At 50.3% G+C, this 137,318-nt stretch overlaps 9 protein-coding genes across 16 annotated transcripts; 5 read left to right on the top strand and 4 right to left on the bottom strand.

Moving 5' to 3' along the window:
* Positions 1-50,907: 50,907 nt before the first annotated feature.
* Positions 50,908-73,112, bottom strand: KIF1C (kinesin family member 1C). Of its 2 annotated transcripts, XM_060082623.1 has the most exons (23): positions 72,915-73,111; positions 71,098-71,218; positions 70,704-70,836; positions 70,218-70,294; positions 69,699-69,878; positions 69,005-69,070; positions 68,069-68,247; positions 67,855-67,966; positions 67,330-67,407; positions 67,114-67,179; positions 66,948-67,023; positions 66,371-66,449; positions 66,026-66,171; positions 64,858-65,027; positions 64,664-64,743; positions 64,460-64,535; positions 60,278-60,357; positions 59,450-59,544; positions 55,973-56,056; positions 55,364-55,550; positions 55,145-55,217; positions 53,724-54,338; positions 50,908-52,137 (listed from the first exon to the last, which is right to left on the bottom strand). In XM_060082623.1, the coding sequence occupies exons 3-23, from the start codon at positions 70,807-70,809 to the stop codon at positions 51,454-51,456; spliced, it is 3,309 nt and encodes a 1,102-aa protein (XP_059938606.1). In that variant the 5' UTR covers positions 70,810-70,836; positions 71,098-71,218; positions 72,915-73,111; the 3' UTR covers positions 50,908-51,453. The 2 variants fall into 2 exon arrangements, with proteins under 2 accessions (XP_059938606.1, XP_059938607.1); XM_060082624.1 differs by lacking the exon at positions 69,005-69,070 and having other exon boundaries at positions 72,915-73,112.
* Positions 73,113-73,193: 81 nt separating this feature from the next.
* On the top strand, positions 73,194-79,929 carry INCA1 (inhibitor of CDK, cyclin A1 interacting protein 1). 3 transcript variants are annotated; one of them, XM_060082489.1, is made up of 8 exons: positions 73,194-73,374; positions 73,550-73,592; positions 74,989-75,076; positions 77,734-77,847; positions 78,084-78,123; positions 78,397-78,590; positions 79,049-79,214; positions 79,450-79,929. In XM_060082489.1, the coding sequence occupies exons 1-8, from the start codon at positions 73,240-73,242 to the stop codon at positions 79,594-79,596; spliced, it is 927 nt and encodes a 308-aa protein (XP_059938472.1). In that variant the 5' UTR covers positions 73,194-73,239; the 3' UTR covers positions 79,597-79,929. The 3 variants fall into 3 exon arrangements, with proteins under 3 accessions (XP_059938472.1, XP_059938473.1, XP_059938474.1); XM_060082490.1 differs by lacking the exon at positions 73,550-73,592 and having other exon boundaries at positions 73,197-73,278; XM_060082491.1 differs by lacking the exon at positions 73,550-73,592 and having other exon boundaries at positions 73,296-73,374.
* Positions 79,930-80,177: 248 nt separating this feature from the next.
* On the top strand, positions 80,178-95,358 carry CAMTA2 (calmodulin binding transcription activator 2). 3 transcript variants are annotated; one of them, XM_060082487.1, is made up of 22 exons: positions 80,178-80,397; positions 81,683-81,777; positions 82,001-82,104; positions 82,484-82,551; positions 82,634-82,769; positions 83,369-83,440; positions 83,701-83,854; positions 84,203-84,337; positions 84,886-85,826; positions 86,557-86,683; positions 88,364-88,498; positions 90,113-90,228; positions 90,855-91,039; positions 91,341-91,419; positions 91,561-91,783; positions 91,966-92,267; positions 93,349-93,545; positions 93,799-93,982; positions 94,188-94,259; positions 94,561-94,748; positions 94,925-94,999; positions 95,099-95,358. In XM_060082487.1, the coding sequence occupies exons 2-22, from the start codon at positions 81,747-81,749 to the stop codon at positions 95,160-95,162; spliced, it is 3,588 nt and encodes a 1,195-aa protein (XP_059938470.1). In that variant the 5' UTR covers positions 80,178-80,397; positions 81,683-81,746; the 3' UTR covers positions 95,163-95,358. The 3 variants fall into 3 exon arrangements, with proteins under 3 accessions (XP_059938470.1, XP_059938469.1, XP_059938471.1); XM_060082486.1 differs by having other exon boundaries at positions 83,354-83,440; XM_060082488.1 differs by lacking the exon at positions 83,369-83,440.
* A 248-nt stretch (positions 95,359-95,606) lies between these two features.
* On the top strand, positions 95,607-100,412 carry SPAG7 (sperm associated antigen 7). The gene is made up of 7 exons (XM_060082492.1): positions 95,607-96,216; positions 98,683-98,750; positions 98,987-99,075; positions 99,196-99,280; positions 99,532-99,621; positions 99,721-99,877; positions 99,992-100,412. Exons 1-7 carry the CDS (start codon positions 96,132-96,134, stop codon positions 100,099-100,101), a joined length of 684 nt encoding a protein of 227 aa, XP_059938475.1. The 5' UTR covers positions 95,607-96,131; the 3' UTR covers positions 100,102-100,412.
* Positions 100,413-101,211: 799 nt separating this feature from the next.
* Positions 101,212-108,333, bottom strand: ENO3 (enolase 3). 2 transcript variants are annotated; one of them, XM_060081237.1, is made up of 12 exons: positions 107,741-108,333; positions 105,333-105,419; positions 104,994-105,089; positions 104,785-104,843; positions 104,544-104,613; positions 104,017-104,150; positions 102,905-103,127; positions 102,616-102,813; positions 102,213-102,414; positions 101,674-101,782; positions 101,456-101,514; positions 101,212-101,369 (listed from the first exon to the last, which is right to left on the bottom strand). In XM_060081237.1, the coding sequence occupies exons 2-12, from the start codon at positions 105,415-105,417 to the stop codon at positions 101,300-101,302; spliced, it is 1,305 nt and encodes a 434-aa protein (XP_059937220.1). In that variant the 5' UTR covers positions 105,418-105,419; positions 107,741-108,333; the 3' UTR covers positions 101,212-101,299. The 2 variants fall into 2 exon arrangements, with proteins under 2 accessions (XP_059937220.1, XP_059937221.1); XM_060081238.1 differs by lacking the exon at positions 107,741-108,333 and adding an exon at positions 106,057-106,161.
* Positions 108,334-108,784: 451 nt separating this feature from the next.
* PFN1 (profilin 1) lies at positions 108,785-111,481 on the top strand. Its single transcript, XM_060081243.1, has 3 exons — positions 108,785-109,085; positions 110,551-110,743; positions 111,356-111,481. The coding sequence occupies exons 1-3, from the start codon at positions 108,954-108,956 to the stop codon at positions 111,451-111,453; spliced, it is 423 nt and encodes a 140-aa protein (XP_059937226.1). The 5' UTR covers positions 108,785-108,953; the 3' UTR covers positions 111,454-111,481.
* Positions 111,482-112,159: 678 nt separating this feature from the next.
* On the bottom strand, positions 112,160-116,806 carry RNF167 (ring finger protein 167). Its single transcript, XM_060081239.1, has 10 exons — positions 116,712-116,806; positions 116,072-116,574; positions 115,906-115,986; positions 114,512-114,637; positions 114,319-114,406; positions 114,040-114,130; positions 113,705-113,810; positions 113,469-113,562; positions 112,745-112,825; positions 112,160-112,667 (listed from the first exon to the last, which is right to left on the bottom strand). The coding sequence occupies exons 2-10, from the start codon at positions 116,153-116,155 to the stop codon at positions 112,369-112,371; spliced, it is 1,050 nt and encodes a 349-aa protein (XP_059937222.1). The 5' UTR covers positions 116,156-116,574; positions 116,712-116,806; the 3' UTR covers positions 112,160-112,368.
* SLC25A11 (solute carrier family 25 member 11) lies at positions 116,287-119,945 on the top strand. 2 transcript variants are annotated; one of them, XM_060081242.1, is made up of 8 exons: positions 116,287-116,597; positions 117,849-118,001; positions 118,085-118,291; positions 118,477-118,567; positions 118,646-118,736; positions 118,823-118,922; positions 119,003-119,054; positions 119,191-119,945. In XM_060081242.1, exons 1-8 carry the CDS (start codon positions 116,287-116,289, stop codon positions 119,344-119,346), a joined length of 1,161 nt encoding a protein of 386 aa, XP_059937225.1. In that variant the 3' UTR covers positions 119,347-119,945. The 2 variants fall into 2 exon arrangements, with proteins under 2 accessions (XP_059937225.1, XP_059937224.1); XM_060081241.1 differs by lacking the exon at positions 116,287-116,597 and adding an exon at positions 117,013-117,248.
* A 2,137-nt stretch (positions 119,946-122,082) lies between these two features.
* On the bottom strand, positions 122,083-124,029 carry GP1BA (glycoprotein Ib platelet subunit alpha). The gene has a single exon (XM_060082643.1). It carries the CDS (start codon positions 124,027-124,029, stop codon positions 122,083-122,085), a length of 1,947 nt encoding a protein of 648 aa, XP_059938626.1.
* Between the last annotated feature and the right edge of the window lie 13,289 nt (positions 124,030-137,318).

Raw genomic sequence — 137,318 nt, 5'->3', positions numbered from 1 at the left:
ACAGAAAGTGATATTATGTACGTATCTAGTACACAACCTATCAGAAAAAAGAAAAGAAAAAAGAAAGAAAAGGGAAAAGAAAGCTTTTGCTTGAGTTCATGGGATTAGGCCCTAGACTATAGGGTCCATCACTTTAGCCATTCTCACAACAATATCCTTAACTCCTTTGCCCTACTGTCTGCAACTGCATTGGAAGTTTGTTAACCCTGGATCAGTTGAAATGTCCGTTTTCCTTGCCCAGGCTGCTGACAGCTGTTGGGGAAAATCATACATTTCAGAGAAGAACCCCAAAATAAATGTATGGTCTCCACTTCCCAGAGGTCTTTCACTTCTGCCTAGAAATCATCTTCTGTTTCCCTAGTCAGCCTGTCTACCATTTTCATGATTGCTATTTCAACCTTCTTCATTCTGCTTGAACCTCTGTCCAAGCCATGACCCACCATCACAATCACTGCCACCTGCATTCATCCCAAGGAAAGGTGTCCATACTACGGGAGTATCCTGCCGCAGACCACGAACGGGAGACATTTTGTTCTACTGTCTTTATCTAGTACACCTACATTAACAGTCTTCTGTCTGAAGAACCTAGATCAGTAATTCTCAATCTTGGCTGCACACTGGAATCACCTGGGGAGCTTTTTTTTTAAGTGTATGTTTTTATTAGTGAGCATTATTCAATTATTTTAATGCACCACATTTTTTAATCTATTCACTTATTAATATTCAGGTGGTTTCTTGTTTATGGCTATTACAAAGTTGCTAAGAACATTCGTGTACACTTCTTTATATGCACAGATGCATAAGCTTTTATTTCTCTTGGATAGCTGCCTAGGAGTGGAATGGCTGTATCATATGGTAAGCACATATTTAACTCTTAAAGAATCCAGCAAACCATTTTCTAAAATGGATGCACATTTTACATTTTCACCAGCAGTGTATGAGTCTTTTTCCTCCACATCCTCGCCAACACTTGATCTGATCAGTTCTTTTTTTCTTTTTCTTTTTAAATTGAGCATTACAATAGAGATCTAGTGGCCTCTTATAGTGGTTTTGCTTTGTGTTTCCTTACTGACTAATTCACCTGGGGATCTTTAAAAATATTAGTGTCTGGTGCCACCCACATAGATTCTGTTGAAAATGATCTGAGATATAGTCTGGGCTTTATTGTTTTGTTTATTTTCCAAGCAATTCCAATATGCAGCCAGCAAGGTTGAAAACCAATAGCTTAGGTCAGTGATTCAAAAAGCGTGGTGTCTGAATCAGCAGCATCTGGAATGATGGTTAGAAATGCAAATTCTCAGGCTCCACCCACAGATCTCCTGAATGAGAAACTCTGGAATTAGAGCTGAACAATCTGTGTTTTAACGAGCATTTCAGGAGTTCTAATGCACTGTAAAGTTTGGGTTTCACTGGTCCAGACGTTAACAGTGCTTCATTTGATCACCCCCTGTACATGGGTTAAACAGGAAAAAGATAGGCTGTATCCTCCTGGATATTCCCCTGCCCACCATCTGCTTTATTACATTAGCCAACTTAGGGGCCATCTGGAGTAATGGGGACCTACCAAGGGAAGGAGGCCAAGACATATGGTCCACAAATACCATTCTCATGCCCAGTGTGTATGAGGATGTGTATGACTAGGTAGGGGCTGATGTTTCACTGTCTCCTAACAGGTTCAGGACTTCCATCGAATTGAGTCTTATTACAGGTAAGTATGAGAAGTTTTGCTCCTTTTGAAAAAAAGGGCAGGTAGGAACGCTGGCCACCCTCTTGAATTCACACAGAGACAGGTTCATGGAAAATAAAAGCCATGATGCTCTTGCTCGACCTTGTCCCTTCTATCTGTGGAAGATGTGGGAAGGAGGGCTACCAGTACTGGCTACTCTCCTATCTTATACTTCAAAATCGTGTCATTTCTCAGATTCGTTTACAACTCTGATTTAGACCTAGTGCTGATCATAATTATATTTTCTACTGTCTATGGACCATATTCCAAACTACTACCAAACTATTAGTAACAGCACTCAGTGTCCCCTGAGATTTAAATAACATTGTGAATGTAAGTCATTGTTAGGATTCTGGAAGAAATGACCAAAAGCACCAACCCTGCAAACCTTCAGGTCTTTCAAAACCTTTCTCTCCCAGGTGAATAACCCTGGGCCAGGACACAAGGACACTGGCTTGGATAGCTTTCTCTTCTTGTAAACTTCTCTCCTCTTCCCAACTCCCCACATCCACTTCTTTTATCACTATCACCTCTCTCCTTGATCCTGCCTTCCTTTCCTTTCAACTGCACCAACCTCATAGTACATCCTACAGACCAAAGTCTCACTCAGCATGACACAAACGCGTCTAGCCTTATGTGACTTAACCATTTCCTACAAACATACCTTCCCCCCATATAAACAGAGCGTTCCTTGAGAGCCAGCACTGTGTTACATGTCCCAGAGAGGTGCTGGCCGTGCTGGGCCCATGTTTAGTAGAAACAGGCTGACCTGAAGTATTCATCTCTCACCTCCACACACTAAAGCAACTGGCTGAAGCTGAGTCAAGGCTCAATTAAGTCTTCAGGGAATTCCCTGGCAGTCCAGCGATTCGGACTCCACGCTTCCACTGCAGGAGGCACACTTAGTTCCCTGGTGGGGGAACTAAGATCCCGCAAGCTTTGTGGCGAGACAAAAAAAAAAAAAAAAAAAAAAAAGTCTTCAGTGTTCCCCTTGCACCTCCAGCTATGAAGATGCAACGAAGTAAAACAAAAAGGCAACCTCCTTTCCTAGAGTTACCAATTACCCCAAGGAGCTCAGGGCAACCGATTCTGAGCCTGATCCAGCAAGGTCATGTTACCACTGAGCCAAGACAGCAGATTCTTCTTGGGCAAGTTCTAAACCTAAGAGGTGCCTCCAGGGGCCTTGTAAGGTCCACATCTCTCTCTCAGGTGAAACCATGCCCCTTTCACACAGGATAAAATGCAGCAATACCTGAAAACCTTACTCTCCCAGTAACTGCTCCATGGTTCAGTGCCAGGTGGAGAGGCAGAGAAGAGAAGGCTGCCCTGGCAGAGGGGTCAGTGCTGGGCTTTGAGGAAGGCAAGCCGGAGGTGGTGGGAGGGGATGCACTGGAAATAGACAACAGCAGAATGTACAAGGGAACAAGTGATCAGAGGACAAACCAGGAGCCTCAGGGAACAAGGCTCCTCCTCCCCAGGGCTCTGGAGTCTTCACAAGGTCAGCAAAATAATGAGCCCACCTGCCACCAGGGCTAAGACATCACTGAGCCCTGACAGTGCCCCTGCCCACCGAGCCCCGAATCTGCCTTAGAGCCTGCTCATCACAACACTTCAGGAAACTGCTACGAAGCAGTCTGAATTCCCATATGAGTAGAAATTATTTGCCATCCAGACCAAGGCAGTCCTACATGAATATTTATGAGGCTTTATTTTGAGAAACAACATGGGAGGAAAATCAAATCCAAGTGTCTCCCACCATCACAGGGACATATAAGTTTCCAATGTGACTAGTGAACCTGAAGGAGGCCAGAATGACTCCTCACTCTGTCTTCATGGTGCTGTTTTCCCAGCTCAAGATACAACCCCTAAAAATCATGGATGATATTCGGAAAAGATGAAAACTCTAACTCGAAAAGATACATGCACCCCAACGTTCATAGCAACACTATTTGCAATAGCCAAGACATGGAAGCAACCTAAATGTCCATCAACAGATGAATGGATAAAGAAGATGTGGTGTATAAGAGACAGTGGAATACTACTCAGTCATAAAAAAGAATGAAATAATGCCATTTGCAGCAACATGGGTGGACCTCGAGATTATCATTCTAAGTGAAGTAAGCCAGACAGAGAAAGACAAATATCAGATGATATCACTTATATGTGGAATCTAAAAAATGGTATAAATGAACTTATTTACAAAACAGAAAGACTCAAAGACACAGAAAACAACTTCTGGTTACCAAAGGGGGAAGGTGGGGGGGAGGGATAAATTAGGAGTTTAGGATTCACAGATACACGTTGCTATATATAAAATAAACAAAAAGGACCTACTGTATAGCACAGGGAACTATCTTTAATATCTTGTCATAACCTATAATGGAAAAGAATTTGAAAAAGAATATATATATATATCTGAATCACTTTGCTGTACACTGGAAACTAACACAACACTGTAAACCAACTATACTTCAATTTTAACAAAATCTTGGATGAACTATTCAGTCCTTCAGCAAGATCCCTTCTCTATGATGCAACCTTTCTCTCAGGCTAATGCGATCCATTTGCCATCTCCCACGCTCTGTTTATTTGCTCTTCATTGTGTATTTTCTCTTACATCACACACCTGCCCACAGTGCTGCCCTTGGGTCCACTGCCACTGAAATCCATAGCTGTGATGACACCTCAGGGTCCTTCTCAAGCAAAAGGATCCCTTTGTCTCTGAGGCTTAATTCTGCTGCCAACACCCACACATCTTCTCTCTAGATTTATCTTGGGCTTGTTGCCTTCCTCCCTCGTTCAAACTCTCTGCAGTAGTGAGTCATTCAAATGATCCTTAACCTCACTACATTAATGCCATCCATATATGATATCATGATGTACAGATCTTATTCAAGTGGGCAAAATACAAGCTTTGAGGCATGGTTTAAAAGAACAATAAATCCAAACCTTACAAATACCTTACACAGTTTACAAAGCCCTCTCATATAAACTAGCCATGATCAGGGTCTCTGGAAGCTTAGGCTATCTATGGCAACTGTAGAAAAGTCTTTCACAGGTGATGGTGACCCAAAGGATTCAGCGACTTGTCCAGGTTTACTCAGGTCAGAAGAGGGGAGGGGGCTTCCCTGGTGGCGCAGTGGTTAAGAATCCGCCTGCCAATGCAGGGGACACGGGTTTGAGCCCTGGTCCAGGAAGATCCCACATGCCGCAGAGCAACTAAGCCCGTGTGCCACAACTACTGAGCCTGTGCTCTAGAGCCCCTGAGCCACAACTACTGAGCCCGCGTGCCTAGAGCCCATGCTCCGCAACGAGCCCCTGCTCCGCAACGAGCCCCTACTCCGCAACGAGCAGCCACCGCAATGAGAAGCCCGCGCGCTGCAACGAAGAGTAGCCCCTGCTGGCCGCGCAACTAGAGAAAGCCCACACGCACTCAGCAACAAAGACCCAACGCAGCCAAAAATAAAATTAATTAATTAAATTTAAAAAAAGGGGAGACTAGATTAGCACCCACATCTTCAGACTCTCCCCACTCCAATCTGGCTGCCTTCCTAAAGTCCCACTGAATACACATCTACCTCCATCTCTTCATGGGGCTCTGTTTTTTCCAGGCCTGTTTTGCCACTATTTTGACCAAGAGTCAGCTGCAGAGAGGAAATTTCAAATGTGACATCCAGAAAAATCCACATCCGCCTTACATGTACATAAAGTATCTCAGATCTACTGGAATAAAATCCTGCATGATGAGGGTGTTTGGGTTACTTATCTGGCTTCCCTACTTCAAGACCCAGTGCCAAAAAATCACATCCACAAAGACTTCCCTGATTCCTCTCTTCTCATTTCAGTTGCTCCTCCACTGTCCTCCTGACCCCTGGCATTTGGGCTAATTTGACCTTTTGTATCTTGTATTCTCTTGTAAGACTATTTGTCATCTCCCCACCTAGTGATAAAAACCCAACCTGCCCTCTGGGATTTTGCCCAGAGCACAGCACTGACCAGAGACAGTCTGTACATGTTGACTGAGAAATGTTTACCTGGAAAAGTCTTCTGTGATTAAACTGTATTTAAACAATGGCCTCAAGGAGCAGTACCTTAACCCAGAAGACTAAGGGCAGGAATTTGGGGCACAGGATAAAGCTGGTTAAAAGAGCAAATATAGCCAGCTGGCTTTGCAAAGCTCCTTATATCCCATTAGATCAGTAGTTATCATGGGATTCGTAACTTTTTCACAGGGTGGATAAGGAACATTAGCTGACCCTAGCGTCCACAAGTTCTGCCTAATATAGGAGGGTCAGTGAACCAAAATGTAGCAGCAACCAGATGGATCAACCATAAAGCTTGGTAAATTTCATTCTTTAATTTTGGATAGGGCCACCCCTGGATGAGCAACAATCAATCTTATAAAATTATACAGTCTAGATAGTCAAACTAGACCTTTCCTTAATCATGACTGAGTATGTAATTTGACATACCGCGCTGGACCCCAAGGGAGGACACACTGATTCAGGCAGTATCTTTGGTGCCAAGATGTTGAAAGAATCTGGGACTGTTTCCAGCACTAGAGGGCAACTGTTGAAAGTCTCCAGAACCCAGAGGGAAAAGCAGCATCCCTGGAGGAGATGGACAAACAACCTTAAATTAGGCAAATACGTCACATCTCCCATCATCCTAACAAATACTGCTTAATATGAGATGTGGGTTGTTAGCGTGAGAGAAGAAAGAGGCTGAACCTGGAGGAGATTAGGATTCATGGAGAGGGACATAAATGATTATATTAGGTCTCGTCAAAATCGGGGGATTCCCTTCCCTTGACAAGGCCTAAGTGTTAAATTACGTGAGACAATGGACATTTCAACCCCTCAGAGACCAAAGGACTATCCTGCTCCTTTAGAATAGCGTGCTCAACAACAGTGCACAATGTCCAGGTATGACTAGATTTGTTTCAGCCCTCAGCTTGTGGGACTAGCCTTCCACCCTAACAGCGTCCAACAGATGAATTCTGTTTTATATCCTGAGATATAGAATGTCTACCTTGTGGGGAGGAGAGCCAAAGAGCTTTGCCTAAAGCCAGGCATTTGCTTCAAAGGGGGAGGTGTTCTGACTTCTGAGAAAATCAGCAGAAGCCACATCCATGCAAAACTCCATGACCTCCTTTGAAGCAGGTTTAATGAGCAGATCTTTTTCTGTTCTTTGGTAGCAACATTAAACCACAAAATGTCATAATTTTAGGGAATAAAAAAAAAATCCCAGGCTGCTCTGTAGACTAAATATTTCAGAATTTCTGGAGGTGAGGTGGAAACGTCAACAAAGCTCCCTGGGGGGATTCCAAAGTGCCCCCAGGTTAAGAATCCCTGGTTAGACTATTGGGGAGCCACCTGGATCTGGGACCCAGTTGGCTTCCCTGGAGTTCAGGTGCTCCAGGCAGGTGTAGATACCTGAGTGAAAGTGGCCTCCTGACAGGAAGGAGGAAGAGGGGCAGGCATGCCCTTTAAAGGGTTACGTCCCAGCTCCTGCTTTGGAGAGGCGAAAAGAGTGTTGGATTAAGCATCACAAGACCTGGATTCCGGTCCTGGCTCTACCATTTAGTATTTCTGGGACCTTAATAAGTGACTTAACCTCTTGGCTTCCTTATCTGAAAATGGGCAGACGTGGCACGTCTGCCCATGATATGCCTGATGAGAAAACCACCAAGTACAGAGCTGACAGTTTTAGGCAAGAAATTAGTTTCTGGAGACATCACATAATTTAAGGCAATTTCCCCAAAACGAATAAAGATAAAGTGAGCTGGTGTCATCACGTAGCTCATAAACCTATAATCAATTAATATGTTTTGCTTTAAGGCTATGTTTATGATGTATACAATTTCACAAGGTACTCTCTCCTAAACGTATAGGATCAAGTGGCATAGCAGTTCTTGAAACTTTTCTACGGAGTTTTATTATACCTCACTTTCATTTTTCAATGCTAACATTAGCACCATTACACAATAAGTACAAGGGTGAGGTTATAGAATGTAAAAACATTTAAAATTATAACAGTACATTTTTGCCACGTTTGTAATTCGTTTTACCTTTTTTTTTTTTTTGGCCGCACCGCGTGGCTTGCCGGTATCTTATTTCCCCAACCAAGGATCGAACCCAGGCCCCCGCAGTGAAAGCACCAAGTCCTAACCACTGGATCACCAGGGAATTTCCTTGTTTTATTTACCTTAAATAAACTTTTAAAAATATAAATTCATTTTTGGCTGTGTTGGATCTTTGTTGCTGTGCGCGGGCCTTCTCTAGTTGCGACGAGCGGGGGCTACTCTTTGTTGCAGTGTGCAGGCTTCTCATTGCGGTGGCTTCTCTTGTTGTGGAGCACGGTCTCTAGGTGCGCGGGCTTCAGTAGTTGTGGCACATGAGCTCAGTAGCTGTGGCGCACGGGCTTAGTTGCTCCGCGGCATATGGGATATTCCCGGACCAGGGCTCCAACCGGTGTCCCCTGCATTGGCAGGCGGATTCTTAACCACTGCGCCACCAGGGAAGCCCTTAAATAAACTTTTAACTTTAGAACAGTTTTAGATTTATAGAAAAATTGCAGAGGTATTACAGAGTCCTATACACCCCACACCCAATTTCCCATATTAACATCTTTTTATGTATGTATGGATGGATGGATGGATGGATGGATGGATGGATGGATTTTTTTTATTAGTTTCTGCTTTATAACAAAGTGAATCAGTCACACATATACATCTGTTCCCACATCCCTTCCCTCATGCATCTCCCTCCCTCCCACCCTCCCCATCCCACCCCTCCAGGCGGTCACAAAGCACCGAGCTGATCTCCCTGTGCTCTGCAGCTGCTTCCCACTATCTATCTACCTTACGTTTGGTAGTGTATATATGTACATGCCTCTCTTTCGCTTTGTCACAGCTTACCCTTCCCCCTCCCCATATCCTCAAGTCCATTCTCAAGTAGGTCTGTGTCTTTATTCCCGTTTTACCCCTAGGTTCTTCATGACATTTTTTTTTTAATTCCCTATATATGTGTTAGCATACGGTATTTGTCTTTCTCTTTCTGACTTACTTCACTCTGTATGACAGACTCTAGGTCTATCCACTTCATTACAAATAGCTCGGTTTCGTTTCTTTTTATGGCTGAGTAATATTCCATTGTATATATGTGCCACATCTTCTTTATCCATTCATCCCATGATGGACACTTAGGTTGTTTCCAGCTCCGGGCTATTGTGAATAGAGCTGCAATGAACATTTTGGTACATGACTCTTTTTGAATTATGGTTTTCTCAGGGTATATGCCTAGTAGTGGGATTGCTGGGTCATATGGTAGTTCTATTTTTAGTTTTTTAAGGAACCTCCATACCGTTCTCCATAGTGGCTGTACCAATTCACATTCCCACCAGCAGTGCAAGAGTGTTCCCTTTTCTCCACACCCTCTCCAGCATTTATTGTTTTTAGATTTCTTGATGATGCCCATTCTGACTGGTGTGAGATGATATCTCATTGTAGTTTTGATTTGCATTTCTCTAATGAGTAAAGATGTTGAGCATTCTTTCATGTGTTTGTTGGCAGTCTGTATATCTTCTTTGGAGAAATGCCTATTTAAGTCTTCTGCCCATTTTTGGATTGGGTTGTTTGTTTTTTTGCTACTGAGCTGCATGAGCTGTTTATAAATTTTGGAGATTAATCCTTTGTCAGTTGCTTCATTTGCAAATATTTTCTCCCATTCTGAGGGTTGTCTTTCGGTCTTGTTTATGGTTTCCTTTGCTGTGAAAAAGCTTTGAAGTTTCATTAGGTCCCATGTGTTTATTTTTGTTTTTATTTCCATTTCTCTAGGAGGTGGGTCCAAAAGGATCTTGCTGTGATTTATGTCATAGAGTGTTCTACCTATGTTTTCCTCTAAGAGTTTGATAGTTTCTGGCCTTACATTTAAGTCTTTAATGGATTTGATTGATTGATTGATTGATTGCTGGCTGGCTGGCTGTGTTGGGTCTTCGTTGCTGCACTGGGCCTTTCTCTAGTTGTGGCGAGCAGGGACTACTCATCGTTGCAGTGCTCGGGCTTCTCACTGCTGTGGCTTCTCTTGTTGTGGAGCACAGGCTCTAGGCACGTGGGCTCAGTAGTTGTGGCACACAGGCTTAGTTGCTCCACAGCATGTGGGATCTTCCTGGACCAGGGCTTGAACCCATGTCCCCGCATTGGCAGGCAGATTCTTAACCAGTGCACCATCAGGGAAGTCCTCCCACATTAACATTTTACCTGAGAATGATACATATGTTACAATTAAGGAACCAGTTGATCCACTGTTATCAACTAACATCCATATCTTATTCAGATTTCCCTAGTTTTTACCTAACGTCTTTTCCCATGCCAGGATCCCATCCAGAACACCACATTGCTTTTATTTGTCATGCCTCTGTAGGCTCCTCTTGGCTGTGCAGTACATTTAAAAATAATAGCTCAATCCACATCACCACAGGAGGCGCAGAAGCAAATCAAAACAACTGCCAAGTTCTCATGATACTCACAAAGGAGGCGGTCATTTGTTTACCAGTTCATTAACGTGAACAGTATCCAATTTCCTTCATGAGCTTTCAAATTGTGAATCCTGAAATTTTGTTTTAATTGGAGGAGATTGGCTTTATTTTGCTTTTTGTGTATTAAATGGATTTTATATCACATGCTTTCAAATTACTCAACATCTCATAAAATGCATCCAATAACACCACACAGATATAAGGCAGTTCCCTTATTGAGCAGAAGACAGATTCCATACTGTGGGGCCCACCTCAGGAGACTGTGCTTTTGAAGGTCTAGGACAGGGTCAAAGCTATCTGTATTTTAATTCCAAGGTGGTTAAGTCTCCACGCTCCCAACGTACGGGGCTTGGGTTCAATCCCTAGTTAGGAAACTAAGATCGCACATGCCACATGGCCAAAAAAAAAAAAAGTCACCTTAAATTACTAAGGGACAATCCTTTCGATTTTTTTTGGCCACATCGCACACTTGTGGGATCTTGGTTCCCCGACCAGGGATCAAACCCGTGCCAGGGAATTCCCAGCCTTTCAATTTAAATTCAGTATCCAAGTAACACAGCCAGCCTGGACGCTAAAATTCACACTCAAGAGAATGAATGATGAATATTTCAGTGAACATGTGCCAAGACACGTAAGTATACAGGCATCCTTCAGCCTACATGCAGGAGCTGCTCCTAAATTTCATTTTTAGATTAGTTATTGAAACCAGAAATACATTTATTTACCTTCAGAACATTGTTATGACTATTGGATAAGTTTTCCTAACAACCCACAAAAATGTATTTACCCATTAACACAATGAAACATTTAGAAGTGCTTTCCAGGGACTTCCCTGGTGGCTCAGTGGCTAAGACTCCACACTCCCAGTGCAGGGGGCCTGGGTTCAATTGCTGGTCAGGGAACTAGACCCCACATACCACAACTAAGAAGCCCGCATGCCACAACTAAGGAGCCAGCCTGCCAAAACTAAGACCCAGTGCAACCAAATAAATTAAATAAATAAATATTAAAAGTGCTTTCCAGGGTTGAGAACGACTGGTAAAGCATGGACTTAGAGACAGCCCTGCACTCCACTTACTAGCTCTGCATACTTGGGAAAATGACCTCAGCTTTGCACCTCAGTGTCCTCACCTGTAAAATGGGATAATATTAGTACACAGGGCTCTTGGGAGAATTAAGTGAGATAATGCACAAAAAACACTTAGCATACGCCAGGCACTAGAATGTATGCAATAGCAGTTACCAATGCAGCAACTGCTGGTGCAAGTAAGGAGAGGAGAGATTTTCGGGGATGAAGACGCAGTGTCCTCAATGGGCGTCAGGTGGCGCCACAAGCCTAAAAACCAAGTCCAGCCGTGCCTGGGAAAGTAGATGAGTGAAAAAGTTGAATCTCAGAGCACCTGTCAACCTGACACAGCCGCCACTTTGAATAGATGTGGTGTCTTAAGTCAGGTGTTAACATTTTAATGGACCCATAAAATTCAATATATAGACCGTTCCCCTCATCCAGATTCTTTCTAGTTGCTCCTGTATCGAGGGACATGTTGAAACATGCATGACTGTATGTATGTGTATTACTTAATATAAAAATATCATAACCTGCATCCCAAACAAGACAAGCCATTTCTGTTGGCAAATATGGCATTGAGGCGCAGTGGTTGAGGGTCCGCCTGCCGATGCAGGGGACACGGGTTCGTGCCCCGGTCGGGGAAGATCCCACATGCCGCGGAGCGGCTGGGCCCGTCAGCCATGGCCGCTGAGCCTGCGTGTCTGGAGCCTGTGCTCCACAACGGGAGAGGCCACAACTGAGAGGCCCGCGTACCGCAAAAAAAAAAAAAAAAAAAAAAAAAAAAAGTATACAAATATGGCATTGAAACAATGGCCCTGGTGGAGAAAGAAAAGAGGAGAATGTAACAAACATTCGTGACAACTGGGGCGGAGATGGGAGGTTGCCTATCCCAGTATCACCCACCCCTCCTAGAATCCCAGAGATGGAGCGGGGCGCATAGCTTCTTGCAATAAAGAGTACAATTCCCAGTTCTCCTTGAGTTGGTGTGGACGTGTGGCTAAGCCCTGGCCTGTGGGACGTGAATGGAAAGGGCAGCTTGTAGGAAATTGCCTTGAGAGACAGATGGCAAGTACCTTCCCCCACTCCCTGCCTGCAACATGGTTTTTTTTTTTTTTTTTTTTTTTTTTTTTTTGCGGTATGCGGGCCTCTCACCGCCGTGGCCTCCCCCGTTGCGGAGCACAGGCTCCGGACACGCAGGCTCCGGACGCGCAGGCTCAGCGGCCACGGCCCACGGGCCCAGCCGCTCCGCGGCACATGGGATCCTCCCAGACCGGGGCACGAACCCGCATCCCCTGCATCGGCAGGCGGACTCTCAACCACTTGCGCCACCAGGGAGGCCCTGCAACATGGTTTTGATGCCAGCAGCTCCACCTTGTACCTGCACCCTACGGATGATCCCAAGAGACTATGAGGGCTCCATAAGAACTCGGAATTGTCTACCTCTGGCCTTTTATGTGAGAGAAAAATAAATTTAAATCACGAGTAAGCCATTTTATTTGGGGTCTTTGGTACTCACAGCCAAACACCATCCAACTGATACTCCATGTAAGAACCTGGTTTTGTTTTTAAAGAATACTTCTGTATTTTAAAAATATATGGATAAGGGACTTCCCTGGTGGCGCAGTGGTTAAGAATCCGCCTGCCAATGTAGGGGACACAGGTTTGATCTCTGGTCTGGGAAGATCCCACATGCCACGGAGCAACTAAGCCCGTGTGCCACAACTGCTGAGCCTGTGCTCTAGAGCCCATGAGTCACAACTAGTGAAGCCCATGCGCCTTAGAGCCCACACTCCACAACGAGAAGCCACCGCAAGGAGAAACCTGCGCACCTCAACGAAGAGTAGCCCCCGCTCACCACAACTAGAGAATAAAGCCTGCGTGCAGCAATGAAGACCCAATGCAGCAACAAACAAACAAACAAATAAATAAATAAGCAAACAAAAGATGGGGGAAAACCTAGCATAAAATATATATATATATATATGGATAAAAAGAATGGAAGGTGAATAGAGAAGATGATGACAGAGATGTGAAGACAACTCTCCAACTTTTAAGACTGAGAAAGAGAAGGGGAAATGTGGACAATAATACAGTAACAAATATCACTAATTTGAGTCTTCTTTCAGTGCAGTCTGAGAAGGAGAAGGGAAAATCCAGAGTGGGAAGACTAAGTGAAGACCCGCAAAGCTTCTGCTGTTGAAACAGCTGGGCTCTCCCACTAGCTGTTTGAATTAATCACCAAATTAGTAAACAGTGGGGCTTAATCAAGACCAAACGTTTCTGAGATGAGAGAGTAACAAGTGGAGGTGAAGTTTAAGGTACTAATCATTCAATAAATCCTTATTGAGTCACCATGGACAGGCACTTTTCCAACAAGTAGTTCGCTTTTATATTTACAGAGACTTTCTGGGATGGTAGTAAGGACTATTAGATAATACACTGTACTTACGTATTTAGTAGTAGTCATTTCCCCTGGGAAAAGGGATGCTTTGAGAGTAAAGACCAGAAGCCCATTAAATGGGAAAGTCACAGATGGGTTCCTCCCAGATAGCCAAAAACAAACAAGGCCCGATGCCTTGCCTCTAGTCCAGAGACGTCTATTGTTTGATATTTGGTGAAATTCTCCTTGGGCTGCTAGATTTAGCAACATATAGACAACTATAGCTGTTTGTGCTCTTTTTGATTTGCTTTTTTTTTTTGGAACCTTTATCTTTGGGTACTTATAATTGGTTTAAAAATAAAGTTCTGTGACTGAGTTGTTTTTGTTTTTTTGGCAACGCCACGCAGCATGCGGGATCTTATTTCCCAGACCAGGGATCGAACCTGCGCCCCCTGCAGTGGAAGCATGGAGCTTTAACCACTGAACCACCAGGGAAGCCCCTGAGAATTCTTTTGAAAAAATAGAAGTCCTTCAAGCTGCCTTGGATCCAAAACAATCTGAAGTCTTCCTGCTCTGCTCTTCCTGGGTTCTCCTACAAGAACATCTATGTTGGGAGTCCCCAAGACCACCCTCAGATTTGATGATTTGCTAGAATGACTCACCAAACTCGAAAGCTGGTTTATTACAGTGAAAGGATGCAGATTAAAATTAGCAAAGAGGAAAAGGGCATAGGGTGGAGTTCAGGAGAGAGTGGACAAAAACTTCTGTTTCTCCTTTTCCTGGGGAATCACATGGACAGTGCTTAATTCTCCCAGCAACAATGTGTGACAACCCATACAAAGTGTTGCCAACCAGGGAAGCTCACCCAAGCACTGGAGTTCAGGATTTCTGTTGGGGGTCAGTCATGTAAGCACGGAAATCCTGTGTGACTGACCTTAGCTGTTCAGTCTCCAGCCCAGATGTGGCCCAAAGCCCCTAGGCATACAAAAACAGGTGTTCACCATGCATCACATTGTTAGCATAAACTATCTGGTATGGCCCAAGGCCTCAGATATACAAAGATACTTTTAGCAGGCAAGATATTCTGGGCTCAAAGGTTATCCCCCCAGGAGCTGGTTAAGGGTCAGTCTTGAAAATCTTGGGAATGTGAAGAGTTTGTGCAGCCCAGACCTGCTGAGTTCTCCCTCTATTTTTACAATAAAGCCATAAAAATTAATAATAATAATAATCCACCTAACATCTTTATAATAAAGAACCATTACCTGAGCTAGCTTCTGAAAACCTCCTTGGAAAGAGACCAATCAAAGCATATTTCTAACAGCAATGTGTCTAGCGTGGCAGCACTCAGTAAATGAGTCAATGAATACAGGGAGGGCCAATACTGGTGCCTCTGGAGATGTGAGATCTGTGTCTTAGAGCTGCCCAGTTTTTCCAGCTGTGGCTCTGTGACTAAGTCCACTCCTACAGCTCTTTCCCTTGGCTAGCTTCCTCCCAAGTGCTTCCTTCATTTTTCCTTCCATCCCTTTCTCTCTCCTCCAGCTGTTCCAAGACCCCCAAGATCCAGATTTCCATTCAGTCCCCTCCAAGCAAGGCATCCAGGCTCTAGGGCTTCCCTCCAGGGCCAGGAGTAGGCTGAGGCAAGTGAGGCACAAGGCCACAATATTTAAGGTGGCATCACTCTTCGGGTCATGCAAGAGAGCGAGTGCCTCTGTAAATTCTGTACCCCAGGCACTCACTCTCGTCCTGACACCACATTTTGTCTTGAAAGAGTCTCTGCACGGGAACCTGTATCCCTCAGTTTTGCGTGGGCAGGTATGAGAAGAAACACAGAAGCCAGGCCCTGGGAAAGAGTCAAGCATTAATTCATATGCGCATGAATGCATCTTCACTTCCTCCTCTTTAATATACACCATCCCAATAGGTAATTCAATCAACATTAAATACCAGAAAATAACTTTAATGCCAGGATCCACTTGTCTCATTTTTACCAGGGCCCCTCTACCCTTCAACAGTTTCAAAGGCATAAGGGCTCTTTTACCACAGCACCCTGGAATCTTTCTTCCCAGTATAAACTACTTGGTAGGAGAAAATTTGCCAGGACCCTTCAATTCAAGGCCTTCTTGCATTTCCCTGATTCCAGGTAGGAAATTACTACAAGAGCTATCAGGAGCTTTGACCCTCATTGACAAGGATGTCTGAGCTACTTACATGGCATGACAAGTCAGAATGTTTCCATTAATTTCCAAGAATTGCAACCAGTGCTTTTCCAACTGATGTGGCACTTCTGATGCTATAGAAAGAGGAACTGTAGACAAACTTACTTCCAGGTTTACCATTTGATCCATTATTCGCATAAGAAATACATGAACCAAGGCAGTGCATACAGAAATCAGCTAGCAGCTTCGTGTCACAAAATAAATACACAGAGACATTCCAATTGCTCAAGTTTTTATCATCTCTTTTTTTCACAAAGCAGATTCTCAGGCAAAAGTCTAGCTGAGGGTATCCTCACGTTCATTACATTCATAGGATTCTTCCCTGAAATGAATTCTTTGATGTTGCTGTAAAGCTTGACCTAGGTCAGAGAACATTTCCACATTTATTACAGCCAGTTTCTCTCCCATATGAATTCTCCGGGTCTCAACTATAACCGAAGGCCTTCCAGCACTTATGATGTTATTCACAGGGTTTCTCTCCAGAATGAATTCTTTGATGTTGAATAAGACTCAAGAGCTGATTAAAGGTTTTACCACATTCAATAAATTATAGGGTTTCTCTCATGAGTAGACTCAGTGATGCAGAATAAGATGTAGGCTCTGAGGAACGGCTTTCCTGCAGTCATTACACTTACAAGGTTTCTCTCCTAAAATGAAGTCTCTGAACTGGTAAGGCTGAACTATATCTAAATGTTCCCCCACACTCCTTACATTCATAAGATTTTTTTCCAGTGTGAATTCATTGATGTTCAATGAGACCTAAGCTGTAGCTGAGGGTTCTTCCACACTCAGTGTACTCATAGGGGTTTCTCTCAAATGAATTTTCCGATGTTGAACAATGTATGAACTCTTCCAGAAACTTTTCCCACACTCATTACATTCCTATGGCGTATTTCCACTGTGAATTCTCTTGATGTTGAGCAAGTCAAGATTGCCACCTAAAAAAGTTTCCCCACATTCCTTACATTCCTAAGGTTTTTTCCACTATGAATTCAATAATACCTAACGAATTCCATTTTCCCTTTGAAAACTCTGGTATTCATTAGGCTTATATGATTTTTCTCCAGTATGAATTACTCTATATGGAGTATGGTATACATTTTTCGGCCACTCATGTCACATTTTCACGTAACTCATTGGTAAAGATTAAAAACAAAAACAAAACCCTCATAAAACTTTGTTGGTGAAGCGGGGTGGGGAAATGAGCCCTTGTTCACTGCTGGAAGAATGCCAATTGGTACAAATTCCAAGGAGAGCAAATTTTCCCAAATGAAAAATGCATGCACCTTTGACTGAACAATTCTATTTCTAAGAATGTATTCTTAGATAGGCTTTATTGTGTGTAAAATCACAATTGTACAAAGTTATTTAATGCAACATTGTTCATAATAGCAAATGGTTTGAAACAGTCTAAATTGACCCACAGGGAAGTGGTTAGACAAATTATGATACATGCATAAAATGGGATACCTTGTAGCCACGACTAAGAATGAGGAAGCTCTTTATAAACCAATATGAAACTATCTTAAAAATAAAAATAAGGTTCAGAATAGTCTTTACTGAACATTACCATTTGTGTAACCAAAAACACACAAACAAAAACAAAGGAAGGAAAACCCCACAAATCTGATTGTATATGCACAGCCTGTCTCTAAAAGGATGGAGATCCTTATTCTAGGGAGAAAAACTTTGTTCTGATGCCCTTTTGTTTTGTTTTCTGTACCACACAAATGTACTGGTTATTTTAAAAATTAAATTGAAAAAATCCTGGAATCTACAAAAGAGACAGATGAAGAGATGTGAATTCAGGCAGGTGATAAGGTTATGATAGAGCAAGGAAGTCAAGCGAGTTCATTATTTAAAACTGTAATCTGTTGCAGTTTCTAGTTCCACATGTACAAAGCTTGGAAATTGCCACTCCATCCTAACAAGAGCTAAACAAGCTGAAAAATCAAAAACTCTCCTAAGATCCATAAGAGAAATGAGTTCACAGGGCAAACGACTGCCCCCCAAAATTGGAGAGACAGGCAAATACAGAGAATCACAACATACTGGAGCAGAAACCTCCACTGGAACCAGTGCTGGGCTAGGGAAGCCGCAACTGAAATTGATGAATTACTGGAGGCAATCCTGAGAGTGTGAACAAGTCTTAAGAGTTAAAAACTCTAGGGGTGGGACATCCCTGGTGGCGCAGTGGTTAAGAATCCACTTGCCAATGCAGGGGACACAGGTTCAAGCCCTGATCCAGGAAGATCCCACATGCCGCGGAGCACACAACTACTGAGCCTGCACCACAAGTACTGAAGCCCATGCGTCTAGAGCCCATGCTCTGCAACAAGAGAAGCCACTGAAATGAGAAGCCCACGCACCGTAACAAAGAGAAGCCCCTGCTCACCGCAACTAGAGAAAGCCCGCACACAGCAACGAAGACCCAACACAGCCAAAAATAAATAAATAAAATAAATTTTTTTTAAAAAGAAAGAAAAAAATCTCAAGAGAATTTTAAAAATATTTTGAACTGAATGAAAATTAAAACACAACTTATCAAAATGTATAGGATGCAGTGAAAGCAGTGCTTAGAGGGAAATTTATAGCATTGAACAAATATATTAGAAAAGAAGATCTAAAATCAATCATCTAAGCTTCCACCTTAGGAAACTAGAAGAAGAAGAGCAAATTAAATCTAAAGTAAGAGAAGAAACGAACTAATAAAAATTAGAGTGGAGGGACTTCCTTGGTGGTCCCATGGTTAAGAATCTGCCTTCCAATGCAGGGGACAAGGGTTCAATCCCTGGTCGGGGAACTAAGATCCCACATACCTTGGGGCAACTAAGCCCGCGTGCCACAAACTACAGAGCCCACACACTCTGGAGCCTGTGCACCACAACTAGACAGAAGCCTGCACACCGCAACAAAGAGCCTGCCTACTGAACGAAGATCCCAAGTGACGCAACTAAGACCTGATGCAGCCATAAATAAATTAATTAAATATATATTTTTTAAAATTAGAGCAGAGGGACTTCCCTGGTGGTGCAGTGTTTAAGAATCCACCTGCCAGTGCAGGGGACATGGGTTCGATCCCTGATCCGGGAAGATCCCACATGCCATGGAGCAACTAAGCCTGTGCACCACAGCTACTGAGCCCACGTGCCTAGAGCCCATGCTCTGGAACAAGAGGAGTCACCACAATGAGAAGCCCACACACCACAACGAAGAGTAGCCCCTGCTGGCCACAACTAGAGAAAGCCCACGTGCAGCAACAAAGACCCAAAACAGTCAAAAAAAAAAAAATTAGAGCAGAAATCAATAAAATTGAAAACAGGAAATCAATAGAGAAAATCAATGAAACAAAAGCTGATTCTTTTTTTAAATTTTATTTATTTATTTATTTATTTATTTTGGCTGCTTTGCGGGCTTTTCTCTAGTTGTGGCAAGCAGGGGCTACTCTTCATTGTGGTACACAGGCTCTAGGTACGCGGGCTTCAGTAGTTGTGGCGCAAGGGCTCAGTAGTTGTGGCTCGCAGGCTCTAGAGCGCAGGCTCAGTAGTTGTTGCACATAGGCTTAGTTGCTCTGTGGCATGTGGGATCTTCCCGGACCAGGGATCGAACCCTTGTCCCCTGCATTGGCAGGTGGATTCTTAACCACTGCGCCACCAGGGAAGCCCCTGATTCTTTAAAAAGATCAATAAAGGGAAATCCCTGGTGGTCCAGTGGTTAGGGCTCTGTACTTCCACTGCAGGGGGCATAGGTTCTACCTCTGGTCAGGGTACTATGATTCTGCATGCCACGTGGCACAGCCAAAAAAAATTAAAAAGTAAAAAATAAAAAACAGTAAAAAGATCAATAAAATCAACAAGCCTCTAGCCAGGCTGACTAAGAAAAAAAGAGTATTCTGCTAATAACAGAAGTAAAAGAGGGGACATCACTACAAAGCTTATGGACATTTAAAGGATAAGAAAGGAATACTATGTACAACCCTATTCCCACAAATTTGATAACTTAGATAAAATGAATCAATTTCTTGAAAGGCACAATATGCCAAAACTCACCCAAGAAGAACAGAAATAGGCCTGTTTCTATTAAAGAAATTGAATCAATAATTAATAACCTTCCAAAACAGAAAGTAGTTTGGGTTCATTGGTGAATTCTACCAAATATTTAAGGAAGAAATTACACCAGTTCTCCACAATTTCTTTCAAAAGATAGAAGCAGAGGGAATACTTCCTAACTCATTCTATGAGGCCAGAATCACGTTAAAAGCAAAATCAGACAAAGAAAAGAGAACTACAGACCAATTTTTCTCATAAACATAGATGCAAAAATCCTCAACAAAATATTAGCAAATAGAATCTAACAATGTATAAAAAGAATCATATGCCATGACTAAGTGGGTTTATTCCAGGTATGCAAATCTGGTTCAACATTTGAAAATCAATTAATATAATCCATCACATAAGCAGGTTAAGAAAGAAAAATCACATGATCATATTAATATCAAATTCAGAAAAAGCATTTGTCAAAATCCAACATGCATTCATGATTTAAAAAAACCCTCAGCAAACTAGAAATAGAGGGAAAGAATAAAGAATACCTGAGGGGCTTCCCTGGTGGCGCAGTGGTTGAGAGTCCGCCTGCCGATGCAGGGGACACGGGTTCGTGCCCCGGTCCCGGAGGATCCCACGTGCCGCGGAGCGGCTGGGCCCGCGAGCCATGGCCGCGGAGCCTGTGTGTCCGGAGCCTGTGCTCCACAACGGGAGAGGCCACAGCAGTGAGAGGCCCGCGTACAGCAAAAAAAAAAAAAAAAAAGAATACCTGGGACTTCCCTGGTGGTGCAGTGGTTAAGAATCCAACTGCCAGTGCAGGGGACAGGGGTTTGAGCCCTGGTCTGGGAAGATCCCACATGCCGCAGAGCAACTAAGCCCGTGCACCACAACTGCTGAGCCTGTGCTCTAGAGCCCGTGAGCCACAACTACTGAAGCTCGCATGCCGCAACTACTGAAGCCCGCACGCCTAGAGCCCAGGCTCTGCAACAAGAGAAGCCACCGCAGTGAGAAACCCGTGCACCACAACAAAGAATAGTCCCCGTTCACCGCAACTAGAGAAAGCCCGTGCACAGCAAGGAAGACCCAGTGCAGCCAAAAGTAAAAAAATTATTTAATTAATTTAAAAAATATATATCTAAACAACAACGACAACAACAACAACCCTGCAGCTAACATCATACTTAATGGTGAGAAACTTGAAGCTTTCCCACTAAGATCAGGAACAAGGCAAAGATGTCCTCTCTCACTACTCCTTTTCAACACTGTAATGGAAATTTAATGCAATAAGACAAGAAAAGGAAATAAAAGATATACCACTTGGGAAGGAAGAAATAAAACTGTCCTTATTCACAGATGACATGGTTGTTTAATGTAGAAAAATCTGAAAGAATTGACAAAAAAAGCTCCTGGAACTAATAAGCTATTATTGCAAGGTTGCAAGATACAAGGTTAACATACAAAAGTCAATCACTTTCCTATATACCAGCAATGAACAAGCGGAATTTGAAATTAAAAGCACAATACCATTTACATTAGCACCTCAAAAATTAAATACTTAGATATAAATCTAAAAATATACATACAAGATCTGTATGAGGAAAACTGCATACATACTGTTCAAAGAAATCAAGGAAAAACTAAATAATCAGAGAGGTATTCCATGATCCTGGATAGGAAGACAATATAGTCAAGATGTCAGCTCTTCTCAACTTGATCTATAGATTCAATGCAAACCTGACCGAAATCCCAGCAAGTTATTTTATAAAGATAGACAAGCTGATTCTAAAAAGGCAAAAAAAGGCCCAGAAGAGCCAATAAATATTGAAGGAGAAGAAAAAATTTGGAGGACCGACACGATGTGACTTCAAGACTTACTATAATGCTAAGTAATCAAGACATTGTGGCATTGATAAATGAATAGACAATTAGATCAATGCAACAGAGTGCCCAGATAGAACCACATAAATATAGTCAACCAATCTTTGACAAAGAAGCAAAGGAATACAATGGAGAAAATATAGTTTTTTTCAAGTGATGCTCAAACAACTGGATATTCACATGTAAAAAAAATGAATCTAGGGCTTCCCTGGTGGCGCAGTGGTTGAGAGTCCGCCTGCCGATGCAGGGGACGCGGGTTCGTGCCCCGATCCTGGAAGATCCCACATGCCGCGGAGCGGCTGGGCCCGCGAGCCATGGCCGCGGAGCCTGTGTGTCCGGAGCCTGTGCTCCGCAACGGGAGAGGCCACAGCAGTGAGAGGCCCGCGTACAGAAAAAAAAAAAAAAAAAAAATGAATCTAGAATCTACAAACCTTACACTCTTCACAAAAATTAACTCAAAATGGATCACAGACCTAAATATAAAATGCAAAACTATAAAATTTCTAGAAGACAACATAGGAGAAAATCTAGATGACCTTGGCTTTGGTGATGATTTTAAAGATATGACACTGAAGGCATGAGCCATGAAAGAAAGTATTGATTATCTGGAATTTACTAAAATTAAGTTCTTCTGCTCTGTGAAAGGTACTGTCAAGAAACTGAAAGAACAAGTGACAGAATGTGAGAAAATCAAAAGATATATGTGATAAAGGACTGTTAAAATATACAAAGAACTCTTAAAACTCAAGAATAAGACCTGATTAAAAAATGGGCTAGGGGCTTCCCTGGTGGCACAGTGGTTGAGAGTCTGCCTGCCAATGCAGGGGACACGGGTTCGAGCCCTGGTCTGGGAAGATCCCACATGCCACGGACCCCATGAGCCACAATTACTGAGCCTGCGTGTCTGGAGCCTGTGCTCCGCAACAAGAGAGGCTGCGATAGTGAGAAGCCCGCGCACCCCCCACGATAGTGAGAAGCCCGCGCACCACGATGAGGAGTGGCCCCTACTTGCCACAACTAGAGAAAGCCCTCGCACAGAAACGAAGACCCAACACAGCCATAAATAAATAAATAAATAAATAAAGGGCTAAAGAGCTTAGCAGACACCTCACCAAAGAACATACACAAGTGACAAACATATGAAAAGATGCTCCATGTCATATGTCATCAGAGAAATGCAAATTAAAGCAACAATGAAATACCACTAACATACCTATTAGAATGCCCCAAATCCAGAACACTGACAACACCAAATGCTGGCAAGAATGTGGAGCAAAAGGAACTCACTCACTGTTGATAGGAATGCAAAACGGTACAGCCACTTCGGAAGACAGTTGGCAGTTGGCAGTTCTTACAAAACTAAACCTACCCTTACCATATGATCCATCAATCATGTTCTCAGTATTTACCCAAAGGAGTTGAAAACTTATGTCCACACAAAAACTTGCACATGGGTGCTTAAAATAAATTTATCAACAATTGCCAAAACTTGGAAGCAACCAAGGTGTCCTCCAGTAGGTGAATGGATAAACTGTGGCGCATCCAGACAATGGAATATTATTTATTGCTAGGAAGAAATGAGCTATCAAGCCATGAAAAGACATGAGGAAAACTTAAATGCATATTATTAAGTGAAAGAAGCCAATCTGAAAAGGCTACATACTGTATGATTCCAACTCTATGACAGGCTGGAAAAGACAAAACTATGGAGGCAGTAAAAATATCAGCGGTTGCCAGGGGTTAGGAGGAAGGGCAGGATGAATAAGCAGGGCACAGAGGATTTTTCCGGCAGTGAAAATGCTTTTGTGTGGCTGAACCACACCACACTGACTCCATTCTGTCAGCTCCATCTTAGGACCGCAGTTCTATTCCCTCGCCTTTCTGTGTTCACAAAGAATGCGCCCAAGCCAGATAAGTTCCCTATCAACTTTCACCCTTACCTTCATCTGATATGACAGCTGGAAGAATGTCTTTTGCTGGTGCAGATAGTTAATGGTCATGATACCCCCCGGGGAGAGGAAAAACCCAGGTTTCAGTCTGTGCAGCCATGCTTCTCACTTGGTAGTCAGATTCTATTTTTAGCTTTGGCCACTTTACATACCCTTGTACCCTCTGGATTGTCCATCTGCCCAAGCCTTCTACGCATATGTAAGTTCCCCACAATAAACTTCATAATTGTACTTCGGAGTTGCCTGCTTCGTTTTTCTGTCTCAAAGTTCCTTCTCAGATATCAAGTCGGTATGATACTATGGTGGATACAGGTCATCATACCTTTGTCCAAATGCACAGAATATACAACACCAAGAGTGAGCCCTCATGTAGACTATGGACTTTGGAACATGTTGATAATGTGTCAGTGTAGGTTCATCAATTGTAACAAATGTACCAAGCTGATGGGGGATGCTGTTAATGTGGGAGGCTTGGCATGGGATATCTCTGTACCTTCTTCTCAACTTTGCTGTTAACCTATAACTGCTCTAAAAAATTTAAAAATTGTGTACTTCCCTGGTGGCACAGTGGTTAAGAATCCACCTGCCAATGCAGGGGACACAGGTTCGAGCCTTGGTCTGGGAAGATCCCACATGCTGCAGAGCAACTAAGCCTGTGCGCCATAACTACTGAGCCTGTGTGCTACAACTACTGAAGCCCATGTGCCTAGAGCCCGTGCTCCGCAACAAGAGAAGCCACCGCCATAAGCCTGAGCACCGCAACAAGGAGCAGCCCCGACTCGCTACAACTAGAGAAAGTCCATGCGCAGCAACGAAGACCCAATGCAGCCAAAAATAAATTTTAAAAAATAAAATTAAAAAAAATAAAAATTGTGATCTTTCCCACAGCTCCCTCATTTTCTTTCTTTGCTTTATTTTTCTCCATAGAATTTGTCACCATCTGACATACTATTTATTTCACTTATTTGCTTTCTTTATTGCTTTTTCCTTCCATGAGAATGTCCATTGAGGGAAAGGCTTTTTTTCTTACTGCTAAATATTTAGAGCCTAGGACAGTGCCTGGCACAGAACAAGTGTTCTATAAATAATTGTTGACTAAAAGTACAGTTAGGACATACCTAATCAATATGCTTGCTCTTCTGTCTTCAGTAGCAGATCTTGCCTCTACTTCACAATGTGGACCCACAAATCCAGGCTAAGTGCTCCCCCAGGTAATTGTGGGGGTCCCCAAAGGAGGTCTTACATGTACCAATGGACAAGGCTGGTCATCCACAGACTGACACCAGACATTTCATGCACTTCTCCTGCTCAGGACTCCTTCCACTGGGTATCAACTTGTCCTGGCTCCTAGAAACAAACAATGTCAGCTATTATTCCTCTGTTAAATGCTCCAAAGCTTTGAAAGCTGTGTAGAAACTGCTATTATAGAGTTATAAAATTTTTTTAAGATTTTTTTTTGATGTGGACCATTTTTAGTCTTTATTGAATTTGTTACAATATTGCTTCTATGTTATGTTTTGGTGTTTTGGCCACGAGGAACGTGGGATCTTAGCTCCCCAACCAGGGATCAAACCCACACCCCCTGCATTGGAAAGTGAAGTCTTAACCACTGGACTCCCAAGGAAGTCCCTAGAGTTATAAAATATTAATGCTGCAAGAGACTTTTAAAATCAGCTAGTCCAAGACTCTCTTTTAGTACTTGCACAAGATGAGACACAAAAAGCAGGAGTTTTGCTCACAGCTCAGTTTGGTGTCCAAGCCAAGCCCAGAAACCAGAGCCAGGACTAGACTCCCCAAGATTCCCAAGCACTCAACGGTTTGCTTAGATATAGTCATGGTTCTGTTATACTTTTTCACTTGGTTCATAGGTTATTTCATCTTTAATTTTCAAAGCTTGGTTTTCTCCTGTACTAATGGGAGGATAAATCAGCATCATTTGGGAAAGAAACAAGAGCCTTAAATACCCTTTCACCCAATAACTGTATTTCTGGGAATTTACCCAGAAAAAAAAAAAAAAAAGACAAGAATTTGAAAACTTTTGCAATGGGCCCTTGCTGTTTTTAACTACCCAGTGTTTCTTATCCTTTTGTTGGTAACTAGATCCTTCTTTCATCTCCCAATTCATGCCAGCAGGGTTTGAGACTTTCCCTGAATTCTAACCAATCAAAAATACTTATAGAATATGTTTTCCTTTGTCCTTCTTTGATACCTATTCAGAGAGAGCACTTTTTCCATATGCTTATTGGTCACTTGTACTTCCCATTTATTTATTGAATAATCCTTCCACTCTCCCCCTTCCCACAATTTTGTAATACGACCTTTGTCATTCTCATACTACTCCGGGATATCTCTGAGGTATGTCTCTTCTCTTATTAACCTCTCTGTGCTTGCAGGCGTGGCATTCTGAGCTGAGCCTGGATGATGAGAATTTCCACGAACAGGAATGGGGCAAGGAGAGCAGTCTGTAGGAACAGGGTGGACAGGCTGTGTTGACAAAGGGGCTCACTGTATGACAACATGGTGCTTCCCAACATTTTTATTCTCAATTTTACTACCCGGGAAATCTAAATTGTGGAGCCCAACATATATTTTAGAACATTTTTCTAATACAAATACTTGTCTTTTAATTTTGTCAATAAAGATATTTGGCAAGGGGAACACTATCAACATCATTTTATTTTTAAAAAAAGAAAGAAAAAAGAAGAAGAAGAAAACAAGGAAGGAAATAATTTCAGAATGAAGGAAAAGCCTTCCCAACAAAGGTAACCTTCTCACACACATTGCACACACACCGTCCGGGGTACCCAAGCACTTCCTTCGGGTCCAGGGAAAACCCCAACGTTCAGGTTGTGTTTGGAAACTCCTGCAGTAATAGAGGAGAAGTAGGGTCTACAACACTCAGAAATGGATCGGGACTTTTCCCCATGGGTTCAAAGGTGCCTGGGCGGGGAGAACACAAGACTGTGGACAGTCAGACTAAGAGCACGGAGCCTGACTCTGATCTGACTGCCCCACGCTCCTTGATGTCTTTCTTTCTTTCTTCTCCCAGTCCTGCCTCCAGACCTGATTTCAGACCTACTGGGGGCCTATGATTCTTTCATGAAAGGCAAAGGGAGAATTGTCCTTTGCCTAACTTAGAGATTTATTTTGCTGTAGGGCTGAGACTTCTCTTTGGTCACTGAAAATCACCATCTAACTTGTGGGGTGCAAGGGGGATATTTTAGTGATATTTTGAAAGTGACCAGGGACTTCCCTGGCGGTCCAGTAGTTAAGATTCTGCGCTTCCACTGCAGGGGGCGCGGGTTTGATACCTGGTTGGGGAAGTTCTGCATGCCGCTTGGTGCAGAAAAAAAAAAAAAAGTTGGGCTTCCCTGGTGGTGCAGTGGTTGAGGGTCCGCCTGCCGATGCACGGGACACGGGTTTGTGCTCCGGTCCGGGAAGATCCCACATGCCGCGGAGCGGCTGGGCCCGTGAGCCATGGCTGCTGAGCCTGCGCATCCAGAGCCTGTGCTCCGCAATGGGAGAGGCCACGGCAGTGAGAGGCCCGTGTACCGCAAAAAAAAAAAAAAAAAAAAAAAAATGTGACCATAGTTTCCTTTAAAATAAACTAGAGCTACACGTGGAACAACTCCTACAGAACACCTACTGAACGCTGGCAGAAGACCCCAGACCTCCCAAAAGGCAAGAAACTCCCCACGTACCTGGGTAGGCCAAAGCGGAAAGATTCCCGCACACCGACCTGCACTCACCAGCCCGAGAGGCTTATCTGCTTGCCCGCCGGGGCGGGCGGCGCTGGAAGCTGAGGCTCGGGCTTCGGTCAGAGCGCAGGGAGAGGACTGGGGCTGGCGGCGAGAATTCAGCCTGAAGGGGGCTAATGCGCCACAGCTAGCCGGGAAGGTGTCCAGGAAAACTCTGGAGCTGCCGAAGAGGCAAGAGACTTTTTCTTCCCTCTTGGTTTCATGGTGCACGAGGAGAGGGGATTAAGAGCGCTGCTTAAAGGAGCTCCACAGACGGGCCCGAGTCGCTGCTGAAAGCGCGGAGCCCAGAGACGGGCGTGGGACGCTGGGGCTGCTGCTGCCGCCGCCAAGAAGCCTGTGTGCGAGCGAAGGTCATTGTCCACGCCGCCCTTCCGGGAGCCTGTGCAGCCCACCACTGCCAGGGTCCCGGGATCCAGGGACGGCTTCCCTGGGAGAATGCACGGCGCGCCTCGGGCTGGTGCAACGTCACGCCGGCCTCTGCCGCTGCAGGCTCGCCCTGCACTCCGTGCCCCTCCCTCCCCGCCCCCGGCCTGAGTGAGCCAGTGTCCCCGAAGCGGCTGCTCCTTTAACCCTGTCCTGTCTGAGCGAAGAACAGACGCCCTCTGGCAACCTACACGCAGAGGCGGGGCCAAATCCAAAGCTGAGACCCGGGAGCTGTGAGAACAAAGAAGAGAAAGGGAAACATCTCCCAGCAGCCTCAGAAGCAGCGGATTAAAACTCCACAATCAACTAGATGTACCCTGCATCTGTGGAATACATGAATAGACAACAAATCATCCCAAATTGAGGAGCCAGGGGTCAGTGCTGTGCCTCTGAGGTGGGAGAGCCAACTTCAGGACACTGGTCCACAAGAGACCTCCCAGCTCCACATTTTATCAAACGGCGAAAATCTTCCAGAGATCTCCATCTCAACACCAGCACCCAGCTTCACTCAACGACCAGCAAGCTACAGTGCTGGACACCCTATGCCAAACAACTAGCAAGACAGGAACACAACGCCACCCATTAGCAGAGAGACTGCCTAAAATCATAAAAAGTCCGCAGACACCCCAAAACACACCACCAGACGTGGACCTGCCCACCAGAAAGACAAGATCCAGCCTCATCCACCAGAACACAGGCACTAGTCCCCTCCACCAGGAAGCCTACACAACCCACTGAACCAACCTTAGCCACTGGGGACAGACACCAAAAACAACGTTTGCAGCCTGCAAAAAGGAGACCCCAAACACAGTAACATAAGCAAAATGAGAAGACAGAAAAACACACAGCAGGAGAAGGAGCAAGATAAAAACCCACCAGATCTAACAAATGAAGAGGTAATAGGCAGTCTACCTGAAAAAGAATTCAGAATAATGATGGTAAAGATGATCCAAGATTCTATTTCCAAGATCCAAAATCTTGGAAGTAGAATAGACAAAATGCAAGAAACAGTTAACAAGGACCTAGAAGAACTAAAGATGAATCAAGCATCGATTAAAAACACAATAAATGAAATGAAAAATACTCTAGATGGGATCAATAGCAGAATAACTGAGGCAGAAGAACAGATAAGTGAGGTGGAAGATAAAAGAGTGGAATAACTGCTGCAGAGCAAAATAAAGAAAAAAGAATGAAAAGAACAGAGGACAGTCTCAGAGACCTCTGGGACAACATTAAACGCACCAACATTCGAATTATAGGGGTTCCAGAAGAAGAGGAGAAAAAGAAAGGGACTGAGAAAATATTTGAAGAGATTATAGTTGAAAACTTCCCTCATATGGGAAAGGAAATAGTTAATCAAGTCCAGGAGGCACAGAGAGTCCCATACAGAATAAATCCAAGGAGAAATACGCCAAGACACATATTAATCAAACTGTCAAAAATTAAACACAAAGAAATCATATTAAAAGCAGCAAGGCAAAAACAACAAATAACACGCAAGGGAATCCCCATCAGGATAACAGCTGATCTCTCAGCAGAAACTCTACAAGCCAGAAGGGAGTGGCAGGACATAATTAAAGTGATGAAGGAGAAAAACCTGCAACCAAGATTACTCTACCCAGCAAGGATCTCATTCAGATTTGATGGAGAAATTAAAACGTTTACAGACAAGCAAAAGCTGAGAGAGTTCAGCACCACCAAACCAGCTTTACAACAAATGCTAAAGGAACTTCTCTAGGCAAGAAACACAACAGAAGGAAAAGACCTACAATAACGAACCCAAAACAATTAAGAAAATGGGAATAGGAACATACATATCGATAATTACCTTAAATGTAAATGGACTAAATGCTCCCACCAAAAGACACAGATTGGCTGAATGGATACAAAAACAAGACCCATATATATGCTGTCTACAAGAGACCCACTTCAGACCTAGAGACACATACAGACTGAAAGTAAGGGGATGGAAAAAGATATTCCATGCAAATGGAAACCAAAAGAAAGCTGGAGTAGCAATTCTCATATCAGACAAAATAGACTTTAAAATAAAGACTACTAGAAGAGACAAAGAAGGACACTACATAATGATCAAGGGATCGATCCAAGAAGAAGATATAACAATTGTAAATATTTATGCACCCAACATAGGAGCACCTCAATACATAAGGCAAATACTAACAGCCATAAAAGGAGAAATCGACAGTAACACAATCATAGTAGGGGACTTAAACACCCCACTTTCACCAATGGACAGATCATCCAAAGTGAAAATAAATAAGGAAACACAAGCTTTAAATGATACATTAAACAAGATGGACTTAATTGATATTTATAGGACATTCCATCCAAAAACAACAGAATACACATTTTTCTCAAGTGCTCATGGAACATTCTCCAGGATAGATCATATCTTGGGTCCCAAATCAAGCCTTGGTAAATTTAAGAAAATTGAAATTGTATCAAGTATCTTTTCTGACCACAATGCTATGAGACTAGATATGAATTACAGGAAAAGAGCTGTAAAAAATACAAACACATGGAGGCTAAACAATACACTACTTAATAACGAAGTGATCACTGAAGAAATCAAAGAGGAAATTAAAAAATACCTAGAAACAAATGACAATGGAGACACGACGACCCAAAACCTATGGGATGCAGCAAAAGCAGTTCTAAGAGGGAAGTTTATAGCAATACAATCCTACCTTAAGAAAAAGGAAACATCTCGAATAAACAACCTAACCTTGCACCTAAAGCAATTAGAGAAAGAAGAAAAAAACATCCCAAAGTTAGCAGAAGGAAAGAAATCATAAAAATCAGATCAGAAATAAATGAAAAAGAAATGAAGGAAACGATAGCAAAGATCAATAAAACTAAAAGCTGGTTCTTTGAGAAGATAAACAAAATTGATAAACCATTAGCCAGACTCATCAAGAAAAAAAGGGAGAAGACTCAAATCAATAGAATTAGAAATGAAAAAGGAGAAGTAACAACTGACACTGCAGAAATAGAAAAGATCATGAGAGATTACTACAAGCAACTCTATGCCAATAAAATGGACAACCTGGAAAAAATGGACAAATTCTTAGAAATGCACAACCTGCCAAGACTGAATCAGGAAGAAATAGAAAATATGAATAGACCAATCACAAGCACTGAAATTGAAACTGTGATAAAAAATCTTCCAACAAACAAAAGCCCAGGACCAGATGGCTTCACAGGCGAATTCTATCAAGCATTTAGAGAAGAGCTAACACCTATCCTTCTCAAACTCTTCCAAAATATAGCAGAGGGAGGAGCACTCCCAAACTCATTCTACGAGGCCACCATCACCTTGATACCAAAACCAGACAAGGATGTCACAAAGAAAGAAAACTACAGGCCAATATCACTGATGAACATAGATGCAAAAATCCTCAACAAAATACTAGCAAACAGAATCCAACAGCACATTAAAAGGATCATACGGGCTTCCCTGGTGGCGCAGTGGTTGAGAGTCTGCCTGCCGTTGCAGGGGACACGGGTTCGTGCCCCGGTCCGGGAAGATCCCACGTGCCGGGGAGCGGCTGGGCCCGTGAGCCATGGCCGCTGAGCCTGCGCATCCGGAGCCTGTGCTCCGCAACAGGAGAGGCCACAGCAATGAGAAGCCCATGCACCGCAACGAAGAGTAGCCCCCACTCGCCACAACTAGAGAAAACCCGCACACAGCAACGAAGACCCAACACAGCCAGAAATAAAATAAATAAATTAAAAAAAAAAAAAAAAAAAAAAAAGGATCATACACCATGATCAAGTGGGGTTTATTCCAGGAATGCAAGGATTCTTCAATATATGCAAATCAATCAACGTGATACACCGTATTAACAAACTGAAGGAGAAAAACCATATGATCATCTCAATAGATGCAGAGAAAGCTTTCGACAAAATTCAACACCCATTTATGATAAAAACCCTGCAGAAAGTAGGCATAGAGGGAACTTTCCTCAACATAATAAAGGCCATATATGACAAACCCACAGCCAGCATCATCCTCAATGGTGAAAAACTGAAACTATTCCCACTAAGATCAGGAACAAGACAAGGTTGCCCACTCTCACCACTCTTATTCAACATAGTTTTGGAAGTTTTAGCCACAGCAATCAGAGAAGAAAAGGAAATAAAAGGAATCCAAATCGGAAAAGAAGAAGTAAAGCTGTCACTGTTTGGAGATGACATGATACTATACTTAGAGAATCCTAAAGATGCTACCAGAAAACTTCTAGAGCTAATCAATGAATTTGGTAAAGTAGCAGGATACAAAATTAATGCACAGAAATCTCTGGCATTCCTATATACTAATGATGAAAAATCTGAAAGTGAAATCAAGGAAACACTCCCATTTACCACTGCAACAAAAAGAATAAAATATCTAGGAATAAACCTACCTAAGGAGACAAAAGACCTGTATGCAGAAAATTATAAGACACTGAGGAAAGAAATTAAAGATGATACAAATAGATGGAGAGATGTACCATGTTCTTGGATTGGAAGAATCAACATTGTGAAAATGACTCTACTACCCAAAGCAATCTACAGATTCAATGCAATCCCTATCAAACTACCAATGGCATTTTTCACAGAACTAGAACAAAAAATTTCACAATTTGTATGGAAACACAAAAGACCCCGAATAGCCAAAGCAATCTTGAGAACGAAAAATGGAGCTGGAGGAATCAGGCTCCCTGACTTCAGACTATACTACAAGGCTACAGTAATCAAGACAGTATGGTGCTGGCACAAAAACAGAAAGATAGATCAGTGGAACAGGATAGAAAGCCCAGAGATAAACCCACGGACATATGGTCACCTTATCTTTGATAAAGGAGGCAGGAATGTACAGTGGAGAAAGGACAGTCTCTTCAATAAGTGGTGCTGGGAAAACTGGACAGAGACATGTAAAAGTATGAGATTAGATCACTCCCTAACACCATACACAAAAATAAGCTCAAAATGGATTAAAGACCTAAATGTAAGGCCAGATACTATCAAACTCTTAGAGGAAAACATAGGCAGAACACTCTATGACATAAATCACAGCAAGATCCTTTTTGACCCACCTCCTAGAGAAATGGAAATAAAGACAAAAATAAACACATGGGACCTAATGAAACTTCAAAGCTTTTTCACAGCAAAGGAAACCATAAACAAGACCAAAAGACAACCCTCAGAATGGGAGAAAATATTTGCAAATGAAGCAACTGACAAAGGATTAATCTCCAAAATTTATAAGCAGCTCAGGCAGCTCAATAACAAAAAAACAAACAACCCAATCCAAAAATGGGCAGAAGACCTAAATAGACATTTCTCCACAGAAGATATACAGACTGCCAACAAACACATGAAAGGATGCTCAACATCTTTACTCATTAGAGAAATGCAAATCAAAACTACAATGAGATATCATCTCACACCAGTCAGAATGGCCATCATCAAAAAATCTACAAACAATAAATGCTAGAGAGGGTGTGGAAAAAAGGGAACACTCTTGCACTGCTGGTGGGAATGTGAATTGGTACAGCCACTATGGAGAACGGTATGGAGGTTCCTTAAAAAACTACAAATAGAACTACCATATGACCCAGTAATCCCACTACTGGGCATATACCCTGAGAAAACCATAATTCAAAAAGAGTCATGTACCAAAATGTTCATAGCAGCCCTATTTACAATAGCCCAGAGATGGAAACAACCTAAGTGTCCATCATCGGATGAATGGATAAAGAAGATGTGGCACATATATACAATGGAATATTACTCAGCCATAAAAAGAAACGAAATTGAGCTATTTGTAATGAGGTGGATGGACCTAGAGTCTGTCATACAGAGTGAAGTAAGTCAGAAAGAGAAAGACAAATACTGTATGCTGACACATATATATGGAATTTAAGAAAAAAAATGTCATGAAGAACATAGGGGTAAGACAGGAATAAAGACACAGACCTACTAGAGAATGGACTTGAGGATATGGGGAGGGGGAAGGGTAAGCTGTGACAAAGTGAAAGAGAGGCATGGACATATATACACTACCAAACGTAAGGTAGATAGCTAGTGGGAAGCAGCCGCATAGCACAGGGAGATCAGCTCGGTGCTTTGTGACCGCCTGGAGGGGTGGGATAGGGAGGGTGGGGGGGAGACGCAAAAGGGAGGGGATATGGGAACATATGTATATGTATAACTGATTAAATTTGTTATAAAGCAAAAAAATATATAAAGAAAAATTTTAAAAATATAAATAAATAAATAAATAAAATAAAATAAAATAAGTGAAAAAAAGCAAGGTGCAAAAGAATACACACACACACACACACACACACAGGTTTACCTCATTGTATTGTGCTTCTCTTTATTGTGCATTTTTTACAAATTGAAGGCTTGCAGCAACCCTGCTTCGAGCAAGTCTATTGGCACCATTTTCCAAGAGCGTTTGCTTGATTTGTGTCTCTGAGCCACATTTTGGTAATTCTCCCAATATTTTAAACCTTCCACCAGCAAAAAGATTATGACTCACTGAAAGCTCAGATGATGGTTAGTATTTTTTAGCAATAAAGTATTTTTTAATTAAGATACGTATATCCTCTTAGTCATAATGCTATTGCACATTAAATAAACTACAGTATAGTGTAAACACAACTTTTATATGTACCAGGAAACCAAAAAATTCATGTGACTCGCTTTATTGTGATATTCGCTTTACTGCTGTGTTCTGTAACTGAACCCGCAATATCTCCGAGGTATGCCTTATATATACATATACTCATATATATAAGAAAAAAGGTAAGTGTGTATGTGTATACCTGTATGCGCGTGTGCACAAGCGCACAGACAAACACACACATTCTGCATTTATAAGAACTGCTGGTAGTTTTGGCAATTGACTCTGGGGAATAAAACTTGAGGCCCATCGTCCTCAATGGTGAAAAATTGAAACCATTTCCACTAAGATCAGGAACAAGACAAGGTTGCCCACTCTCACCACTCTTATTCAACATAGTTTTGGAAGTTTTAGCCACAGCAATCAGAGAAGAAAAGGAAATAAAAGGAATACAAATGGGAAAAGAAGAAGTAAAGCTGTCACTGTTTGCAGATGACATGATACTATACATAGAGAATCCTAAAGATGCTACCAGAAAACTACTAGAGCTAATCAATGAATTTGGTAAAGTTGCAGGATACAAAATTAATGCACAGAAATCTCTGGCATTCCTATGTACTAATGATGAAAAATCTGAAAGTGAAATCAAGGAAACACTCCCATTTACCATTGCAACAAAAAGAATAAAATATCTAGGAATAAACCTACCTAAGGAGACAAAAGACCTGTATGCAGAAAATTATAAGACACTGATGAAAGAAATTAAAGATGATACAAATAGATGGAGAGAGGTACCATGTTCTTGGATTGGAAGAATCAACATTGTGAAAATGACTCTACTACCCAAAGCAATCTACAGATTCAATGCAATCCCTATCAAACTACCAATGGCATTTTTCACAGAACTAGAACAAAAAATTTCACAATTTGTATGGAAACACAAAAGACCCCGAATAGCCAAAGCAATCTTGAGAACGAAAAATGGAGCTGGAGGAATCAGGCTCCCTGACTTCAGACTATACTACAAGGCTACAGTAATCAAGACAGTATGGTGCTGGCACAAAAACAGAAAGATAGATCAGTGGAACAGGATAGAAAGCCCAGAGATAAACCCACGGACATATGGTCACCTTATCTTTGATAAAGGAGGCAGGAATGTACAGTGGAGAAAGGACAGTCTCTTCAATAAGTGGTGCTGGGAAAACTGGACAGGGACATGTAAAAGTATGAGATTAGATCACTCCCTAACACCATACACAAAAATAAGCTCAAAATGGATTAAAGACCTAAATGTAAGGCCAGACACTATCAAACTCCTAGAGGAAAACATAGGCAGAACACTCTATGACATAAATCACAGCAAGATCCTTTTTGACCCACCTCCTAGAGAAGTGGAAATAAAGACAAAAATAAACACATGGGACCTAATGAAACTTAAAAGCTTTTGCACAGCAAAGGAAACCATAAACAAGACCAAAAGACAACCCTCAGAATGGGAGAAAATATTTGCAAATGAAGCAACTGACAAAGGATTAATCTCCAAAATTTATAAGCAGCTCATGCAGCTCAATAGCAAAAAAACAAACAACCCAATCCAAAAATGGGCAGAAGACCTAAATAGACATTTCTCCACAGAAGATATACAGACAGCCAACAAACACATGAAAGGATGCTCAACATCTTTACTCATTAGAGAAATGCAAATCAAAACTACAATGAGATATCATCTCACACCAGTCAGAATGGCCATCATCAAAAAATCTACAAACAATAAATGCTGGAGAGGGTGTGGAGAAAACGGAACACTCTTGCACTGCTGGTGGGAATGTGAATTGGTACAGCCACTATGGAGAACGGTATGGAGGTTCCTTAAAAAACTACAAATGGAACTACCATATGACCCAGCAATCCCACTACTGGGCATATACCCTGAGAAAACCATAATTCAAAAAGAGACATGTACCAAAATGTTCATTGCAGCTCTATTCACAATAGCCCGGAGATGGAAACAACCTAAGTGTCCATCATCGGATGAATGGATAAAGAAGATGTGGCACATATATACAATGGAATATTACTCAGCCATAAAAAGAAACGAAATTGAGCTATTTGTAATGAGGTGGATGGACCTAGAGTCTGTCATACAGAGTGAAGTAAGTCAGAAAGAGAAAGACAAATACTGTATGCTGACACATATACATGGAATTTAAGAAAAAAAAATGTCATCAAGAACATAGGAGTAAGACAGGAATAAAGACACAGACCTACTAGAGCATGGACTTGAGGATATGGGGAGGGGGAAGGGTAAGCTGTGACAAAGTGAAAGAGCGGCATGGACATATATACACTACCAAACGTAAGGTAGATGGCTAGTGGGAAGCAGCCGCATAGCACAGGGAGATCAGCTCGGTGCTTTGTGACTGCCTGGAGGGGTGGGATAGGGAGGGTGGGAGGGAGACGCAAAAGGGAGGGGATATGGGAACATATGTAAAAAAAAAAAAAAAAAAAACTTGAGGCCCTACATCAACTATACTTCAATAAAAAAAGATTAAAAAAAGAAAAAAACAACTTGAGGTTCACCATGGGAAGGAGACCTACTTTTCCTTTTACATATCCTTTCATATTCACATGAATTTTTTTTTTTACCGTGCTATTTTCAGAGTGATTGTTTTAAAATCATTTAGTCTCAAAAAAGGTAACAGATTTTCACTTTGGCATTCTCTTGCCCAGCCATTCTCTCACCCATTTTTTGGTATCTATAAAATAAAACTTGGGGCCTCCCTGGTGGCGCAAGTGGTTGAGAGTCCGCCTGCCGATGCAGGGGATACGGGTTCGTGCCCCGGTCTGGGAGGATCCCATATGCCGCGGAGCGGCTGGGCCCGTGAGCCATGGCCGCTGAGCCTGCGCGTCCGGAGCCTGCGCGTCCGGAGCCTGTGCTCCGCAACGGGGGAGGCCAGAACAGTGAGAGGCCCGCATACCGCAAAAAAATAAATAAATAAATAAATAAATAAAACTTGAATAAAGATAAGAAAAACTAGTGATGATGCAAATTATCAGCTATGGACCTTCTAGATTTCTTTGTTGGTTGGCCAAGTTCTCAATGCCTACAACAGAACCTGCTCTCTTCACGTTTCCCTGACACGTGAGATAACCCTTCTTTAGGTGGTAACTGTGGGATTCAGCTTTTACCATCGCCCATTTTCTGTCCTTTCATTTCTCACAGCATTTTAGGTGGTTTGTGTGTTTTAGTTTTTAAAAATTCATTTGACTTGTTACTATTGAAATTTTCAAACACATACCAAAGTCAAGAGAATAACATAAGGAACCTCCAAGTACTCATCACCCTCATTCAGCAAACATCAGCTCACAGTCAATCTTATTTCATCTATAACCCCATCCTCAGTGGGGACATTTGCCTCCTTAACTACAGTTAGATTTGGAATTTGCTTTTCTTGGGGGACAGGGTAGGGGAAGCTTTTATTTAATAGCTTTATTGAGATATAATTCACATACTGTAAATTTCACTCCTTAAAGTGTACAATTCAGTGGTTTTACAGAGTTGTGCAATCACCACCATAACCTAATTCTGGAACATTTTTTTCGTCCCAAAAAGAAACTTTGTATGTACCCACTAGCAGTCACTCTCCATCCTATACCTCACCCCAGCCCTAGGCATCCACTGGTCTACTTTGTCTCTAGAAATTTACCTGTTCTGAATAGTTCATAGAAATGGGACCAGAGAATATGTTGGGATTGCTTCTTTATGCCTCTCATAACCTCAGTGACTCAACGATTTAGTCCAATGTGTAAAGCTCAAAGAAGCCTAACCTCTGAACCTCCTGAGGCTGTTAAGTCTTCAATCTGGATTCGGCATTCCAACACCGGAATGCTGCTTTTGGGAGTGCCATGTCTCCATGGTTACTGTCCTGAACTCCCTCTCAGCTGCAGGGGAGCACTCAGTGCGTGATGATGGTAAACTGCAGTGTTCTTTTAATGGAAATATAAAACCTGTTCAGGATGCAGTTAAGCTTTCTAAGGTCTCTTCCCCCTTCTCCTTCCGTTCCCCCTTGCAAAGCTGTACAGAAGCAGGAACAGGCCCCCTGTCTCAAAGTTCCTCTGATTGTCCAGTCCTCCATGGAAAATCTTATTGTTTGTCAGAACAGAGACAAAACAAATGTCCTTAAAAGGAAACAAGCAACTGCAGAGGAGGACAACGCTCGCCCAGGCAGCCTCCTCCTCACCCCACTCCAGCCTGTACGGAGCAGGGGACAGGCAGACAAGCTTGGGTCCGTGCCGGGAAAGATCCCAAAGAAGGGTGTCTGTAGTCTGTCCCCTCCTTGAAAGAAAGCAGGGCTTGAAAAGGCTCCCTTTCCCTGCAGGCCTCCCCCTGGTGCCAGATGCAGGTACTGTGAAAAGCACCGCTCCAACCCAGGCCTTACAACAGGAAAAGCTTCGGAAACAAGTTATTTGTGGTGGAGGGCAGCAAAACAGTCCGAGGGCCAGCAGGACCCAACTTCGCCGTGCTTAACAGCAGAGAATCGCAATCAGAACATGTTTCTTTTCCCTTTCACTCCACTAGTTACGTTATCTCACCTCTTCTCCCTGTAGCATCTCAACCTCTTTCATCTGATAATCCATCCTTAGCTGGTGGAATTAAAAAACCTATAACACCAAATACTTTTGGTGTAGATAGAAGTGCTTAAGAAAGGCAAGCCCTGGGCTAGCCATTAACCTTGGTTTTCCAGAAAGATAAGAAATAGGTGAGGAAATATTTACATATTAGGGACCACAAAATGTAAGTTAAATTTTACTTGTTCTGTATCCTGTCCTGCAAAAACTGGGGTTCAGGATCTTTTAGTTTTCTTTTTCTTTTTAACCTTCCCATTTTATTTATTTACTTATTTTTTAAATTGAGGTACAGTTGATTTACAGCGTTTCAGGTGTACAGCAAAGTGACTCAGTTATCAGGACTTCCCTGGTAGGGCAGTGATTAAGACTCCGTGCTCCCAATGCAGGGGGCCTGGGTTCGATCCCTGGTCAGGGAACTAGATTCCACATGCATGTTGCAACTAAGGAGCCCACCTGCCACAACTAAGACCAGGCATATATATATTCTTTTTCAGATCCTTTCCCCTTACATGTTATTACAAAATACTGAGTATAGTTCCCTGTACTATACAGTAGGTCCTTCCTTTAGTTTTTCTAAAGGGTCAAAGAGCTTTTTCCATCAATATTAGAAGGGCTGTTTTCATGATTCTAAGAATCATTTGTCTGTAGCCTCGAGCCTGTGAATGTTACAGGAATCTTCATTTGTTTGAGTGTTTGGTATAGAAAGCTGTCTTTGTTCACTTAAGTTGTAAACTGTGTTAATCATCACAAGACGTTGACTTTGCTCAGGGACCTGGTCACTATTAACCCTCTGGGACATCACTGCTCTATCTCTAATTAATTCCACTAATAGAAAAACCTCTGTGTGTTCTCAGGAACCTATCTAAAGGCACTCCTTCTTGTAAAAACAAAACAAATGCAAATTAACAAATAAATACATAAGATTAACTGGAAAACACAATGCAGAATCTTGCTTTTCCAAACTCACTTGTATACCCAAACCAAGGAATCCATGCAAATATCTATAACAATGTAAAGCCATCTGGGAGGATTTTACAACTCATCGGTCACAGCAGATTTGGGGATGGGGGAAGAAGTCACTAAGTCAGGGAGGGAAAAATTCGAATTACCTGTTGGTGTTTCCATACTGATGACAGCATTTCCTGCTCTGACACTCTTCGAAGGAGGACTGGACTAATGGTTAACACAGTATTCCAGGCTAAGCGCTCACTGACTCCTTAACACAGCCTCATGAAGTAAGTACTACTATTCCCATTTACTGTCGGGGAAACAGAAAGCTTAAGTAACTTGCCCAGAGTCACACAGCTTGTGAGTGGCTCAGAGTCCATGCCACTGGCCACGACTCTTTACTGAATAAAAGGGAATCTTTCTCTCAGTCGACAAATATTTGAGCATCTACCATAAATTAGGTAATAAAATAAGGGAGCTCCACAAATATGATCTTTGCTCTCAAGGAGGGGAAAATTAATGGGGGTAATTTAGTAGGAGAAACAAGAGAAGTTCATAAATAAATAGTGAAGCAGAACAAGATTAAGTTTCCTAAAAGAGGTAAATACATTTTTCCATAGGGGTTCAGAGCAAAGAGGATACACCCTCACCTCATATCTGGTTTGGAAGATGAAGGCTTCACTCAGGAGATGGGATTTGAGCTGGATCTTAAAGGAGAGCAGTATTCTGACCAGAAGACAGTTGTGGAAGGACAGAAGTTGTTCTAGGCCGAGGAAAAGATATGACATGTTGGGGAGTCCCATTTGGCCAGTGGGTTCTCATGTGGACCAAAGTGGATCAGATGGAACAAAGTATGAACTAGAACCAGGTCTCCTGACACCCCGTCTTGGGCTCCTTCCCCTACTCTTCACTGCCTTGTCAATCAGAACATTCACCTGTTGATGACTCGGGCTTCTACGCTTGATAGAACCTCCCCAGGACTCAAGGTCTTTAGTTTAGAAAGAAGTGACTCCTTCCCGGGCTAATTCCTTCAGCTGGAGCTGGACTTCTAGCTCTAGCCTACTGCCAAGAAGCCGATAGTGACCTAATGCTACTTTTTTACTGTTCTCGTGATATCTGCCACACCCACCTTGATATACTCCTTTTATAAGCCTCATAATGGTTTCCCTCTCCTGCTAGTCTTTGCTCAAGGAGAATCTGGGTCTGACTCAAAGATAAACAGGTTCAGTCCCTAACCTCAAAGAGTCCACAGTCAAGGGGAGATGACAAAATTCGCAATTGCATCATCACATGGTACATGCAGTAACAGAGATGTGTCCAGGATAAGCTGGAAAAGAAAAGGGTCCCCAACCCAGACCGAGGGAATTGACGTTTCCTGAGATGACAGCAGCTAAGCTGAGACTCCTGGGTGACAGGAGGAAGCCAGTCGAAGGGGGCTGTCAGGTGTGGAGGACCTTCTAGGAAAAACACAGAGGCAGAAAAGTGTGGGGTCTGTAAAGAACAATTTGGTGGGAGGCAGAGAGCTCTCCAGAAAGAAGGCAGGAGAGGAAGATAGAGATATTTAATATGACTTTTGTGTCATCCAAAACACATAGGAAAATGCGTCCTAAGCAGTAGACCCTCCATAGTTTTTTTTTTAATAAATACAATAAGATGACGGATTAAATGTTCTCTAAAGTTCCTTGCAGTCCCCCAAAGTCAATGCTGCTGCTCAAGGCCTCTTTGAGATTTGAGTTCCAAAGATTGCGAGTTTCTAATGGGAGATATCAAACCTCACCTATGGGCTTATTTTCCAGAAAATGTTCTCCATAGAAGTATCTATTTGGGTGAGGGGGAAGGATGTGAAACCTACCTTAAAGGTAAGCTATACTGTTTGCTGGGTTTGCTCTGCCCTCGGGTGAGTTGTCAAAACAAGGCCCTGGACTGGGGACAACCACACGGGAGGGGTAAGAACTGTGACCCTTTAAAACCACCACGTTGAAGCAGAGGTAATAAATAAGCAAGATAAGCATCAGGCTGATTTGGGCTTATCTCCTCAGACCTCTGAGGCCAGTGTTCTTGAGATAGAGGGGAGGGGACGGGGGCGCTGTGCTGCCGGAGCAGAAGGCAAACAGCAGGAAGGTGGCAGCACTTAACTATGATCTCCTTCTTAGGCGACTCAGACATGGGATAAATCACCAAAATCAGTACAAAGGGTTTACCCCACGCACAATGGTGCACGAATTAAGGGCCTTCACAGTGCCCACCCCAAGGCCAGTCTTCACAAGGCAATGAGGATTTTGTGTCCACCCTTCCTACCCACCCACAATATTAGAATGTTAAATGCTGCTGTGAGGTCTTCACAATAGGAACCCTAGCAATTGTCTAGGATCCCAGGTACAGTAAGTCCCCTACATACGAACCTTCAAGTTGTGAACTTTCAAAGATGCGAACGTGAGTTCAGGGATGAGTGAAACTGCAGCTTGCCCTCCGTCTCCTATTGTTGGCGATCCTGCAGCTCTACCATCTCCCACCTCCTCTCCCTCCTCCAGTCAGTAACTCTTCTTGCCTGTTCACTCGACGCCAGCCCCTGTAATGCCAGCTGTCGTACTGTACTACTGTCCTTTTCAAGGTACTGTACTGTAAGATTAAAAATGTTTTATTTTTTGTGTTTGTTTTTTATGTATTATTTGTGTGAAAAGTATTATAAACCTATTACAGTACAGTCCTATATAGCTAATTGTGTTAGTTGGGTACCTAGGCTAACTTTGTTGGACTTACGAATAAATTGGACTTACAAACACACTCTTGGAACAGAACTCGTTTGTATGTAGGGGACTTACTGTACTTTGTGGCTAATAGGTAAGGAAATTACAGGAAGGGAAAAGTCAGGGGATGGAGAATTCTTACCACTTGCCCCTCTCAGCCATCTGGACTGGATATTATGAGGGACCACGAGGAACCATCATCTTTCTTGGCTGCAGAAGGAAAACAGTGTTAGGTCCCCCTAACTCACTGACTCCCTATCTAAGAAGTGCTATTCAAAAAAAAACAAACAAACAATGCTTCCCTGGTGGCGCAGTGGTTCAGAGTCCGCCTGCCAATGCAGGGCACACGGGTTCGTGCCCCGGTCCGGGAGGATCCCACATGCCGCGGAGCGGCTGGGCCCGCGAGCCATAGCCGCTGAGCTTGCGCGTCTGGAGCCTGTGCTCCGCAACTGGAGAGGCCACAACAGTGAGAGGCCCGCGTACCGCAAAAAAAAAAAAAAAAATCTTTCAAACTAGAAAAAAAGAAAGAAGTGCTATTCCGCCTGGCAGGTAAGAGCCTTAGGGCTGTTTAGGCACCGTGAGGTCGTCCACCAAGAAGCACAGGGATTCTCCAGGTGAGATGGGCATGTTAGACCCCTGCTCCCCTTGGTCATTCCCCCGCCCCCATCCCCTCCGCAGGGCCACCACTCCTATGCCTTGTCCCCCAGCTTCTACTCTTCTGTGAAAATTCATGGTGAATCCCAGGTTTGAAGCACTTCCCACTGAGATCTACGGTGACCTTCCTTCCATCTACGTCCACCCTTTCACCCGAGACGTGAACAAGTGAAACCGAGGGTGGTTTTCAGTCAGATCCATGAAACTCTAACTTCCTTAATAAATAATACACTGTGGGCTTCCCTGGTGGCACAGTGGTTGAGAGTCCGCCTGCCGATGCAGAGGACACGGGTTCGTGCCCCGGTCCGGGAAGATCCCACATGCCGCGGAGCGGCTGGGCCCGTGAGCCACGGCTGCTGAGCCTGCGCGTCCGGAGCCTGTGCTCCGCAGCGGGAGAGGCCACGGCGGTGAGAGGCCCGCGTACCGCAAAAAAAAAAAAAAAAAAACACTGTAACCTACCTTCACTGATCAGGCTCACCTTAACTGTTTTTACAAAACTTCCATGTCCTCTAAGCTTCACGTAGTCTAAACGATAAGAAGTTTGCCTGAGTTGTCGTCCAGTCAGCTGTGTCCAGTTTGAGCTCTAGCTGGTTAAGACTGGTTGAGACCGCGGGCCTTCCATCTGGGCACGCGCAAGTGTCCCCGCGGTGACCTTTTGACGTCAGCGGGCCCCCAACTCCACCCTCAGAACGTGCTAATGGCGCCATTTTCTCAACACCCGGCCCAGGAAGAACCCTGTAGCTTAGTTGCACCTGCGCAGAACAGAACGTGGATTACCTCGCCTTTTCTTATTCCCATCACCTTTCCCCATGCTCCCCAGGCCTCAGACGGCCTTGCTTCTTTATCCCATAAACACCGCAATCCCTCTCATTCCTGGAGGCGGATCTGAGATTTGTTCCCCTGTCTCCTCGCCTGCCTCGTGAATAACACTTTGCTGTAAACCTCGGGGTCTCTGCGTTTGGCTCACTGCAGGTGCCCAGTGATATTCTTCCTTAAGGAATATTCCACTTCCTTAAGGAATATTCCTTCCTGTGTCCCCTGCATTGGCAGGCGCATTCTTAACCACTGCGCCACCAGGGAAGTCCCCAGGCACACTTATTTCTGATAATACCTGTTCAAAGCCCACTCCTTGACCCCCATCTTGTGGGTCTTGCCTCTCCTGTAGTCTTTCTAGCATCTGCTTCTCTTCAGTTACAGAGCTTCATTTCTAAGACACAGAGGTTTCTTTAGTCTCAAACTCATTCCCAGAAAAGCATCTGCACTTAATTATTTTCCTTTCCGCGCTCTGCAAGGCCCCTATCCCATAGGCGACTTTGTCTATACATTCTTCTCATTTTTTCCAGCCATTTAAAAATATAAAAACTGCCCTTAGCTCTCCGGCCATACAAAAACAGGCGGCAGGGACTTCCCTGGTGGCGCAGTGGTTAAGAATGCGCCTGCCAACGCAGGGGACACAGGTTCGAGCCCTGGTCCAGGAAGATCCCACATGGTGCTGAGCAACTAAGCCCATGCACCTCAACTACTGACCTGCGCTCTAGAGCGCGTGAGCCACAACTACTGGGCCTGCCTGCCGCAACTACTGAAGTCTGCGTGCTGCAACTACTGAAGCCCGTGTGCCGCAACTACTGAAGCCCGTGTGCCGCAACTACTGAAGCCCGTGTGCCTAGAGCCTGCGCTCCGCAACAAGAGAAGCCACCGCAATAAGAAGCCCGCACACCGCAACGAAGAGTAGCCTCTGCTCGCCGCAACTAGAGAAAGCCCGCGCGCAGCAAGGAAGACCCAATGCAGCCAAAAATTAAATAAATTTTTTTTAAAAAGGTGGCTGGCCAGAGAGACCTCTGAGATGGACAATAAACAAGTGAAGAAGTACAAAGTTGCCTTTCAAAGAGAGAGGAAGGCTATGTGGAAAATAAAACAGGGTGAAATACACTAGAGAGTGTGGGTGTCTCTGGGTAACATAATGGGAAATCAAAGAAGGTTCTCTGAGGAAACAGGATTCAGTTGAGACATAAATGATACACAAAGATGGGGAAAGAAAGTGCTTAGACACTCAGAGATAAGGTGAGAAAGGTGGGTGAAGACCAGATCCTGTGGGCCTCATGAGCCATGGTAAGGAGACTGGCTCTCAATGTAAGTGTCCTGGGAACCACAGATTTGAAAGAGGAGAGAGGCTGTGAGGTTGGGCCCCAGAAGCTTTATTTCTAAGAAGCTTCATATGTGATTCTGATGTACAACCAAATTAAGAACTCTATAGCATCCTAATCATTTCCCCTCAAAGGTCTGACTCTGGATCTTCTGTCTAGAATCTTTTCAAAAGGATATTTCCAGGGCTTCCCTGGTGGCGCAGTGGTTGAGAGTCCGCCTGCCAATGCAGGGGATGCTGGTTCGTGCCCCGGTCTGGGAAGATCCCACATGCCGCGGAGCGGCTGGGCCCGTGAGCCATGGCCACTGAGCCTGCGCGTCCAGAGCCTGTGCTCCGCGACGGGAGAGTCCACAACAGTGAGAGGCCCACGTACCGCAAAAAAAAAAAAAAAAAGGATATTTCCAAAGGCCTTCTTTCCCCTACCATGTAGTGTGCAGTAAGGGCTTCTAGCTGGGTCCTGGTCTCACAGTCCCACATCCTGCCCATTTCATGACTCAAGAATGATCAAGATGTTCTGAATCATAGAGAAAGCAAGCTGGGTGTTTCCTCCATCATGGGAGTGACAGCCACCCGCCTGGTTCTGCATAAACTTTCACAGGAGCTAATTCAAGTGTGGATGCCCTGCCCTGGAATTTAACAAGGATAAGAATCCATCTGACTTTTTACCATATTTATTAAATGTATTTAGTTACTCTCCAATACAGCTCCTGCTGTCTACTACAAGTTATGATATAGCCAAAAGCTATTCATTATGTTTACAGACTATCTCCTTAGTGAGAATTATCCAAGAACTAATTATTATCTGAGAACTCAAGCTTTGATTAAATTTGTAGACTTTTTCCCTCCAGGATGAATTCTCTGAAACTCAATAATGTGAGAAATTCATTTAAAGCCAGAACGACATTTGCCTATTATGATACAACAGAAACAGTACCAGCCTGGAAATCTGAGATCTGGTCCCAGACTTACTGGATTCTAAGCAAGTTAGTTAGAATTTCTGGGCCTCATTTCCCTCATGAGTATTAAAATTCTGATAGTGTTTACAATTTCATATACAATTAACGTGCATTATTTTGTGACTTAAAGTCAAATAAAAACCTTACAAGAAAAAATTCAGAGAATTGGGCTAAATAATTTTCCCATATATATTCTCTCATGTGCAATTCAATTCAAATACAGGTTGTAATGCCTTTATCATTTTCACAGCTTCTCTCTTCTGTGGGTTTTCTTGTGTGTGTGTGTGTGTGGTTTGGTTTTGTTTGTTGTTTTATTTTGCTTTTGTCCCCCCCTCCCCCGCCCCTCCCTGCAGGGCTTGCAGAATCTCAGTTCCCAGAGCAGTGGATAGAACCCATGCCCTCAGCAGTTAAAGCACATAGTCCTAACCACTGGACCACCAGGGAGTTCCCTCTGTGGGTTTTCTTCTCTGAAATCTTCCTAAGGTGATTGTCTCGCTTTTGCTATGGGAATTTCCCTTTAAGACACTAACATGCACTCATTTGCAGATTTCTGAAAATCCTGTTTCCTGGTCATCATTCTTTTTCCTCTGCAGTCCCACACAACCTAACATGCTAAGCACATAGTTGGTGGGTGTTCAATAAATACTTGTTGAACAAACATTTTAGGGTACATTTATAGGAGACAACAAGAGATCCTTTGTGGTGAGGAAATGTGGATTATTACCCTTTTCTTCCTTCTACTTTTCTGTATTTACCAAATTTCGAACAAAGCAAACCCCAATCCAAAAGCTCCTCTAGTATGGGGGCATCGTTGCCCCTAAGGTTGGTCCACTTCCCTTGCACCGTCCCTTTGTCAGAGGGTGCCCGATGAACGTCCCTTCTCTTTCCTTTCTTTGGAATTCCTGATCATCCATGATGGGGAAGAAAATACTAACTCTGAAGGGAGTCAGGTCGTTCCCTCTGGAAAACGAAGATGATAGCTGGTCTCGGAAGAAGAAATGCCCGCAGAGCTCCAGGCCCTACACTCCACACCCGTGCCGCTCTCCTCGGGCCCCCGAGTCCCCCAGCCTCAACCTTGGGCAGCTCCAAGCACGCGGGAAAGGGAAGCTCAACCTAGCGCTGCGTCACGCCCAGCCTCCTGCGCGTGCACGCCCCCCGGAGACTCAGGAGCGCGCAAGGCCGCACTGTCTCAAGGCTCTGTGAACGCGCTAGCGAAAAGCTACCCGCAAGCGAACGTGCGCCCTTTCTCCCCCTGGCGGACAACAGTGGAACAACAGGGCTTGGGGGCGAGGCTTTGGTGGATACGGGGTACCAGGCATCGTGGAGGGTTGAGCTGGAGAACACCTCTGACATTTTGGGGGACCCGACCTCATTTTGCGACACCTCTCTTCATTTTCCAGTCTTCATTTCCAGTTCATAACAAGGGAAAAGGGAAGGCACCAACCTTGAGCTCCCAATATGTGCCAGACCCTTTTCCTGTATTATCTCATTAAATCTTCCCATTGATTAGTCCTGTTTACAAAGAAGGAAACTGAGGCCCAGAGGGGATGACTTACCCAGAGTAACACAGCTAACTAGTGATGAGTCTGGAACCCAGGTCTGTGTGCCTCAGAGTTTGACTGCAGCCCTAACCTTTTGGAGATGGGGTCCTGGGCTTAAAGAACGAGACCTTGCTTCTCCTCTCTGGCTGAGAAGTCTCTGTAAGAACAGCCAGAACCGTTTCCATGGTCATTTTAAAGAAGCTTAGCTCATTAGGCATGAGAACTTTTCAGGCTGGTCCACGTGCCTGGGGCATCAGGCAGGACCCCAGCTGCAGCCTAAGAACTACGGGAGCTCAGGGCAAGACCGTCCCAGGTATCGGAACACACAGTCCTTCTCCAGGTTCGGGGGCAGAGGGAGCATAAGAAAAGACCTGGAAGAGTCGAGATGGAAATCCTCCTTGATGAGGCTATCGGGTCACTGCAGGTTAATGTCAGCTCCTACAACTGTGGGATTGTTTAGGGATGAGAGAAGCAGCTTCTACAACATCCATCTGGTGACCAGATCTTTAGGAGAGACATACTATCCAGATGATGCCACAGTCTCCTCTTGCCTTTCAAGAGAGACAGAAGTGGGTGGGAGGAGTGAGAATGTGTATAATGAGGCAGAGGCTGCTGGCCTGAATTTCCAAGGAAACCAAGGGTAAAACTGAGGGAGCTAGAAAGCTGGCAGGTTGTCCGCGTGACTTTTGTCCACGATCCTGGAGGAGGCTTACAAATAGTGGTTCTCATTTCTTCTCAGGGCAGCTTTGGAAGAGACCAGAAACTAGAGGCAGACTCATGTGAGGAGAAGGCAACGTGGTTTCTAGAAGGAAAGATGATCGTCCTAGAGGCATGAGACAGTCTGAGCTTCAGTCAAGTTGACCTGAGCTGGAATCCTAACTTTGCCTCTTAAGAACTGTATCACGTTGGGCAACTCGTTAATCTATTCAAACCTCAGTCTTTCCATCTGAAAAATGGAGAGAAAAAGAGTCCTTTACAGTTTTAAGTCTGATATGCATAAGGGATGCTAGCATGTGTAGAACAGATAAGAGATTAGTGGGCAATTCTCTGAATAAAATCTAAAATTCATCACATTTTAAAAGATTGAGCTGAGGGCTTCCCTGGTAGCACAGTGGTTAAGAATCCGCCTGCCAATGCAGGGGACATGGGGTCGAGCCCTGGTCCGGGAAGATCCCCCATGCTGCGGAGCAACTAATCCGTGAGCCACAACTACTGAGCTTGCGCTCTAGAGCTCACGAGCCACAACTACTGAGCCTGCATGCCACAATTACTGAAGCCTGCACGCCTAAAGCCCATGCTCTGCAATGAGAAGCCACCACAATGAGAAGCCCCTGCACCGCAACGAAGAGTAGTCCCTGCTCCCCACAACTAGAGAAAGCCCTCGCGCAGCAACGAAGACCCAACGTAGCCAAAAAAAAAAAAAAAAAAAAAAAGATTGAGCTGGAAGAGAGAAATGGATAAAAATGGTAGAATACATTTATACAAGGTAGTCTTGAGGGGAAAATAATCTCACTGTATTTTAAATTAGTGAGCTCTCTCTCCCATCTCAAATCCCACAAACTGCCTGTACCACTCAGCTTGCTCTGACGTGCAGAGAACTTTGTAGTCTATCATTTTCTTGCTCACATTTAGTCTCCTTGACCAGATTATAAACTGCTCAAATAAACACAGTCGACAAACCATCCATTACATTCCAAATCTTGGGTCACTGTCAACAGATCCCTTAAGACCTGGCATTCAAAGTTGCCAAAATAAAGGTAGCCAGCATCAGGGTGCAGAAACCAAGAGTAAACAATTGTAGCCTTGCCGAGGGCTGCGGTTTGGCTGCAACTGGGATAATGTCTATGGTTTTGGCTGCTTGCACCTCAAGACTGACATCAGGAAGCTGTGGGCAAGCAGCTCAAAATTTCAAATGGGTGGAAGTGTTTTCCTAAGGTTGAGAACATGGGGATTCTGGGGTTTGGCCTGGTGCAGGCAGAGCAGTGTTGCAATTTAACCTGCAAAACATGTACAATACGGCACTGCCATGGACAGGCTCCTCCAAGCCAGAACGTTAAAACAAGCAGGCAGCATCCTCCTTGAAAGCAATCTTAAGACAAAATACTATTTCGAATACTGAATGCGCCCTGATAAAAGGCAGGAAACACAAACAGGATGAAATAATCAGGTGGGTGCAGTAAGCTTGATTAACACGTTCATTGTAAAACACGCCCAAGACAGAACAGAACCTGGGGAAGTTGTGGCTGCTTGGGAGACCTTTCAAATAGCTAAGTGATTCAAAGATGCAGAACCCCCCCCCACTGCCCTGTCCCCCAAATCCCTCTATTTCCTGTTAGGAATGGCCAGTTGGGCGTTACCAGGCTGAGACTCCCTCTTCCTCCCCTCTCATCCTTCCCTCACCTCCCTCCAGGACAATGACAGCAGTTTTGGGGGCAGAAATGGAGACACTGGGTAAGCAAAAATGAAAGGGATATAAGGAATGGGTTACACACTCAAGAGGAAACGTGATGCTGAACATTCCAGAAACCATGATGGAAACATTCTTCTACCTTAACCTGAGTGGTGACCTACGCAAAAATTCACTGAGCCACACTTGAGACCTGCGCACTTTACTTTTATATAATCTAAACCTCCACTGAAAACCAAAACCAAATGACCACCAGCCGCAAGCTCCCTCTGTTTTCCATCCTTTATTGAAAGGTCCCACATCCTCAGGGACCCCAGGCAAACCAGACGCCAGACAGGCCCCCCAAGTATAGCAGGAGGCCTGAAAGGGGAGAGGAATGACTTATGATCCCACCACACCTCCCTGGAAACAGAACCCACCACAGACGGACAGACAGACAGGGCCGGAGTGGGGGAGACCTTACCCTCCTCTAGGTCCTCTCCCCTTTGCCCCCACTTGAAAAGAAAGTCAAACACCGACTACGTGGCACCCCCGCCCCCCACCCACCCTAGCAGCGTTTGTGGGACCCCCCAGCCCGCAAGGGGCAGCCCCGAGGCAGCTTCCCGTCGCTCTCCTTCACTTTGGTTCGCTCCTGGCAGCTCCGTGCCCTCTTCCTTCCTCCCTCAGCCTCCGGCCCAGTTACCCCTACATCTTCTATCACCTACTCGGACCTTCTCTCTGGTCTCTAGGGCCTCCTGCCCCAGGGCTTCTGGGGAAGCAGCATCTCCTCCCAGCGAGGGGCTCCGCCAGGCCCTCTCTGCCCAAGATGCGGGGCTCACACGGCCGCCCCACTCTCCTTGAGGTCAGGGGCTGAGCGCTGCCGTCTCATCCGCGGGGGCGTAGTGTATGGGGGGTAGCGGGGCCCTGGGGGCCTCTGGGCTGGGTATGGTTGGGGCTGCTGGGGATAATAGTTGTGCTTTTTGGGCTGGAAGTGCTGGGGTTCAGGCTGTGCAGGACCCCCTCCCCGGGACCGGCCCCCTCCGTCCAGGGAATTCCTGCGGGGACGGTGGGACCTGCGGGGACTTGGGGGCCTGCGGGCAGGGGTGGCCAGAGAGGGGGTGAGCTCCTCAGGGGGCTGGGGTGGCGCTGGGGACTCCCCGGCCCCCGCCCCCGGCCAGGACTCGCGGTGCTGGGGGTTGCTCTTGAAGGGGAAGCGAAGCTTGCAGTCGTGAGGGGGCACGAAGCGGGCGGGGGGTCTGCGCAGCCCCCCGCCCCGGCCCCCGGAGCCCTGCAGTCCCTGCAGCCGCAGCTGCTCCTGCTTGAGCCAGCGAAGGCGCCCCCGACGGAAGGCGGGGTCCTCCTCCATCAGCCTTGACACCCGCTCCCAGCTCGACAGGGGCGGCGAGGAGGGCCGCGCGGGAGGCACTCGGTCACTGGGGGCTTCCTGCTCCGCTGCCTCAGACCCTTGGGGCTGAGCCCACGTGGCCTCACCGGCTTCTTCATTCTCATCCTCGTGATCCTGGGAGGGAGAGGAGGTGAGAGAAAAGGGGTCACGTGAGGAGAGTGAAGTCCCGAGGACGTGCAGATTCGGGAGGACAAGCTGGAAGGCCCTGGAGCAGCTGGACGTCCGGGGTCCTGAGAGAGAGGGGCATGGGGATGAGGAAGCTGGAGGGACACTGGTTTAGGAGCCCGGACCCAGAGTCAGGTGGCCGACTCAGTCCAGGTCTGCCACCTCCTAGCTGTGGGTCTGGATCTCCAGCTTGTAGCCTCTGTGCCTCAGTGTCCTCACATGTAAGATGACATCAACAATAACAGGACCTATCACATAGGGCTGTTGTAAGATTACCTGAGAAATTCTACCATGCCTCACCTAGTGGGCACTCAGCAAATACTGCTGAACAAATGACGTGCCCTGGGGATACAGCAGTCAACAAAGAGGGAAGAAAAATACCTGCCATCATTTTAGTGGACGGGCACAGTTGATAAATAAATAAGAAAAATATATAGTATGGTACATAAGCTGTACTTCCATAAAATGTTAAATATATGTATTTAAGTTATTTAATATATATTATTTACATTATATGTAAGTACCATGTTACATATTTTATATAAATGTGTATATATGTATATATTTTATACACATATAAAAATATATATTCACATGGAAAAAACCAGAGCAAGGAAAAGGACAGGAGGCCAGGGTGGGGGTAGATGCAGTGAAAGGACAAGAAGAGATTTATGGAGAAGTTACCATTTTAGGGAACACCCGAAGGAACTGAGGGACGAGCTCTATGGCTCTGAGAGGGAAGGGCGTTCTGGGCAGAGGGAACAGCAGGTGCAAAGGCCTTGAAGCAGGAGTGCACCCAGCAAGTTCAAGGAACAGCAAGGAAGCCCAAGGGTCTGGAGAGGGGAGAGTGAGGAGAGGGGTAAGAGCTGCATTTGGAGCTGTAAGCCTTCAACAACCATGACTGCTGTTATGACTGGCTGCCTGTCATCCCCCCTTAGAAGGCAAGCGGGAGCACGGCAGAAATTCTGTCTGTTGTGAGTAACCCTAGTAGCTAGCACGATGCCTGGCACACAGTAAACACTCAACTGTTTACTTGTTGAGTGAACACCTGGAAAACGGGTAGGTGGTAACACTCCCACTCGCAGGGCCACTGTGAAGGTTTACATGGTGACACAGGAGAAGTGCTCAGCACAGCGGCTACCAGAGTAAAGGAAGGGTCACCCAGGAGAGGGGTGGTTCTAAGAGTGGACACCTATGGGAACACTCATTAAGTGGTAACTTAAGGACTGTACCCTTTGTTATCAGTGGTTCTCAAACTTCACTGTATTTCAGAACCACCCGGGGTACTTATTATAAATGCGGATGTGTCCCCAAAGATGCTGACTCAGTAGGTCTGGGGCAGAACCCAGGAATCTGCATTTTCAGTTAGTGCCCTGGTGATTGTGAGGCAGGTGATTCACAAACTATGCTGTGTTCAACTTCGATAAGATTTTTTAAAGGAAGAGGAGGAAGGAGGCTGGACTCTGAGGTGGGAGGTTCAGGTTGCTACAGGGGAGAGATGCAGGCGGGGAAAAGCCGGGCAGGGCCCGTCCTACCTGGGTCAGGGGGATGACCCTCTCCATGCGAAGCATGCGGTCCCTCAGGGCCTGCAGCTCGCGGTCCTTGCTGCTGTTCTGCAGCTTCACCTCCTGCAGGATCCCCGTCAGCTTGTCGATGTGAGCCCGGAGGTCCTCCACCTCTGCGCCGCGGGCTCCCTCCTCACTGCCGCCACCTCCACCTCCGCTGCCTTCCTCCTCGCCCACCGTGTCCCAGACATCCCGGGCCACGGCCCTCCAGGCGTCCCCGGGCCCCTCAGCCTTGCCATAGGTGCGGCACAGCTCCCGCATCTTGAGGGCAGCCAGAGCCTCGATCTCGGCCCGCCCGTGGCGGAAGTCGGCCAGGGCCACCTCGTAGCAGATCTCCTTCACTGCCTGCATCTTCAGGTCGGCCATGGTGGCCCAGCGGGGGTCTTTGCCCTGCAGCCGCCGTCGCTGCGGGATCTGGTACACCCTGCGGGGGGCCCTGCGCTTGCCGCTGCTGGGCAGGCCGCAGCGCTTGACGATAGTCTGGACCGTGGTGGGCGGCAGCTGCTCGCGCAAGGACGAGATGAGCCGCCAGCTCTCTTCGCAGGAGCGCTTGTCGGAGTCGTCCCCGCTGTCAGAGTCCGCGTACTGGGGCCACAGAGAGGGAAGACAGACGGGGAGAGGGCTAAGGGCACCCCAGAGCCATGTGTCCCAGCGACATGGAAACACCGTGGTCAGAGTGGCTCGGTGCTGGGTGCACGGCTTAACCTCTGCTCGTCTGCACAGCGGAGGTAATGACGGCACCTCCTCACAGATACGTTTTGAGGATTAATGCGCTCGGAGCGTGTGGCACAGAGAAAGTGAGTATTAGCTGTAGCCGTACCAAGTATGGGTTTCGTGTGTATATATCACTCAGGATGCGGTTAAACATTTAAAAGTAAGTCCATTCAAAGAACAATCTTTTTTTTTTTTTTTAATATTTATTTATTGATTTATTTGGTTGGCTGCACCGGGTCTTAGTTGTGGCATGCGGGATCTAGTTCCCTGATCAGGGATCGAACCCAGGCCCCCTGCATTGGGAGCATGGAGTCTTAACCACTGGACCACCAGGGAAGTCCCCAAAGAACAATCTTAAGTAAATAACAACACGGGCGGTACTTGGATTTGGTAAAAATCATAAAGGTGGCACAGGTTCAGCTAGAGTCCAGGAGGCCTCAGTCACCTGGGAGGAACCCTAGTTCCCTGCATGGGTTCCTCCCTGGGTCACATTTCTCTCCTGTCTCCTCCTAGATGCCACCTCTACCCCCTTGCCCCGGGCCCACTCCCCACTCTGGCTCAGGCAGTGTGACCAAAATCAGAGTCAGGCTGAAGCTCTGCCAGGCCGGCTGCTCCAGTGCCCACCAGCCCACCTCCCACCTCTGCCTGCCCCACCGCACCCCTGGCCAGCCCCTCACCAGCCGCTGCTGCTCCAACAGAAGATCAGCCTCCTCCTTTTCTTTTCGGTACTGGTTCTCTAGATCCTGCAGCCTGGGATTGGGTGAGGAGGGGAGGAAGAGCTGTGAGGTTCTGGAGCCACCTCAATAGGGCATCTGACAACAGGAGGGCGCTGGGGGCTGGGCACCTGGGAGGGACGATCAGCAGGGACCTTGGGCGCAAGCACCCTCCCCACGCACCTCTTCTCCATCTCCAGCTTGATGTCAATGCCTTGCTGCTCCAGCAGTTCCTTCTGGGCAAAGTTCCAGTCGACGGGCTCGAAGGGTGGTCCTGGGGGCGGGGGGACCCCTCGCTCCCGCTCTAGCCGCGCCTGCTCCGGGTGATTAAAGCGGAAAACGTGGTTCTTGCCCATCACAATCCTATTCCCTGGAGATAGGAGGATGGAGAAGTGGACTCACTCGCCCACGGCAGCACACCCCTCCGCATGCCCGAGGTGCACATGCGGAGCACATGCACATGTGGGCCTTGCCCACAAATCCCAGGAGCCCCAACACAATCTCTTCCATCACCCCAAATCCAAGAGCGGCTGGAGCTGAGGCTCCCCTAGCTGACCCCAGGAACCGCTCTATCCCTGACAGCCAAAGGAAATCAGGAGCTTGGCATCCTCTTCCTGTTGCCCTGAGGCAGCAAGACAAACCAAAACCTGACTCCCTCTCTCTTCCCTTCCCAGTTCCATCTTCACATTCCCAGGCTGTTTCTTATTTGTTTCTGGGTCCTGCCCAGGAGTCACCCAAGAAGCTCTTCCTTGCACAGCCAGGGCCCAGGACCCTCACTGCCCCCTCCTCTACCTGACTTCAGCACCACGGGCTCAGTCACAAGTTTCCCATTGACGTAGGTCTCGGCTCCTTCACAAGGCTCCAGGGTGACCACCACTGAGGCAGGGAGAGAGGAGAGGGAGCAATCAGACCCTGGGGGAGGAGGGGTATGGTCACAGATTCCCACCCTGCATTCCCCCCAAAACACACATACACCCCCAGTCCCACCACCCAGTACCTGTCGGGGTGCCATGGCCCCTCTGGTGGCAGGCAGCACGGGAAAGGAAGAGCAGAAGGAGGGTTAGAGCCCCAGCTACAGTTCCCAGGAGCCTCTGAGGGGGCTCCCTTCTCACCCTCTGCCATCCTCCCCAGCAGCGGCTTAGCAAACCCGGAATTCTCAGAGGGTGTGGTCTCTCAGGTCCAGCTGGTCGGCAGCACCTGTCATTTCTGCCTTCCAGATGACCACTCCTTCCTTCCCAAACAACACTGCTACTGGCCAGGTCTGGATTCCTCCAGCAGGCTCCTAGCCCCACTTCTGTCTGATGCATCTTGCACACTGCTACCTAACTAATCTTAAGCCACAGTCAACTATCTTCAGTCAAGATCACTATATTCACGGGAGGAGATAAAAGTCAACCCAACCCAAACATCTCTCAAGGTGCTCCTTGTACAAATCACCAAGCCTGCTGCTTGCTGGGACATGAGGATGCCTGAGGCACTTCCCTGTCCTTGAGGACCAGTGCCCCGTTGTCACAGAGGGGCCCCCGTATTCCAAAGACCCAGACTCTATGACTCCTTAGCTGAGGGACATTAAGCAAGTCACCCGATTTCTGTGAGCTATAAAATGGGATAACAAAGTCTTTATTTACAGAGTGGCTGAAAGGCTCAAATAAAGTGATGTGGGAAAGAGAGTTCTTATTTACCTTACAAGGAACAGGGAAACCAAAATGAATGGTAACGTAAGGCAGAGACGAGCCTACGGACGCTGTAAGCGTACAAAAATAGCAAAGAGTAACTCGGCTTAGGGGCAGAGGGCTGGAAATGATTATGGGAAAGTGGTAACTCCTGAGCTGATGCTCAAAGGGAAACCTGGATGAAGGGGCAGAAACGATGGAGAAGAAGATGTCAGACAGAGCTACAGCATCACCACGTCGGAGCCCAGCAATGGAGGAAGGCGGCAGAGAAGAGGACGAGCTGGCTCTAAGGGTAACAGTCTAGCCCCGCCCTTATTTCCCACCACGCCCCAAATTCATCCATCCGTTCCACAAATATATTGCACCCCTATAATATGCCAGGCACTATTTTAGGTCCTGGACATACAGGAGAGATAAAAACCAAAATGCCTGCTCTTACAGAGATCACTTCCACTTGGCGAGAAAGATGATAAACAAGTAATTGAGCAAGTAATCGAAAGTCAGGATTGGGCGGGGATAGTTGTTATGGAGGGAAATGGGGCCAGGTGAGAACCCACACGAACCCACAGCGATCTGAACCGAGGCAGCCCAGGACTCACAGCACGGGCCCTAGAGTCTGCCATGCTGCGTCCCAATCCAGTTCTGCCATCTTCTAGCTGTGTAGTCTCGGGCAAATTCCCTAACCCCTGGGAACCTCAGCTCCCTCACCTGTGAGCTACATGCAAAAATGCAAAGGCACAAAGTAGATGGTAAGTAATAACTATTCTTCTGTGTTCACACCTCTATCCGTGCTGCCTGCTCTTCTAGGCGTCTTTGGTCAAGTATTAAATCTTAAAGGCCCATGTGGACTAACCCTTAATATAGCCTCCATCATTTGGGGCACAGAACCATCTGCTGCTTCCACTGTGATGTAACCTATTCAGACCCATCACCTCCCTGAACACACCCTGAGTTCCCGAGGGTGGGCTGCCTCCACAGGCCTTGTGTGGTTTTGGTATCACCCCAGCACATGGCTTGAGGGAACCACAGAACAGGAACTCGGCAATAACTCACTGGGCTGAACGGATTCAATAGCTCGCAGCCCACAGCGCCGGAAGCGTTTGCTGCCGCCAGGGACTTGAACGAGACCAGAACAACTGCATTAATCCACTGACCAGAAAATGGAATTGAAGTCCACCGGGCAGGTCTTCAACCTGAGCTGCAGGCCACACGAGAGCATCTTTTCTTATTTTAAAACACATGCTGACCACGGGTGCCCTGTCTCCTGTCCCCCAGAAGCATCAGACCTGAGGCACATAGCACGGGCTCCAGGTGAGGGAGAGCTCAGGTGTGACACGGCCAACCTCCCTGCCCGACTCACTTCCCAGAGCTTAACTTCACTTGGGCACAACTGAACCCAAATCAGTCCATTAAAAAAAAAAATGACCTGGACTTCCCTAGTGGCGCAGTGGTTAAGACTCCATGCTCCCAATGCAGGGGACCCGGGTTCGATCCCTGGTCCAGGAACTAGATCCCATGTGCCGCAACTAAGAGTTTGCATGCCACAACTAAGAAGCCGGCGAGCCGCAACTAAGGAGCCCATGAGCCACAACTAAGGAGCCGCCTGCTGCAACTAAGGAGCCCACATGCCACAACTAAGGAGCCAGCGACCCACAACTAAAGGAGCCCTTGAGCCACAACTAAGGAGCCCACCTGCCTCAACTAAGGAGCCCATGTGCCGCAACTAAGAAACTGGCGAGCCACAACTAAGAAGCCTGCCTGCCGCAACTAAGGAGCCTACGTGCCACAACTAAGAAACCAGCGAGCTGCAACTAAGGCACCCGTGAGCCACAACTAAGGAGCCCACCTGCTGCAACTAAGGAGCCGGAGAGCCACAACTGAAGGAGCCCTCGAGCCGCAACTAAGGCGCCCACCTGCCACAACTAAGACCTGACGCAACCAAATAAATAAATAAACATTTTAAAAAAAAAGACCGAACCAGAACAAAACGGTGACCTCAGAATATGCCCTAAGTGGTACTTAACCACGAACATTGTTTTGTTACCTGTCAGACAGACTACTACCTACACCCTGAGGGCTTGTGATTCCTAAAAGCTTTTGCTGCTGTGGCCAAAAACAGCTAAAAACCTCTGAAAGTTTTGGAACCAAAGGGAGACATGGGCTGACTAACTGCCTGAAACTTTTGTAGTCATAGCTACATAGATAATCAGGTTTTCAGAGATAAATTCAGATATCCCACTGAAAAACCTACAGGTTTTCATAAAAAATGACCAGGGTGCTATTTGAGGCTAAAAAATTAAGGAAGAGGGCAGGATCTCTCTTCCCAAAACCTCACCCTCTGAAGCCAGAGTCTTCTGTTTCTGCCTTGGGGACCCTCACCACTCCCAGCTCATAACAAGAGTCTGCACCCTGAGGGCAGCTGCAGATAGCAGGGCCCCCACTGCTGACCAGGAGTTCAAAGCCCCCTCTCAGGGCGAGGACACATCCTCTCACGCGGCGGCTGCACTCCCAGTGCCCGAGGCAGGGCTCTGTATTCAGTGAGGGACCTGTCTCTCTCTCTGTCTGGTCACTCCAGTCTCGCCCCCTTAGCCATTACCTTCTCCATCTGGCTGAGGGATGCTCCGGAACAGACAGTGTTGCTCCCGAATGAACTGCCCAGTCAGCTTGATGTCCACATCGACCTGGCCAACCCTGGGGAAGCAATGGCCAACATTTTCTGAGCATGTGCCAGTCATACATACACCAAGCCCCTTCTGAACACAAGTTCAACCAACTCAGTAAGCCAAGTATAATTATTCCCATTTCACAGATGAGGAAGCTGAGGCTCAGAGAGGTAAGTAACTTGCCCAAGGTCATGCGGCCCGGGAGCGGTGAAGCTGGGATGTGAGCCCAGATCTGCCTGGCTCCAAAGCCCACATCCTCACTGTTATACAGCAAAGGAGGAAGGGAACCTGGAGGGGGGTGGGTGCCCTCAGCCTTGGTTCCTGCATCCTTCCCGTGATGATCACCAAGGACAGCTGAACAGCCTGTGTCGGAAGAAGAAGGACCACCCTCACCCCTTTAACTCCAGGAGGTGACCTTGGAGGCGCTGAGCCCCAGGGGTTCATTAGCATTAGCCAGTGAAGTTACCTGTCATGTGGGCACTGCCCTCAACAGCATGGGGCCAGGGTTATGTTTCCCTTCTCTCTCCCACCCCAAGGGAGGGTCCCACTAAGCGATGCCCAGGCAGTGGTGCTGGGGGCCAAGAACGCAGCAGTCCAAGCTCCCACCCACTCTCTGCCCCAGTAGATCAGGACCTATCCCCGCCAGCGCTGGGTTGGTTTGGTCCCAGGAGATCACTAGAGAAGGAAGTCGCCAGCGTGGCCCTCCCTATGCAACCACACCCTAAAAGGAGAGGCTGCCCCACAGGCCGAGGAAACGCTACCTGGTGACACCATCTTTGATGTGGTAGAGCAGACATTCAGACATCAGGGGGTCTTCATTCAGGTTCACCAGGTGTGGAGTCTGAGGGGGAAGGGGCGGCAGTCAGGGGAGAGCTGCCAGGGGTGCGGCCAAGAGGGAGGGAAGGCGCTCACAGACATCCCTGCAGGCTCCCCGCTGCGCCCCTCCCCCTCACTCGAGGGCGAGCTCTCCCACCCCCTGCTCCCACTCACCCCAATGCCTTCGGGGCAGCCTGACCCACCCTCTCCTCTCACACAAGATGCCCCCACCCTTCTAGCCCCTCCCCAGGCCCCATTTCTTCACAGGCACCTGGACACACCAGTCTCCCTGACCCGAAACCTTAGAAGCCACCTGCCCTCTCTGCTTTCCCTGTATTCCCTCTGGCCCCAGGGCTCATCACTCCTTCCCTCAAAATATATCTTGCCACTTCGAGAGGGGACTGCTCAGACCTCTCCAGCCCACGCACCGCACGCCTGCCTGACCTGAGTCTGCTTTTTATGCCGGTACTCCTGGGCCTCCTCTACGGCAGGGCCCCAGCCCACTTATCCAAGCCCCTTTCTGGGGCCCCCTCTCCCCTTCTGTGCTCGCACCCCGTGGACTCTGAGCACTCACTCCAAAAAGCCAGCCTCATCCCTGCCCATCCTCTCACCTGGAACAGCCTCCCTCCTGGCCCCACCTCCATCTCCACCCGTCAAAATCATTCACTTCCGGTCCCTCACGGTCTGTCTCAAATGCCACTTCTTCCACAAAGCTTTCCCAAGCCTTCCACCCGAACACAAGATCCCCTGCCTCTGTTCTGCAAGGATACACCGTGGCCTTTCTATGTGCAAGGCCCCACTGAGGTGCCCGGCAGGACACAGATGAGTCACACCCAGAGGCTGCTGCCCTGTTGGTCAGGAAATCAGAGTCAACTTGGGGAGATAAGACTTGGCGTGGAAACACCATTGCAGGTGAGAAACACATGACTCATAATAGACTTCCTGAACTTTTCACGCCCTCACTTAGCTCATTCATTCATTCATTCATTCATCCCACTGTATTCTGGGAGGGGCTCATATACAAAAATGAATAAAATGAAGACCAATGGGAGCTCATGGGGGTCAGGGGAGCTTCAGGGAAAAGGCAGTATGGGAGCTGGTCTCTGATGATGAGGAGGATGTGGACATGAAGAAGGAAGAGTATTCCAGGTGAAAGAAGAGTCTGAACAAAGGCACGGAGGCAGGGGAGCACAGGGTGTAGGGCAAGACAGCCAGCAGTCAAGGTCAAATATTTCTCTGGGAGCCCCCTGAACAGGAAGCCCAAGGCTATGTCCACGGTGGATGCGTTGTATATCTGTGCGTCGGCCCCTCCAACGATGACTCTGCAACACTTCCTCTTCTCCTGAGGGATGACCACGCCCCTCCCAACACTGCAGTGTCAGGCCTGCTTGGGAATGGCAAACACGGATGGGTCCTGGAAGCAGAAAGCGATCTATCCCTCGGGAGAGGGGACATGATTTAGGGCAGTGCTTTTCAATCTTTATTCAGCCCTGGAACCCTTTGTTCACGGGAAACCTTACCTAGAAGCCTAACACGTCAAGCAGATAAGCAGAGAGCTGCTCAGGCCGGGGTGGGGGCAGGGGACCCATAGTCCAGTCCTGCTCCCCACTCCCCATTCCCTGTGAAGGAAGCTCTGAGCCAGGTTTGAAAATTACTGACTTAGGAAGTCCTTAGGCCTGGTGGCGAGGACTCAGGAAAGAAGGGGCTTTCCCTAAGGCCCTTGGCTCTCTCCGGGACAAACTGGAGCTTCTGCCCCAAGGACCCAATTCTCCACTCGACGTTTCCTAGGCTGGAGTCACCCCCACCGAACCCGTTTCTCCTGTGAGCCTAACAGCTTTCTCTCTGAAATCCACGTGACTTTTAAACTTATGAGAATGGGTTCATTCTCGCCACCTGGAGAAAATGCAGAAGTTACCTCCCCTAAGACACTTTTTTTTTTTTTTTACCAATCAGATGGGCAAAGATCAAAAAGTTGAAGAGGATGAGGGAACACGGGCTCTCTTGTATGATGCTCTTGGGAGTATAAGTGGGCATGGTTAAAATCTCTGGAGGCACGCTGGCAAAAGAGATCAAAGTTTTACCTGGCTACTGGTGGACCCCAAATCTCCACTTCTAGGAATATGTTCTACAGACAGCAGACTATTAGTAAGACTATCTTCTGTAACATTGTTCATAGTATCAAAGAATGGGAAACGACCTAAATGTCCATCAGTAGGAAGCTGGTTAAAAAAAATTATCCTACGTCTATACAATAGAATATTCTGACACTGTGGGGAAAAAAAAAAACCAAAACGGACAGAACTGCGATACACTGATATGTGAAAAAGTAACATGTCAAGTATGGAACCAGCACCATGGCAAAGAGGGGTGATGTGTGCGTGTGTACGTGGATGATTCTAACACACACCTGTACGTGCAGAGACTACCTCTAGAAGAACACATCAGGAGCCAGCAACAGGACTCGCCTCTGGGAGGGGAACTCGAGGGTGGGAAGGAAAGAGATTTCCTTTTCACCTCACTGTACGAAGTAAACGTTCCCGGCGGGGTGTGCCACCTTTACAAGAACAACTAAGAACACAACAAAACAGAAGCCCCTCCTGTTGGTCCCAAGCTCTAGCAGGTGGCACCCTGCACAGTGTGAGCCTCCCCAGGAAAGAAAAACCCATCCATCAGCCTGTCCATCCCTTTCTACCTTTCCCTAGCCCTGCAGCTGTGGCAGAAGCTCCGCAGGTACCTGGCACCCCCAGGTGGCTGGTAAACCACGCAGAGAGCCCCCTGCAGTCCCTCCTCCCAGATGTGCGCCTCTGGGGGATCCCAAAGCCCTGGGTGCCCAGCCCCGGACCTGACCCCTCAGCCCTGCCTGCCACCCTCAATCACCCACCGACAGCCCTCTCGCCCCTGGCCGTGCCTCAGGCCAGGCAAACCCCTCTCCTCTGTCCAGATCCCTGTTCAGTGGTCCCTGCTTGCTCAGTCACCCAGACGCCTTATCCGTATGAAAATCGGAGGGGTCTCCTTCCAGTAACCCACTGCCTGGAAGAGGTGTATCTCACTTAAGAGCCTGATCCTATGATGCTTCGTACCACGGCCCTGACAGGCGTGGCTGGCTCCATTCCAGGGCTGGGACTGGAAGTTCCTGCTTTGCCCAAACTGGCCTCTGCATCACCACTTCACCAGTGTGCACCACTACAGCTGTGCTGGCCGTCGGAAGCCAGCGTCCACTCTGACTGGTTGGTCCCCGTGCTGTGCTGGTTGCTAAAGGTTTTGAATACCATTCCTGCCTCCAACTGAGCCTGATCACTCCTGCCCTGCTTCTTTCCTTCCTTCCTCTCCACAAAGCCTTACTGAGCGCTTACTACACAGCGGGCACATGACAGGTGCTGGTGCGCCCCACTCGGCCGACAATACCCCACATTTGCTCGGCCCGATGCTCTCTCTGCTCCTCTCTACCACCACCCCCGTCCATCTTTCAGGCTCCACTTTCCAAACCACCTTCTCCAGGAAACCAGTTTCCATACACCTCCAGGCTGCACTGACGCTTCCATCCTTAAACCTCTCGCTGCGTTTACAAGCAACATCCTTCAGGTTAGCGCTTACTCTTCTATTCCTTTTACAGTCTTGTCTTCCCAAGTTATCCTTTCGAAACGTACTTTTTAGGTTTTTTTGCATTTGTTTGCTTGTTTTTGAATAGCTAACACATACACAGGTTACAAAATCCAAATGATACAGAAGAGCACACGGTGGACAAGTCACTATCCCAACCAACCTGCCATCTCCCAGGGTCCTCTCCCTTCCCCCTGGGGTAAACACCGTAACCAGTTTCTTATGAATCCAGAGGTACATTCTACGCATGAACTCATACACGTACGTGTGTGGGTTTCTGTTTATAAATACCTAGATTCTAAGCAGCTCTTGAAATCCCCCTAAGGGCAGAGACCCTGGCATCCTGTGGTCCCTAGATGGAGGGAGAAGACAGGGACGGCCGGACAACAGAGAGAAGAGGAGCAGGAGTGGGGACAGAGGTGATGGAGGGACAATTCAGAGACCTGAGATCAGATGTAGAACTCATGACCCTGCCACCCCAACCCTCTTCTTTCAGCATCCAGAGTCTCCGAGGCCTCCTCACTCACCTTCTTCGGAGAGAAGACGCCCACGGTTCCCCCATCTTCCCGGACAGCCACCCCCATCTCAGCCAGCAACGCTTCTCTGTAGGCAAAGGAAAGGCAAATATTGGTCTTGTCACCGGTACCCACGAACCCCTCCCCTGCAGGGCCTGACCTTTCCTCCCCACCCCACTCCTTCCAGGGCTCCAGCTGTCGGCCCCACCCTCACACCTCTCCATCCTCAAGGCCTCCGTCTTACGTAGCTTCTCCTCCCAGGTCTCATTCAGCTCAGCTATAATCTTCTCTGTCTCCTGGGGGCACAAGACAGGCAGGGATCAGGACAGTCTGGGACAAGCACCTCCCAGGGGTGCTGCACTTCCCAGCAGCCCCCAGAGCCCCACCCCTTGCCAGCTCCAGCTTCCCACCTGCAGTCTCTCCATGGCCTCCTCAGGCCCAATCTGGGGCTCGGCATTGGGGGAGAACGATGGCTCCAGCTCCCCGTTGTGTGCTGCGGGGGACGAGGGCGAAGCTGGGGCAGAGGGAGACGGTACAGCTGGCAGAGCACCTCCGGGACTCCCCTCATCCACCTTCAGGCCTAGGAGGGAGAAGGAGGTAAAAGGAGGAGGCCAAGGAGAGATGGAACTGATCGGAAACAGAGAAGGTCTCACACGGGACCAGCCTGGAAGGACTGCAGAAGACCCATGGTCCACCTCCACAAAACAGGGAGCCCTCCTACTGCAGCCTTGACAAATGGACACCGAGTCTCTGCTTGTTCCCCTCCAGGGATGGAAAGCTCATTACTGAACAAGGTAGCCAGTTCCTTCCATTGCAGGATGACTCGTACCATCAGAAAGTTCTTAGCTGACAACTTTTCTTAGCTGAAATCTGCCCCATGTTACATGTAGCTCTGTTTCTAGTTCTGCCCTCTGGGATGAGAAAGACTACACTACTTTCTTCTTTTGCAAGACTACCCTTCAAATGTACAGAGGCGAACATCGTGTCTACCTTCTCTTCCCAAGAACCCTTATTCTCCCCACCGTGCCCCTTAGCACCCCAACTCCTCAATGGGATGGACCCCAAGACTGAATGCAGAGTCCACATTGGACACAGCCAACACGGATCATAGATTCTCTAATACAGATGCCACTTCACAGTAAGGAGGCTGAGCCTTACGTTTCAGAAATTAGTCCACTGTTGACTATTATTAAGCTTACGGTCAATTTAGTTCCCAATGTTTCATAAGAACTTCTGTCAAGGCAGGTGCCCAGCAGCCTATGCTTAATGACTTACTATTCACACCATAAACGCATGACTTGCCCTTTACTCCTGCTCCTGTCTTTTCAGTAGTTCCAGGAGCCTGTCAAGGTCCCTCTGAATCCTGCCTGCCTCTCCCCAGGAGGATCAGTCCCTCCCAGCTCTGTAACACCTAAAGGCGTGACCTGTCCCCTCTCCACATCTGCATCTAAGTCAAGGGGCACTTGCTGGGCTTTCTGGGCAGTGGTCCCTCCCTGGTTCCAGGCCTGGGCAAAGGCAAATGAGGAGGGATGAGCTGGGCCAAGGAACCTCCCTGAGCTGCCCCTCCCGGAGTCCCACCTCCCAGGGCAGAGGCGGAGAGCCCCTGGGCCATCAGCAGTTCCCTCAGCCGGGCCACCTCCTCCTGCAGCTCCCGGATCAGCCGGGCATTAGGGTCCTCATTGATGATGGCATTGCAGCGAATCTGCTTGGTGCGGTCGGCGTACCTGGATGAGGAGGAGCGGGACCAGTGAGGCCCAGACATGGATGACCTTGGTCTGCTGCCCAATTCCCTCTCCCTCCCAGGTTTCATCATAGTGCAGTAGAGCTGAGGGTCAACCCTATCTCATGGGGAGGGTCCTGAGCTACCAGCCACTGAGCTCCTGGCACTTTTCGTGTCCCACCCCACCCCTATTAGAGCCCCACCTCAGGGTGCTAAGAGTCTCCTCGTAATTGATGTCCGCGGGGCTCAGGGCCGCAATCATTGCTGTGCGTGAATTCCCACCTATGAATGGAAAGGAGGGGAAAGCTAGAGCTGGGCAGGGTCCTAAGAAAAGTCAGACTGGGTCACAGGGTCAGGGGGCCTCATTGCTCAGGCAGGGGTCCAATAGGGTCACTGTCCAAGGTAGGGTAAAGCTAAGAGTTGTGGAGCTAATCGTGAAATCTGGTGGTCAGAGGAAGTGGGGGTGAGGTCAGGGAGACATCAGACATCTGTGGGACAGTCAGAGATCAGTGGGCGGAGGATGAAGTCAAAGGTGGGTATGAGGTCAGAGAGCAGTCATGGGTAGCCAAGTCAGTGAGGCCCTTGGCTTGGCAGGGAGGGTGTGGCCTTGATCTCAGCATCAGGACACCTTCAAAGGATGCCCCTGGGGATCAGGGGGAGAGTCAACGGACCACTGGAGGATTTGAGGTTCCAGGGGTGTCAATGGGACTGGTATCAAAAGGGGGTTGGCAGGACTGGTGGCAGGTCGGCAGAGAGAGACAGAGAGGAGAAGCCCCTCACCCAGATTCTCCTTGAGCAGCCAGGTGAGCACAGAGTCCCTGTAAGGGATAAAATCCGACTTCCGCTTCTTTGATTGCTGAGGGACGGAAGGGGAAGGGGGTTATGGTGGGCCACCCGCTTTGTCCGCTTTCCCAGAGCCCCTTCTCTTCCCACGCCCAGGTCTTACCATATCCGCAAGGGCCGAGATCACCTTCCCTAGAGTGGTCAGGGACTTATTGATGTTGGCACCTTCCTGGCAAGAGGAACATGGGGAATGAGGCCTTCTTCTCCCACTCCGATCCCCTTCCCCCGCTCCCCCCACAGCCAGAGTCCCACATTATAATTTGAGACCACTGCACACAGCCCCCAACACTGCCCTGTCCGACCCTCCCAAGCCCCTCACCTTCAGGCGCATGCCCCGGGCCCCTGAGGAGTCAGCCCGCTCACTGCCAGCAAGGTCCACCAAACTGATCTTACTGACCTGGGTCAGAGGAAAGAGACAGGAGGTGACTGGGTCAGTGTGGGGCAGGCATATCAAGGGAACACCCAGCAAGGGGACTAGGTAGTTGGTAAGGGATGGAGAAAGCCAGAAGTGGGGGACGGAAGGGGGATACATAAGATGACAGTGAGGGTTTGGTTACTTGTCTGTTTCTTCATTTATTCAATCACAGATATTCACATGCCCACTGTGTGCCGGGACAAGGCACACAGTGGGCTCCAAGACCTGCCCCAAGGAGGCTAGCTAGAAGAACAAACATGCAAAAGGAGACTATCCCACTGATCTGACAGGGGAAGCACGGGGGCCTGTGGAAGCTCAGAGGAGGCACTCAACCAAGCCTGGACGGGGAGGGAGGACGCAAGGCCCGCTGATCACATCTCTGTCTCTGTTACCAGGTGGGATGGGGTGGCAGCGGGTGGGGGGGCCTACTTTCTCTGAGTCCAGTCCAGTGAGCTGATCGTGGCAGCGCTGTGTGAAGACAATGGTGAAGACGGCGTGGGAACGGCTGCTGGTCTCATTCATGTTGGTGGCGGCCACAGTCCTGGCGGGGGGGGGCGGGGGGAAGGGAATGGTCAGTGGGTCCGGCCCCTCATCTTCCTAACCCCGTCTCCCTTGCCCTCCGCCCCATCAGCGCCTGCCTCACCGCGCTTTATTTCCACAGTCCATGAGGTCAGCAATGTCTGCGTAACAGGTCACAGCCAATTTAGACAGGTCCTGCACGTAGGGGCCCAGGATGGGGTGCTCTCGGACCCTCAGAGAGCCCCGACTCTTGGGGTTCAAGAGGTCTCGTACCCTCTCACAGTAGATCTCCATGTAGCTCACCTGAGTGGGAGAAGCAAATAAAAAGCAATAAAGGTGGGCTTCCCTGGTGGCGCAGTGGTTAAGAATCCGCCTGCCAATGCAGGGGACACGGGTTCGAGCCCTGGTCCAGGAAGATCCCACATGCCGCGGAGCAAACTAAGCCCGTGCGCCACAACTACTGAGCCTGTGCTCTGGAGCCCACGAGCCACAACTACTGAAGCCCGCGTGCCACAACTACTGAAGCCCGCACGCCTAGAGCCCGAGCTCCTCAACAAGAGAAGCCACCGCAACGAGAAGCCCGTGCACCGCAATGAAGAATAACACCCGCTCGATGCAACTAGAGAAAGCCGTGTGCAGCAACAAAGACCCAATGCAGCCAAAGATAAATAATAAATAAATAAATTTTTCCAAAAAGTAAAAAAGCTAACAACCATACCCAATGTGAAACTTAACCTGGACTCCACTGGATACAATACAGGTAACCTACACTGAGTGTTTATTATGTGTTGCTAAGCATTTTACAGGTGCAAGCTCACTGAGCCTTCCAACAACCCTAGGACGGGACCCCTGATCATTATCATTTCAGATAAACACGCTCAGGAGCCGAGAGAGAGATCGTCTGCCCAAAGCCACGGTTACTAACTGGTAAAGCCTAGAGCAGATCCCAGGCTGCCTGACTCCAGAGACTGCACTTGGTCTTAATCGCTCTGCTCACCTCCTCCCTACCCAGGGGACACTGTGGCTCCCCTCCCAGCCCCCTCCCAAGACCTGGGCTTACCTCCACAGAATAGGATAGCTGAGCGCTCTGGTTCTTACTAACACGAGAGAAGAGGTCCTCACAGAGCTGGAGGGGGACACAGAGAAGCACAAAGATGCTGCTGTTCATGGCACACCTGTGGCGCCCAGCACCCAGGCCAGGCCAGGTCTCAAGTGAACCTGTTTAACCCTTACCACAGCCCCAAGGGAGGGATGGGATCGTTCCCATTTTACAGATGGGAAAGCAACCTCTGAGAGGTTCACACTTGCCCAGGGTCACAGGCTAGTATTCAGTGAGCCAAAATGCAAGCCCGGAGCCTGTATGCAAGGTCACTATGCTGCAGTCAGAGAGATTATGGTCAACTTTCAGTTATCCACAACTGGCTTTTCCTACAGTAAACACCTTGACTACGGTACACAAACCTACATGAGAACTACAGTCACAAGTAATTACGAGACAAGGTAAGACAGCAGCAAGTGGTAGAAACAAGGTTCAAACCCTGGGCGCTCTGCCGCCAAAGGTGTGGCTGTTCTCACTGAGCCTTCTTGGCCCTGATGTCCAGGTTGGAGCCAACCTCATCCCCCATCACCTTCCCTAGTACTAACAACCTCAGAGAGCCAAGTCTCTGCTCCACAACGCTTAGAACCCAGCCTACTTCCCTGGGGGCAGCTGAAGATGCTTCAGCCCTGGCCGCCCTGCCAGGCCCTGAGTGTACCTGGGGCACGATGCCCTGCTGCCCTGGCTCCTGCCGCCCCATCATGGTGTAGGATTTCCCAGCCCCCGTCTGCCCATAGGCAAAGATGCACACGTTGTAGCCTTCAAAGGCATGGAGCAGCATCTCTTCTCCAATATCCCGATACACCTGTTGCTGAGATGCAAACTGGGGGTCCTCGGCCTAGGTAAAAGGGGGGCAAGAAGGACAGCAGGAACCCTAGATGACTTTGTCCTCGGTATCTAGGTGCCCAAAGGTCTTGTGTGCCCCCACCCCGATCACGGTCCTAATCATCCCTGAGGATCCTATCTAGTCTCCTGCCAGCCCTAAATTATCCCAGGGATTCTGCCTCCCCCATCCTGGTCCTAGTCACAAGTTCAGGGTCCTACCCACCCCCACCCAAGGGTCCTGGTCTTCCCAACCAATTCCCTGGAGGTCCTATTTCCCAGCAATGCCCCCTCCCCAGGACCTGAATCCCCCGTCCCTCTTTGCTTAGCTCTTCCCCCAACCTAACAACCTCACCGAAGTGTGTGACCAGTAGGAGTAATCGAAAGTGAAGCTTTTGGGGGCATCCTTGCTCTGTCTAGGATTGATGATGGCTGAGAAAGCAAAGGAACGAAGACCAAGGTCAGGTACTCCCGGCCGCTGCCCACTCCCCACAAGCCCTCAGAAGCCGGGCATCCCACCCCCCACCTCTATCCTAGTTCATCTCTCCCCTTTAATACTCCCCACCCCCTCCAGCCACCAAAGCTAATTTTGGCTTCCCAGGACCCGCCCCCCTCCCGGCTGCCTCCCTGGATTGGGCAACGGAGGGCTCCAGGCCAACATTCCCCCTCCCAGGGACTGGGAGCACGGAAAGGCCAGCCTGTCCCAGCCTCCTTCCTTACAATTAGCACCTGCTCCGTGCCCAGCACAGCCCTCCTCTTGGTTTGGCCCGCCAGGGCTGGCCCGTACAGTGGACCCGGGCTGCCCTGCCTGTGCCCAGACGGGCCCCTGGGACTCACTCACAGGTGGTGCTGCCCTGCATGCTGACCACACACTTGGCATCCTGGCTGGTCTCACGGGCGTTGAAGGGCCGAACCCTCACTGCCACTTTCACCGAGGCGCCAGCCATGGCTCCAGATACTCCCACCCTCCTCAGCTGGAGGACAGAGATAGAAGAGGAGGTCAGAACTGTTGGGAGGCAATGTCTGGGGTACCCAGACATTGCCTCCCAACTTCTCCCAGGAACCAGTCTCTCCACACCCCCTTCCCCGGCTACCCAGCCCCTGAAGGACCCAGTTTCCGTTTCCTTGGCCTTCCTCCCCAATGGCACTCTGCTCAGGGACTCCGGAGGTGGTCCTGCCTCTCTCCCCAGCCTTTTCCCAGCAGGCAGGGACCTGGGATGTCACCCCAGAGTTACCTGGTGTCCTGGCCCCAGACCAGGGGGGCTGTATCAGTTCTAGCTGCCACCGGCCCTCGTAGGAGGAGCCCCATCCTACACTGGGGGCCTGGCCACGCCAGCTGGGGCTGTAGGGGAAACCCTGGTTGAGGGGGAAGAGTGGTTAGGAGGCACCCGTGGCTCCAGACGTGTGTCTGGGGTTCCAGGGTTGAAGGACAAGGGTGGGGGGTAATGCTAGGAAAGGTGAGGATGGCTGTTCCTCTGGAGTGGTCCAACGCAATGTGAATCCAAGGGCAGGGACGGTGATATTTTTATTCCTCGTCACTCACAAGTGAACTGAATGTTCAGAGACAGAAGAGAGAAAGAGGCTGGACAGAGCAATTCAGAGAGAGGGACACACGGGCAGAGACACTGAGGGTGGTGGGAGGCGGGGAGAGGAGAGGCAGAAAGTCCCAAACACCAAAAAAATGAGAGAGAAAAGAAGACTGAGATCATGTTACGAAGGAAATAATGGAAGAAAACTAAGGGGACACACAGGACAGCAAACACAGAAACGTTAAACAGGTAGGGGAAAAGCACAAATTGGAAGCCCAGAAGAGAAACAAGATGCGAGAAAATCCCAAACATAAGACCTGCCCTAAAATTCCCCCACAGGGTCAGCCAGGGAGAAGTAGAAACCAGCTCCCACCTAGGGTCCATAACCTCCACACAGAGGGAGGGACTGCTGATGAGCAAAGTCCAATGGCTGGAGGTACAGCCCAGAACTGGGATCCACGGGGCCTGCCTATAAGCCCCAAATCCCTTGACCAGCCCCCAGCACTTCCTCCTTAGGATCCAGGACAATGGGCAGGAGAGGGTGGGGTCATTCTGTAACCATCCTACCAACCACTAGGGTCCTCTGTTGGAGGATCCAGAATACCTGTGTTTATGGGAAGGGAGGATAGCAGTAGGGTCCCCCTGAAGAGGGAGAGAAGGGAAAGGAAGCAGGCAGGTCCCAGCTCCAGCCTGGGGCTAGTGCTATGGCATCCACTGCCCTGGGGAAAGTGCCAGTCTGGAGCCCAGGAATGTGGGTGATCCGGTGCCCACACCCTGTGAGGAGAGGCTGAGCAGCCCACACCCACGGACAACAGGGTGGGAGGGTTGTGAAGAGAGATCAGAGATGCTGAGCCCCCTTCTGTGGCCCCAAAGGGCCTCAAACCCCTGTCCTGCTGGGCCTCACCTCACCAGCCTTTCTGGCCAGGGCATGGGAGGGGTGAGAGGGCTGGTCTGTCCCAGGACAGGAAGGGAGTAGCTGAAACCACAGAGGCTGTCTCAGGAAGAACAGCCCTGACCCCCAGACCCTGATCAGGGGAGGGAAAGGACACTGATGGAGACACGCAATTGTAACGCCGTTGAGGCTAACAGGGCAGGGAATGAGGTGGCACTGCTAGGGGATGGCGGGGTAATGGACCAGGAGAGAGGTACAGGGGTCGGCTGGTGCAGCGTAATGGGTCAGTGGGGTACAGGGAGTAGCCGCGGCTGGGGTGAGGCCGAGCGACCCGAAAGGGGGCCTAGGGCCACCTGCACCTTGCTCACCCAGCAGTTTTCACACAGGCCCCCGTCCCGGCCTTTCTGGGCGGCCATGCGGACAGTGTCCTCCGGTCCAGCCAACCGACGGCCGCCCCGGGCCTGGCACCTCTCTGCGCCTCCGCGGGACAAATAGCACATGATCCCGGCTCCCGCGGCCAGCCGGCCCCCGCCGGGTGGTGCAAACCGGGACCCCGGCTCCCCGCCCCCCAGCCCGGCACATTCCTCCGCGGGCGTCCCCTCCCTCACCCCCCCTCTCCCACAGCTCTCACCTCGTCGCGGCGGGGCTCCCCGAGCGGCTGGGCAGAGTGCAAAGGGACAAACTTTCCGGGAAGCGTGAGACGGGAGCGGGGGCAATCCGGGGCCGGTTCGGGGCTGCCCCCGCCCCTCGCCGGGTCCCCGGGCGGCGGGCGGCGGACTCGCGCCCCGGGGGCGGCAGCAGTAGCGGCGCCAGCGGCCGGCGCCCGCCCGGGCAGCACGAGCTGGGGCGGGAGCGAGGGGCGGGGGACCGGCGGGCGCGCGCGCGCGGTTGGGCGGGCGGGCGCGCGCCGTCCCGAGAAGGGCTAGGCAGTGACCCGGACAACTGTTAAAGGGGCAATGTCCCCAGGACTGCGGGGCCCACTGGGCGGAGACGGGGTAACCGAGCTGCGGACACGGGAGGGCGAGCAGGACGCAGGCACTCAGGAGGGTGGTCAGCGCCCAGAGAGCCGGGAAAAGTGGAGGCCGACCCCGGTAGGAGACCCAGGGCCCGGACCCGCGCACGTCGCCGCCGTCCGAGGCGCGCTTAGGGGGCGGACCCGCCCGCAGGGCCCCGCCCAGGAGGTGGTTCGGCCCAGACCCCGCCCCCAGGCGCGCGGCGCCGGCCGGCTCCGCCCTCGGCTCACGACGCTGCCTCTCTCCTCCTCAGCGCCCGGCGTATAGTTCTAGAACTCGCCGCGCAGCTGCTGCAGGTACCCTGGCCAAATGCAGTCGGCGGCGGCACGGCCACCCAGGCGCTGGGTCCCTGTCTGGCCCTCACGTTCGACAGGCCCCGCAGGCCCGGGTCGTCCCCTCAGGCTTGGGTGCCTTCTCAGGCCCAGGCCACCCCTGCCTACCCAGCCTGGCCCCCGCGGGCCTCAGGCAGTCCTTAAGGCGCGGGCCCACCACGTGGGGGCCACATCGACTCCTCAGGCCCCCAATTGTGCCTTCAGGCTTAGCTGTTCCCCACGCCCCAGTCCACATACCAAGGGTCCCCTGAGCCCACTAAGGCCTGGCCTTCCCTCCAGGCAGGGACCTACCCCCCCAAGAACCCCAGGCTCTGACCAGCTCCTCAGACCAGCCGGACCCCTCAGGTCCTCAGCTGCCTCGTCAGGTTCAGGCTGCCCTCACAGCCTTGGCTGCCCCCGGGCCAACTGTCCAGTCCTCTTTCTAGCTTCCTTAGGCCCATTCTCCTCATAGATCTGGGTCACCCACGTAGACCCAATTACCTGAGGTCTGAATGCCCCTCAGCTTCCACCTGCCCTTTAGTCCAGCTTCCTGTGCTCTGGCCCAAGACATCCAATTTAGACCCCATCTGCCCTTTCAGCCAGATTTTAACTACGGCATTTGCCGCCTCAGCTCTAAATACTCCTCTCTCCATTCTTCACTTTGCCTAACTCCTTTCTCAGCCCACCCTCAGTTGCCTTTGGATAAATACTTATTCACCTGCAACAGTTTCCAATTTTCTGACATTTATGCTGCCTGCAGGCACTCTCCTAACTCGTCTTACATTCTTATCTGCTTTTTCTGCCAACCCCACACTGGCTGTCAGGTCACCTTTGGCTGTCCCGAATTCTGGCTCTGTGTAACTGACCTCTCTGCTCACCTTCACCTATAGACATTCCCAACTGCCTCCTCCTTCCTTGTCACCAACTGACCACTGTGTCCACACTTACCTTTTATTAACCCCTCATACCTGGTTTATTTACCAACCCTGAATTCTCTAACTGACCCCAGCCACCAGTTCTGTACCAACTATCCCCAAATGCCTCTGCCCTATCTAGTCCACCTGTCACCCTTTTTCATTTCATTATCCCATGTTGCCAGTTAATTCACTCCACTGCCATCTGTAAATTTCACTTACTCTGTATGTTTGGCTTCAGAACATTTATCTTCTCTTTTCTCTTTTACCACATCCACATTTCCTGTGTCTGCCATCTTGAACTTGTATGTTCAACTAATAGAAATGTTCAGTACTTGAAATACCTTTTCAGCTCTCTTTCTTTTTTTCTGGCCCCATACATCTTCTTTCCAATCTCTAGACCTGCTACAGGTTCATTCCTACAGCCATTACATGAGTGAATGATTCATTTTCCATTATCCCACCAGCACCAATGAGGAGACTCAGTCCAGCCACCCAGCCCAGTCCAGTCATGCAAGCGCAGGAAGATGGAGACAACCTTATCCCTTTTGTCACGTGAGTCCTCCCCACCCAGTGGGGAGGAGGGAAGATTGCATGCCTGGGTTCTTCCCTAAGAGGAGTAGGAAATGAGGAACAAGAAGCTCAGTGCCTGGTCTCAGGGGATTGGTGATTTATTAATTTATTCAGAAAATTGCTTTTGAACACTACAATGTTCTAGGCACTGTATATTAGGCATTGGGAATTCAGCAATTAGAACATAGGGGTCCTGCTCATAGCGCTTACATTCTAGGGGGAGGAGATAGAATGTGCATACAAATAAATATAATTTCAAAAAGTAATAAGTACACGAGAAAAATAAAATAGACGTACAACATAATGTAAAACAGACTGTCTTGGAGACACAAGTTTATATAGGGTGATTGTGGAAAAGGAGGAGGAAGTGAGTTTGAATTGAGATCTGAAAAATAAGAAGGAGCCAGTCTGATAAGAACCAGGGAGCAAAAGAAGGAATAGTAGGTTTAAAAAAAAAAAAAAAAAAAAAGCCCAAGAAAGAAACTAGCTTGCTGCCTTCTAGGACCAGGAAGCAGGTTAGCGTAACTGAAACTTAGTGATTAAGGGAAAAGTGGAGTAAAGTCAGACAGGCAGAGGCCAGATCATATAGGATCTATAGGATCTTATAGGCCATTGAAAAGAGTTTGAATTTTATTCTAAGGACAGTAGAAAGGTTCTTAGTAAGATAATGACATAAGCAGACCTTTTTTTTTCTTCAACTTTTTTATTATGGAAAATTTCAAACAACTGCAGAAGTCGAGAAAATAGTAATCATGAACCTGGAGTATCCCTTTTAGTCAGCTTCAGTAATTATCATTACATAATCTTTTTATTGATACACCCATTCAGCCTCCTGCTACTCAGACTATATTGAAGCAAATCTTAAACCATATATCATTTCACATAGGCATTTTTTTTTTTTTTTTTTGGCGGTATGCGGGCCTCTCACTGCTGTGGCCTCCCCCGTTGCGGAGCACAGGCTCCGGACGCGCAGGCTCCGGACGCGCAGGCTCAGCGGCCATGGCCCACGGGCCCAGCCGCTCCGCGGCACATGGGATCCTCCCAGACCGGGGCACGAACCCGTATCCCCTGCATCGGCAGGCGGACTCTCAACCACTTGCGCCACCAGGGAGGCCCTCACATAGGCATTTTAAAAAGATTATTCTTGGGACTTCCCTGGTGGTCCAGTGGGTAAGACTCCGTGCTCCCAATGCAGGGGGCCCGATTTTGATCCCTGGTGGGGGAACTAGATCCTGCATGCATGCCGCAACTAAAGATCCCACATGCTGCAACTAAGATCTGGTGCAGCCAATATAAATAAATTTAAAAAAAGATTATTCTGTGCAGAATAGATTATTGAGGGATTCAGATGGAAGCAGGGAATGGAGGAGGAGGCTATCTCTGTAGTCCAGAGAGGGGAAGATGAGCTGGAATATGATGGTGGGAATGGAAATAGTGAGGAGTCGTCAAATTTGAGTAAATTTTATGGGGGAATTCCTGGGCAGTCCAGTGGTTAGGACTCCGTGCTTTCACTGCCAAGGGCCTGGGTTTGATCCCTGGTTGGGGAACTGAGATCCCACAAGCCGTGTGGGGCAGCCAAAAGAAAAAATGATTTTTTTTCTTTTTTTTTTTTCAGTGTATTTTAGATGTAGAACTCACAGAACTTGCTGATAGATTGGATATGGGAGGTGAGGGAGGTAAGGCATACCAGATTTTTGGCTCTAGCAACTGGGCATTTGGGGTGCCTTTCAGCGAGATGGGGGAAGGCTAGGGAGGAGATGTTGAGTGGGCAGTTGAACCTGCAAGTCTGGAGTCCAGGGGAGGAGCCAGAGCAAGAAATGCAGATTTGGGAGTCGTAAGCACATTGGTGGTTTAAAATCATGGCCTGAAACAACAAGGTCCTACTGTGTAGCACAGAGAACTATATTCAATATCCTGTGATAAACCATAATGGAAAAGAATATTTAAAAAAGAGAATGTGTATAACTGAGTCACTTTGCTGTGCAGCAGAGATTGGCACAGCATTGTAAATCAATTATACTTCAATTAAAAAAGATGATAATAAATAAAGTCATGGCCTGGGTGAGATCACCTGAGGAATGGAGATAAAGAAGATAAAGTGATGGACGAAGCCCTAGGACACTCTTCTAGAGAGCAGGAGAGCAGACATCAGTCAGTCTGGGGGCTTTAGGAGTGATGAGAACTGTTCTCAAACAGCTTTGCACACCCCTCCCTACCTAAAGGATATTAGTATTTCTGAGATGGGGAGGTAAAGCAGGGGTGAACAGAGGCCCTGCTCTCCTGGATACTTGCATTGACTAAAAGGAACCTGTCGCATCACTTGAGTAGTGGGGGCCTTCGTCTTTGACAGCCCTGCTTGCTCAATATGATGTTCCCTGGTTGTGAGGTGTACTCGTTTGAGATTCAGTGAGATCTGAAGCTCAAACAGTTGCTAATCGCCATGCTCACTCCAGCTCCAATCTCCTTTCGAATCAAAGGCCTTACCACCTTCCTCAGCTAAAATGGATAAGGGAGGACAAGGTCTGAGGGAGCCTGGGCAGCTGTATGGTCCCGTAGTAAGATAAGACTCCTAAATTCCTGGAGTGAGTAGATGCTGTAAGGGAAGAGCCAGACCTGAGCCTACCTTGTCCTCACCTCAGGTGTTCCAGTGTGGTCAGCCGATCTCCACCACCCAGCTTGCCTTCCCGGAGCCTCAGACTGACGACCCAGTGCTATGGAGACACCTTCTGGGAGAACCTGAGTCAAAGGCCCAGGTGGGTAGAAATGGAGAAAATGGGGATTAACTGGAGGGAGGGAGGGGAAGCTCTACAATTTTAAACTACCATAAAGCCTTATGGTAGCAATAAGCTTTAGCCTGGGGATAATTGCCCCACCAGCTGATGGACATTTTAGCTCCTAATGCCAAATAGGTGGTTGGGAGAGGTTGTTAGAGAAACAGTATGGATGGGGGTGTTCTCTCTGTACTTAGCCCCCTTTTTGTGCTTCACAGCCCCACCTGGATGGAGGAGCAGTACATCCCACCCCTGCTGGTATGACAAACTTTCTGCCCTTTGACACCTCTCGGTTAAAGTTGCACCCACTGCTATCCTAGCCCCAGCTCTCCTTATTACCCTTTCCCTCTGGTGTCCCCCAGCCAGTGCACTGACAAGGCCCTCCTTCCTAGTCCAGTCATCATGTTTTCCAGATCACAGCTGTTTTTGTGATCTGGGCTTCCCAAGACCCCTGACTCCCTATTTCAGTCCCAGCTCCCCTGAGAGACTCAGTTCTGCCTTCTAGCTCCTTTTCCCCATTCTCTGGCACAGAGAGCCGCTGGTTGCTCCCAGCCTGGCCTGTACCCCCCTGGGGGGCTCCCACCCCCTGAGGTGCTCTGCAGAAGAAAGAGAAGGAGGCCACATTTGGCGGGAATGCAGCAGGGATCTGGGGGCATCCCAGCCCGGGTAAGGGCTGTCACTTATCACCTGGAGGATCTAAGGAGGCGACAGAGAATCATCAATGAGTAAGGAGAGACATTTGGGCTCTGGGAGCCAAACAGGGTATGGGGACAGGACGGTTTGAACTAAAGAAGTGGAGAGCTTTAAAGGAATTGGAGGTTGTTTGGGAATGTGGCATGGTCTTGGTGAGATTGAAGCAAAATTTCTTTAATATGGGAAGGAGGGAACTAAGGGATGGGGGATGAGCCACATGAGCCGAAAGGAGTGGAAACCAGGTCACTGAAGACAGGAAAGCACTCCATACAACTGGAGGATAGGGCAGAGCTAGAGGTCACCTCTTGAGCCCCTGAACTGAAAATACTTCAGTCTGAGGGAAGCAGAAAATTGGGGGTGGAGAGTTGGAAGTCAGATGACAACACTCCTGGGTCCCAGCAGGAAGTATTTCAGGGCAGAAAGGTGAAGAATGGAGAGAAAGGAAGCCTGGCCTCCAGGCACCTCTTTCCTAAGTCTGAAGTCTCCACAGACTGAAGAAGGCCCAGTGGGGCAGCTCTAGGGCTGCGCCTGAGCCCCTGGTGCTTGACGACGACGGCTGTGGACTCCCCAACACCACCGAACACCCTGGTGTGGAAGAGGAGAGGGCAAACTCTCCACGCGAAGAGGAGCACTTCCTCGCTCCTGGCAGGGCCCAGGTATGGTTGAACAGGAACTCGGTGGGGCGGTGGAGGGTGATGTGGATGCGTGGTCTTGCATGGAGAGACAGCGGGAGCCAAGAGGCACGTTGGATAGCTGGATTTGAGAGGAACAAAAACAAAGTAGACGAGAGCCAGAGACTTGGGAGTGCCTGGGTTTGGGGACTAGGAAATCTGGAGAGAGACCTATTTTTTGATTCTTCCTTTTTTTCCCTTCAATTTCTCATCCTTACAGCTGCTTTGGTCTCCCTGGAGTCCCCTGGGCCAGGAGGGGTCTTGTCTCTCCGGGCGGCCGAGCTCTCTGGCCTCCTTCAGCACTGTCACAGTCAGTAGGGACCCCCTTTACAATCCCTGGGGGGTGGAGTGGCAGTCTGAGGAGTAAGGAGAAACCGCCCACGCCCAAGGTGCTAACGTGCTCCAGGGCCCACGACTAGCTCTGGGCGCTGGAATCTCCAGCATTTCTGACATCAAGGCATTCCCCCTTTCCCTGACCTTTCTCACTTTCCTCTCCCATCCTCTGAACTAGGCACGAAGGGGGCTCCCTTGGCCTCCCATCTCTACCCGCCCGTCTCACAGGAGCTCCCCAAGGCCTGTCGTCCCGCAGGCCGGCTCCCTGCCACTGTGTTCTCTTCTTGTTCTGTTATTAAAAAGCAAGCAAGTTGAGTCCGGAGTTGTCTTTCTCTCCGCGAAGTAGTGATGGAGAGGCTCGTGGGGCGGGAGGGCTCCTTTCACCTTCGTGAGGACCCCGCTAAAATGAAGTCGGGCTGTGTCCCCGAAATTCAAGGAGTTGTGCCTGAAAAAAGTCCTGCCGGCTGCAGCGTCCCCCGCCCACCGCTGCCCGCCGCCCGCGCCCCACTCCCCCGACCGAGGTCACGTCAACCGGCCCAGCTTCCGCCTCCGGGACCCCGCATCCTGCCCCTCAGCGCTGCTGCCCCTTCCGGGACTTCCCGGCAGTCCGTCCCTCCGCCTGGCTCGGGGCCCTGGAAGCCAAGTCCCTCCAGCCAGCGCCCCACCCAGCGCCCCACGTGTGCTGACCCCAGGTTCCCGTCCCGACCCCCATCCCCTTAATTGGGAGGCCCCGCCCCGTGCGCAGTGACGTCGGACGCCGCTGTCAGCCGGCGCTGGGGGGGGTCGGTGTGGGGTAGAATGGCCGCTGCCGCCGTCACCCGCGGGACCCCGGGAGGTAAGAGCCGGGGCCTCTCGCCTGCCTCTCCGCCCCCGCGCCAGGGGGCGCAGCTCCACCGGCCCGGACGTTGCGCGCCGCGCCGGGGACCACCGGCCCTCTCCCGGTTCGCCCCCACTCCCCGCTTCCGTCCTCCTTCCCCGCGCCAGGGGGCGCAGCTCGGCGCAGGGCCCCACGGCGGACCTGCCGGGCAGTACCGTCCCGGGGACCCCCGCACCCCGGCACCCGCACTGCTCCTTGCCCGCCACGCGTCCGCGGACTTTGCTCCGCATCTCCTGCAGGACATCCCTCCGTGCGGGAGGGAGGCGGGACCCTCCCACCTCGGAGCGTCTCCGGGGACCACCGCCCCGCCGTGGGGGGGCCGTCCCCGGGCCCGCTTCGCACCCTGGCCGGCTCCCCATCCTGGACTGCGCACCTGCGCCCTAGGGCGGAGTCCTTACCCCAACCCAGGCTCCAGTGCTCACAGCCGAGCTCGGACGGGCCTCTTTCCCCTCCCCATCCCCGGACACCTGGTGGAGCCCGCGCTGGGAGCATCCTCCAGCCTCCATCTGTTCCCCCAGGAGGGTGGGGCCTCAGGCTGGAGCCAGAGTGGTAGATGGGCTAGAATAGGCCTGGAGGCCGAGGGAGGCAGAGGCTTTGGGGAGAGAGGTGCGGCGGGGTGCACAGGGCGGTCAGCCTCAGGGTGGAGGATGGGTTGTCCTGAGGGTGGGTTGCTGGGTCCTGGCGTCTAGCCCAGATTCAACCAGGCCCTGACCAATCTGGAGGGAAGGGTGTAGGTTAAGATCAGTTGTCAGATCTGCCCTTCACCTTCGAAAAAATCAAATAGAGAAGTAACTCAGGGTGTGTCTTCTAAGGCCTAGCTCTCCACCCGGACTTAGATCTCCTGCCCTCCCCCCAACATCCAGGCTCTCATTTGCCAAAGCATCCTCCAAGAACCGGATGCTCTGAGTCCCAGCCCCAGGACCTGACCTCACCGTAGCCCCAGACCCGCAAGAGCCCAACGCCAGCCCAGCCGGCCTTCTCCCCTCCCCCACCCTGCCGGTCTCTTCCTGATTACTCTGTTCTGTTGTGTCTCCCACTTGTGTTGGTTCCTGGCACCATGTCTGGGTTCTCCCAATCCTCCATTCCCTGGCTGTACTCTGACATCATAGTCCAGCCCCTTCCTCTCGCTTCCTCATCTTTCTTTGATATCACGACCCAGTTCTGTACCTGGTCTCCCACCTCATCCTCCTCATCCTGGATAGTGTGGAGGCTTCTGCCATGACCTTGTTCTCTCCCATCCCAGCACAGACTCCCCCTCCCCCCGGCCCCTCAGGCCGGGGGTGACCTTGCCCCCTGGAGCCCTCACCATGAATACCAAGGACACCACCGAGGTTGCTGGTGAGTTCACAATCCAGGTTCCCAGTTTGGGCACAGCCTTTTTTTCTCCCCAAGTGGTGGTGACCTTCTAATTCTTGGATCCCTGCTCTCCTTGTCATCATTTCATCCCACCCTCCCACCCCACCCCGCCCCGCCCCATGCTCTGGATTTGGCCCTTTTCCCCTGGATTATCACAGGGATATCAGGAGCAGCACCCTAAGTCCTCCCTTCTCATCCCCTCTAGAGAACAGCCACCACCTGAAGATCTTTCTACCCAAGAAGCTGCTGGAGTGTCTTCCTCGCTGCGCGCTGCTGCCTCCAGAGCGGCTCCGGTGGAATACAAACGAGGTTTTCTAGGGCGCCTGGGGGGTTAGGGCGTAGCAGGGCCTGGTGGGCTGGAGGAGTGTGAATGGGGGTCCTGCTGTGCCTGTCGACATTCTCTAGGCTCTTTGAGGATCATAGGAGAGGTATAAAGCCCTGCATCTTGTAGTAGCTCGCTTCTCCTTGGCATATCCACCTGTGTGAAGATACTACCTACCACTTACAAAGTATTTCCTACAAACCAAGCACTGTGCTCAGTACTTGTCCTGCATTATCTCATTCAGTCCTCCAAGGACGCTGTAGAACAGACGCTGTTGTTATCCCCGAGGTATAGATGGGAAAGACCAAGAGGCCAGCCTGAGACTTTGGAAAGGGGACACCCACCTGAGTGCCTCTTCTCCTGCAGGAGATTGCATCCTACTTGATCACCTTCGAGAAGCATGATGAGTGGCTATCCTGTGCACCCAAGACAAGGTGAGAAATTTTGTGAAGGTGAGGTGTGGCAGGGGTCCTGGGTTCTGTACACAGAACTCGAGGCCAATCCTTCCCTCCTCAGGCCTCAGAATGGCTCTATTATCCTCTACAACCGCAAGAAGGTGAAGTACCGGAAGGATGGTTACCTCTGGAAGAAGCGGAAGGACGGGAAGACCACCCGAGAGGACCACATGAAGCTGAAGGTCCAGGGCATGGAGGTAAGCGAGGCCTCCAGCTCACCTGCCCTGGTCCTCCTTCTCCCCACTAGCTGGGTTCCAGCCCTGCCAGGGCTTGGTGACATTCTCTGTCTACCACTCTCCCAGTCACTCTTCCCTCCTCACTCACTTTGGATCCACTAGGTGGTTGCTTAGCCTACTCTCTGCTTCCCATTTCCCTCCATGACCCAATTCTCCAGGACTTAGGCCACACCTCCCTCTGGAGGACACAGATGCCCAACCCCCTTACTTCTCTTGCATTTCCTGCAGGGGTCCGAGTACTGACCCTCTAAGCACAGGTTTCTCTTCCCTCAAATCATTGCTCCTCATCTTGGATGCATTGTTGCCATGCCCTCTGATTTTTGGATAGTTCCATATGGCAAATCTGGTCCTTGTTGTAAGGCCCTGGCCCCACTGTTCCCTCCTCTCCGTCCCAGGGTGACTTGGGGTGCTGGGATTTGAAAGGTGTGGGGAATAGGTGGGGGTGGGTGAGGGTGAAAGAGGAACTGGTGGAAAGATTGGGATTCCTGCAAAGGGACTGAACAGAGGAAGAGTTGGGGAGCAGACTAGCCCTCCCCCCACCCCAGCCTGTCTCCTGGCAGTGTCTCTATGGCTGCTACGTTCACTCTTCCATCGTCCCCACATTCCATCGGCGCTGCTACTGGCTGCTCCAGGTGAGGATGGAAGAGCTCAGGGAGACAGAGTCTACCTGGCTCTTGGAGGGAGGTGGGGGCCTGCAAGAATGAAGTGGAAGGATGACTAGGTACTGAGTGGGAAAAGGAGACTGGGAAGAAGAGAAAGGGGTTTGGGGATGGAGAGAGCCAGAACTTGGGGGGTGAGGTTGGGGGTGCCTGGGAAGAAAGTGAGGACTAGGAGGCTGAACCCCTGGGCGGCAGGACCCCATAGCACTCTGCGTGTACCTTTGTGCTCTCAGAACCCTGACATCGTCCTTGTGCACTACCTGAACGTCCCAGCCCTGGAGGATTGTGGAAAGGGCTGCAGCCCCATCTTTTGTTCCATCAGCAGCGACCGTCGAGAGTGGCTCAAGTGGTCCCGGGAGGAGCTGTTGGGACAGCTGAAGCCCATGTGTAAGGCAGCAGGGCTAGGACAGCTGTCAATGGGGAGAGTGGACATAGGGAGCTCCCAAAGGGGCCAGGGTTCTATACTCAAGAGTCTGGGGGGGTGACCATTTCCCCCCAAGCCAGGAGGGGTCTTTCCTGGGTGGGTGGGTGGGTACCAGGGTCCCTGGTGTGATCTAAGGTGTTGGAATATGGAGGGCAGCTGTGAGCTACAGGTCGGAGCCGTCTTGAGGCTGCTGGCCTCTGTTCACCTGGCCAGAAGTCTTAGAGCATCTCAGGTGCTTGGAAGAGCCATCCAGGTTCCCTGGTGACTGTTTTGTGGGGGTCCCACAGCACTTCCCCCCAACTCTCCTCTAGTTCATGGCATCAAGTGGAGCTGTGGGAACGGGACAGAGGAGTTCTCTGTAGAGCAGCTGGTGCAGCAGATCCTGGACACCCACCCGACCAAGCCTGCACCCCGAACTCACGCCTGTCTCTGCAGTGGAGGCCTTGGTTAGTGACCCCTGACCTTGGAACCCTCCTCCCTCCTAGTGTGCTGCCCTTTCTCACACCAGGGGGATGGCTGGGATTTGCATGCTTATTTGCATGTCTTTTGCATGTTCCAGAAAGATGGGCCAGATGAGCAGAGGCTTTCCCATCTGCACACTGCCCAGTTCCTTTTACTTGATTCCTGGAAGCCCAGGCTCTCTATTTGCTTTCTTCATATAGCGGCTCCTGGCCACCCTAGCACCACCACTTACACACAGGCTTAGCTTTATTCTTAGTTGGTACCCACTTGGTTCTGTTCTCTTGTCCTTTTTCTGTGCCTTTACCTATTTCTCTGAGCTATTCCCCCAAGCCATGAGTCCTCTCCTGCGGTGCTCCTCCAGGGGGAGGGAGGGGGAGGAGAAATATTTCTGCCGCCTCCCAGTGGCCATAATCGGTATGACACCTCTGGTATTTAGTGACATCTCAGGAAATGCATGAAAGCTTTCCAGTAAGGGAAGGCTGGAGAAAGATGTGTCGTATCCCTTCTCTCCCCACCACCCCTTCCACTGCAGGTTCTGGGAGCCTTACCCACAAATGCAGCAGCACGAAACACCGCATCATCTCTCCCAAAGTGGAGCCCCGAGCTTTAACCCTGACCTCTGTCCCCCATCCCCATCCCCCTGAACCCCCTCCACTGATAGCCCCACTTCCCCCTGAGCTCCCCAAGGCACATACCTCCCCATCTTCTTCTTCCTCTTCCTCCTCTTCCTCCGGCTTTGCGGAACCCCTAGAGATCAGACCTAGCCCTCCCACTTCCCGAGGGGGTTCTTCGACAGGAGGCACCGCTATCCTCCTCCTGACGGGACTGGAGCAGCGAACTGGGGGCTTGACGCCCACCAGGCACTTGGCTTCCCAGGCCAATCCTAGGCCTTCCGTGAGCTTGGCTGTAGTCGTAGGCTCTGAGCCCTCTGCCCCGCCAGCTCCTCCCAGCCCTGCCTTTGACCCGGATCGTTTTCTCAACAGCCCACAGAGGGGCCAGACGTATGGAGGAGGGCAGGGGGTAAGCCCAGACTTCCCTGAGACAGAGGCCGCCCATACCCCCTGTCCTGCCCTAGAGCCCGCTGCTGCCCTGGAGCCCCAGGCAGCTGCTCGGGGTCCCCCTCCACAGCCCAGAGCAGGCGGGAGAAGAGGAAACTGCTTCTTCATTCAAGATGACAACGGTGGGGAGGAGCTCAAGGCCCAGGGGGCTGCCCCACCTGTACCTTCACCCCCTCCTTCACCCGCACCCTCGCCTGCCCCCTTGGAGCCATCAGGCAGAGTAGGAAGAGGGGAGGCCTTGTTTGGAGGAGCTGGCGGGGCCAGTGAACTGGAGCCCTTCAGTCTTTCATCATTCCCTGACCTCATGGGAGAACTCATCAGTGACGAAGCTCCGAGTGGCCCTGCACAAGCCCCCCAGCTCTCTCCTGCTCTTAGCACCATCACAGACTTCTCCCCAGAGTGGTCCTACCCTGAGGTGAGTCTCAGGCTTCTCTCCTCCCTCCTGCATCCCTCTTACCCCGTGGTCGATGACCTAGTTTCCCTCAGTTCCCACGGCTGCTTAGTTCTCTTCCCAACCTCTGTTTTTCGTAGAGTGTAGCTCCTTTTCTGTTTTCATAGGCCCTCTGACTAACCCTTTCTCCCTCCCTCCTCCTTCTACCTGTGAATTGTGATTGTGTGAGTCCCTCAAGTGCCCCAGGGGACTTCATTCCTTGGTGACTGTTTCATGGGGTGGGGTGGGGCCGGGGAGGGACTGGGACGACTCAGCCTGGAGAAGAGAAAATACAACTGGGATGTGATCGCAAACTTTGGGAAGCTGAAAGCCTGTGTTCAGCAGTGGAGAAGTTCTGCTTTTTGCTGCTCCAGAGAGGGAAAGCAGGAACTACAGTGGGCGTCTAGAGGGGGCCTGAGAAAAGGACTTCCTTCCAGTGACAGCTATCTGCAAATGGGTTGGTAGCCTTGGGGGAGGCAACGGGTTCCCCATTTCTCACAGATTCAGGTAGAGGACAGGAGTGTGGGAAGAAGGGACAGTGGGTTGAGTTCCCTCCACTGGGTCCTGTCCAATCCCTGCACCCCAGACCCAGGAGTGTACAGAGGACAGTAGATACTCTCTCAGGGTCTGAATGAATGAATGAATGAGTGAGTGAGTGAAGGGATATTCAACAGAGGGAGCTCCAGTCACACTGCTCTCTGACTTCCGTCTGCAGGGTGGGGTCAAGGTGCTCATCACAGGACCTTGGACAGAGGCCGCCGAGCATTACTCCTGCGTCTTCGATCACATCGCAGTGCCAGCCTCACTTGTCCAGCCTGGTGTCTTACGCTGCTACTGTCCCGGTATGGGGACTGGGAATGGTAGGGGAAGGGACTAAGATAGGACAGTTAGGACTTCCAGGAAGCACTGGGAACAAATGTGTTGGGTTGTTCCTGAGAGTGGAAGGACCTCATCCAGTCCGGGGGCTGAGCCCTGTGGTCCGCCAGCAGGCAGATGACTCTGGGCTTAGGGATCAGAAGGTCTAGTTCTGGCCTAAGAAATCTACTTCTTAGCTGACTGGTGACCTTGGGTAAGTCTGTTCCTTTTTTAGGTCCTTGGCCTCCCCTCCTGTAAGGTCAGGCATTTGACCCAAGTCTCTAATGTCTGTCCAGGCCCTCTGGCCCCAATCCAGGGAGTTCTTGGGAGAATGAGAAGGGAGAGATGTTGGTCTCCTCCAACCAGTCTTGGGACTGAAGGACATTGGCTTCTAGACCTGTGCTGTCCAATATGGTGGCCATTAGCCACAAGTGCCTATTGAAATGAATTAAAATTAAATAAAATTTAAAATTCACTTCTCTTTTTTTTTTAATTAATTAATTCTTTTTTCCTTTGGCTGTGTTGGGTCTGCGTTGCTGTGCGCGGGCTTTCTCTAGTTGCGGTGAGAGGGGGCTCCTCTTCGTTGTGGTGCACAGGCTTCTCATTGTCATGGCTTTCCCTTGTTGTGGAGCACGGGCTCTAGGTGCGCAGGCTTCAGTAGTTGTGGCGCACGGGCTCAGTAGTTGTGGCTTGCGGGCTCTAGAGCTCAGGCTCAGGAGTTGTGGCGCACGGGCTTAGTTGCTCCGTGGCATGTAGGATGCCCTTCCTGGGCCAGGGCTCGAACCTCTGTCCCTTGCATTGGTAGGTAGATTTTTAACCACTGCGCCACCAGGGAAGCCCTACGATTCACTCCTTCCATCACACTAACCCCACTTCGGGTGCGCTAGTGCTACCCTACTGGACGGTGCAGATGCAGAATGTTTCCGCCACTGAGGAAAAGTTCTTTTGGACAGCCCCGGTCTAGATGTCATTGCCAAGGCTCATCTCTGCCCTCTTGCCACCAACTTTGCCCCTTACCCGGCACTCAGCAATGTTGCTGTGGGACCCTAAGGACCACTAGAGTGACAGGTTGACAGCTTTGCTGTCTATGAGTGTGTCCTCCCCCAGTCTCAACAGCCCTGTTCAATGGTGGATTTCAGGAGAGGGGCTGAGACCAGAGAAGCTAGGAATTGGGAGTCTCAGCTTCTGGTCTTGGGGCCAGGGCCTGGTGGTTTCATTCTCCAGGCTATAGACATTGAGACCCTGGGAAAGAGCTCTTATTAGACCCTGTTGGTGAGCAGCTAATTCCTTTCCTGCATCTTAGTAACAGGGTTATGACCTCTGGACCTTGATCTTGGGGAATCAAGAGATTTCACCATCATCGAGTTGTTTCTAAGTATAGGTGTTTCTTGATCCTCTGCTTCTCTACCTTGGTGCTGAACAACAGCATCCTTAAGTACAGGGTCTAGAGTCCAAGGGGTCTCTGGCCTATAGTAGGTATTAAGTTCTCAAATGAAGGGAACCCCTCCCCAGTTAGTGCCAAGGCCACTGAAGCCAGGAGCCTCTGGGGCCCACAGCAGGGGGAGTAGGGGAGGTCGATGTGAAATGATCACCTGTGACCCTGACACAGGCAGTCAGAGAGAGAGCCCAGGAAAGAGAGCCCCCTCGCTGATCCTTGCCCTCCCCAGCCCATGAGGTTGGGCTGGTGTCTTTGCAGGTGGCAGGGCGGGAGGGACCCCTTTCTGCTTCTGTTCTCTTTGAGTATCGAGCCCGCCGATTCCTGTCACTGCCTAGTACTCAGCTTGACTGGTTGTCACTGGACGGTGAGTACCTAGCCCTCTGACCCCACAACCTTTGAGCATGTCATGCTCCTAGACCCCTCAGGACTCAGGCAGCCACTGCCTTGCCCCTATTTTAGTACTCTTCCCAGCTCCTGCTTCATTAGTCATTTCTGAATGAGGCAGCAAACTTCCTTCATCTCCTCTTCCCTGTAAATCTTGGAGCCAGCTTTGTCCCAGTGCTTGTCCTGTCCTCTGCATCTCAAAGGATGCGAGGGGCAGCGACAGGGTGTAGAGCAACATACGTGAGATAAACATGAGTGTATATATGTACCTAAACACGTATTTAAACTTTCTTATCATTTTTTCCTCTAATTATAAAGATAGGCATTTATTATAGAAAATTTTGAAATTACAGAAAAGCACAAAATAGAAAATGAACATCGACTATAACATTGCTCAGTAACATACAGCACCTTCAATATATTTTCTTATACAGAGGTGCACATACATACACATGTATGTGTGTACGTGTGTGTATTTGTTTAAATCCAGAACTGTGTTTGTCCCTTTTACTGGCTATCCCTCCTGTGGCTTTCAGAATTGTTTCTCTCCGCATCTGCTTCTTTCTCAAGGTTTGCTTGTCTCCGTCTCCTCCTGTCCCTATCTAATCTGTGCTTTACTGTCTCTCCTGTGGGTCTCCTGCCTCCCTCTTCTTTCCATTTCTCCTTGGACCCTTGTCTTCACTTCCCGTCTTCCTTATCGCCTGTTCGGTATGTCCCCCAGATCTCCTTTGCGCTTTCTCTCCTCTCCTTGTTTATCTCTTCCACACTCTCCTGTCACACCTGAGTCTCTGCTCATCCCTCTCCACCTCCTCCCCACTGTCCCCTCTCTACCTTCATGCCCTTCTGTCCTGGCATCTCAGAACATCCCCAGCCTGCACCGGTTTCTCTGTTTCCCCATGGCTCTGACCCCCTCCTACCTCCCCTCCTTGTCCTTGTGTGATCTCAGGAGGGAACAGATATAGCTTGGGACGTGTGCATGTGTGCGTGTGCGTTTGTGCATGGGGTGGTGGGGGGAGGAGGAGGAATGGACGTGGCCATCCCTCTCTGTCACCTCCCCTCCCCGCCACTCTCTTTGTGGACAGCTGCGGGGGGCCAGGAGGAGGGGGTGGTGCTTCTCAAATCACAGTCTCTGAGCTCTTTGGGGCAGTGGTTAACAGAGAGGAGGGACCCTGGAGGCCTTGAGCCCCAGCCCACTACACAGGTAGTGTCTGGGGCAAGAAGGGACAGAACCGTCACCTGGGAGAAGGCTGGGAGTGTGTGTGTGTGTGTGTGTGTGTGTGTGTGTGTGTGAGATCTGGGGCAGCTAGGGCTGGATTCTCTGTGGGGAGTCCTACTGTCCGTGTGTCTTGAAGGACACAGTCTTGGTTCTGGATTCAGGTCCTAGGTCGATGGATAGTATGAAGACCCCTAGTTTGAGGACTGGTCCTGGGGGGCTGTATTCAGAAGGTGGGTGGGTAAAGGGCCGTTGTTTGGAGAGGAGGAAAGGATATGCTTGTGTCTTCACCACCCAGACTCTGGAACAGGGTCCAGTTTTGGTGTCCAGGGCATCCCCTAGACTCTGCCCACTAAGCCCCCCATGTCCACTCCCTCTCAGACAACCAGTTCCGGATGTCCATCCTGGAGCGACTGGAGCAGATGGAGAAGCGGATGGCAGAGATTGCAGCAGCTGGGCAGGCCCCCTACCGGGGTCCTGATGCCCCTCCGATTCAGGTACCTCCACGAGGAGGGCACTCGACGGTAGGGAGCAGGGGGAGGGTCTTCCTTAGAAATAGGCTCTAGTGTGTGACTCCCCTCGCTCTCCAGCCCCAGCCAGCCCTCCTCCCTGTCCCTGACGCCATCCTGCTCCCACCCCCGCCCCACGGCAAGACTGGCTATTCTGGGCACCCTCTTGGCATGACAGGCTTCAGACTATTTCTGGCCTGAAGGAGGGTGGAGGTGAGGGAGAGGGTGGGGGAGGGGATCCAGGGAGTTGGGGCTCAGTGCTCTGGGGGTCCCAGGTCTCGGAGGGAAGAAGGCTGGGAGAGGACTCTGAGTTCTGAGGGGAAGAAGTCATCTGTGGATATGGCACTGATCTGAGCCAAAGTGAAGGCACAACATGGGCAAGTGGGTGTGAGGTCTGGCACCTGAAGGAAGCTGCCTGTGGGTGGGGGTGGGGGACACCCAGGAACTTGAACTGGGAGGACTGATGGGCCATCAGAGATCCGAGTGGTGGGAACCTAGACTGGGACGTGTGGGGAGAGGGCAGAACTGGAAGCTGAGAGGACAGGCGTGGGGTGGCTAAGGCCATCCCAGGCTGGGGGTGCTCAGGTCTCTACCTAAGGGTGTGTGCACCACAGGATGAAGGCCAGGGGCCCGGGTTCGAGGCACGGGTGGTAGTCTTGGTAGAGAGCATGATCCCACGCTCCACCTGGAGGGGTCCTGAACGTCTGGCCCATGGAAGCCCCTTCCGGGGCATGAGCCTGCTGCACCTGGCTGCTGCCCAGGGCTACGCCCGCCTCATCGAGACCCTGAGCCAGTGGCGGTGAGCCGGGGCCGTGGGTGCAGGGCGGGGGTGCCCAGGGACTGAGGAGGAACTGGAGCCCTGCCATGGGAGCTGGGGTCACTGTGGAAAGGAAGAGGGGCTGGAAGAGGGTTTGCACTTGGGGGAGTTTTAATGTCCCCTGACTTACAACGCTGACCTCTTGACCTCCTTACATTCATTAATCTCTTTGACTGCTTATCCCACTGACCTTAGTGCTTCCCAGTCCCTTCGATTCTGAAGTTCCTACCGGGCGCCCTTTCTCCCTGACTGGACCCTGTTGTCCCTTTCCCAAACCCTCCAGGAGTGTGGAGACCGGAAGCTTGGACTTAGAGCAAGAGGTTGACCCACTCAACGTGGACCATTTCTCTTGCACTCCTCTGGTGAGGATGCTGGGTTCCTGAGTGCACGTGGGCAACGGGAAACGGGAATGGTTCTTCAAAGGGAAGATCCTCTGAGGGATACAGGGAAGGAGTGAGGACGGGCCCCAGGCCTCACCTCCACCTCCACCCTCTTCTCCTCAGATGTGGGCTTGTGCCCTGGGCCACCTGGAGGCTGCCGTGCTCCTTTTCCGTTGGAACAGACAGGCACTGAGCATTCCCGACTCTCTGGGCCGCCTGCCCCTGTCCGTGGCTCATTCCCGGGGTCACGTGCGCCTCGCCCGCTGCCTTGAGGAACTGCAGAGACAGGAAGCTTCAGCTGAGCCCCCGCTTGCCCTGTCGCCGCCCTCCTCCAGCCCAGACACTGGTGAGGGTTTAAAAGGGGACCGTGGGTGGGAGGACAGGCCAGGGGAAAGCCAGAGGGTGGGAGACAGAGTGCGAGAAGAGGCAGCGGGGATGGGGAGGTAAGAGCAGCAAGGCCAGGGAGTTTGAGAGCAGCAAGGGGGCAGGTGGCGCCTTCTGCCCTCACCCCCTTCCCTCACCTCGCAGGTCTGAGCAGTGTCTCCTCGCCTTCGGAGCTATCGGATGGCACTTTCTCCGTCACATCAGCCTATTCTAGTGCCCCGGATGGGAGTCCTCCCCCTGCTCCTCTGCCAACCTCTGAGATTACTATGGAGATGGTCCCAGGCCAGCTCTCCTCTGGTGCCCCAGAGGCCCCCCTACTCCTCATGGACTATGAAGCCACCAACCCCAAAGGGCCCCCACCCTCACCGCCTCCTCTCCCACCGGCCCCAGATGGTGGGGCTGCTCCAGCGGAAACTGACAGCCCACCAGCTGTGGATGTGATCCCGGTACCACTTATGCTGATGGAATTATGAGGGCTAGAAGTAGAGTGGGGCGCGGGGTGGGGTGATGCCGACCATTCCATGAAACAGAATCAGAGTCTGGCTGCAGTTTGGGAAGAAGGGGCCATTTACTCTCATATAGGGACAGGCAAGTTTATCCTCTGCTTAGCTCCTGTCAGAGCTTGTGACTCAGGAGTCATGAGGCATCAGGGGTTAAAAATTCTGGGGAATATCTTCAGTTAGAGCCGGGTTGTAGGGGTTACTTGTTGATCCACGAAGGGACAAGGTTCTTTGGGAACGAGAGCAATGGCAGGGAGTGGGGAGGAGTGAGGAGCAGAGAGGTTGGCAAGATGGAAGCATCTGGCAATGACCTGGGGCAAGGGGGCGGGGGGGGATGCTTGCACAGAGTAAGAGCTAAGAGAGTCTTGTGGAATGAATGAACACATGAGAGAGTGAATCTTCAAGTGCAGCAGCATACTCCTCCACTAGGACTGGGGACATATCTGCTTTAGAGAGGCTAATGGATTAACTGGGTAGCACTGGAGTACAAAAAATGTAGACAGCTCCACAAGGTAGGCTGCTTTATGTGTGGCCAGCAGGAAGTGCTGCAGGCTTCAGGCCTGGAGCAAAGGCAAGGCTGGAGCCATTCAATAAGGTGTCATGTGATTGGCAGGCTCTGAGCTGATTCTTGGAGAGTGGGATGGGGTGGCGGGCATGGCCAGGTCTGTGGGAGCTGGCATGGGGCAGGCCGGGTGGGACAGTGGGCAGTCAGCCTGGAAGGGTAAGCCCTTCATTTGCCCAGCTCCTGAATCCCCATGTGGTATATGTCCTTCCTAGCCTATGTTTTCCATGCCTCAACACAGAGGGCTGTACTCCTGAGGGGGACCTCAAGAAGTATAAATGAGTCTGGAACACTGGCGGAGAAAGACAGGGTTAGCAGGGACAGCCGTCCCTGAGGCCTCATCGTCTGGTGCTGAGAGGAGGAACAAGATAGGAAGTGGACTGACGCTACGGCCTTGGCCGGAACAGGCCGGAACAGCTGGCAGTCGGGGCTCCTCGAGGCTCACCCAGCTTCTCCTCCATCCAGGTGGACATGATCTCACTGGCCAAGCAGATCATTGAAGCCACACCAGAGCGGATTAAACGGGAGGACTTTGTCGGGCTGCCTGAGGCCGGAGCCCCAATGCGGGAGCGGACGGGGGCTGCAGGGCTCAGCGAGACCATGTCCTGGTTGGCCAGCTACCTGGAGAATGTGGACCATTTCCCCAGCTCAGCCCCTCCCAGGTGACCAGCTCAGGACAAAGCCTCCAGATCCTTCTTCAGAGGAACATGGGAGGGAGGGAGGAAGCTTCCTCATGGCCAGGGCTCCATCCTGGCTCAGGCCCCAGAGCCTTTGAAAAGGGGATTGGCACTGGCTGCTGAGTTCTGAAGTCACTCTGCAGGCTCTGCTGCTGGGGCTGTGCCTTCACAGCAGTCTCCAGGTGGGAGAAGAGGGACTGCAGATGCCCCATGGCCTCTCTTCTCCCTGTCCCTGCAGCGAACTGCCCTTTGAGCGGGGTCGCCTGGCTATCCCTCCGGCACCTTCCTGGGCAGAGTTTCTCTCTGCGTCTGCCAGTGGCAAGATGGAGAGTGATTTTGCCCTGCTGACCCTATCGGATCACGAGCAGCGGGAACTGTACGAGGCAGCCCGAGTCATCCAGACGGCCTTCCGAAAGTACAAGGTCAGGGGGCTGGGTGTTTCAGGGGATGAATTACACAATCTTGAACAGGGAGATTATGGGTTCCCAGGACTTTGGGAGGGACAACAGTCATCCACACAGGCCTGGGATGGGGTGAAGGGTCGGGGACCCCAGGCAAGTCGGAAGGTTAGGTCAGATGTCCGTTAGGTGGGCAGTTAAGTGCTGAGACCTCCTTCTCTCCCCTTAGGGCCGGCGGCTGAAGGAGCAGCAGGAGGTAGCAGCAGCTGTGATCCAGCGCTGTTACCGGAAGTACAAGCAGGTGAGACGGTCCTCTCTTGAAAGCATACCCACCAACCCACACCCACACACACCCATTCCAGCCCAGAGCATCCAGAATGCTGCCGGAGCCCTAACTCCCCTTCTCTCTCCACAAGCTGACCTGGATTGCACTTAAGGTATTAGGCGTGAGACCTGGGTGTGAGGTTGTCTGTGATGATTCAGCCTTTCCATGAGCGTGTGGATTAGAGAAATAGACTTGCATCAACTGAACTTGGGGGTGACCCTCAGGGGTTTGGGTCTCTGTCCACTTCAGCCCCTGCCCCTCCTCCCCACTCCTGCAGTTTGCACTCTATAAGAAGATGACCCAGGCGGCCATCCTGATCCAGAGCAAGTTCCGAAGCTACTATGAACAGAAGCGGTTTCAGCAGAGCCGCAGGGCGGCGGTGCTCATCCAGCAGCACTACCGTTCCTACCGCCGCCGGCCCGGGCCTCCCCACCGGCCCACGGGCACCCTGCCTGCCCGCAACAAGTACGGCGCTAGCCCTCCGGCCCTCTCTGCCCACCCACTGTGTCCATGCCCACTGTCCGTGGACTCCCGACTCATCAGCCTGCCCCCCTGCCTTTACTTGCCAGGGTCCCTAAGGGGCGGACGGCAGGGGATGCCTGAGTGTCGTGTGAGGTCTCATCTTTTCTTTCTTCCACCAGAGGCTCCTTTCTCACCAAGAAGCAGGACCAGGCAGCCCGGAAGATCATGAGATTCCTGCGGCGCTGCCGGCACAGGTGCTGCCCTTTCCCTCACTGGATTTGGGCCTGCCCCCTCCCCCACCCCATCTCCCCGATCTGCGGGTCTCCTCTGACTCCTTCCTTGTTTCTCCGCAGGATGAGGGAATTGAAGCAGAACCAGGAGCTGGAAGGGCTTCCCCAGCCCGGACTGGCCACCTGACCTCTCCACTGCCTTTCTCATCACCCTGGGGGCCGCTTCTTGCAGTCTTAACAGGGACAGGGCTCTCTGGGGGAGGGGGAGCCCCCTGTCGGCAGCTTTCCCGTCACTTCTCTGGAGCCCGTCCTCGGTCTCCACCCCCTCCCCCTCCGAAGTGCTGAACTCCCTTTCCCACCCCCGGCTCCTTCTCCTCTTCCCTCCGGGTCGTGCCCCGCCTCTTTTAGTCCCTGGCTCCAGAAGACCCACGCCCCACATACCTGCATCTTCAGCTGTGACCTCCGGAGCCCTGCCTGCCCCTTCTCCACAGCTCCCTCCCTGCCTGTACCCACCTCGGCCCCTTCCTGACTTGCCTTATTTATTTGTTCGATGCGTCTCTGAATGTATCCGCCTCGGTCCCACCTCTGCCTTCGCTACGCGCACGCCCCTTGTGTTTCAGGGCTGACCGTGCCCCCACCCCGACTCCGCATGTCTGCGTCTGTCTCCTCCCTTTCTGGCCCTGTCTTCCCCAGTCACCCCGACCGACTCTGGCCACCAACCTCCGGGCCAAAGGGGGGTGTATATAGGAACGCGTTGCGGAGTCCCGCCCCGTCCCCGAGGGGAGGGGGCTTGTACATAATGTAACATACAGAGTATAGTGAAGAATCTATTTAAGGCGCCGCAGGGAGGGCTGCACGGCCGGGCTTGTGGCTCCAGGCGCGGCGGGGGCCTCCTGCCGGCTCCACGAGCACTTTCTACTTGTGCATGGGCTTGGTTTCTACGAATTGCCATTAAACATCGCTGCACCAGCCAGCCTCCGGCCTCTGTCTGCGGGGGGCGGGGCCTCGGCCGGCGGGAGGCTGCCGGCGCGCTGGGCAGGGATCTAAGCCGCGCCGGGGCGGGTGCGTGGTTTTCCGCCTCCGACGTGTTTCCGGCCTTAAAGGCATTTTGCCCTTCCCTTTAAGACGCGCCGCCCCCCTCTCAGTCACTCCCAAGATGGCGGACCTACTGGGCTCCATCCTGAGCTCCATGGAGAAGCCACCCAGCCTCGGTGACCAGGAGACTCGGCGCAAGGCCCGAGGTGAGGATCCCAAATTCACAACCGGCTTTCTTCGCCCGGTTCTCAGGACCGCACTCCTACCCTTTTGGACGACCCCGCCTTCTCAACCTTGAAAGACCCCTCACGGGCCCCTTCAGAGACCCCCCGAGTCCCTAAAAGGGGTGCCAAACCGCCCGCTGTTGTTAGCGGACGATGATTGGCTACCTGAAGCCCAGCGCCAGGCCCCTGGCTCGCTCTACCTTGGCCTTCCGCAGTCCTTGTTTTCAATTCGCCGATGGGCCCGCCTGTCCGCCGGTGGCGTGCTCTGATTGGTAGGCTGCCTTCAACCCCACCCAACCCCTTGGTTTTCCTCGGCCCGCCTTCGGATCGGAGGGGGGGTTGAGTTCGACCGCTCGGCCCCGCCCACCTCCTGGCGCTCGAGTCCCTGAGCCTCGTCCCCTTCGGATTGGATTCAGGACACGCCCATCCGCAGTCCTTTCTCCCCTATTGGCCACCTCAACTTAAAGGTCTACCTATTAAGTTTTGTTCGACCTTCCTCTAGCCCACCCTACCCTCAGCACCTCTAACTGGGTCCTTTCGGCGCTCTTATGCCCCTCCTACTTGGGGCCGCCCTCCAACCTTTCTCTCATCTGTCCCCTTAAATTTCCGAGCTCCCCGGGCGGGTCGTGAATGTTGATTGGAGGGGTGAGAATGCCCTTACCCGGTCCGATTGGCCATGGTCTCCCCGCCTGTGTTCTCCGAGTAACTTCCCAGCAGGCGGCTCAAGTTGGGCTGCAAGCTTAGGGCGCGGCCCGCCGGGTGGTACAGGCCTCTCTTGCTCGCTTTGCGGAGTGTGAATGAGTCTGACAGAATGACTGACTACCTTGGGGAGGACACCGGCTCCCCACCCGTCCGAGGGAGGCCAGGGCTGCCTGGGTGCCTTCAAAGGGCTCAAGCTGCTTAATATCGTACTAATATCCATATTTACTGAATGGTTGCTAGGGGCCAGGGTACCCTCAAGGAGCCCACAGTCTGGAGCATCGATGAAATGCGCATTGATGAAACGATCACACAGGAGTTTAATAACCAACTTTATAAGTGCTCTGAAAGAAAAATAACTGTTATGAGAGGGGCTACCTAGGGGTCCTAAACTAGTCTGCAGTGGGCTGAGATGTGAAGAATAGGTAAGTCAGTAAGTGAGAGGGGAGCACAGTGCTCCAGACAGAGATTTGAAAGCTCTGAGGAAGGAGGGAGCATAATGGGACCTGGGAACGGGAATTATTTAACACCATGACTGACTAGGTGGGTTCACCAGCGACCGTTGACCGACTAGGAAGCTGAAGTTCAGAGTTTAGTCAGTTGCCTGCCGTTACACTGTTACTAAGTGGTGGGGTTTCAAACCCATGTGTGACTTTTAAGGCTACGTTCTTAACCATAGTCTTATGCCACCTCCTCAGATGCAGAGAGATGACTCATAAGCCAGTTCGAGAACAGTCAGTGGCCAATATGGGGTGTGCTGATGGTCAGAGCCCTTGAGGTGGGAGAGAGGAGAGCTCCTGAGCTGTCGGGGCCCTGGGGCCACAGAGAGTAACCGGATAGGAGATGAACAGGGTCTGTAGCTTCTAGGAGCCCATAGTGGGGTAGGGAGGACAAAAGTCACACTCGGTTAGCTCTCAGCACATGCCGTAGTGGGTATCTGAACCGAATGTGCTTGGGCCCCAGAGGAAGAAGTGAGTAACTCTGACTCATGGTGGATCTCAAAGTTTGCAAGAGGAGGAAGAGCATTTCAAGCAGTAGGAACAACATGTGCAAAGACGTGAAGTGATTAAGAAAATGGGAAGAGGTTCAGTGCAGCTGAAGGAATTCCAATCCTGTGGAAGAAGTGGGCCTTAAGGATATAAAGAATTTGAAATGGCGGAAGAGAGAAGAGGGGACAGTGAGACCCAAGGGTAGGGAGTTCCCTTTACAGCTCACCTCAAGACAGCTACACCCCCAAAGGAGAAGAGTGTCAGACTGGCCATTTCAGCTTCATCTTGGCTGTAGAAGTAAAAAGTGGGGGTGTTACACAATATAGGAAGTTAAATAATTTCCCCTTCCCTATGCAGACATTGAGATGATAAGCTCCTTGAGACCAGGGCTTGGTTTGTTCTCGTTACCTCCCCAAGTGCTTTATAGTTCTTGGTATGTCGCAGGCATTAAATAAATGTTTGTTAGTTGGTTTCCCCAGTAGGTTGGGAAACGGGGTTGAGCATGATTCTAATCTTTGGTACTCCCACTAAACTGTGAGCTCCTAAAGGGCAAACCTATGTCTTAATCCTCTTTGTACTCCAGGTCCTAGCACAGTGCCAGGTATAGAGGAACTATCAATAAATGCTTGGCAAATAAACAGTAATCCTACCTTCCTAGCCTGATACCCTCCCAGTGGACATGAGATCCCTTTTGAAGCCTTACAAACTCTCCCCACCCATGCTTCCACCTCGGCCTCATGCTGCCATTTCTCACCCCCAGAGCAGGCAGCCCGCCTGAAGAAACTACAGGAGCAAGAGAAACAGCAGAAAGTGGAGTTTCGTAAAAGGGTGAGAACAACTGGAGAGATCAAAGACAGCCTCAGAAAGGACTTCCAATAAGTTAGAATTGGAAGGTGGAAGAGTCAGTTTGTTTGGAAACTGTCTTGAGAGAGGTGAAACCCGGAAGCCAGTGGCACGGTGGCTGGGAAAGGCGTGGGAGGCCAAGGCCTGTTGGCCCGGCAGGGGAGAGGGATATTGGGGTGGGGCCATCATCTCATACCTTCTTCCCTTTTTCCTTTACCAAGATGGAGAAAGAGGTGTCAGATTTCATCCAAGACAGTGGGCAGATCAAGAAAAAGTTTCAGCCGATGAACAAGATAGAGAGGAGCATACTGTGAGTGTCTCTGGGTGGCCAAGGAGGCATGAAAGGGCCAGACGGGAGAACCCTCCAGAGGAGGGCGCTGGGCCCCTTCGTGGCTCTACATAGTCTTTCCCCTTCGCTCCCCCTTCCCAGACACGATGTGGTGGAAGTGGCTGGCCTGACATCCTTCTCCTTTGGGGAAGATGACGAATGTCGCTATGTCATGATCTTCAAAAAGGTAAAAGGGGGACCTCCCTGGTGGTCCAGTGGTTAGGACTCTGAGCTTCCACTGCAGGGGGCACGGGTTCGACCCTGGTCGGGGAACTAAGATCCTGTGTGCCACGCCGCACTGCCCCCCAAAAAAAGGTAAAAGGCCTGAGTTCCCCGCTGTCTCCTCTCTCCTTTTCAGCCTGTGCCCCACGCTGGGGGAGAGGAATGAAATGAAACATGTATGTGGAACCTTGACCCCATCATCTCCTTCTTTCCCAGGAGTTTGCACCCTCAGATGAAGAGCTGGACTCCTACCGTCGTGGCGAGGAGTGGGACCCCCAGAAGGCTGAGGAGAAACGGAGGCTGAAGGTGAGTTATGCCTGGCAGTCCCTGGGGTCCTGCAGCCCCCCACCTGGGAGGGGTTGGGGTCAGGCCCTGAGCTCTGGTGCCCCACCTTGGCACCCCTAGGAGCTGGCCCAGCGGCAGGAGGAGGAGGCAGCCCGGCAGGGACCTGTGGTGGTGAGCCCTGCCAGCGACTACAAGGACAAGTACAGCCACCTCATTGGGAAGGGGGCAGCCAAGGATGCGGCCCACATGCTACAGGCCAACAAGACCTACGGCTGTGGTGAGGCCACAGTGGGGGCTGGGAGGGCAGGGGAGAGGAGCACAGGATGGGGGGAGGGGAGGGAAGCCGAAGCACAGGGCTCCTAGGCCCTCCCACCCTCCCCTCTGCCCCCAGTGCCTGTGGCCAACAAGAGGGACACACGCTCTATTGAAGAGGCCATGAATGAGATCCGGGCCAAGAAGCGTCTGCGGCAGAGCGGGGAAGAGTTGCCACCTACCTCCTAGACACCCCAGCTCCCTGGGGCAGGGCAGAGGGCAGGGAGGGACGAGGCTGCTGCTATTAGAACCCATCCTGGAGCCCCACCTCTGAAGCACCTCCTAACAGCTGTCACTCAGGCTGGGGGAAGCAGGTGTTTGATTTGTCACTGTTGGAGCTTGGATGTGTGTATGTGTGTGTGTGTGTGTGTGTGTGCGCGCGCACGCGTGCGTGAATGTACAGGTGGGTATTTAATCTGTATTATTCTCTGTTCTCCCTGGAATTTTCTTCCCCATGGGGCTGGGGTTACTTTACATTCAGTAAACACTGTTTGACCCAATGTCTTGGTTTGTTTGAACAGAGAAAGGTGGGTCCTGGAGAGGAAGAGAAACAATTATAGATTGAACAGTATAAGATTGTTTTTGTGGGCCAAAGATGGCGAAATATTGGCACTTTTGTAGAAATTTATAAGAGATAGTATTTTAAGAGCACAGTCACCACAGCCAAATGGCCTAGGTTTGGATCCTGGCTCTGCCAGTTACTGTTACCTTGGTTAAAGTATTTTACCTTTTTGTGCCTCGGTTTCCTCACCAGTAAAATGGGGATAATGTAACTGATAGGACTGTTTCAGAGATTACACAGGCTGGTATATGTCAAATATTTAGAATGGTTTCACATTCTACAAGCTCCATGGAAATGGTAGCTGCTCTGGTTACACTCTCATCCTCACCAAGCACTTCGATTTCATAAGGATGAGCACTCAGACTTCACACTGCGGTGCCCTCTGCAGACCGTGCACTTCAACTCATGGGCAGGTCTGATCCCGCTGCCCCCTCAGGGTGATGTCAGGCCTTGGCCCCCCACCCTGCTCCCCTTCTCCGGAGCTGGTTCAGTGTTCTGCCAGTTCCTCTTCAGCTTCATTTCACATAATACACCTGCTTCCCCCAGCCTCCTTCCATAATGTGAGCTGTGTGGTTCTAGATCCAGCCCAACTTTCTGGCCAGTCCCTCACTTCCTCCTTGTCCCAGCAGGTTCCACGTCCGTTTTCCCTTCCTGCCCCTATTTCTCCACCTCCTGTCTCATGCAGCCCAGAGACCAGCGTCTCCTCCCTCCCTCCCACAAATGAGCAGGCCACTGCCTTGGTTGGCACCAGTGTTTATTTCAGGGGGAAGGGCTTGAAGGCCTAGATCTGTCCTGGGGATCTGGGATCCTGGGGCCTCCAGCTTCTCACTTGGCCTTTGGGTTACGGAACTTGTGTCCAGCAAAAACAGCCTTGTCCCCGAGAGCCTCCTCAATCCTGGAAGGCAGACAAAGTCAGGGCTGTGATATTCCAACCCAAGAGCCCTCAGCTCTTTACACCCAGGCCTACTGCACCCACTGTACCTCATGAGCTGATTGTATTTGGCCAGACGCTCTGAGCGGCAGGGGGCACCAGTCTTGATCTGAAGAGGGAAGAGGAATTCCAGGAGTTGCATGAGACTAGGGACGAGGGATTGGGCCTGGCCGTGAGGGAGCACCCTGTGGTGGCATTCAACTCCAGGGCAGGAGGCCAGGGATCCCAAGAAAACTCAGACAGTCGGCAGAGGGGGGACCACGAGTACCTGTCCCGTGCAGAGCCCAACCACGAGGTCAGCGATGAATGTGTCCTCGGTTTCCCCGGAGCGGTGGCTCACCATCACCCCCCAGCCGTTAGACTGAGCCAGTTTGCAGCTAGGTGGAGAGGACACTCAATAAGGTCCGGTGGGACCTCCTCAGTGGGAAAGCCAGGGGCTAGGTGGGGCTTTTCCCTTCTGTTTTGGGGAGTGGGAGATTTGAGGGGAGGGTGGTGACTAAGTTCTTTGGGAAGCAGGAGAGAAGGGGAGATTCTTGATCTTGAATTTGGGCTCCTGAATGCTGGTGGGAAGAAGCAGAATCTGGGAGACAGGGATGTCATAGGGTCGGGGTGGGGATGAGGCATGGCAAGGCAACAATGGCAAAGCTCTTGGGGTGAGGTCAAGAGTTAATCAAAGCTTTGAGGTCGAAAGGGTGGGGTGGGTCAGGAGCCAAGGGAAAGTCAGACTTGGAGTTAGTGGGCAATACTGTAGCTGGACTGGGTATGGGTGGAGGGAGGCCGTGACGCCCCAGGGCCAGAGGCACTCACGCCTGGATGGATTCGGTCACTGAGCCGATCTGGTTGACCTTCAGCAGCAGGCAGTTGCAGGCCTTCTTCTCAATGGCCTGGGCAATCCTCTTGGGGTTGGTGACTGTGAGGTCATCCCCCACGATCTGGATGCTGACCCCCGTGAGGAATGAGGTCCAGGTAGCCCAGTCATCCTGGTCAAAAGGGTCCTCGATGGAGACCACTGGTGGGAAAGGGGAGCAGATTCGGGTTAAAGGTCAGAAGGGCCTCACAGAGGAGTGACAGGTCAGAAGAGTTTGGGTGGAGATTGCAATGGCGCTAAGGATTGGAAGGACTGAGTTGGTGGCAGTGGAGATGCCGAAGCCAGCGTGTAGGGCAGCTGCTGGAGACTCAAGCAGGAGTGATGGAACACCCAGGGTCTCACCAGGATAGTTCTTGATGAAGCTCTTATACAGCTCCCCCAGCTTCTCCCCAGTGATGTGCCGTGCGGGGTCATCAGCTGACTTGAAGTCGAGATCATACTTCCCATGGCGATAGAACTCAGACGCTGCCACGTCCATGCCAATCACCACCTTGTCGGGGTAACCAGCCGCCTGGATGGCGGTCTTCAGCAGCTCCAGGGCTGGGGGAGGGAAAGAGAGGACCTGAGGCTCTGGTGCACCCCGTTTCCATGGGGACCCAGGGGTTCTGCCCCTCTGAGTGCTCACACTGACCTTCATTGTTCTCCAGGATGTTGGGTGCAAAGCCGCCCTCATCACCCACATTGGTGGCGTCCTTCCCATACTTGGCCTTGATGACCCCCTTGAGGTGGTGGTAGACCTCGGCTCCGATGCGCATGGCTTCCCTGAAGGATTTGGCTCCCACGGGCAGGATCATGAACTCCTGCATGGCCAGCTTGTTTCCAGCATGGGAGCCCCCGTTGATCACATTGAAGGCCTGAGATGGGGAGAGGGTGCTTAGACCTGGGCATCGATGTGGAATCCTGGATCCCCTACTTACTGAATGGTCTAGGATGAATAATTTTACTCCTCAGAGACTCTTTCCTCATTTCCATAACATGGGGACACCACCTGCTTGCCTGCAGAATCTTATGTGTTAAATTAGAGCAACTGACTGTAAAGTTCTTAGCCTGTGCCTGGTGTAGCAGCTAACACTGATATGGCACTTACTACAGGCCAGGCACTGCTCTAAGTGCTTTACATATATTTTATTGGCTAATTTCATTCTCAAAACTACCCTGTAACTAGGTACAATTTATTATCCCTCACTTTACAGATAAGGAAACTGAGGCATAGAGAGATTAAATAAACTTGCCTAAAATCACACAACTAGTAAAGGGACAAAACCAGCATTTGAACCCAGCAGCTTGTCTCCAGAGCTCAGGCTCTTATACAATCTAGTTAGTAAGTAACAATAAATGGTAACATTATTATTGCAATGAAATTCAAAGGATTTCCATAAAGAGCAAATTTGGTTTGATAAGTATTAAAGAAGATACGAAAATAAAATGCCAAGATCTTTGCCATGAAGAAGCTCTCGATCTGATTTGGGGTTGGGGCACAGGGCAGAATGAGGAATTGGAGTTACTGAGCCTGGGATTGGAATGTGAAGGAAGCCGGTTACATCAAGGGAAAGAGGCAGAGAGAGGTTAAAGGGAAGGTTTGGATTGTGAGAAAGGGGGAGGGCTGGACTGCAGCAGGAGGGGTTCCATTTCAGGAAACCATTTATTTGGAGCTGGGTCTGAAAGGTGGACTTTCCAGGGGCTGCTTATGCTCTCCCTGCTGGGTGGGGTCACTGTGGGATGCGCCGGGGCAGCTGCACTCACAGGGACCGGGAGGATCAGGTCTGGGTTCCCGGCGAGATCTGCAATGTGTCGGTAGAGCGGGACCCCCTTCTCAGCTGCTCCGGCCTTGCACACGGCCAGGGACACACCCAGGATGGCATTGGCCCCAAACTTGGCTGGAGGAAGCAAATACAAAGAGTGAAAGCCCCTCGCACAGGGTTTAGGGTCAGCTCCTAGAACGTCCCTTCTGGTCACCCCAGAAAGAATCCAGAACTCCAAACCACTGGGCACTGAGTTTGTTAACAGATCTCTCCCCAACAGCCTGAGGTGCTCTGGGAACACCCAGCCCAGGGGAATGTGTTGGCTTCACGGTTGTGTCCACAGCCTGGCCCAAGCCTGGCACAGGGCAGGCATCAGGAAATGCCTGTGCGATGAATACAAATCCAGCCAGTTACGGTGTGCCCGAAAATGCGAGACACAGAAATAATCCTAACCAGACCTCGGTCCGCGGTCTCTCCCCTGCCCCTCCCACAGCCCATCCCGTCCCCTGTCCCTAGCCCTTCACTCACACTTATTCTCTGTCCCGTCCAGCTCAATCATAAATTTGTCAACTTTTTCTTGATCCACCACGCTTAGTTTCTGGAAGGGCAGGTTTGAGGAGGGGAGAACAGAGGTTAGATTTCTCAGGAGTCAGGGTATGTGCTGGAGGAAAGAGAAGTGCAGGTATTTGGAGCAGATGGGATGGTTGGCCAAGCCTGAGCTGCCTGGGACCAGGTAGCAGGTGACGGGGAGAGAGGGTCCTCCACTTGCCTTTTCCAGCAGTGCGGGGCCTAGAGTCTTATTGATGTGTTCCACCGCCTTCAGGACTCCTAGAGGCCGAAGCAGGGGGTTCAGATCTTCTACTCAATTAGGTCTCTTCCCGTGGCCCCCAGCTCCTCAAGAGCTTTGGGTTCCCATCCTCTACCCTGTGCAAACATCGCATACCACATCCTGAAACCACCCCCTTGGTCTTTCCTCACCTTTCCCCAGGTAGCGAGATTTGTCTCCATCTCTTAGTTCCAGAGCTTCATAGATACCTGTGGAAGCTCCACTGGGCACAGCTGCTCGGAATCTGCCTGAGGTGGGAGGAATTGGAAGATCACAGAGAGTCAGTCCCATTCACCCCCAAAGGACTGATTGTCTCCTCTCTGAGCCCAGGGGCAGGAGGCAGTGTAGAGGGAGTTGCGCTGCTCCCTGCTGGGGAGCAGGCTGGGAGAGGGGATCCCAGAGAAAGGAGTGGATGTGGCATAGAGTTGGAGGGCAAAGGCAGATGGAGCTGGGGTCTTCCCAGGTAAACCCATTCAATGGGCCTGTGTTACCCTTGGCCGTGTGCAGGTCCACCTCCACTGTGGGGTTGCCCCTGGAGTCCAGGATTTCTCGGGCAAAGATTTTCTGCATGGCCATGGCTGCAGGGCGAGAGGTGTGAGTGAGTGCGGACGGTGACCCCTTAAGGAACCCGAAATCCCTTGCCCTTTTAAGAGTCTTCCCGCCCCAAGAAGGCAGGTGCTGGAGCTAAAAATATCCCACAAAAAGGTCACAGACCAAAGTGGCAGGCGCAGCCCCTCCCCCACTCAGAACAGCTCCTATTCCCCTCTCCCGTCTTAAGAATCTGGAGGCCTCTCTTAAAACCACTACTTGCTCAACCCCACCTCCTGCAAAGATGCACTTCTGCCTTCTCCCTCCACCCTCTGGCCAAGTACTCTATTCTCCACGGATTCCTAGCCCTCGGATGCTCTCCTGTTAGTCTACCTCATTTTCCTGCTCCTCAGTCTTCTCCAAATCCTCAGGGGCCCCAGATTCCCCCACCTGGCTCCAACTCTAACCACGCTTCTCCATCGTCTCTGCCTGCCTCTCTTCACAGTCTCATTTGTTTCCCTGTCCTTGGGCACCCCCATCCTGCTTGCTCCAACCCCTCCAGGCTTCTCAAGCACCCCCAGTCCCAGAAGGAAAAGAATGCTATTTCCCCCCCCCCCACCTTCTCCAAGCGGCACCACCCTCACCTTTTACCACCCCTATCCCCCGGGGCTGAAAGATTCACCAGACCTGGGATTTCTTCGCTGGGCTCCGAGTCTAGGTGGCAGCTGGGACAGTGTCAGCTCACCCCCTCTCAGGCTGGGCATTTATCCTCCAGCCACCCTGTACCCCAGCCAGCCCCGCCTCTCACCCTCTCCAGCTTCCCCCTCCAGCCCGGCTGGCAGCCAAGTGCCCACTATAGCCTAAAACAGAAGCCTTTGGCCCTAGACACCTGCCTCCTTCCCAAAAGATCAATGACTACCCCCTCCTTTCTCTCTGTTCCCCAATAAAAGTCCTTATTTTTAATTCCACTCCTGGGGAGAAACAGGGGAGGGGCTTCAGAATGGGGCGGGGGTGTTTCTCCTCTCCCCAGGATTATATTCCTCTTTTGCAAAGGTTAAAGAGGAACTATTGCCCTTTAGGAAAGGCCAGGGGTAACCTGAGTCCTGCAGGGCTGGGGAGGGGGCCTGGAAGAGGGGCTGCAGGAACGACATCCACACGTGCTCAGCTCACTTGGAGGGCGGGGGACTGCCTCTGTCCTCAATGGGGGCAGGGGCAGGGGGTTCTGGGCAAGCTCTGAGCTCTAAAATTGAACTCCCCACTCAGAAGGTGAGAGTCTCACCTCTCAGGGTCCCCATTGCGGCCTCCCTCGGCTCCACCCCATCCTACCCTCTCTCGGCCCGCAAGGGCAGTGGGGGAGGGGACAGGCTGACGAATTTAGACAGGCCCTCAGAGTTGGCGCGGCGCCCTACTGATAGCGCTAGGACAGCACTTATTGCCCTGCGTGGAGACAGTCAGGAGCCCTTTCCCCACCAACGGCGGGCGCTTCAGGTCGTGATCCCAGCCCATCAGTGAATGATGCTGAATCAAAAGTGAAGAAAATGAATGGACGAGAGGAGGGTGTGGCCCTTTCCGAGCGTCTGACCGCCGGGGGCCAGTCACCACCAGGGTGGTCGGCTAGCAGCATTGCAGGGAAGTGGGTCTCTGCACTCGGTGACTCTCTCCGCCTCGGCGGGCCTGGCGGGAGTGAGGTCTGCCCCGACTTTGGCTGCAGCCCCTGCCGGGAGCTGAGGGCACGCCCGGGCTCCGGTCGGCCGGCCGGCGAACGAAGATCATCGGCTTCCCTGCTCGTCGCCCCCGACTCGGAAGACCTTCCCGCCGGCGCCGCAGCAGCCGGCGCCCAGTGACTCAGCCCCGGGCTCTCTCCCGAGCTCCCCTCCCTGCCCTGCCTGCCCCGCGGTGTGTCTCCCAGCCCCCACCTCAGGATCCCTACCCCCGGTCTTCCATCTCGCCCTCCCCCCCTTATCTCTGGCCGCTCCCTCTCCGGAGATTTCCACCCTGGGGAAGGGGGTGCGGCAGGCCAAGGGTCAGGAGACGGCGAGCGGGGAGCGCCGCCACGTGCCCGCATGCGGCCCCGCCCGAGCCGGCCAGTGACTCAGCCACCGCGGCTGTCGAGGAACACGGGTTCGGGGACCGTGGATGCCCCTGGGGTTCCGAGTAGCCGCGAGGGCACCGCGTCCGCTGGCGAGGACCGGAGAGGAGCGGAGCCCCTTCCCGCCCGGGAGGTGCCCCTCCCCCGAGGGACCGGAAGTGGCCAAGCCCCTCAGCTGCCCGGGCGGCCAGCAAGGGCTAGTTCACCTAAGCAGGCCGCCGGGTCCTGCCCCACCCTCTTCCCGGTGGGCGGTGAGTGAACTAATCGCACACAAGTTCTTACCATAAGTTTAACTGAAAAAGAAGAAAAACCTTAACGGGCCAACGTAGAAGGGACTTTCCCCTCTTGAAAAAGTTGCAATCTTGAAACCGCTTAGTATTCTTCCGCCTTGAAAAATAAGCCCGCCCGTCTCGCACCACGGTCCCTCAGTGACCTCTGCAGAGACGGGCCAAGGGGCACGGCCGGTGACCCAAACTGCTGACCGGGGGACGGGCGGAGCTGGGACGTGGGGGTGAGGCCTGAGGCTGGAGTTGATCCAGCGCGAGGGATAATCCCCTGGAGTCGAGGTGGGCTCCAGCCAGTGCCACTTGTGCCGCCCGGGTAGATGCTGGGGACAGAAGTGTCCCTGGTGGATGCCTTCAACTCTGAAAACGGCCGGGGTATTTTGTCAAATTTCCCTTTACTCCCTTATTTCTTGAATAAATAAAATCAAGGGGGGGGCAGAAGCGGCAATGCGCACGCCTCGCCCCCGCCCCTTCCGCCCGGCGGGAGACACGTCCCCGGCCGGCCTTCCTTCGCAGGGGGTCCAAATCCGGTGCGCCCGGGCGTGCGCCCGCGAAGCCAGCCGCCAACCCCAACCGCGCCACGCGCTTTCCCTCCCGGCCCGGGCGCAGGCGCGGGCGCAGGCGCCGCCGCCGCCCGCCATTCCTTTCCCCCAACATCCCCCCCCGCGGCAGAGGTGGGGGAAGGGGGAGTCATTCCGTTTAACCCTGAGTTACCCGAATCCTCTTTAATTTGCTAAATTTGCAGTTTGCTAATTCTCTTTTCACTTTCCTTCCTCCCTCTGACTCACTCCCTTTCCGTACACCAAAGTCTGACTGATATTCTATGCGAAGTGGAGGGAGCCCTAACCCTAACCCACCCCCGCCCCCCATCCTTTTTGCGTCGCTTTCCATCGAACTCTGCAAATTTTGCAGTAGGGGGAGGGATTTTTTAAATTGCACTTGCAAAGTTCGCTATCTGGGCAGGCGAAGAGAGGGAGGGAGGGAATGGGGAGCAGGCCCCGCCCCCACCGCCCTTTGCAAATAAAAATCTAGGGGGGTGGGGAGGAGCAGGAAGTGGCGGTGCTAGGGCTGCTGCACTGCTAGCAGAGCCGCGGTCCGGACAGCAGCGCGTGCCCCAAGCTCTCCGCCTTCCCCCGCCCGCCAGCCCGAGGCAGCCCGAGCCCAGCCCGTGGCCCCAGCAGCAGCCCCGAGAGCACCCCAGTAGCAGCGCCATGGCCGGCTGGAACGCCTACATCGAAAACCTCATGGCGGACGGGGTGTGTCAGGACGCGGCCATCGTGGGCTATAAGGACTCGCCCTCCGTCTGGGCCGCCGTCCCCGGGAAGACCTTCGTCAACATCACGGTACTGCGAGGCCTGCGCGGAGACTGGCCGGGCTTGCACCCTGAGGGAGGGACTTGGGTGGTGGCGGGCGCGGTCTGGGGAGGGCAGCGAAAGGCTGTGACCCGGTCCTTGCCCTGGAAGTGGCGCGAATGGCGGCTGCACGTGAGCGGGTCCCTCCGTAGCCCCCTGAGTCCTACGCCCCGGGCGGCGGCGCCCAGCCAGCCCGCCGCTCCGCTTTCCGCGATGGGGCGTTACATCCGGGACACAGGGCGGGGAGGGGCGCACCGCCCGGTGCGGCGGCCCACTTCCGCCTCCTCCAGGGTGGGTCGGGCACGCACCGCAATTTCCGCTCGGGATTGTGATTGAGAAGGGACTTGGGGACCCCTGGACCCCTAGCTCTACTTCCGGCCGCCAGCTCGCGCCCCCTCCACCATTGTTCCTCCTTATGGGGGAGGTAGCCCCAGTCGCATGGCCTGGGTCCCATGCCCGTCCTCCGTGGGCTCCCTGCCCCTCCCAACTCCGTAAGAGAGGGCTAGGCCGCCACACGACCTCCCCCAACCCCAAGTCGGCACGTTGGACTCAACATTCCTGTGAGGCCAGCCCCGGAAGTCCCCTCGCCCTCCCTTCCCGCCATCCGGCGGGGCCTGGAGCAGGGGAACTTTGTGAGAAGTTCTAGGACAGTATATAAGTGAAGGAATATGGGACGACTACTGCTGTCCCCATCACCACCTCCTCTGTCCACACTGCCCGGAAGTGGGGAGGGGGAGCGGAAGTTCGAAATGGGGGGGAAGGGGATTTCCGGGCGGGAGGGGACCGGATGTGGGGATTTGGGGTGTTAAGGGGGAGGGGGAGATACGTTCCCTGGGGTATCTGGACCCGAGAGCTGGCTTGCCGGGTCTAGTCCCAGGTCCCCTCCAAAAGTTTTCAACTTTCCCGGAGAGCCCCCAGGCATCTGCTTGCTCATCTTAGAGCATAAATACCTGGACCTAAACTCTAGGTTACTTGGAGACCCAGGCGTCCGGGCCCCTAACAACTCCTGCAGAACCTTTGACCAAATAAGGGCAAAGTTGGTTCGCCTGCTTTGCCCGCCCCCTCCCTTTCCCTCTTCGCTTCTGCTTTTCCTGAAGGAGTTCTGAGCATCCAAAGGCTCCCCACTCCATTCCACTCCATTCTCTTAACTGCTTTTTGGCCCCCTTTATTTCCTGGGTTTGCTTTCCCTATTAAACGACATCTTAAGTTTCCAGAGGAATATGTTGTCCCTTATTACCGTTCTCTAGGTTTGAAGATCATGATCTTTTTGTGTACTAACTTCCAACAGTCCTGAGTCTTTCAAATTTCACGGATGTGTACAAAGCAGATAACATACACATCTCCCCCCCAGGGGGTTTAGCTTCCCGGAGAAATGGAAGGCAGGTGGGTCCTTGGAGAAGAAGGTGGGAACCTTGGTGTACTGACTAACTTGATGGGTGCTTGATTCCCCTTCCAGCCAGCTGAGGTTGGTACCCTGGTTGGCAAAGACCGGTCAAGTTTTTTCGTGAATGGGCTAACGCTTGGGGGCCAGAAATGTTCTGTGATCCGGGACTCACTGATGCAGGAAGGGGAATTTACCATGGATCTTCGTACCAAGAGCACCTCCGGAGCCCCCACCTTCAATATCACTGTCACCCTGACTACCAAGAGTGAGTTTGAGTCTTACCCTTTCTCTAGTTCCAAAATCTCTAATGTACTTCCTTCTATTAATTTTTTTGGGTTCTTCTGTGTGGATCACCCAGTATGAAGGGACCAGACCAGTTTCTACTCCCAGCCTGCTGGAAGCTGGGACATTGGATTGTCCCTTCAGTTCTCAGTTCCTCATTTTACAACGTAAAGAAGTTGAACTGTATTACCTCTTAAGTTCCTTTTTGTCTTGAGCCTTTTCAGATGAGAAACTTATTTTCTTGGAGGAGGTAGACTGTTAGTCGTAAGCCAGAACTTAGCTCTTGTGTTTTGAGCTCTTTTCTTAAAACGGAGGTGGCAGACTCATCCACAGCCAGTTCTAGCCTGAACACAAGTCAACTGTCCACAAGCCTTTGACCCCTAAATTTTACTGTGTTCCTTTCCAGCCTTTAAGCTTGATTTTCCTCTTTTGAAAAGCCCTATTGTTTCAGGGTGACTGACAGCCTGCCTGTGTGGGGGGGTGTGTGGGAGAGATGAGGTTGGGTTACAGCCCCCAGGCCTGGACAGCTGCTGAACAGCTGGCCGGGGGTGGGATTTTGACACCTGGGTCCTAGCCTCCTTTCTCTTTCCTCCAGCGCTAGTCCTGCTGATGGGCAAAGAAGGTATCCACGGTGGTACGATCAACAAGAAATGTCATGAAATGGCCTGCCACCTGCGGCGTTCCCAGTATTGACCTCGTCTGTCACTCCCCACTGCTTTTGCACCCCTCTCCTTCCCACACACACACACACCATTTTTATTTTTTGGGCCATTACCCCACACCCCTTATTGCTGCCAAAACCACATGGGCTGGGGGCCTGGGCTGGATGGACAGACACCCTTCCCCCAACCCATACCCCTCCTGTGTGTGGTTGGAAAACTTTTTTTTTTTGTTTTTTTTTCCTGAATAAAAAAGATTATACTGACAAGGTGCTGTGTGGTTTTAGCCTGGGTGTCAGGATGGAGGACAGCCACTGTGATCTGCCTCCTTCATCCTGGCTTGGGGTCAGAAGCAGCAGAAGGGTTGAGGCACTACAAAGTCTAGGATTTTGAGCTTGCTTTCATGTCCAGGATTAAACACCTGCTTCCGGCCTACCTGGCCAGGTGGGCCAGCCCTACCTAGGTCCTCAATGTGCTAACTGAATTGGTGGATAATGGAATAGAGCCATCCAGACCAAGAGAATGGGTCCAGGCCTGCGGGCAAGGCAGAGGCCAGTTGAGTCATCCTCACGTGGGTGGGGCTCCCCCTCTCGGAGTCACAACAGATGCCTATTGGGGCTGCCCTGTAGACTACAGGTTAGCCTCCCAGCACTCCCTTGCCCATGTATGGCAGAAAGGGACAATGCCCCAAAAGGATAAGAAGTTTACCTGTGTGAGAATGATCTCACCCTTAGTCCACAAAAACAATTTTATTAACCCAATAAGTGAAAACCCCATCCCTTTGTACCCCCAACCCCTTCTAGAGGATAGAGTTGGGTAAGGGAGAAACCTGGGGTGGAAACGACTCCTATTCCTCGTCTCCTATCCCTCAATGTAGAAGACCGTAGAGAGGAAGAGGAGCTGTGCAAATAGGTCATCAGAGGTGGAGGGGAGAGGGCAAAGGGGACTACTAGACCAGGATGGCAGCTGCAGAGGTAGAGGGTGAGGGATCTGTGGAAGACCCAGGAAGGACGAGGGGAGCTGGGGCTAGAGAGCCAAAGGAGGTGGGAGGGGTGGGGGTGGAGCCCAGAAGTGGGGTACGTTCGGAAGCAGGGTGGTCCCTAGGCTCCCCTTCCTCATCACCCTCTTGCCCCTGGGTCTCTTCCTCCTGCTCCTCATCCCCAGGACCCCGATGAACAGGCTGCTTGCAGATGGGGCAGGTCTTCCGGGTCTGAGTGAGCCAGGGGTCCACACAGCGGATGTGATAAGCTGCCAAGAGGAATGAGGTGAAGCGCGTGCTGCCTGCCGGGGGGTGGGGGCACGGGCACAGGAAGTGAGGGCCTCACCGTGAGCGCAGGGGAGCACCCTCAGCTTGTCCCCATCCTCATATTCATCCAGACAGATGGCACACACATCATACTGGTCTCCTGGTGAAAGAAGAAAGGAGTTCTTTTACCGAGCCATCCTGGACCAGGGCCCACAAGAACTCACTCTGGGAGGCCTGTGGTGGAGCTAAGCCCTGCAAAAGTTATTTTCTCTGGTTCTACAGCCAGTGGAAGAGCTGAGACTGGAGCAGGGTAGAACATGAGGAATCCGGGGTTAGAACAAGTAGAGAAACAGGTAAGAAGGGAAGTGGGTTTTTTGGGGGGAGGTGTGCGGCTGGAGAGAGAGAGGGTGGGAGGAGCAGAAACGGGGCAGGGCTTCTGCCATAGCCTTATATGGGCACTGGAGGCTCCAGTGCCTAAGACCCAGCCCCTCCTTACCTGTGTCTGCCTTCTCTGGAGGAATCTTCCCCACGCCTTCCATTTTTCTGCTTTCTCCACCTTCTCTCTTATGAGCAAGGTCCTCCATCTCCCCGCCCCCCCCGCAACTACTACATTTAATCATTTTTGCTTTCCGTTTCCTGCTCTAATCCTGTCCTGTCCTCATTTTATGTATGCGTAAAAAGAGGAGCAAAGGTGGCATCTCAAGCTGACACCTCCCTGCCATCTCTGCCTCTTCTCCTGGGCTCCAACTCCTTCAGAACCAGGGAAATAGTGGGAAAGGCCTTCTCTCCTCCACCCTCCTCACCCTTCTGATAATCATGTGTAGGAATCTGTTTCAGTTGCTCTTTGGTCAGTCGATTCCTCTGGAGCCGTTTCCTGTGCTGGATACAACGAACTATCTGGTGAAAGGGGGAGTGGATGGATCAGTCTTAGAGAACAAATCTGGACAATCCCGTACAAACCAGCCCTATCTTGCAACCCCAGAGCCAGTGTGGCTTTAAAGGCCTCAGCTCTTCCCATCTTGGTCCCTGAGCTACTCACCATCACTGCTCCCATGGCCAAAACCAGCAGTCCCACAATCCCTGTGAAAGGGATGAGGTAATAGCCCAAGGGGAAGCTATTGTCTGGGACCAGAAGCACCCGAGCCCTGGGAAAAGGAAGACGAATATCAGAGGGGCAGGAAAGGCAAAGGGACAGAGGAAGAGGGACAAAGTAACTGTCTCTGGACAGGGCCCACAGAGGGGGAAGGGGATGGGAAGCAAGTACCAAGAGGCAGAGCGTGATGGGCCTGAGGCTGAATGGTTGGGGCATGGGCTCGGACTCCAGGGTGGCATGGAAGTGCTGAGGGAAGAGTGGGAAGGAGGGACACGTCCTACCCCTTCTCGTAGACAAAGAGGGCACGCAGGTACTCGGAGCTTCTCTCCCCAATAAACACAGACGGGATCCAGATCTGCTGCTGGATTTCCTCTGCAGGGATTAGGGCATTACACTGGGGACCCAACCTTCCATACGAATCCTTGGTAACCCTGGCATTTGGCTTTCTTGCCCCATTCCACCTAAAGGACCGATTTCTTTTCCCTAAGGCTTCAGCCCTCCCGCCATCTCTCAGTCTAAGCTCTACTGAAAACCCAGCTGTCCAGATCCTCCAACCTTACCACTATTCCACACCATATTCAGAAGTTCATTGGAATTCACATTGTGTACCACAGCTGCACCATACCCAGCCTTCTGAGCATTTAGGACCTAGGGAGACAAGGCAGATAAGGAGCCATCATGGGCCTTGCCACCTTTCATTCCTGGTGCCTTTTTTACCCTCAGCCTCCCAGCTCCCACTCCACATTCAGCAACCTTGAGGTCAAAGTTGCAGTCGAATCTTCGAAGCAGTGCAATAAAGACTGACCCGTTGACCGGGGCTGGGGGTGGTGGGGCAATGGGGCTGCAGGCATTGTCTGGGTGAGCCTCCACAAGGAAGCCCTGAAGAAGAGAAGCAAACAACAGCTGGATTTCATCTCCCTAGGTGCTGCTCCCCACAGGTCCCACCAAGCACAATGGCCCCCACAGGTAAGTGGGGTCTGAGCCCACTGGGGTCTGAGCTCATTCCTGGGGTCTGAGCATCCCACCAAAGTCAGACATCTACCTCTTCTCTTAGCCTCCTGAAGATGCAATCACATCAAACAACATCCCTTTACCAGACCCTCCATCATCCCTCTCCCTTTCCCAGATGAGCTGATAGATACTCCACACTCCTAGCTAATTATTGTGCCTTCCAGTTTCCCACTGATTGTAATTCAATTCTCCATTCATCCATGTCACTTTCTCAAGTTGTTTCACATTCCCTGCTCTAATACATAGTCTTCGGGAACATATTCCCCTGTTTAAAAAAAACACAAGACCAAACCCAAATGGAGTTATTTGTGACCCCCATGTCACCAAACTCAATACTTCATTATAATTTTAGCCTCCCCCAGGAATGGAATCTTAAACCACTCTATCTGGAATTACTTGGTCAGCACTAGTGAGGTAATCTGCCTGGTAGACCCCTGCAGTCCCCTAAAGAAAGGAAATCTTTGCCACTAGCAAAGACAATCAAATCTTTTGCTAGTATAACTTCCTTGCCCCACCCCCTTCTGGCTATAAGTCTTTCATTTTGTATAGTTCTTCAGAGATCCTTTCTATCTGCTAGGTGGAATGCTGCCTGATTCATGGGTCATTAAATAAAAGCCAGTAAGAGCTTTAAAATTTACTCAGTTGAATTTTTTTAACACCTCTTAATTTTCCAATTACCCATTTCACAAACAACTATACTGATATCTATGGCCCAACTGAGTTCTTGCTATGTGGCAGTCTTTGTGAAAAACTACAAAATTGCTTATCTAATTCTCACAATAATACATGTGATAATTTCTATTATTATCCCATTTTACAGTAAAACAAACTAAGGTTGAGAGATAATTTGTCCAAGGTCATAAAACCAGTAACTGGCTCTAGAGACCCTATTGATATGCACCACTCGTCCTGCCTTTTATCTTAGTCCACTTTTAGTCTCCCTTCTAAGGCTCAGAGTTCTAAGAGGAGACTTTGTATTCTCCCTCCAGATTCTGGATTCCACCACACTAGATGTGTTCTTGCACTTAGTTCCTAACTTGACTCTCTTCCTACCTCCGGCTTCCCCCAAGAAAGGCTCCTCAACCCCTACCCAGCAGAGAGAATTCAGGGAAACAGGAAAGAGGGAAGAAAATCACCTGAAGTCCCTCCTGGCTCAAGGCAGCCCCAAAGAGAGCTGGGAGGTCTGCAAAGTCCATGCTGGCATTGTGGTCCGAGATCTGCGGACAAAAATAGTCCATGTTTGCCCTTCAGCCTGCAAGCTCTCCCTTCAGCGCCCTTCCCCTAACGTCCCCTCAGACTCACCGCTCGAATGAGCCCCCGGGTGGGGGCTGCTCCCCACAGCACAGTGGCCACAACCACAGGAAGCGGGAAGGCCGCAGGGTGCATGGCAGCGGGAGGGGAGAGGCGGAGGAGGCCGCGTCCCGATAACAGGAGCAGAAACGGAGTTCTGCGCCCTCTCTTGCCCTCCTTCAGGATCCCAGGGGTCCAACCACCCCCAGGTCCCACTTCCCAGCTACATGGGGGCGCGGGGAAGGACCCCCGACTCGGGGAGTGAGACAGCCAACCCGTTTAATGGAGCTGGGAGGGAGACACCAAAAATACCCCTTTCTGGTACAGGAATAATACGGGGAAGGGGAACGGAGGCAAGCACAGGTGACAGAAAAACTTCTGGAAGGGTGGGGGAGCTCAAGAAGGAGGGACTTCCGGCCAGGTGGGCCGTCTTTCCATCCCCTGGAAGAGGATTTCCGGCAAAGAAAGTCAGGCCGCTTCCAGCAATGGACGCTCAAGACGAAGGACTTCCGGTCCTAAAAGGCCGATTAAAAGAAGGGTTAGAGGTGGAGGGAGTGCCTGTGGAGATGAAAGGAGCACCGAAGCCCCCAGAAGACGACTCAGTCGCTTCTCCGCTAGTACCCGGGATCCCTCAGCTGCCCGGTTTACAAACCTCTCTTCCTCTCTCTGGCCGCCGCCGCCGTACCTTCAACTCTCGCGAGAGTCCTCACCACACTCCCTCCCACCTGCTGACAGCTTCCTGTATCTATCGCGAGAGACCGCCTAACTCTGGCCATTCTAACTCACTCGATCTCGCGAGATCTTCAAATATCCTCCTCTCTATTTTCCCGCGACTCCAATTCGATAAAAATTGCGCCTATGCTGCACCCCATCCCCTCACCCATTCTTGAAGCTCCTCCTTCAGCTCCGCCTTACTCCCGGACGCCTTTGCGCTCGCGCCTGCGCCTGCGCCTGCGCTAACTTCCAGCTGGCGCTGGACCTGAGCGCCGGGGCGTGCGCGCGCGCCCTCTCCTCTGTTGCGCGCGCGGTGTCACCTTGGGCGCGAGCGGGGCCGCGCGCGCACGGGTCCGGGAGCTGAGGGCCATTGAGTGGCGATGGCGGCGACGGCGAGTCCCGGGGCTAGTGGGGTGAACGGGAAGCCCCGTACCTCCCCTAAGTCCGTCAAGTTCCTGTTTGGGGGCCTGGCCGGGTAAGCTCAGGCCCCAGGGATGGGACAGGAGGATTCAGGGACGGGTGCCAGGAACCGGGCCCTGTTCTTTGGGTGTGTTGCAGTGAACCGAGGTGACACGGGGTCATTGCTGTCCCCATCGTATTACGAGGTCCTTGATAGGCTGCTAGGATCTTTTCACCCATCGCAGGGCCCCTTCTGGGCTGCATACACGGCCCCCACCGGGCCACCAGAGTTTACCAACCCATTGCTTGGCTCTGCGGGGCTGTTTGAGGTTTCAGGTCATTGCATGGCTCCTGCTGGACTACGTGGAGTCCCAGGTCATGAATGCCCACCTCTCCTCCTTGGGTCGGACTGCATGCAATCTCTGGGTCACTGCTTGACATTCTGGGAGCTGTATGGAACACTTTCATTGCATGGCCTCTACTGGACCGCTGGACTTTTCAGACCCATTGCTCTTGGTACACGCAGAGACTCTTGTACACATGCCCAGCAGCCTCCTGAACATGTAGTCAATCGCATGGCAGGCCCTGCCCTTTGTGATCTCTTGTTGCTGGGCTCCAGGGGGCTTTGGTAGATCTGGGACACCTAGCTCTTGACTCCACCCCTGTCTTCCCCCAGGATGGGAGCTACAGTTTTTGTGCAGCCCCTGGACCTGGTGAAGAACCGGATGCAGCTGAGTGGGGAAGGAGCCAAGACACGAGAGTACAAAACCAGCTTCCATGCCCTCACCAGCATTCTGAGGGCAGAAGGGCTGAGGGGCATTTACACCGGGTACTGGGGCCAAAGGATGGGGGTAGGGTGTGGGTTGACAGCTCTAGACTTCGGCTTGATGCACTGACTCCTTCACTTCCCAGGCTGTCAGCTGGCCTGCTGCGCCAGGCCACCTATACCACTACTCGCCTTGGTATCTATACCGTGCTATTTGAGCGCCTGACTGGGGCTGATGGTACACCCCCTGGCTTTCTGCTGAAGGCCCTGATTGGCATGACTGCAGGTGCAACTGGTGCCTTTGTGGGAACACCAGCTGAGGTGGCTCTTATCCGCATGACAGCTGATGGCCGGTGAGTTCCAGGTCTGAGCCTGCCCCAGCCCCATTCCCTGGAATCTAGAATGAAAGAACTGATTTCTTATTCTAGATTTAGAGCACAGCATTCACCTGTTCACAGCATTCTGGCCTCCCTTTCTTTGCTCCTGTGGGGGCAGGGTGGTCTATCCCAAACTTGGTCTCTCCCTACCTTCCCACCAGGCTTCCAGCTGACCAGCGCCGTGGCTACAAAAACGTGTTTAATGCCCTGATTCGAATTACCCGGGAAGAGGGCGTTCCTACACTATGGAGGGTGAGTGAAGGGGCTGGAGACTGGGGATGTGGGGTCAGGTCTTGGGCATTTCTGACTTCTCCATCCCCCCCACCCCAGGGCTGCATCCCTACCATGGCTCGGGCCGTCGTCGTCAATGCCGCCCAGCTCGCCTCCTACTCCCAGTCCAAGCAGTTTTTACTGGACTCAGGTGAGACCCAGAGCTGGGCCCTCAGCTCCCAGCCTAGCCTGGGCCAGCTCTGAGCTGACTGCCACCCCCTGCTCCGCCTCCTCCAGGCTACTTCTCTGACAACATCCTGTGCCACTTCTGTGCCAGCATGATCAGCGGCCTGGTCACCACTGCTGCCTCTATGCCTGTGGACATTGCCAAGACCCGGTGAGTATGCAGACCTGGGCCTGGAGAAGGACGGGAGAGCCCTCCTTATGTCTCTCATGCCCCTGCCTCCTCTCCTTCAGGATCCAGAACATGCGAATGATTGACGGGAAGCCAGAATACAAGAACGGGCTGGTGAGGAAGCAGGGCTAGGGTCTTGGGCTGCCGGATTGGATGTCCTGGGAGTGGGGGTGGGGGATAGCTGGGTAAGAGGAAGAGGGTACCAGAGGCCAGGTCCCAGCCTCAGTGCCGTGCCTGCCTGGCTGTCTAGGATGTGCTGGTGAAGGTCGTCCGCTACGAGGGCTTCTTCAGTCTGTGGAAGGGCTTTACACCATACTATGCCCGCCTGGGTCCCCACACTGTCCTCACTTTCATCTTCTTGGAGCAGATGAACAAGGCCTACAAGCGTCTCTTCCTCAGTGGCTGAGGCGAGTGAGGGGCCTGGAGCCGCTGTGCCGGGGCTCCCACTCGCCCGCTGCTCCTACAGTCAGTGTGCCCCCCAGGGGACCTAGACTCTGCTGCCCTGGGCCCCTCTATTTATTTTCCCTCCACAGTATGGTTCCCTCCTCTGTGATAAAGGACTTTTGGTCTCTCCTGCCCCTGCTCCAGCTTGCCCTCCTTGTCCTAATCATCATGATCTCTCTGTCCCTGCCTGTGCCCTGCACGGAGGTGGGAAGCTCCCTGCAGATTTCTGGCCTCCTCTTGGGTATTAGTTTCAGGGCACATAGTACAGCAGAAGGTCCCCCTTCTCAGTGGGGAAACCAAGGCAGAGCTGAGGGGACAGGAGAGAGCCGAAGCTGTCAAGATGATCAAAGGTCTGCAGTGGGAGGACATGGCCCTTCCTTCCTCCACCTCACTGAGGACGTAATCAATAAATTGGATTGATGACACCACCCCCAAATCTGGAGAGCTGTGGGCGCAGGAGGGGGAGGAGACTGGACAAAGAAGCGGATGCCCCTGGAGAACAGGAACTGGAGTTTTTAAGAAAAATTATTAAAGAAAAAGTTCCCGCTGTTTTTATGCAAATGTTATGTAAATCAGTCATGTTGCAGCAGCTGAAGGGTGAGAAAAACCCAAACTCCAGGCCCTGTGTGTTGCTTCCCAGCCCCTCGCTCAAGAATGCAACAGACGCCCAGGTCATCTCATGTAATCCCCAGGAAAAACCTCTGGGGTCTGGTGACTGTTTCTGCGGCCTGAAGAGGGAGGGAATAGAGTCTGAGAGGGGAAGGCTGACCTGTCAGGGGCAGAGTGGGCACAGAGCCAGGCCCCCAGAGCCTGGAGGCTTGATGTGGGCTGTAAGCTGGGGAGAGTGACTGCCTTCTCCATTTCTTTAGGAGATGTGTGACTCCCAGGCCCTGCCCTCAAGGAGCTTAGGAACCTCTTGGGGCATAAAAGGGCATAGGAAGGTCAATGGGAAGGAGGGCTGGGCAGCACGAGGCCCGAAGGCTTTTCCCGAGCCAGGCCAGGGGACAGGTAGGCCAGGGGACAGGCAGACAGCAGGTGGGAACTGTCGCCTTGGCAGAACCTCGTCAGTAGAAGAAGTTGAGCTCAGCAGCCTGGCGGTGCAGCCGGGCCTTCCCACCTCTGCCTCTTTTCTTACCCTCTCCGTGCACATGCTGGCCTGGGCCACAGGGCCCGCTTTGAGCCACCTGAAGCCTGGACCTTGTCCTTAAGGAGTGCCAAGTCCAGAGGGGAGGATGACACAGGGAAACTGGGAGTCAGCAACAGACCGCTGCAGGGTGATGTGGGGCACCCGGGCCAGCCTGGGCGAAGGGAGACGGTGCACAGTACCCGACTGGCCAGGGAAGTGGGGCGGGGCAGCACTACTGGCCCACTGAGAGCAAAGGCTTAGAGGAGAAACGCGGGGGGGCAGGTGATCTCTGCAAAGTTTGTAATAGCTGGAGCACAGGCTGTGAAGTGTCTGCTGTGGGAGGGGAAGCTACACTGTTAGATGGGTTGGTGCACGGAAGTCCTCGATCGCCAAGCTCGGGAGTTGTCCTCTATATCGGGAAGAGTTCAGAGCAGGAGAAAGATGGCGGTCAGGGTTTCAGATTAGGAGGATTCTTCCTGCACCATCTGGAGGAAGGGGTCTCCATGGAGCCAGAAAGGCTCAGCCCTCACTCCCATTCTCTGGGCCCTAAGTGTTGGCTTGGGCTGGAGGCAGGAGAGAAAGCCCTACCCAAGGTGGTCAGGTGAATGGCAGAATCCATGGCACCAGGGGAGAGAACTGGGCTCCATCTGCCTACCTGCAGGCTTGACAGCAGGAAACAGAGAGTAGTTCAGTAAAACCCACCAAGATGGCACTGCCAGGCCCTCCCCTCCCCTGTCCTGCTGCCCTGGGCAAAGCAGGAGAGCTGTGTTTCTGAGGCCACAGGTGCTGGGAGGCACCCACCCGTCCTCCTAGTACTGCAGGTGGCAGGCAGATAGCCTCAGTAGTACCACTGAGCTCCCAGGAAACTTCTGGATCTTGAGCTGGAACTTGCTTGTGGTTGGCCTGGTGGGTGGTTACCCCTGGAGGAGGGAAAAGGCAGCCCAGGCAGGGGAAGTGCAGGCTAAGACTAGAGCTTTTGGGGGTGAGCAGTGCAACTAGGGTGGGGCACCTGGGGCCTTGGGAATGCTGGTGACGGTGCCCTAGCCTCGTTTCCCTCTTCAAAAGAACGAACATTCTATTTTAAAATTATTTTTATGATACAAATAATATATGATGGTGGAAAACCAGAAAATGCTAAGCAGAGGAATAGAAAATAAAACCACCCGTATTTATACCACCCAGAGACAATCAGGGCTCATATCTTGACATCTCTTCCCAAGTTTCCTTCAATACATGGATACATGTGGCAACTGTGCTGTATTGTTTGTTGTTTGCTTTTTCCTAAAACTTCCCCAAAGTGATGGTAACAACCTAGTGGTCTGGGAACCCCGCCGTCCATGCAGCATCAGGAGCTCTCTTTGTTCTGTGACCCACCCAACTTCTCCATCTCACTACCTCTCCAGATATGCTGGGTCTGGGATTGTGTGCCCGGGGTGTGCAGAGGAGGCTCCTGACAAAGAAGCAGTAACGAAGCCCTCCCCCGACCCTGTACTCTGTACCCACCCGCCCCCAGCTAGATCCCAATAGGAAAGCCCATCAGAGTCTCTCTCGAGGTCCCCAAACCACCCCCCCTCAGAGGCTGTGGCCGGAGTACCTAACAGCCACTGTCCCCAGCAGGTCCTGACCACGACCCATGCTCAGGGCTGAGGGCCGCCGTCCTGCCAGCAGGGGCCCCACACGGCCATTAGGCCGCACCCACAGGAAGAGGCTAGAGCGGAAAGTGGGGAGCGAGCCTTGGAGGAAAAGCAGCCAGGCCCGGGCCACTGTCACTTGCCTTCCCCTCTGCAGCTCTAGATGTGAGGTGTGCGTGACTGTGGCCAGGGCCTGTGGTTTCACGTGCTGGACCCAGAACAGCAGCAGGATGAGGACCACAGAGGCAAACAGGAGCCAGAGGAGACCCAAGATATAGAAGCCCAGGAAGAGGCAGCAAAAGTCAGAGTTGAGAAAAGGGTCGTTTCTGGAACTCTCCGCATTCCACTGAGCCACCCCCTGGGCCTTCAGGAGGTTACCAAATTCAGAGATGGTGGCTGTGGCGGACTCTAAGATAGTGGGAAGTGAAGTGGGTTTTGTGGAGGTTAAGGATATGGTGGGTTCTGAGGTCTCGCTTGTGGGCTCTGGGGTGCTCGGGGCTGTGGGCTCTGGGGTGCTCAGGCTTGTGAGCTCTGGGGTGCTGGGGGCTGTGGGCTCTGGGGTGCTCGGGGCTGTGGGCTCTGGGGTGCTCGGGCTTGTGGGCTCTGGGGTGCTCGGGCTTGTGGGCTCTGGGGTGCTCGGGGCTGTGGGATCTGGGGTGCTCGGGCTTGTGGGCTCTGGGGTGCTCGGGGCTGTGGGCTCTGGGGTGCTCGGGGCTGTGGGCTCTGGGGTGCTCGGGGCTGTGGGCTCTGGGGTGCTTGGGCTTGTGGGCTCTGGGGTGCTCGGGCTTGTGGGCTCTGGGGTGGGTTTGAGAGTTTTGGAGAATGTGATGGGTCCTGTAGAAATTCGGAACGTGGTCTGTTCCTTAGTTGGAGGCAAGGAGGACACTTGGGGGCCTAGCAGAGCAGGTGGCACTGAGTAAAGCAGGCCCCAGTGGGTGGTGTGGGCACTGGTGTGGGTAGAGGAGCTGCCCGCAGCCCTTGTGGTAGGCACCTTGTCATCCTCTTCGTAGACATCGTAGTCTATGCTGTCCCTGTCGCCAGGGGTGTGGCAGCCCTCTCCTGAGTAGGTGTAGACAAACGTGTTGGGCAAATTGACACACCCCACGCTCGTCACGTTGGGGGTCATGGCCTTGGCGTCCACACCCTCCTTCCATATGTACACATTGTTGGCATTGTCCTGCAGCCAGTGGCTGAAATAGAGGATCCCACAGTCACAGAACCAGGTGTTGTCGTGGAAAAAAGCAAAAGGCAGGAGGAGGTCCCCAAAGAAGCCCTTTGGTATCGTGCGCAGCAAGTTCCGCTGGAGGTAGAGGGTGTCAAGTTCCTCCAACCCATCCAGGAACCCAGGGGGCAGCTCACTCAACCCGTTTTCAGCCAGGTTGAGCTTCTTCAGCTTGGGTGTGGGCTGCAGGAGTCCAGGGGGCAGAGTCTTCAGCTCGTTGCCACGCAAGTAGAGCTCATGGAGGTGGCTCAGGCCATTCAGGGCATCAGGAGACAATGAGGCCAGCTCGTTGAAGGAGACGTCCAGGGTATAGAGTGCTGGCAGCGCCCGTCCCAACAAGGGCAGGCTTCTCAGCGTATTGTGGGATATAATCAGGGTCTCCAGCCGGGGCAGCGTCGCGTCAGTCAGCAGGCTGGTCAGCTGGCTCTTCTCCAGGTGCAGCTGAGTGAGGTGAGTCAGATTCACCACGGACACCATGGAGAAGGTGCCCAGGGGGTTCCCACCCAGGCGGAGGATGTTGGTTTCTGCTTGCAGATCTGGAGGCGGTGCCTTCAGCCCCTTATTTTCACAGTTCATTTCCACCTCGCTGGCCACTTTGCTGATGCCACAGATGGGGTGGGAGTGTGAAGGGCTTGGCAGCAGGAGCAGCAAGAGGAAGAGAGGCATGGGGACCTGTGGGCAAGGGGGGCTTGAGTGGGCACCCCTCCGCCCCCCGGCAGTACTCCTCCAGGATCCCTTCCAGAAACTCAGCTCCCACACCTCCCCCCATCCACTCCCCTCTCCTCCCCTTGCCCCCCAAAGCCTAAACTGCTAGCTCCAGGTCTTTGGCTGGTATCCATCCCTCAGGCCCCCTCCTCCCCCAGCCCCAGCTTACAGGCCAGCAGAAAGACCTCCGGAGCCACAGAGCTTCTCCCAGGGTGTGACTTGGTCCTTCTCTCTTCCAGCTCCAGGGAGGGCCTGGTCAGTGGCAGGAAGGGGGTGGAGATGGGGAGGAAATGCCAGCCTGATAGGGGCTCCTGGGACCCGGGGAACGGTCTCGCTCCCGGACACAGGCCTTTATCACCTCCTTCCACAGCTTTCCCCAAGCCCTCCTTTGGTCCTGCTTTTGCCTACTGTCCTTCTACACCAGGAGATTGGGAGTGGACTCCAACCACCACTCTCTTCCAGCTTTAAAAAAAACCTCTCCAGCTGCCCCTCTCATTTCCGCTTCACAGCCGCGTTCTTTTTTCTTCTTTGTTTTGGCCACACCACAGGGCATGCGGGATCTTCCCTGAACCCATGCCCTCTGCATTGGGAGTGCAGTCTTAACCACTGGACCGCCAGGGAAGTCCCACAGCGGCATTCTTCAAACTGCCTAACTTTTACCCTCACCTCCCTCTCCCTCCTCATCCCACTCTAGGCTGTTTCTCCCCCACCCCCAATCCACGGACTCAGTTCTTACCATGGTCACCGTTGACCCCCAAGCCTCTCCATCCACTGGGCACTCCTCCACATGATCTTGTTTTCCGAAGCCTGAACACCTGTGGCCACTCCCACTTTGGGACTCATGACAGTAATTTTTCCTTTTTTAGATTTTTCTTTTTAAATTTATTTTTAAGCTTATTTTTTATTGAAGTATAATTGATTTACAATGTTGTGTTAATTTCTGCTGTTACAGCAAAGTGACTCAGTTATACACATATACACATTCTTTTTCATATTCTTTTCCATTATGGTTTATCCCAGGGTGTTGAATACAGTTCCTTGTGCTACACAGTAAGACCCTGTTGTTTATCTGAGAGTAATTTTTTCTTGGTTTTCGTCTTGCCTCTCTGGCTGACCCTTCTCAGTGTCCTTTGTGGATTCTTCTTCCCCTGCCCTTCATGAAAAATTAATAAGTTAAAATTATTCGGTCTTTGGCCCTCCTCTTCTCTTATGCTACACAAACACCTGAGAGTCTCCTCATCCATTCCCTTGCCTTCGACCACCACCTGTCCCTCAGTGACTCTCAAATCTTTGTCTCTAGCCCAGACCCCTCTCCTGAGACCCGAACACATATGTCCCACTGCCTTTTGGATTTCTTGGCTCTCCCAAAGGCCCTGAAGCAATATGTTCAAAACTGAGCTCATCATGTGTCTCCAAACAGCTAATCCTCCTGCAGTTGTCCAACCTGGTGAGTGGTTCTGTCATCCACTCGTTTATCTAGCCTTTCAGCCAGTACAAACAAACTCCCTGATAGTCATCTTTAACTCCACCCCTCCATTCCCACATGCAACCTGCTACCAAGTCCAGCTGATTTTACCTCCTTTTTTTTTTTTAAGAATTCTTTTTTTTTTAAATTAACTAATTAGGGCCTCCCTGGTGGCGCAAGTGGTTGGGAGTCCGCCTGCCGATGCAGGGGATACGGGTTCGTGCCCCGGTCTGGGAGGATCCCATATGCCGCGGAGCGGCTGGGCCCGTGAGCCATGGCCGCTGAGCCTGCGCGTCCGGAGCCTGCGCGTCCGGAGCCTGTGCTCCGCAGCGGGGGAGGCCACAACAGTGAGAGGCCCGCATACCGCAAAAAAAAAAAAAAAAAAAAAAAAAAAAAAATTAACTAATTAGTTTATTTATTTGGCTACGCTGGGTCTTAGTTGCAGCACACGGGATCTTCGTTGCCTCATGTGGGATCTTCACGGTGGCATGCGGGATCTAGTTCTGTCCAGGGATTGAACCCAGGCCCCCTGCATTGGGAGCGTGGAGTCTTAACCACTGGACCACCAGGGAAGTCTCTGATTTTACCTCCTAATGCCCCTCAAACCCACCCCTTCCCATCCCCCCTGCCACCATTCCTTGTCCAGGGTGCCATGTTCTCTCCACTGCTTCACTGCAGCAGCCTTCCCTATACTCTCCCAACTTTCTAACTCCCCTCCTTCTCCCCACCCAAGTGGTCGTTCAGAAATGCAGATTTGCTCATATCCTTCCACTGCCTGAAAGTCACCAATGGCTCCTTGTAGCCCTCAGGAGGGAGTCTAACGTCCCTAACATGGCCTACAGGGTCCTACGTGATCTGACCCTTGCTCACCTGTCCAGCCCCATCTCTTAACACTCCACCTTTCACTCTAGGTGATTCTCTTTCTTGTGCCTGGACCCTTCTTCTCACCCCTTATCCCCTTCTGTCTAACTCTTACTTATCTGGAAAGTTCCAGCCCAGAATTTCTTCCTCTGGAAAGCCTTTTAGGATTTCCCAAGACCAGGTTAGGTGCCTGTTTCAGAAAGTCAGGCATCATATCTGTTGGTCCATGGCTCCTTCCAATGATGAAAATGTCCTATCAACTGTCCCTAGAAGGGGAACCATGCAGGCGCATGAGCCTGCCCCTATCTGCTGACTGGTGACTGGACAAGGGGTGGACACTTGAGCCAGATGCAGTTAATCCATAGACTTGCCATTTATATAATTTGCCGGCTGCAAAAAGTACTTGAAAACATGGAGGAAATGAGGCACTGAGCAGCAAGAAGTGAGGGGGAGAGCTGCGTAGACAGAAGCCCTGACCTGGAGTAAGGCCCTTAAGGCAGTTGGGTTTTTTGCCACTCTGGCACCAATTAGGATTTTTAGTTGTAAGTAACAGGAAATGTTCTGCCTAATTTAGGCTGAAAAGGAATTTATTAAAAATACATTTTGGACTTCCCTGGCAGTCCAGTGGTTAAGACTCCACGCTTCCACTGTGGGGGACAGTGGTCGGGGAACTAAGATCCTGCATGCCGCATGGTGCGGCCAAAATAAAAATAAAAATATGTTGGCTACTTCACAGACTTCTCAGTGAGGGCTACAGAACCAGACGTGGGACTATGTAGCTAGGAGCAGTGCCCAGAACCAGGCTGCAGAACCAGTCTGGTGAGCAAATCTCTGCTCCTGCTGCAAGACCAGTTCGCTGAAGCTTGCTCCACTGCAGCTGCTGAGCCAGGAACTCAAGTGTTACCACAACCTCCCAGCTGCAGAGAGAGAATCCTGCATCATCCCTACCCCTTTGTGATACTCGCTCCTGATTCAGAGTCTGGGTGTGAGTCTGATTGGTCTTGTACCTGTGACCCAGCTGCAAGGGAGTCTGGGAAAGCAAGTATCTGGCATTTTCAGCTTCTGTAATAGGAAGCAGGTTCTGCTTCTCCAAAGATTTCTAAGTTGAAGGATTTTGCAGACATAGAGAAGAGATTCATATACTTTGGCACCTACTGAAATGGTCCTAATGTTTTATTTTCTTCACATGTCGACGTCCTGAATTCTTTCTAATTTTGCATCTTTAAATGTTTGGGATTAATCCTACTTGGCCATTATGAATTATTCTTTAAATATAATTATAGGGCTTCCCTGGTGGTGCAGTGGTTGAGAGTCCGCCTGCTGATGCAGGGGACACGGGTTCGTGCCCCGGTCCGGGAAGATCCCACATGCCGCGGAGCGGCTGGGCCCGTGAGCCATGGCCGCTGAGCCTGGGCGTCTGGAGCCTGTGCTCCTGCGCAACGGTAGAGGCCACAACAGTGAGAGGCCCGCGTACCGCAAAAATAAATAAATAAATAAATAAATATAATTATAGGTTGGTTTGCTCACATTTTATTTAGAACTTTTACATCGAAGTTAGAAGATAGGAGTGGCCCATAGATTTCTTCTGAGGGGACTTTGTCTTATTCTGTTCTTTTGTTTTGTTGTCAGAGTTATACTGGCCTTGTAAAATAAGTTGGAAATTTTTAGAGCCTCTGGAAAAGTTAGAGATCATAGGGATTTTCCATGCAGTTTTGGTGGAATTCACCTATGAAACCGTCTGGACCTGATGACATTTGGGGGAAAGCTCCTTGAATACCTTTCCAATTCCTACTCTAATTGTTTGTCTATTGAAGTTTCTACATCTTGAGTCAATTTTGGTAACTGATATTTTTCTAATAAAATATTTCATGTGGCAGTTCAATTTATTATTGCAAGTTTGAGCATTTTATACTTTTATCATTTGTTAAAATCTCCATATCTGTAGTTATGACCCCTAATGTTGTTTATTTGTATTTTTGCTCTTTCTCTTTTCTGTCTTCCTCCCTGCCCTTCTTTCTTTAGTCAGCAGACTTGCCAAAGATTGGTCTATTTTATTGGACTAAAGAACCAGATTTATTATTTTTACTAGTCAATTGTTGGGGTTTTTTATTTGATGACAGATGTCTACCTTTATCTTTAATAATTTCTCATACTTTGAGCTTATTTTCTTTTTTAAACTAATTTATTTTTAAAGCATTGTCTTTAAAAAATTTTTTTTGTTTATTTCTTTATTTACTTGGCTGCACCAGGTCTTAGCTGTGGCACACGGGATCTCCATTGTGGCATGCGGGAATGTGGGACCTGTTTTTTTAGTTGCAGCATGCGGGCTCTTAGTTGCGGCGTGTGGGATATAGTTCCCCGACCAGGGATGGAACCCGGGCCCCCTGCATTGGGAGCACAGAGTCCTAACCACTGGACTACCAGGGAAGTCCCTAAAATTTATTTTATTGAAGTATAGTTGATTTACAGCATTTTTTATTTTCTGATGAGCTTATTTTCATGTTCCCTTTCTACCTTCTTGAGTTGAAATCTTCTTTTACTTATTTTCAATCTTTCTTGCTTTTCAGGGAAATTCACTTTATACTTTTCATTTGAATGCTGCTTTGTGCCATCTCACATTTTTTATCATCTAATAAATACCTAAGATGAATATTTGCAATTTATATATCCAGCATCTGTTCCTCTAAAATAAGAGGACCCCCATTTCCTTTTAAGAGATTACACCTCCCCAGATTAGTGCAAACTTGATGGCAGTAGGTATTCTGGCCTCTTGCTTTGGAAACCAAAATGTCTTTGGAAGTTCCTTCCACTAGATCCTTCCTGTTACCACCTGAGTTCAGCCCAGAGATGTGACCTAATCATGGACAACCATACTCCCTCTCCTAGGATTTCAAATGGTGAATGAGGGGACAAAAGAAGAGAAAATAGAACTGGACTTGATTCATTTCAACAAAGTGCTCAGGAAAAGCTGTAGAATAGTTCCTGCTACTAACTCCTCAGCCTACCTAATCCCTGAGCAGTCCTGGATTTCCAGTGTTCACTTGTACCCCATGAGCTTCTGCATCTTTCCAAGAAGTCTGTTTTGGATTAAGGTAGGTAGAGTTGATTTCTGTTGCATGCATCCAAAGAAATCCAATTCAGGGCTCTGGTTGTGGTTCATTTTTAAAGAGTTTGAGCAGAAGTCGTTAGTTGGAGGTCTACTCAAGACCTATTCAGCTTTTCCTCTTTTTTTTCTTTTGAGAAATTACTCCTACCCCATCCTTAGAATTTTTCGTGCGAATAACTCTATCCCAGCTGCATGAGTGAACCTAAGTCAGCCACTAGACTTCCTCCCCTTTGACAAGTACCCTGATACAGCTGGTCAGGGTATTCCATGGTCAGAGTGATTGGTCCAAGCACAGTCACAGGAAGTAAGTTGGTCCTTTCATAACGAAGCCCAAGACCTCTGTTGGATGCTTGAGGTATACATACTTTCTTTGGCTGTAGACAAGGAAATATGTAACCCCAGGTGAGCTGTTGGCACCCATCTTGTTATCACAAGGGGATCTGGCCTTAGGATGAAGCTAATGTCAGGAGAGGTATAATGAAAAAAAAATCTCCTTGGCATCATTGAAATGCTGTATCAAACCAATTTTGAAGTTCAGTGAGCCAAAAATCCTCTTATTTATTTCTTAAACTGATTGGTATTGGAATTGTTACTTGCAACATAATGGGCTTAAAGATTGTATTTTCTATTTTTTCTTTTCTTTTTTTAAAAGTAGAATTACTTGCAAAGATATTTTTTTAAATTTCAGGTAGACTTTTAAAAATTAAACTTTTTATTTTGAGATAATTATTGATTCACATGCAGTTGTAAGAAATAAGACAGAGATTCTATGTACTCGTTACCCAATTTTCCCCAATGGTAATATCTTGAAAACTGTAGTACAGGGACTTCCCTGGTGGTCCAGTGGCTAATACTCTGTGCTCCCAAGGCAGGGGACCCCAGTTCGATCCCCCTTCAGGGAACTAGATCCCACATGCCGCAACTAAAGATTCTGCATGCCGCGACTAAGACCTGGCACAGCTAAATAAATAAGTATTTTTTTAAAACTGTAGTACATACAATATCACAACCATGATACTGACATTGTTCTGTCAGAACATTTCCGTCACCATAAGGCTCCCTCCTTTTGCCCTTTGATAGCCTCACCCTCTTCCTTCCTACCTCCCCACCCCTCCTTACCCCCTGACAGCTACTAATCTGTTCTTCATTGCTATAATCTTGTCGTTTCAAGAATGTTATATAAATGGGATCATACAATATATAACCTTTTGGAACTTTTTTTTCCCACTCAGCATAATTCTCTGGAGATTCGTACAGGTTGTTGTGTGCGTCAGGAGTTCATTTCTTTTTATTTCTGAGTAGTCTTCCCTAGTATGTATGTTCTACAGTTTATCTGTTTACCAATGGAAGGACATGTGGACCGATTCCAGCTGTTGGCTTATTACAAATATATCTGCTGTAAACATTAATGTGCAGATTTGGGTGTGAACAGAAGTCTTCATTTCCCTGGGAAAAATTGCTCAGGAATGCAATTTCTGGGTCATATGGTAGTTGCATGTTTATTTGGGGGGGCTTTATCTTTGGGTTATTCTTTGACTTTATCCTGTTTGAGGTTGCTCAGCTTCTTACATGTGTAAGTTTATGTCTCTTGCCAAATTTGGGTAGTTTTCAGCTATTATTTCTTTGACAACTGTTTCAGCCTCATCCTCTTTCTCCTCTGTTTCTGGGGCTCTGTTGACACAATAGTAGATCTTTTGTTATAGTCCCACAGCTCCCATGGGAGACTATGTTTTTTTAGTCTTGTTTCTCTCTGTTATTCAGAATGGGTGATTTCTATTATTAAATCTTTCAGCTCACTGATTCTTTTCTCTGTCCCCTCCATTCTATTGTTGAGCCTGTTCCCTGACCTTTCATTTCAGTTATTATATTTTTCAGCTCTAAAATTTCTATTCGGTTCTTCTCTAGATCTTCTATTTCTTTGCTGAAGCTTTCTATTTTTTCATTTGTTTCAAGCATATGCATAATTTCTTGTTAAAGCATTTTATCGTAGCTGCTTTAAAATATTTTTCAGATAGTCCTAACATCTCTGTCCTTTGTGTGGTGGCAGCTACGAATTGGGTTTTTTCATTCAGTTTGAGCTTTTCCCAGTTTTTGGTATGATGACTAAATTTTTTTAAAATAAAATTTTATTTATTTATTTTTGGCTGTGTTGGGTCTTCGTTGCTGCATGCAGGCCTTCTCTAGTTGCAGCGAGTGGGGACTACTCTTCGTTGCAGTGCGCGGGCTTCTCAATGCGGTGGCTTCTCTTGCTGCGGAGCACGGGCTCTAGGTACTCGGGCTTCAGTAGTTGTGGCTCACAGGCTCTAGAGCGCAGGCTCAGTAGTTGTGGCACACAGGCTTAGTTGCTCCGCAGCATGTGGGATCTTCCCGGACCAGGGCTCAAACCCGCGTCCTCTGCATTGGCAGGCGGACTCCTAACCACTGCACCACCAGGAAAGTCCCATGATGACTAATTTTTAATGAAACATGGACATCTTAAAGTTATTTTATGAGACTCTGGATCTTATTTAACCCTTCTGTTTCAGCTGGCTTTTTCTGCCACTGCTCTAGCAGGGAAAAGCGTGTTGCTGCCTTTTTACTTTTACTGCCAGGTGGAGGCAGAAGTTCAAGTTTCCCATTCAGCCTCTTGACATCTCATGGATGAAGGTGGGAGTTCTAGTTCCCCATGTGGTCTCCATTGCCCCTTGGGTGAGAATGGCCTCAGTACTGCAGAAATGAGTGAAAGTTTTCTCTCCAGGAGGGCTCCTCAGACACCACCCCAGCAGGGATGCCTCGCGACTGCCAGTCTGGATGAAGTCCAGGCTCCCACGTAGTCTCCATGGACCCTAAGTGTGAGAGGCCTCATTACCAGCGGGCTGGGGTGAAAGTCCCCTCACCCTCCTTGGCCTTCTTAGAAACCACCCTGGCAGAGATCTTGGGGTGCCTCATGGCAAGCCTGGGGAGGGTGGAAATCTATGCTCATCACTTGGTCTTTGCTGGTATGGGTGTGGGTGAGGCCGAAGTTTTTCTGTAATATTTGGCTGGAATCGAGTAGTTATTTTCAAAGTTTTCTGTCTTATCAGGCTGCCCCTTTCCTGCCCCTTTGGCTAGAGAGAGCAGACTTTTGTTGGGGCTGTGTCTGTGGTGTTTCCAGGTTGCTGATTTCTTTACCTCCAAGTCTGGGACATTCAAGGGAAAAAGAAAACCCAGGGAACTCACCATCTTCATGCTATTCCTTGGATCCTGAGGTCCCTAGCCTTTCTGCCTTCTTCTCTCCATCTTCATCTCTTGATGTTTGCTTTATATATAATGTCTAGTTGTACTTAGCAGGTGGAATAGGAAAAAGTAAATCTATTCCATCATCCCAGGAGCAGAAAGCTCTCAGGTGGATTTGGCTAACTTTTTATTGCAAACTTCTAAATTTATTGTAGTTGACAATAAACATCACATGTATATTGTGGTGGTTAATTTTATGCATCAACTTGGCTGGGACTCACCATTTGTTAACATTTTGTCTCGTTCACTTTATCACTTTTTCTCTCTTACGTGTTTTTTCCTGAACCATTTGAGAGTAAGTTGGAGACATCATGTCCTTTACGACTAATATTTTAACATACTTCCTAAAAACAAGGACATTTCCTTACATAACTGCAGTATAGTTATTAATTTCAAGAAATTTAATATTGATACAATACTATTATCCAATACATAGTTCATTTTCCCATCTTGCCAATTGTCTGAAATACGTCCTTTATAGCTTTTTTCCCCAGTCCAGGACCATATCTCTTAGTTTCCTTTAGTTCCTTAACCTGTTTTTATTTTTCATGACTTTGGCATTTTTGAAAACTATCATCCGGTACTTACACAGAATATCCCTCAGTTATGTAGAGTTGCCCTCAATCTATCTGATGCTTCTCACGATTGGATTTGGGTTGTTTTTCTGTCAGGAATATTACAAGAGTGGTGTGTCTTTCTCATTGCATTATTTCAGGAGATATGTTATATCAATTTGACCCATTACTGGTGATGTTAAAACCTTGAGAGCTTGGTTAAGGGGAATCCACCCAGTCTCCATTATCAAGATACTATTTTTCCTTTTGTAACTAAGAAGCCCTTTTTGGGGGAGACACTTTGATAGCATGTAAATATTGGGTTCCTAATCAAACTTTAGCCAGGATCACCCATTGCATGAATCAATTCTGGCTGTGAAGGTTGAGAAACTTTTTTTAGGTGATTTAACTTCATTCCTTTTCCTTGTAACCAAAAGAACCCAACTAAGGGCTTCCCTGGTGGTGCAGTGGTTGAGAGTCTGCCTGCCGATTCAGGGGACACGGGTTCGTGCCCTGGTCCAAGAAGATCCCACATGCCGCAGAGCGGCTAGGCCCGTGAGCCATGGCCGCTGAGCCTGTGTGTCCGGAGCCTGTGCTCTGCAACGGGAGAGGCCACAACAGTGAGAGGCCCGCGTACCGCAAAAAAAAAGAACCCAACTAAAACAAAAATTAGAATCAGAAGTGTGGTTTCGGGACTTCCCTGGTGGTCCAGTGGGTAAGACTCTGCACTCCCAATGCACGGGGCCCAGTTCGATCCCTGGTTGGGGAACTAGATCCCACATGCATGCTGCAAGTTAAGAGTTTGCATGTTACAACTAAGGAGTCCACATGCTGCAACTAAGAAGTCCACATGCCTCAACGAAGATCCCGTGTGCTGCAACTAAGACCTGGCTCAGCCGAAAGAAAGGAAGGAAGGAGGGAGGGAGAGAAGGAAGGAAGGAAGGAAGAAAGAAGTGGGGTTTCATGGAACTGAACCTGAGTGTCACCAGGTGGAATGGAATATTTCTATCCAGTGTTTGTACGGTAAAGCCACTAGCTGGGCCAGCCCCTGCGGCCTCTCGGACTCTAAGCGTGAGTGCTCCGTCAGGGGGGGCTATGATGGTTTGGTGGCTCTAGCTCTGGATCATTTCTGGGAGGGGTGGGTAATTGTTCTTTGAGCTCCCTAGACTGGATTTGTTACTGCATGTAAGTTCCCTACAACTCTGCCAAAGCTATGATGATACTTTGTTTTAATGTCTGTCTACCCCTCTAGACGGCAAGCTTTGGGACAGCAGGCACTCAGAAACATGGCCTGTGCTCTAAGGGGTAGAAACTGCTGCATGGATTGAAGGGAATGACCACATCAAATAAGACACCTCCTTGGCTTGTCTCTCTGTGTCTCATACCTCACTTTTATATGCTTCCTCTAGTGTCTTTTTATTATAGTCTTAACAACAATCCTGCCAAAATACTACCTACACATTTCAGCAAAAAGAGGCCATTTTTGGAGAATGTACTCGCCCTGCTCTGTCACTCAACAATGCCAGTCCAGCCACATTTCTGCAGGGATCATGTTCACTGTTGTGTATTTTGTTCACTGTTGTAGCTCCAGTGCCTGGCATAGTGTTTAATAAATATTTATCGAATAGTGAATGAATGTAAGCAGAGGAGGCAGACAACAGTGGGTAAGGTCTGTGATGTCCTTTGTTGAACAGAAACTCTTTTCTTATTTATTTATTTAAAAAATTTATTTTATTCAAGTATAGTTGATATAGGATGTTGTGTTAATTTCTGTACAGCAAAGTAATTCAGTTTTGTATCTATATATATGCATTCTTTTTCATATTTTTTTCCATTGTGGTTTATCACAGGATATTAAATATAGTTCCCTGTGCTATACAGTAGGACCTCTTTTATTTATTTATTTGTTTGTTTGTTTGTTTGTTTATTTGGCTATGTTGGGTCTTAGTTGCATCATGCAGGATCTTTTGTTGCGGCTAGTGGGCTCTTTGTTGCGGCGTGTGGACTTCTCTCTAGTTGTGGCGCCTGGGCTCCAGATTGCACGGGCTCAGTAGTTGCGGCACATGGGCTTAGTTGTCCCGAGGCATGTGGGATCTTAGTTCTTCCACCAGGGATCGAACCTGTGTCCCCTGCAGTAGAATGTGGATTCTTAAGAACTGGACCTCCAGGAAAGTCCCCAGTAGGACCTTGTTGTTCATCCATTCTCTATACAACAGTTTGCGTCTGCTAATCCCAAACTCCCAATCCATCCATTCCCCCCACCACCTGCAACCACAAGTCTGTTCTCTATGTCTGTGTGTCTGAACAGAAATTATTAGTTTTTGGAGCAGAGAAAGGTTTATTGCAGGACCATGCAAGGAGATGAGTGGCTCAGGCCCAAAGAAACCCCAAGCTCCTGAACAGAGATTCTTAATTTTAATGTATTCAAATCCATCAATGTTTCCCTTTATGGTTTGTGGGTTTGGTATCTTGTTTAAGAAGATTCCACCTCAAGGTCACAAAAATACTCTCCTACATTTTCTTCTGTTAGCTCTGTAGTTTTACTGTATGTTTTAAAGTCCTTAATCTCTCTGGAGTTTACTTTTGTATATGGTATGAGGTAGGGATACAGCTTTTTTTTTTTCTTTTTTCCTCCATAGCATGAGGTGGCTATGTACCCTATCTGCTAATCTACCTGATCCCACTGACATCATCCGACCTTTATCCTATATCAAGCTTCTATAGGCACATGGGCTGTTTCTGCACTCTGGTCAGTTTCCTCCTCTTGTCAGTTACTGAGCAATACCACACAGGAGCCTGTGCTCAGCAGCGGGAGAGGCCACAACAGTGAGAGGCCTGGGTACTGCAAAAAAAAAAAAAAATTAGGCATTGCACTCTGAGCTTTTCCTATTTCAAATTATGCAATCGTGCTCTTTCTCCTTTATTCCACTAATGTAATTAATAATAGTAGTAGATTTTCTGAGGATAAACCATTTGAATTGGTAGAAATGGTCTCAGCTGCATGTAACAGAATACCAGCAATTGTATCTTAAAACCTAAGGGCAGTAACTTCTTCTAATTTTTTTTAAAATTTTATTTCTTTATTTTGGCCGCTCACTGTGGCTTGAGGGTTCTTAGTTCCCGACCAGGGATTGAACCCGGGCCCTTGGCAGTGAAAGTGCGGAGTCGTAACCACTGGACTGCCAGGGAATTCCCAAAGGGCAGTAACTTCTTAACAAGCAGCCTGGAGATGGACCATCTCAGGTTGGTCCAGCAGCTTGATGGTGTCATCCAGTAGAAGGGGTCCATCTTTCTATTTTGCCATCCTCAGCACACTGGCTTTTTGTCCTCATGCTAGTCACCTCATGAGTGCAAGCTGGCTACCACATTCAAAGGCATAAATCTGGTGGTGAAAGGGAAAGAGCAGGAAAAGAAGCACAAAACTGCTTAACCATAAGTGACTCTCCTTTCACCAGAAAGGTTAAAGTTTCCCAGACGCCTCCTCCCCCAGCTGACTTGTCCTGGTGTCATTAGTCAGAAACGGATCACGGTGCCTCTGGCTGCAAGAGAGGTTTGCATTCTGAGTGTCTGGCAGGGGAGCAGGGAATGGCTGTGACTAATGGTGACTCAGCCCTTGGGTCTGGGGCACACACGCTGTTCCCAGAAAGATGGGGTTCTGTCAGGGAGGAAGAATGTGGGGTGGCACATCATCCTGGCATTCCCAGGGCAAACTTGACTTAATCGGATTGGATAATTTCTTTTCCAATAAACTTTGGATTTGGTTGGCCCATATTTTATATAGGATTTTCACATTTATGTTCCTAAGTGAGGGAAGCCTATATTTTAATTTTCTTGTCTGTCCTTAGCTGGAGTAAAAATCTCATAAAACTGGTTGGCTTGCCTTATTTTTCTATTTTCTGGAACAAATTATATAAAATACAGATGATCTGTTCCTTGAAAGTTTGGTAGAATTCATCCATAAAGCTACCTGGGTGTGGGTTCGCTGGGAGAAGCGATCTTTCACCATTTC

This window comes from Mesoplodon densirostris, chromosome 18, assembly GCF_025265405.1.
Source record: "Mesoplodon densirostris isolate mMesDen1 chromosome 18, mMesDen1 primary haplotype, whole genome shotgun sequence".
Classification (NCBI taxonomy): Eukaryota; Metazoa; Chordata; class Mammalia; order Artiodactyla; family Ziphiidae; genus Mesoplodon; species Mesoplodon densirostris.
This window is presented reverse-complemented; position numbering and strand designations above follow the sequence as displayed.

What these genes read in the sequence shown, in the direction of transcription:
- KIF1C (XM_060082623.1), bottom strand. Translation starts at nt 70,809, where the DNA reads ATGGCTGGCGCCTCGGTGAAAGTGGCAGTGAGGGTTCGGCCCTTCAAC. An exon ending in CCCTCAGCCAGATGGAGAAG is followed by an intron (nt 56,057 to 59,449) that starts GTAATGGCTAAG and finishes TCCCTGCCTCAG; the next exon opens with TGGTGGTCACCCTGGAGCCT. An exon ending in GGGTCATCCCCCTGACCCAG is followed by an intron (nt 52,138 to 53,723) that starts GTAGGACGGGCC and finishes TCTCCCTCCCAG; the next exon opens with GATCACGAGGATGAGAATGA.
- INCA1 (XM_060082489.1), top strand. Translation starts at nt 73,240, where the DNA reads ATGTCCCCAGGACTGCGGGGCCCACTGGGCGGAGACGGGGTAACCGAG. An exon ending in AAAAGTGGAGGCCGACCCCG is followed by an intron (nt 73,375 to 73,549) that starts GTAGGAGACCCA and finishes TCTCCTCCTCAG; the next exon opens with CGCCCGGCGTATAGTTCTAG. An exon ending in TCGCTCCTGGCAGGGCCCAG is followed by an intron (nt 79,215 to 79,449) that starts GTATGGTTGAAC and finishes TCATCCTTACAG; the next exon opens with CTGCTTTGGTCTCCCTGGAG.
- CAMTA2 (XM_060082486.1), top strand. Translation starts at nt 81,747, where the DNA reads ATGAATACCAAGGACACCACCGAGGTTGCTG. An exon ending in CTTACGCTGCTACTGTCCCG is followed by an intron (nt 86,684 to 88,363) that starts GTATGGGGACTG and finishes TGCCCTCCCCAG; the next exon opens with CCCATGAGGTTGGGCTGGTG. An exon ending in ACCCTGCCTGCCCGCAACAA is followed by an intron (nt 94,749 to 94,924) that starts GTACGGCGCTAG and finishes TTCTTCCACCAG; the next exon opens with AGGCTCCTTTCTCACCAAGA.
- SPAG7 (XM_060082492.1), top strand. Translation starts at nt 96,132, where the DNA reads ATGGCGGACCTACTGGGCTCCATCCTGAGCTCCATGGAGAAGCCACCC. An exon ending in ATGTCATGATCTTCAAAAAG is followed by an intron (nt 99,281 to 99,531) that starts GTAAAAGGGGGA and finishes CTTCTTTCCCAG; the next exon opens with GAGTTTGCACCCTCAGATGA. An exon ending in CAACAAGACCTACGGCTGTG is followed by an intron (nt 99,878 to 99,991) that starts GTGAGGCCACAG and finishes CTCTGCCCCCAG; the next exon opens with TGCCTGTGGCCAACAAGAGG.
- ENO3 (XM_060081237.1), bottom strand. Translation starts at nt 105,417, where the DNA reads ATGGCCATGCAGAAAATCTTTGCCCGAGAAATCCTGGACTCCAGGGGC. An exon ending in GGACCTGCACACGGCCAAGG is followed by an intron (nt 105,090 to 105,332) that starts GTAACACAGGCC and finishes CTCCCACCTCAG; the next exon opens with GCAGATTCCGAGCAGCTGTG. An exon ending in GTGACCGAATCCATCCAGGC is followed by an intron (nt 101,783 to 102,212) that starts GTGAGTGCCTCT and finishes CTCTCCACCTAG; the next exon opens with CTGCAAACTGGCTCAGTCTA.
- PFN1 (XM_060081243.1), top strand. Translation starts at nt 108,954, where the DNA reads ATGGCCGGCTGGAACGCCTACATCGAAAACCTCATGGCGGACGGGGTG. An exon ending in AGACCTTCGTCAACATCACG is followed by an intron (nt 109,086 to 110,550) that starts GTACTGCGAGGC and finishes TTCCCCTTCCAG; the next exon opens with CCAGCTGAGGTTGGTACCCT. An exon ending in TGTCACCCTGACTACCAAGA is followed by an intron (nt 110,744 to 111,355) that starts GTGAGTTTGAGT and finishes TCTTTCCTCCAG; the next exon opens with CGCTAGTCCTGCTGATGGGC.
- RNF167 (XM_060081239.1), bottom strand. Translation starts at nt 116,155, where the DNA reads ATGCACCCTGCGGCCTTCCCGCTTCCTGTGGTTGTGGCCACTGTGCTG. An exon ending in ACTGCAACTTTGACCTCAAG is followed by an intron (nt 114,407 to 114,511) that starts GTTGCTGAATGT and finishes TTGTCTCCCTAG; the next exon opens with GTCCTAAATGCTCAGAAGGC. An exon ending in TGGCCATGGGAGCAGTGATG is followed by an intron (nt 113,563 to 113,704) that starts GTGAGTAGCTCA and finishes CCCTTTCACCAG; the next exon opens with ATAGTTCGTTGTATCCAGCA.
- SLC25A11 (XM_060081242.1), top strand. Translation starts at nt 116,287, where the DNA reads ATGGGGGCGCGGGGAAGGACCCCCGACTCGGGGAGTGAGACAGCCAAC. An exon ending in GCGTTCCTACACTATGGAGG is followed by an intron (nt 118,568 to 118,645) that starts GTGAGTGAAGGG and finishes CCCCCACCCCAG; the next exon opens with GGCTGCATCCCTACCATGGC. An exon ending in CAGAATACAAGAACGGGCTG is followed by an intron (nt 119,055 to 119,190) that starts GTGAGGAAGCAG and finishes CTGGCTGTCTAG; the next exon opens with GATGTGCTGGTGAAGGTCGT.
- GP1BA (XM_060082643.1), bottom strand. Translation starts at nt 124,029, where the DNA reads ATGCCTCTCTTCCTCTTGCTGCTCCTGCTGCCAAGCCCTTCACACTCC.